At 46.3% G+C, this 110,633-nt stretch overlaps 6 protein-coding genes across 6 annotated transcripts; 4 read left to right on the forward strand and 2 right to left on the reverse strand.

Annotated features, from left to right (window-relative positions):
* Window positions 1-3,688: 3,688 nt before the first annotated feature.
* On the reverse strand, window positions 3,689-20,521 carry LOC131267266 (protein Wnt-6). The gene is made up of 4 exons (XM_058270097.1): window positions 20,460-20,521; window positions 9,528-9,763; window positions 4,927-5,567; window positions 3,689-4,150 (listed from the first exon to the last, which is right to left on the reverse strand). Exons 1-4 carry the CDS (start codon window positions 20,519-20,521, stop codon window positions 3,689-3,691), a joined length of 1,401 nt encoding a protein of 466 aa, XP_058126080.1.
* A 28,869-nt stretch (window positions 20,522-49,390) lies between these two features.
* LOC131264174 (protein Wnt-10a) lies at window positions 49,391-59,568 on the forward strand. The gene is made up of 6 exons (XM_058266461.1): window positions 49,391-49,463; window positions 49,774-49,843; window positions 50,581-50,807; window positions 58,474-58,859; window positions 58,923-59,316; window positions 59,381-59,568. The coding sequence occupies exons 1-6, from the start codon at window positions 49,391-49,393 to the stop codon at window positions 59,566-59,568; spliced, it is 1,338 nt and encodes a 445-aa protein (XP_058122444.1).
* Window positions 59,569-63,914: 4,346 nt separating this feature from the next.
* On the forward strand, window positions 63,915-70,289 carry LOC131267219 (neither inactivation nor afterpotential protein C). Its single transcript, XM_058270029.1, has 12 exons — window positions 63,915-64,208; window positions 64,271-64,574; window positions 64,643-64,923; window positions 64,991-65,266; window positions 65,329-65,717; window positions 66,500-67,048; window positions 67,123-67,273; window positions 67,333-68,341; window positions 68,405-68,658; window positions 68,722-69,104; window positions 69,169-69,538; window positions 69,632-70,289. The coding sequence occupies exons 1-12, from the start codon at window positions 63,915-63,917 to the stop codon at window positions 70,130-70,132; spliced, it is 4,761 nt and encodes a 1,586-aa protein (XP_058126012.1). The 3' UTR covers window positions 70,133-70,289.
* Window positions 70,290-70,833: 544 nt separating this feature from the next.
* On the reverse strand, window positions 70,834-71,388 carry LOC131267221 (cardioactive peptide). The gene is made up of 2 exons (XM_058270031.1): window positions 71,299-71,388; window positions 70,834-71,229 (listed from the first exon to the last, which is right to left on the reverse strand). The coding sequence occupies exons 1-2, from the start codon at window positions 71,386-71,388 to the stop codon at window positions 70,834-70,836; spliced, it is 486 nt and encodes a 161-aa protein (XP_058126014.1).
* Window positions 71,389-75,118: 3,730 nt separating this feature from the next.
* On the forward strand, window positions 75,119-76,515 carry LOC131264175 (techylectin-5A-like). Its single transcript, XM_058266463.1, has 4 exons — window positions 75,119-75,327; window positions 75,408-75,754; window positions 75,820-76,052; window positions 76,123-76,515. The coding sequence occupies exons 1-4, from the start codon at window positions 75,119-75,121 to the stop codon at window positions 76,513-76,515; spliced, it is 1,182 nt and encodes a 393-aa protein (XP_058122446.1).
* A 2,744-nt stretch (window positions 76,516-79,259) lies between these two features.
* On the forward strand, window positions 79,260-98,555 carry LOC131267610 (SH3 domain-binding protein 1-like). The gene is made up of 6 exons (XM_058270527.1): window positions 79,260-79,458; window positions 91,984-92,231; window positions 92,303-92,478; window positions 93,810-94,059; window positions 94,148-94,294; window positions 95,205-98,555. Exons 1-6 carry the CDS (start codon window positions 79,394-79,396, stop codon window positions 97,538-97,540), a joined length of 3,222 nt encoding a protein of 1,073 aa, XP_058126510.1. The 5' UTR covers window positions 79,260-79,393; the 3' UTR covers window positions 97,541-98,555.
* Window positions 98,556-110,633: the final 12,078 nt, after the last annotated feature.

Genomic DNA, 110,633 nt, shown 5'->3' on the forward strand with positions numbered 1-110,633 from the left:
CTCACCAATGGTGTGCTCTAGGGAGGCCAATATGATTATGGCCTCCATCAGGTTGGATCATCAAGGTTGGACGAGGCGACATTCTCCGACCTGAGTCAGCTAATGCGCAGCCTTCGCCCACGTTGAACGCCGGGGACATTTTGTTTAATTAACAATTATAGATACCTCCACCGAAATCGGTAGTCTTCAGCCGGAGTCTCATCTTCTAACGGATCAAAAGAAGACTCTGGTGAGCTGGGAGGGTAATATTTGTCTATGCTGTCGGCCTCACGACTTCTAAGGTAGGCTGATGAAATCTGTCCTCTTCGCCTGCTGGCATCGAAGGTGGCATCGAAATTTGTTGGAAGCAACCATTAATGCCGTTTAGAAATGACTTAATTTATGGCATTCTAATGGAATTCCTGCAACGTCTCGGAGGAGCTTTAGTCTTTCTTTCGGTATCAATGCTACACAGGAAGCAAAAAAAGCTAACGTTAAACACGCAGAGACTTCGAGAATTAGAATCATTCAAAAAACAAAAACGAACCCCTAAGAAGCTATTGAACAGTGAAACCATTCGCCTTTTGGGATGGCGCAGTAATGCGCCGTGAGTCACTAATTGGTTGAGGGAGGTGTCCATCCGGATACGGCCTTCTAGAGTATGCTTTTCCTAGTAACCACGCACCTTACAAGCCCATTAGTTCCGTTTTGCGGGTTGGCAAACAATGGCATCCATAATTGCACACACGTCGATCTTGATGACGGTGCGGAGCAGCTCCGGTGAATCACCGTCTAGCTTTTTGTGGCGTACTTTGAGTTTTTTTGGTTTTTGGAGAGACTCACCAGATTGGAATGTTTCACGCTGGAACGCTCCGGAATGCCTTTCCGTCGAGATAGTGCACGGTGTCAAAGTCAGCGGCCGACTCATGGGAACTTTGCTTCGTCAGCCTGAGGTTCACGATGCTACTAAAACATGTTTCCAAGAGTTTCTAATTAGTCACTCTGGAAGGAAAATCTAAAGAGAAGTAACTCGTGCTCGAAACATAAACGCTTTGAGATAATTTCTTTCGATTTACGTCGTTTTACTGACTTGCAAGAAACCTTTGAGGAAAACATTTTCTAGTTACATTTATTGCAAGACTGAAGCTTTCCTGGTCAATTGAGTCCTCCAACGGTGGCTCAACCGATAACTACTGCCCATGCCGGACAAAAGTGACAATGTCAAAGTGGGTTGAAGTCCCCGAGTTTGCCTGACATGCCTCTAAATAGCTTTAAGTAGTTGTGACAGGCGCATAAGAGGGCCCATGCACGAGCTGCCTCCTGCACCGGGACAACCGTGGTTGTGTGGGAACGGACCATGGGTTCCTATTCCGGTCGAAGTCTCTCGATCTCGCTCCCCGACGCTGGACAGGACGTGAGCCCGCGAAGTAGCTGTCGATCTTGATGATCGTCCGATTGAAAATGAAAACATTTTGACTTTATTGTATACCCTGCCCATGTGTCTATGTGTGTATGTATTTATCCGCGTGTGTGTGTGTATGTGCACAAAGGAAAAGAAGCAGTCCAGCATACGCTCCACAAAGTGCAATTGGAACTGAGCCCGTATGGAGCCATCATGTACGCCATCGGCTTTGGTGAATTCTTGAATCACTGCTAACGTCCGTTCGCGGAAGGGAAAAACACGCGCTGGATGGGAGGGACGCAGACCAGAGGAGGGTAGGAATTGACGACGCAGAGCGTACTGGCACGCGATGACTGGCGCGCTTTCCGTCGGCGACGGGAGATGCCAGGCAGCAGGCATCACGTTTCGAAAATGGATCGAAGTAATTTATCATCATCACCATCATAAGCATGATCATCAGCATTGATCTTCATCTCGCTGCCCACGGGAGCAGTGGGGCGAAAATCCCTTCGTGGCTTTCATCCGCCCCTCCTTCACTTCCACCCAACCCATCCATGCCCGACACACACATACTCACATGACAGAACCATGAGCCCCGATCGACATTATCCTCCGATCGGACGGATCTCTCTTAAAATATTTGTATTCATCAAATTGTAAAACTGTCATAAAGTAACAGTTTCAATAAATAGAACTGTACTGACAAGTCCATTAGTCCTTCTATGTATGGGCGACGATCAACCCAGTTCTCCGGCATGGGGAGAAGAGAAGCCCATAGCGTTCGTGTCTTGGGTTGGTTGATTTATTTATCAAATTCCGAAAAGTGCAGGAGGGAGCAGCAAAGGGTGCGTCCTTTTATAGCTGGAGCATGTTCTTCTCCTCCATCTCCCAATACTGCAGATCTGTAACGCTTTAAGAATAAGAAAGAGAGAGAGAGAGAGCAAAGGAAAAATGAAGTTTCACAGGAGAGAAGAACCGAAGTCAAATAAAATGGAAATTAAGATATCGATGATGATTTGTTAATTTTCGCCGTTTTCTGATTCCCACCGGCGATTTACGGGCGTAGGGAGGGAAAAAAGAAATACCACCGTACCCACTGGTGTACACAAAAGGTCCCCCCCGTTTAAGGCCCCCCGAAATGGACATGACCAGCGTGAGCGTCGTTAAGATGATCGTCCAGATTTTGCTTAATTTCGGACACGATCGCCGCACGGCGATAAACGCCCCGGACCTGGCACGATTAATACGATCAATTTCAGGCGAAATTAGTCGTCGCCATTGCCATCGTTTGCGATCGGGCGATCGATGAAGCACAGGAAGGGGACAATCCCTTGTCAAACGGAGCTGGACGCTCTTGCCTTCCGAGAGTGGCTTCCCTGAAGTTTGCATTCCCAACACTGCGCTTAATTGCAACGAGCGACGGGTGGAAAAGCGTCTCCGGGAGCGGGGTATGCAATTTAATGTTTGCAATTTAGGCCACGACAGGTGATGGTGTTGTTGGCGTTCGTTTCTCGTTTCTTTCCGCTGCACTGCGTTGCAATTACTAGACACTCAGATTTATGATCCGCAAACCAATTCATCCAACCCCAAATGATATACAAACACTTCAACGAGCCGTTTTTGATTTTATCATTTTTATTTCTCGTTTAACTCGGTTGTTTTTCATACCTAAGAAATTCGTTCGTTCGCCATTCGTTCGCTTTTACACCCACCCATCGTCCTATCAACTTCTCTTAACAATAAATATCATAATCGGTTCACGGTTGTGTGTTCACCACAGATCACAAATAAAGCAAACAGATTGAGGAAGCGCTAGTACTAGTAGAGGAAGGAATAGAAGGAAGACTGGCTGCTACGGTGTATGTACAATACGCTCCAGCGTCGGTTTTCAATCACTTTTAAACTCTTCACGTTTGTCACGAGCTGCAGGAAATTATTTGAACCCAAAGACACATTCTTCACACAGTGGGCGCCATGTCTGTTGCCAAATGTCACAAATTGTTTCAGTCTTTGACGTTTCCGGTTTGACGTTTGCATTTTCCTGCGCTTATCTCAACAGTCAACATACAGGCGTAATCACTACTACGTCACTGTCCACGAGGAAGGTGTACACTAGCTCTACTTTGCGTCAGCTGTACTGCTGGGATACTACTGCTGCCACTGATGGTGCTGCTACTATTACTACTACAGCTACTTCTGCCTACACGCTATCGGAAGGACATTCATCTAACACATGCGTACGCCACACATACAAACTCACACACAAGTTCACGAGTTCTATTCTGCTCTCACACCCCGAGGAGCGTGTCATTTGCAGGTGTACACGTCCTGGATGTCGATGCAGGTGCTGCAAGTTACCTCGCAGCACCACTTGAAGCTGCAGTTGCAGTTGCGCTTCACCTCCACCTGGCTGTGCGTTTGGCCGCGCTTGCAGCACATCAGGCTGCACCCGTCGACGCCACTTGAGGTGATGTTGCACTCCCGGCCGTGTGTCCCCAGCGAGCCCGTCTTGGCGTTCGGCTCGCAGAAGTCGTCCGAATCCTCGGTGTACACCAGGTCTCGCCGGGTCGGCGGTTTGATCGTTATGTCGTCCGGCATGAAGCTATGGCCGTCGTTGCGGGCGATCACCTTTGTCGCACCGTCAAAGTGCTCCTTCAATCGGGCGCCCACCTCGGAGAACGGGGGCAGCTTCATCCAGCAGGTCTTGGTGGTGCAGGACCCGGACAGTCCGTGGCACTTGCACTCCATGCGCATGAAATGCTTGACAGCCTATAAGAGGAAGAGAGTTTTGATTCAATCATCCACGAGTACTTGAATCTTGTTTTCAATGATTTGATTACGACTAGAGACTGGAACATAGAAGCACGTGTTATATCAACTTATAGGAAGTGTGTTACTACCGATCAAAGCGAGTTATGGAATACGTTAAATTTCATCAAGTGAGACAAATCGGATGGGATGTTAGAGCTTGTCAAGCCAGACAATCCTGGGACTCCAATGTTTAAAAGCATTGCTACTTACACACGCTTCCGAAAAAGGACTATCTTTGAGCTTGACTTTATGCAGCTTATAGAGACACTAGAATTTTATTAGTTATATGGCGAACCTTTGAAAAGAAGGAAGATGAACCAACTGCTATAGCCGAGATTTCTTAGTTAGGAGCTTAGTCAGATCAAGACCATCAGAAAAAGTCACTTCAAGTATTTCGAAATATTCTTGGAACGTCAAACTACGTAAGCCTACTGTGAAGCCTATTGATCGTTACAGATGAAACAAAATCGGGTCAACTAAACCATTCAACGATTTCTAGATTCTACCACAATGAGAGGTTTCGTGTGGAGCATTGTACATAGTAGACGGTATTAGCTACTGGATTTAACTGTTGTTTTGGAAAATGCTTTATGAATTAGAAACTATTGGTGTAAATATGTTCTTACAGACGTTAGACGCGGACTATTCTGAGACTGGTATGAATTTTGACATCAAAATAATCCTATCAGTGACTTAGAGCATGGTTATCTACCAAAACTTACGTGGGTACTTACCATTCGTCCTGCATTATTGTTGTGCAACCGCACGAGCGTCTTGATGTCACTCTTCCTGCGCAACCGCGCGTCCAGGAAGTCCTTCGACTTGCGCACCCCAAAGTTCACGTTGTCGTCACACCCGCCCCACTTCCACTTCTCCTCCTGCCCCGTTAGGATCGTGATCGTGGGAAGCTCCTTCGGCAAGGACGGTGGTCCATTTCCGGCTACCGAAACACCACCACCACCCACTCCGTTCGCACCCTTCGGCGAGTGTCGCTGACTTCTGCCACCACGACCACCACCACCACCACCACCAGGTCGTCGTTGAGCGTTTGGTAGACGGACTGGCCCGTTCCTCGCAATCTCCTCCGCTGTCATCGTGCTGTAGGCTGGATTCGCATTGACACTCTGCTGATACGGCGCAATCAGGACACCGTTCGGGTCAACCCTGTTGCGATTGGGCCCGTCCGGGCGCGTCCTTCTTCCACCCGCAGGCTTCAAGCCACCACCGCGGCCTCCCCGGCGACCCTCATCGACCCGCGTCTTCGGGTTCCTCTGGCAGGAGCACTCCAGCAGATCGCCCATCGTGCAGGCCTTCGTGACCGCGTACGTTATCCCGGCGGCGGTGATCGCGTGCACGAATGCAGCCTCGCGGGTATCTGTAACGAGAGGGAATGAAGAAAAAGAGAGGGAGAGAGAGAGAGAGAGAGGTAGGATAAAATATAATACAAAACAGCGCATATCAAACCAGGTTACTTGACCACTTTCATTAAGATTTGCAATTCACTCGCGCGATTATCGGGCAGGTTAGATAAGCTCTCGCAGATTTTAAACTACGCCAGCGAGCGGCGGCCTGCTAATGGTGGGAAATTAAAAGTAATCACACCCTCACGCACATCGATAGCGTAAATACCGTTTCGTTTAATTTAGATATCTCCCAATCCCAGCCACTCATTTGCATTAATGTATGCCGAATAATAAAAAACTCTTTTAGGTTTTCTTAGGCGAGCGAATAGCGAAAGCCGATTTCAGGACTCTGGAGTGACGGTCGGTCTTTTCTCGAAACCGCATGGCCCCCGGGGCGGGTTGGGGCAGGACGGTCGGGGGTGCTAATTGACGCCCAAATACGCACATAAAGAGCGACGATAGATGCCGGCCGGCCGGGCATGGGTGGGTTTTTGGGCGGCACGGGAAAAAAAACCAACAGAAAATTTGTTCGGCCAATATTTGCTCAAATTTTAGGAAACTTCCAACCGCGGCCAATCGACTCGCACCTCCGGGCGCGACAGGCGCGTTGGCGTTTCACAAGTGTGCGGCGTCGTCGGTGGATTCCGTGGTGCCGGTGTTGTGAAATTTGACGACTCGGTTGGCGCCTCCCGGCCGGGACGCCTAGCCCTCGGTCGCTGAGGGTGCTGCGAGTTGCGAGTGGAAAATGGGTGCGGATTATCGGTTGCCACTCGGGTTTCGGTTCGCGACGGAGGCTACGAGGGGAGCCCACCTACGCGCCGTTTTGGGATGGTGGGAAAATTTGCTTCCCTTGTCCCTGGGCTTCCCCTCCCTACCCCTCGGTTTCGAAGTCAACAAGACGGTTCGGTGTCGGTTGGCAAAAGTTGCGCAAAGTCGTTAAAGTTTATGGATGGCATTGATTCATCGTTTCGGGGAGGTATTTTGTTTGATGTCTTAATCTTCAAACGTGGCGTTTGCTGGTGGCGATGTGCTGTTGGCTCGCGAAGTGGATTGATGTGTTTATTTGCTCCCTCCGCCCCGGGTGGAAGATATATTGATGTTTGTGCTGCGGGCGAAGCTTCTCACAAATATTATGACTATTTATGCTGTGACTGTTCATTTTTTTTCTGCGTTGCGTACGTGGGATCGCTTTGCAAACAATTGGTTTTGAGCAAACAAATAGATGTTTCAATTCGTATTTTACTAAACAAATTGAATGAAGTTCCTACTTGATTGAAACTGTGTTTATAAATCGTAATGATTTAAAAATAAATAAATCACTATTTAAAACCTTTCCGCATGATCTTCTACAGCCTTCTATCTTATTTCGGGACTGAAAAAGTTAAGCAACTTTTTAACTTTAACAACAAGAGAACAACTAGCAAAATCAGATAACTGTACATTACACAATGTAATGTCTCTTTCTTCTGAATTGCTTTTACTCTATCATTTTTAAATTGCTAGGGCGAGAACCACATGACGGATTGGTGACAATAGTTGCATGGAAAACATGTAAAAAAAAGTATTAACCTACTCGTTTGTTACGTAAGTAAAGTTTGCCTGAACGATAAAAATAAGTTCCTCAGGGAAACAGAGCCGTTTAAGCTAGATACTTAGTCAGGTACATAATTTAAGTAGACAGCAGAGCAACAACGCAGGATGGCAACCTCCGTGGGTGACTGGGATCGATTCCCGAACCAGGCATAATCAGTCCACCCCGAACCGTAAGTGCATGACGGCCGAAGGATCGGGCTTCCAATGTAAATAGACAGAAGAAAGAGATAGAAAGTGCCTCCACCAACTGCTACACAAATGGATAATGATGATGGTGTCGTGTTTGCCTCACAAAACATGCATTACAAGCGATCGTTTGGCGATCTGCAGTCGACTTTGGCGTTAGCCGTACCTCAATCAGTTCCGAATGAGTGAACGTCGGTATGTGTGTGTGTGTGTGTGTGTGTGTGTTTACGGTGTGTCGTGTCCTGTGACGCACCGCGAACATGATGTGGGGCTGTTTTGTGGGGATTATTATGCACTCTCGGCACCCATCAGGAGGCACTTTGTCAAGCCCGTGCCCTCGGACCTCCGGTTCGGTCCGCTTGGTAGTCAATTCAGCCGTCAGTAATCCGTCTCGATCGATCGAAAGATCGAACGTTCGATCGGGTCGAGCTCCCCAGAAGTGAACCGCTCCAGCTGCGCGGTTGGGAAGGGTATCAATCTTGCTTCGGTGGGATGCATGTTGGGAAGTGAATAAATCCAGCCCGGGAAGCCACTTCCACCTGGACACCTGGAGTTTACGCTCAGATGGTGCGCTCTCGGAAAGGAGAAAAAGCAAAAACCGCTGAACCAAATCCCGGAAGGTGGAGTCGCACAAAAGCGACAAACGCATCCCGCCATCGGTTCGGACACGGTGCACAATTTACCTGTCAATTTGTGCATAACTTAAATTAACTTTATGGCGAATCAAGCTCAAAATTAATGTTTATTGAATTAAAGTGATGTAATCGTGACAATTGCAATGAGATTGTTTATCTTCCAACCCCTCCTCTATGGCGGGTCGATGTTTGGTAGTCAAAACCCTTCTGCTCGCTGCACGGTGAACATTGGAATGCTGGCCTCCGGTCTGCCGGCGAATTCGCTTCATCGTGCCTTCTGGCGTGGAACGGAGCGACGAAACGGCGGACGGAAATGGTCATGGTCGAATGTCAGGGCATGTCGCGGCTGTCGGCATCTGTCGCCGGCACTCGGGAATTGGCACGGCCAATTGGCTTCCGACGGACGAAACGAAAAGTGGTGAACGCACGGAAAAGTCGGGAAACACACGTGACATGACGTGGTCACAATCCGCAGGGAGGCTGGCTAGGGGGTGGTGTGTGGATCTTGTATTATAATGATCAATCTGTCCCTTTCACGCTGGAGGGGATGTTTTCTTCGGTAACATTTCGTGCTCCATAATATCCATTTTGTGGGAGAACTTGGCTGATTGGCACTATTTTAGCTTGATCTTTAGCAGAATTTTCGACTTTTTCAAGAAAATATGAACTTTTGCGTGTATTTTGTACACATTTTGGTCGATGAATTAATTGTAAAATATTGAAAGTCCTATAACCGCTGCATGGTCGTGAAAGTTCTCAAAACAGATTCACGTTTCCCATTGCCCCAAAAATAATCATTATTTTCAAACCAAAAAAAGAAGGAAGGAAACAGAACTCCGGGAATACACAAGTTCCAGATGCCACTGTGACAGATCGCATCGATTTCAGACATCCGAATGTGAACCGTCCACGCAGCGGTCCGGCATTTCGGTTCGTTTGTTTGGCTTCGGTTTCGGTTTGTTTTATTGATCCGATCGCGCAGCAAATCAGCGGCGTGGCGGAAAATCATCGTGCATCCTGTGAGCGGAGCCGGGATCAGCTCGCCAATTCAAAAGGTCGCCGGACAGGATCGCGACAGAACAGCGACAGCGCAGCGACAGATCGGAACCGTTCCGGGACAAGTGCAGCATGTTTTCCTCTGATGCCGCGTGGGATTCCTGCCTTTGGCGAGAGGGGGGGAAAATCTCGTTGGCGACGTCGACGCCGAAGACGGCCAAACAATAATCACAGTCGCCACGAGGCCGGGGCGGAGCAGGCTGGATTGAATGTAATTTATAGCGATGACAATATCGTTACGTTCGATTTAAATTTTTCAATTGCACGACAAGCACGCCGGCCGAGGACATTTGCGCACTTTTTCCTTTTCGTTGCGAAAAAATAAATAAATAAAATTAAAACACCCAGAATTGGGCTGTCTGAAGCCCATCGGGTCGGTTTATCGATAGATGGGAAGGAAAAACTGGAGAAAATGGATACCGCTCGGTGCTCGTCAATTATCGACAATTTACCGCTGCTTACCTTTGGCCAGTATTCGGCGCATGCTCCGCTTGATGGTCCAGGAGCAGTTCCACATGCTGTTCCGGAACTGGTTCTCGCACTCCCGAAAGCCCAAGCTGATGCCCCGGTGGATCTCGCGCATCAGGGACGTGTCGTTCTTGCAGATGTCGGCCAGCTTCCCCGACAGTCGCCGCGACTTCCGGTGCTTGCTTTCGCAGACCCGCTCCGGATCGAGCAGGACGCTGCTACCTTCGGCTCTGCGGAGGAGAGGATTGTGTTTGTTTCATGTCAGTAAGTCCATGATGATATTCAAAATCTAATTTAATACACGAAATAAAATATGTACGTGGTTTGAGTTCATAGCTTCCTAAGGCTACTTAATCACGTGCTGTTTTTGAACTTGTGTCTTAAGGACACAATGTGGCTACATGTTAACAATAAGCTCGTAATCGTACAGATCAAGTAACGAGCAACACTTGCGAACGAAACCGACACCAGAGTAAACACCATTAGTGCACCTCGCCAGAGTCAAGTTCAAGTTCGTAGTAATCCGACAGTACTTCCCGACAGCTAGCACCGCCTCGGAGTGTCAATAGCTCATAATAAAAGGCCCACAACGTGGATGGGGGAGTACGTCCGTTACACAACCCTCCGCGTAACAAAACGCGACCATTAGACCCTTTAGGTGTTGGACCTGCAAGGTGCAGAAGCAGACACAGGTACGTTACTAGCTGGTATCTTTCGTCCAGGCCAAACCTTACCTGATGCTGGCTAAATTTAACCCCGATGGCTCAACGGGTCCAGCGTCATGATCGTAAAATTCAATAATGAAGATCATTTCTGTCTGCCAGCTTCATCTGGCGTGTGAAGTTGATTTGAACGAGCTCCAAAAATGTAGTAGAGAGGGAGGAAAAAAAATACACGCAAACACCGTTTCGTTCGAGACGATTATTACCGTCTCCGGCGCAATTGGCCATCGGAAACATTTTCCGGCATTTTCAGCTCATTTCGTGTTCGTCGCTATTAACCTCCACCTCCCCCCGGTTCGATAATGCCAAGGCGCAACTAAGTGTGCTTGAACTCGCACTCACCATATTGTGATGGGTGGGGAACACTTCTCCGACACTTCTTTTCTAACATAGTTGGCCCATTGGCCCCCCCTCTGAAACCCACCCCTACGTCGGGTCGAGTGTGGTTCAATGTAAATAATCGGGAGTTAAAATAAATAATTTTACCTCCGACTTACCTTCGACGGGTTGGGGCAGGAGGTGTTTTTTTCTAACTCCGATGGGCATGGAAACATTTTCCAGACCTCTCCGTTATGACGTTTTTAACGGTTTTGGCTCCGGGGATGGGGACTGGCAAGGCTGAGCACGTACCAGTCATCTTTCGGGGCAGATTTTTACGACCATCAGCAACAGGCGGCTCGAGCTCGAATGGGCGATTCCAGCTGACTGACTAATGGAGCGTGCGCCCGACCGTCAAGCGGTCATTATTGTACCGGGGTGCTAATGACAATTAGGAGTCAGAGCCGGAGAATCGGTCCAGCGCGTGTCACCGGCTCCGGTCGAGATCATTTGTTATCGTCCACGCGACCCCGTTATCACACTCCGCCATCGAGATGTTAACCTAACTCGAAGCTGCCTGTCTCGCGCCACGAACGTGCCTTTGGCGCTTGTCAAACAGCCTTGGAGGTTCGGGACCGGGTAACATCGACAACGACCAAGAACTGTGGCCATCAGTGGCTCCTCAAGGGACGAGATTTGACTCTCGCGATTCCTTTCGCTTCCATCATTCAAATGACCGTCCCGGGGTCTAGTGAGACCCATCTCGATTGGGAGATAAAAATCTACCTATCTTGCCCACCATTTCCCCCCCCCCCCCTCCGCCTGTGCCATCGATTAGACAACCGAATGGTGGGATGGAGAAATTATAAATTTAAATAACGCTCGTGCGCGCGCGCACACGGTTTGATCGTTCGGTTCGAACTTCGACGGTCGACTTTCGGCGGCCGAAAAAGTAGCGACAGCAGTAGGATTTGTTGTAGCAGCGGCTAATAAAGACATAAATTTGTCGAATCACACACACACACAGCCCCCGTCCCTACCGTTTGCCCACCGACGTCCGGCTCTTAAAAGAGAGAAAAAAAAAGTCGTTACGGCCTGAGAATCGACTCCAACAGGATCGATCGGTGGAAACGACACCGAAACGCATAAAACTGTTGATATTCGGTTTCAATTTGTTGTATCGATCCGATGATGGAGCGATGCCGGGAATGGAAGTGCCGTTAGTGCTAGTGGATGGTGCGGTTTAATTTGTCTAATTAACGCTCGTGAATGCGTTTTCTGCTCGGTGTGTGGCTATGTTAGATACCCGGAGAAGCAAAAATCGGTTCGATTTGGGAAGCTGATGGTGCGAAGGATAAGAAAAGCTTTAATACGACGTTTATTTCTTGATGACCCGTCTCGCCGGGGGTGTTTGAGAATTGACGATGGTTGAGATCAGCCGTAAAAGGTGACTTTAAGGGGTTTATCCATTATCTTTAGCTTCCAGCAGTGGAGAAAGATTTGACTAATCAAAATTCCATAATATTTCTACTGAAAATAAGATCATTTCTCGATGGTCGACGATATACATTAGGAACATTTTATTTTCTCTAGCTCTGAAAATATCTCAACGAGAAAAGTTTATATTTAAACTGTGATCGAGAGTTGTCATGTTTGATAGGTCAATTTTATTTCTCCAATTATTAACAAGTTATCTCTATACGTTTGATTTAATTTCTGTACTTTTGAAACGTTAAACAGCTGTTTGTAACATGTGATACCAATATCTTTGAGTTGTCTAATATTTCATCCTAAAAAACATTAAGGTTAGTTGTTTTGAAAACATGCAGATACATTGCATCTATTTTAAGATGATCGATTGAGATACGTGTATAAGTATTAAGTCCCTAAACATATAAAATCCCACTTTTGAAATGAAAGTAGCTTTTATTAACTCTTACAAATATAAAAAAGTAGTACAAGAAAATAGAAATATAGCTTATTTTCACAAATGTTGTTTTGTAATCATAACTGACGAAAAAGCAATCAAATAAACTCTGCTTAGTTATAGCAGAGTATAATTAAATTATCCTTAGCGTATTCCAATGTAGTCATAAGCGTAAAATAATGCTAATATGGAATGCATACATCTAAGTTTGATTAGCTCTTGCAGCTTGCCTGGGATGTAAAACTGGTCATTTTGACAAATCACCTGTGATAATGTCGTAAATAACGGCTCGTTCTTCAAAGTAGCTACACGCTTCGCCGATCCCTTAATCGTACTCGCGCAGCGTGTTTTATGACTCATTAATCCGATATATGGCACCATTGTGCGACCACCTGAATGGAACATTACCATGCCGGCGCAGGCGCACCGCTGCGTTCGTGATCTATCCGTGTAAATCTACCCCTGACGACTGCAATTGCATTTCATTGAATACTAATCATCGGTAACGAATAGTTTCAACAACTGTCGGCATCGTTTGCTACCAGCTGCGGCCGCGGCAGCGACTCCTCCAACTCCAATTGTTGACTTTTTGCCCTGCCCTGCAATCGATCGTGAGCTGCATCGCTAGTTTTTCCCTGTTTTCCTTGCCTTCCGTCGATCGAGCGGCCGCCAGCTCGTCTCGGTGTCGACGGCAATCGGTCGGAGGGTTGCAGTGTCTGACGTTGATGGTAACCATGTTGGCCACGCTGTTGCCGCTCGACAACCTCAATCCAATCCGAATGTCCGCCGGCTCCCCCTGGTCCGGCTCGTGCCCAACAAACTTCCCCCGCGGGGCCACCGGTTTCGGTTGATTCGTGCGAAAATAATCGCTTGTCACTCAGCTGTCCCTTCCGTGCCCGGGACTCTAGTCTCCGTCTTAGGGGCGGCTAAGTACTCGCAACGACTGGAGTGTTTTCCTCGCGCGAAACACTTTTCCTGACGTGCGCACCGGCTACTCGAATAGGTTGCAACGTCCCGACGGGTAGCCCGGTGGACGTGAATTGACTTTCCGGACCATTTCTCGTCCATCGGTTGCATCCTTCGGAGTCTTCGTCGGTGTGTTTAACTCAATTTTCTCAATTATGCATTTAGAATGATGCCCAGCGTTTCGTTCGCTTAAAGCCGACCAGCTCCATCGGGCTGTAAAGTGTAAATTCTCCCTCACGACTCCATCCACACCCTGCTGAACCTCCGTATGGTCCACCCAACTAATCCACAGATAGTACAGATCTTCACCGATCTCAATAAGCGGTAAAAGGATCTCTCAACCAGCCGCTCATTTCGCTGCCATTTTGGCAAGTCATTTATTTACTTTTGCACATCTTATATTCTATTTCCTTTCCCTTCATACGAAGCACAAAACCAAATGGCTTTTGCATCAAAACGAAACGAAACTAAAGATGGTTTGATTGGGTCAACGTAAATGTTGGTAAATATAGTACTGAAGAGAAAATGTTGCATAAATTCTGTCAAGAACAGCAACTTTTCCTTTGCATGAAATTTTATTCCCAAGATTAATATATTGATAAAATATTGGAGGTTAAATATTTCTAATTTTGTACATCGCAGGTATTTGAATGAAGTTATAAGATCAGTAACCTTGTCTTGTTTCGCTAAGTATCTAAATAGGTGCAATTCACACTCTAACACAGCCGAACCCCATAAACTGTTTACTTAATCGATTTTTAACAGAAATTCTTTTTTTTTAACTTTTTCCAAACGATATTGATTTTTTACGGAAAAATATAAATCTGGAAAAACCTCACCTCAATCATTGCCGATTAGTTAAACTTTTTTAACACGCCAGTGCTTCCTCCACCAAGCACCGCGGTAATAAAGTTGACGTGTACATAACTGTTCATTAGCCGAGATGGTGGCGACGCAAAAGTAGTGCCTATTCCCTCCGGTGCTTGTTAAATCATCGTAAATTAAAACGACATCAAGTCTTGGGGCGCTCCAACGCATGGTGGCTGGGGGACCTCCAGCTACTCTCCATCTCTCTCTCCCTTGACTTGCCCTCCTTGAGGGGGCCCTATGGGCACCTAAGATTCCCAGGCCACAGGCCACACGCTTTGTTGCCGCAATGTTTGTACGTGATGATCCGCTTAATCAACTCCGAACCGCCCCGGGAGATAAAAGATCAATATTTCACCCGGTTGGTTTATGTGCCGTGCCTGTGTGTTGGAGTGTGTGTTTGTGTGTGTGGTTTTTGTGGACCTAACGTCAAACGTCAGCGGAACGGAATGGCAATGCAGGACAAACGGGGCGCACACACGCTTTCAGGACCAACGAAGCGGAAACCCGTCGCCCTTTGCTTTGATGCGGTGCGCTCGATCGAACGCGAGGCAACCGAGGGGGATGAGGAATGAAATAGACAGGAACACACGGTGCATGAAAGAGTAAAAAAGGAATGCTAAGCTGAAAACCCACGGTTTTCCCTCTATTCGCCGAGCAAACGCGGGAAGGATAGCTCACGAAAAAAAAGAAGGAAAAATGCATTCAGTTTGAACAAATACAACATGGCAGCGGGCAGCATAAATAGCATACTCCACACGCCGACCTACCATTGGGCAGAAGGGTGGAGGAGAAACAGAGATCCCTCTTCAGGAGGCAGGAGGCAGAACATCACAAAGTGCATCTGAAGATACTTGCCTATTTATTCGCCGTCATCTTGAGAAGTATTGAAGTAGTTTGTTTTTCTCGTCCAAACCCCCGGGGCGGAAAGCGATGGTTGGCAGGTAGTGTGTGTAACAAAATCATCAAACATTTGACTCCTTCAGTCGAGTGGGTGAGCGGTCCACGAAGCAGGATCATCGCGGGGGAGGGCAAAGGTTCTGGATATTGGTGGGGCGATGGTCCTGTCACCCGGTTCGATGTGTGTATGCTCAAGCGGTTTTTGTCGCAGCTCCGATGGCAAATGTCTCATGCCCGAGGGTGGGTTTTTATTTTTTCAACTCTTGCCGTGAGACCCAAGGACTAGAGCGACGACCTGTGGGACATCCATTCGAATTTTCTCGTGAACCCCTGGGATATGGGTCGAGCACAACTTCGCCGGGGCAAGTGCAGCGAGCTGTGTAACATGTTCGATGGAAAAGGTAAACCCTTTCGCCGCAGGTGCGTCCGCAAAGATTGACATATTCATCCATCAAGGAAAGGGCATCAGGGCAGGGACCACACGAAAGCCTACCCTGAAGTGTCTTCGGAACTCCCGGGACTATGAGATTCCTCATCCGCGAATGGTGACGCAGCGCCACCGGACGTGAAAGGGAGGATCGCTGGCAAATGCGGGCAATTAAAACCCACTTACCAACCGCTTGGTAGGAAGCCGACCAGCAATCATCAATACGATCGCTTCATCGGCTTCCGCTAATGAGTTGATCCAAGCCGCTAATGAAGCTAATTATCGCCGCAGTATCGATCGGGCTTGCGATCAGCAATGCATTTCGGGCCGAGCGACGCACCGGCTCTGCACTGTACCAAACGCCAGAAGAGGTAAATATTATTCAATGTAAACATTGTAACAGCCCCGAAACGGCTCCAGTGTAAACAGCGATCGAGCGACCGCACTCGAGTGGCAGGTTTGAAGGTACACAGAGGGCAAACATGAAAACACGGCACAAGAGGAGGCACTATGTTTGAGAGAGAGAGAGAAGGATAGAGAAAGAGAGGGAAAGATCGAGAGCCCCTGGACCAATTTTCCGACCCAGCGCCGTCGCTGCGCATCAATGTCTGGCGAGTTGCCGAAATGCCCTTCCACTCGTTCTCGGTAAGGATCACCTGATCACGACCGGTAATGACGTTGACTTTCGACATGATTGGATACCATCAAAGTGATCCCGCCCGGCGAAACCGTTCTCAAGGATATCGGATCCGTTCCGCTTTTACGCTGCTGCCGGCACCCGAACCTGTGCCGGACCGACGATCGAAGGATCCGTTCCAGGATCCCGCCTCAGGTATCGCTACGCGAAAGCGCATCGCCTGTCAGCTAGTTCGAGTGCAAACGTATCGAATTTCACCGATCAACTTGCCTTGCGGAGTGCCATTTTCGCGTTGCCTCTGCCGGTGTTCCTTTCTTTTTACTCTATTTCATCTACGAAATGCACTCTTCATTGGGTATGCGCTTCAGAGGGGAAATGCAATCCGGGTGTAACTGTAGCCGACTCGATCGGTTCGAGGTGGACACTTTTGGAGCTTTGGTGGACTATTGGTAACATTGACGAACAGGGACTATAGAGGCTCAATTGCAGTTGCAACAAAGTGCAGCGAATGTCGGCGCCATTTTGTTGCTGAACAACAAAAACAACAGGAGGAATTCACATTTAAAAGGCTTCCCAAAGTGAAACAGCATTCTCTTTGTGAAACATTGAATTTAGAAAATGGACGATAGTGAGACGTAGCGTCGAATGCATCATGTCAACCATTATCCTGTATTCTCGATAAGCTTTAAGGAATTTGACTGGGAGTATTAAGAATATCTGCATAATCATCCTCTTATCCGCAAAGATTTGAGATAAGCAAAGAATCATTCACAAAGACAGTTGTACCTTGAAGTGGTGCATTTACTACTAACGATATAGAAAAAGCTCTTTTGGGTTGGAACATAAATGAAATCTGGTGTAATATTTATCGCCATTGTCAGACATGGATAAGAATTTTGAAGAGATTATGCTTCGTGGTCTTAATGTTCAGCAAACATTTTCGCTTTGCTCTAAAGCATCATCAAAGAGAAACAAAGTTCTTCTCCTCAGCAAGTGTGTCGTTCGTTTTTGATGCAGATTTGCAGAAATTAGCATAGAGTGCTTTTTCAAATCTGTCACCAGGCGGGACTCCTTCGGGCCCGTTGTGGACCACTCAACGCCAGGAATGCGAACGCTGTGGCTTGTGACGCCGGATTTGTGTCGACCCTTCTCAAGAGCACATTCCAGTGGAACGTGTGTGTCCTCCCGCTCCCCCAAGCATCCATCTCCGAGGCTCGACACAAACCCGGTTGCTACCGCAAGGTCCACTTCCACGCTCGGGACTATCTTTCGAGGGGTGCGTCTGTGGATGGCGCAGGGTTGCCAAGGTTTTCGGGTTCAAAATCGTAAAGATTTAGATAAGGGCGGAAGATGGCGGCGTAATGTTGGCCGCCAGATCGCCAAACACGTACTCCTGGTTCAGCATTTAAAGTACGACCCGCAACGTCCAGAGTCCGCCCGGAGCAGGAGTTCGCGCGGTCATCGCGGGTTCGCCATCACCGTCAGGTGAAGTCATGTGGCGCTCCGATCGGCATGTCTTAATTTCCGTGCGAGCATGTTTCCCTCCGACTGTTTCGGTTTGGTTTCTCCACAGAGTTTGGAACGTGCGTCGTTATGCGCGTGATGCGTGCGACGAATTTCTGATGCGACTGATCTCTTCAAAACCTCACGAACTCTGACGGACTCGGAAGATGGTACCCCTCAGGTTTTTTGTTCTGATTCATACACCGTTCCTTCCGTCCGTGTGACGAATAATCGCGGTAAGAGTAAGTTAGGAGTTCTTATCCAAAGCGTATGATCACGAAGATTAGCATCGGACGATTGTGGCGTTCCAACTGTTCGACTCTAGCCCAAGCGGTCGCAGTCTCGCTCCTCTCCGGTTACAGCCGCCGTCTGGTACGATTACCTGACATACGCAGCCGTAATACTCATCAAATTGCGATATACCTTATCAAGATACATCTATCCTTGGATGGGTCGAGTTATGACGAGACGCTACCAACTACCAACTACCAGTCTTGTCTTCCAGGGGGTAAGTGTAAACTTGCGATATGACGTGAGAGCAATCTGATCGCAACGAAAAGACGTCGTAACATCGGTAGCGTGAAAACTCCTTCCCTATGTGGGAAATCGCTAGAAACCAGTAGACCCTAGACATCTTGGGCTGGAAGTGGGCTGAAGTCTATTAATTGCGTACAACAACTACCAAGAAGATCTACGAGACGAGCGATCGCGACAAACGAAAAGCAAACACCCAACAACGATATCTGTTTGTGTGTGTGTTTGTAAATGTCCCGCTTGAGAAGACTTGGTGTCAACCCCCCCACAAACCGGCTAGGCGGGAGGGAGAAGAAACCTCTTATCACAACATCATCGCTAATGATATAATGAGGGGCAGTTTATAATATTTATAATCGTTTTTAAAAGCGTAAATGTAATTAAGGATGCATTTAATGGCTGCCCAGCAGTTTGCCGTAATCATATCTCGACCTCTCTCTATATGTCGCCCTCCCTTCCTCGGCTAGCACTCGCCGTCTCTGTTAGCTAGTAAACAGCATCCACTTGGGGCTGATGTGCGCGGGCCAGTTAGTGCACCATAAGACCAGATTCCATTCCGCCTCTGCCAACGCTGCGTCCTTGCGTCCGCGATGAAAACCGATCTTGCGGATCCCATCTGCCGTTGCTCGTTTGGTTGCAACACTGTAGCGTATAAATAGCGACAACATCCCCCTCCGGTAGCCGACACCATACCTGGCGTGGGGCTAATGAGCTGGAGGGAGCTGTAGTTGAAGTAATGCTGAAGAAAACGAGAAAACAAATCTCAGTCTCGGGAGGAAAAGAAAAAAAAAACACGCAATAGCCAATGATCGGCAGCGATCGTCAGTTTTGCATCCAGCAAGCGCAGGGTTAATTATGAAATTATTAAGATAAAGTGTTGTGTATATATTGGTGTGGTCCGCAGCGGCAGAAGCAGTCCGGGGAGTCGCAGGGTCTTGGTCACAGCGATGCACCGACGGAATCGTGACGCTTCCACGTCCGCTGCCGGGCGAAACTCCCCTCAGTAGCGCCCGTTTGCGCCGATAGGTTTTTATTTTATTTAATCTTCCACTTCGCTTCCACAACCGCCTGAAAGCATTCCGCCGTTTGGCGATGGTGGGTTCATAATTTAGACGCGGCTTGAAATTTAGTGTCGCCGAGCATTTCAACCCAGGAACCCCAGGGGAAGAGACGGCCGAGAGCCCACGGATGATTACCGAGCGCATCATAAAGTGTGGCAGTGTGGGACTGATACGGTCCATTGCGGTCAAGGAGCTGGCCGGCCAAATGGATGCTAAATAGTTGGCGGCCGAAGTCGATAAAGTGTGGAGCGATTCCATTTCCACGGCTTGAACGGGCGAGGAAGCTAATTAGGAGCGTACTGGCAATCGTTCAGCGCGTGCAAGTAGTTTTGCCGCCGTGTTCTGCTCAAGTAGTTTTATTCACGATGGGGAAAAATTGCTATTTAAAATATCGACACTTGCTTTAGCAATTTATAGACGTGCAATTATTTTGTGAATTAGTTCAACCAGAATTAAAACGATGCTAAAGTACGATTTGTTGGTCAAACACTAACGAATTATTTTTTTTGCATAGACAGTTATATGAAACCTCTCACAACCTATTATATATTTTAGCTTTTTTTATGTGTACATGTGTACTGAAACTTCCCACACATTAAGTTTAAGCACTGCAGATGTTGTTGAAGATTTGTTTGATCAATATTTTTTTTACAAAATCATCTAAATTTTACAACTAAAACTCACATTAACTAACACAAACAAAACAATCATCTACACATCTGTCAAGGTGTATCCATCAAAGTTGTACAACAAAGCTTATACAACACAAGGAAAACGATGAAATATCAACCATCTTAAATATGCTGGTAATGTAACAGTTAAATTAAAATATAACTCTCAAGTAAAGAGCTAAGAACATAATTCTTTTCTCAATCCCTTCTTAACCAAGCGTCCCCGAAGCGTCAAGCTAGTCTGAAGTAACAGATCATTAAACAGAATAGAAAGATTTACCATTAACATTTTAAACAAAACATTAACGATTTATGTTCTTATCACGGTTAATGTGTGTTTACAACTCCTACAATGTTACAACTCGTTAAGGTCACCTGATCGTTTGTACTCACCGCCATAAGCCGGTAATGGGCATTATCAGTATCAGGTAGATCACTATCAGTACCAAACGCATAATTGCAACTTCCTTCCGCCGGCAAACTGGAATCCCACAAGAAAACACAACACACGCAAGCAGCACAGCACACCGACACCGACGCGACGGGGACAGAACCGGATGGAACAACTAAAATCACCGGAAACGGGTCACAGCCACAACGTCACACTTGGCGCTGTCGAACGTCAAACCAACGTCCACGTGAGCAAGTGACAGTGAAGACCAAGAAAAAAAATAACTCACTGTAAACAGCTTCCACTCCTCGCCTCTTCCCCGCTCTGGGAGAACCCCACCCACCTCCGCAAAAGGCAAACAAACACTGGACACCGAACGGTTCTCTCTCGGTTCGGTGGTGGTTTTCCTTAACCCCAATTCCGGCGATCCCCGGAAGTGGATCCGATCCGAGATATGCACCCACACCGACACTCACTGACACATTGTTTCCGTTTTGTCGGCGCTGGTCGGGAACAATCTGTTGGGCCTGTTTCTTAAAGACGCTCGTGAAAACTGTTACACTTGGACACCCCACCAACTCCACCAGGTTGCCCCCGGGATCCCGGTTTCAGTCTCGTCTGCAACTGGGACAGTTTACTTTGGCACGTCGTCGTCGTCGTTGGCTCGCCACGGGTTGCGTACACACTGACACGCAGCACATGATGCAATTCGGTTGCGGCAGTTCACAGTTTTCCCAGGTCAAACCGGAAACGGGGATCGACACACACGGTTATCCTGGCTCCCTCCCGATCCAGGCAGGCAGGCAGGCAGGAAGAAGGAGGTCAGATTCGTACGGCCACAGTACACCGACTGCGTCCGGGCGCTAGCCAGATCCGTGTGCCGGCGAGCCGCGTCGGACGTTTCCCCCTGGGCCTGGGGTTCCGGGTCCGGTGCGTCTGCGCAAACCACCAGCACACCTTTCGCACACCCACACACACACACACACGTGCAACTGCAGCACGCACGGGCGGAACGAAAAAAAAACACACACACGGGGAGGAAAAGCGGCCAGAATGCGAGCCGAAATGCGCGTCTGCTGCCACGTTCGCCACGTTCGGGCTCACTCTGTGGAGCAGGCGAGTGCACGGCGGACAAAAAGCAAGCGATATTCAAAATCGAATCGAGCGAGCGGGCAGGCGTGCGCGCGCGCGCGAGTGATCACACGGGACCGGCCGCGAGCACACGTACGGCCGTGCACAAACACCACCAAGCGCCCGATTAACCCACCCCTCCTAGGTCGTCTTCGCCGTCGTCGGCGTCGTCGTCCGGTCTTAAGCACCCCCCTTTTCGACCGGCCACCACAACCAATTGCGAATCCGCCAAGCCGGACGCACATACGCAAAAGCCACAACGACACACACACACACAGGCGCACGCACACGCAGCCAGGCAGGCAAATACAGGTGGCCACCGGAGATCGCGATCGGAACGGGAAGGAATGGATAAAAAAAAAACACTCCCCAAGAAACCACAAACAACCCCGCGACCGTTCGCACTTCAAACGATCGTGTACCCGTGTGTGTGTGTGAAGAAGGTGATCTTAAACGCAAGGAACGAAATGAAATTAAAAGCAACAACAACGGGGAGAATTGAAAAAAAATATCTAAAAACAAAAAAAACCCCAACAAACACACACACACACACATTGGCCCGTAGTGCGAGGGAACCCTTCCCATCAGCGAAGGAAACACATGGAAGAACACTTCCCCACACCGTTGCAAATGATATATTTTAAAAGGTTATTGCGCGCGCGGATTTCCTTTTATCTGACCGCGCGGCGTCGGCATTCGCTATCCCACTCTCGCGCACGCCCTCGGTCTCTCTCTCTCGCTCTCTCGGTCTCTCGCGCTATCTTTTGTGTGTACGATTTCCTCCCCGCGGGGGAAGGAAGTTTCCTTCAGCACACGCACCAGACCGTGTGTGTGAGATGGATCGCCGTTCTCTCGGACGAAACGCAGGACGGTTTCCTCGCGCCTCACGAACAGGAGAGTGTTTACGGACGCCATTCTCACGGCGATGTTCGAAGTAAGTCGGCCGGGCCTTAGGTAAGTAACACACCTTTTCTAAGCACACACAGAAGAGTACACACATACACACGCTTTTTGGACACTTTTCCGGGCTCGTGAAAACTCGTCGATTAGGTGGGTGGGCACTTGTTTTCCCTCTTCCATGCGGTCAGCCCCAAACGAAACGAACCGAAAAATCACAGCCTGCCGGGTGTTCGACCCCACCGAAAAACCAAACAACCACAACCGCCCGTTCGCACGGCGACACTATGAATGGACTTTCTCGCTGCTCTTCGGCACTTCGGCCCGGGGCCGCCTCCATTCGGGCTGCAGGATGCCTCAACCGACGCAGGGCCGACGGCGGCCGGCGGCGGTTTGGTAGCGCGGGCGGCAGCCACAACACCGAGCGTCCTGTGCCGACGGCGGCGGCGGCAGGAGATGAAAGAGAGTTGACTGGAATTAAAATTCTACCCCGAAACCGGGTACCGGCTGGGGGGAGGGGGGGGGCGAGGGGGATGGAAAAAGAAAACGGCGGCCACGGGATGAGCCCCCGGTATTGGCGAATATATTGGCGCAGCGCAAAATATGAAAAGCTATGGGGCGGAAGGAGGAAAACAAAAGGAAAACGGGGGAAAAGTACAAAACACTGAATAAACTCCACACAAAACACACAATGTTTGAAAGGGGTTGCATACACGCACACCACACTCAGGAGTTTGTTTTTTTTTTTTATTGGAGCCCCACTGGGACGGAGGGAGGGAGTTAGCACACACGTACCCTTCCACACACATACACACACACAGTGTCGACTCACTCATTCGCGAATAATCAAAATTGGTTGGCAAATGAGCTGGGCGCGCGCGAATAAAAATAAAGAAACTGCCCAAAACCAACCCGAAGCGATCAAAGCAGCCTCAAGAGAGCGGGGCGGTGGATGGAGAAGTTCGCCAAAAACCGCAACTATCGAAGAACTTCGACAAATGGCCACAAAAAAAATTTGCACAAAGCACGAGAAACGATTAGAATGAAGGAAGAAGAGGAAAACAACAGGCCGCCACCGTAGAGAGGCAAATGAGGTGCCGGAGGAGGGAGGGGATTGATGATGCAGGTGTGAGCGAGAAGGCACAAGGAGGCTGGGAACGGATCGCCGGTGGGAAGCAGGACACGAAAAACGCCACCGCCAACCGGTGTGCGAGATAAAAATTAAGCGAAGATTAAGAAATGAATAGCTCTACAGTGCGGGACGAAAGTTTTCCCACAACAGGGCTCGCGAATTCTTTCGTTAGTGTAGCGAATAGAGAACACACTAGAAGCACTTTCAAAGCGCAACCCGTTTCGGTGAGGCACTTGTCCTTTTCGGTTTAAACAAAAAAAATTGTGGAAGCTAGTGCATCGCACAGCACTGTAAAATCGAAAATCAAACACCCCAAAAACGCAGGGATTCGCGGATCCATTTTTGGCGGCACGGAAGGCACGCGAAATTGAGCCATAGAGCCGAACCGAACCCGGGCCAAATCCAACGGGCGAATCTCAGATAAGCCGGAATAGCCGAGTGGAAGAGATTGAAGGACCCTAATAATGAAAACCCCGGCGTTCGCTACCTAATGGACGCCAGCAGAGATATAGAGCGATCTGCCCGCCGTTCCGGGCAGGTAAGAAAATTCGCCAGCCATGAATATTTGCCGATCGACGGAAACTAATCGAAGCGTTCGCAAAGATGGAACCCGTCCCACTCACTCACTCGCTGGTTCGTGGTTTTCTTCTTTGTCTTTTGTTTTGTTTTTCCTCCGCGCGGACCAGGAATTCAATCAAGGACCGTGAGAATAAAATCACAGTTTCCGAACTGCTCCAGTTTCCGTGTTCCGTCGAGTGACGCGAATCGAACGTCTCCTTTTAAATGCACCGCTTACACGAAGACACTTGTGCGATCACCATGCCCAACACTTGCCACACTGTCGACGGGGACGACGCAAATACAGTCATTTGCACTTGCCGCTGCGGGCGGCTTCGATCGGATGCGTGTCGATGGCCAGTTTCCATCATCCCGCGGCGAGTCTTGCGCGACGTCTGGCGAGAAAGCGATCAGGCAGCGGATCTTCCCGCCGTCGCTTCCCTGGTGTGGCCTTCTGGTGTAACGTATCGCTGCCTCCTCCTTATCGGACGACTGTGTGTCTGTGTGTGTGTGTGTTGGGATGGATGATATGAAGATCTTTTATCGTGCGGCCCTCCGTCGTTCTCCGGAATCGCCCCCCCCCCCCTTGAAGATCGCTATCGGACGAGTTCCGGTGTCTCGCTGCTGCTGCTGCATTCATCACCCACCTTCGCGCTTATCTCGTGCCGCATAGTAATACAGGGCACGACAAATCTCGCTACGTCCAGGCCAGTCTCCGGTGACGCACGTCCCGGCCGCCCCACCCCCGGTTTATGAGTTCTTGGGAAATGTTTACCACACTCCACTTTCATCGTGCGCCAGCGACGCGCGTGACGTTAAATTTATTTACACTGAACCCCGTTGATGCTTGGGCTGCTGGCCCTCTGGTCTGGGGCAGGCCTGTTGCGCCAAGATGCCCTTTTCGTTTTGCCTCTACCTTTCCATTGTGTGCAGCGCGGAAGCAAAAGTGCTTGCACGTATTCAACCCGGTTAAATGCAATGTTGCACTGGCGATCGGATCTATTTTTGCAACAACCCTTGAACTTCGGCATACGGCGATGCGTTTACCCTCGAAATAGATCTATCAATCCACATCAACAGCAGTGTGTGTATTTGTCTAAGGCTTGATGACGGAAGGTCAATCGGTTGGTGATCTGTTCTATTATTTTATTGATTTTCTGATGAACAACTCGAGAGTAGAATAATGAATGTAAATCAACTGTATCATTTAATTTTGACGATGGTTAAAAATAAACTATTGCCCATTTTCATTGACCTAGGAGCTGGAAATCAGCCTATGTGAGTAATTATCGTTTGTACTGACCATAACGACCATTTATTTCAACGAAAACGATCAAATTAATCGAAAATGATCGCTAGTCAGCAAATTAAACGATAGTTAAATAAACAAATCTTTATGCGATTCCACCTATTAGTTTTAAATAAGTACTTATTTAATGTACATGAACTTCGTTGTTTTATTTTTTTGTGACTTATAGTTTTTTGAGGCTTTTCGTTTGTTGAGGAATTGCCTGAAAAAGTCGTTTGAATTATCCTTCTGTTTAATCTCACAAAAACGGGCGAAGGATAAAAAATGGGCATATCGTAAAAACTCTTTCTGTCTCGACACACAGTCCTTAGCCATCATTTTTTGCCTTCAAGTTATTTATCGCATTATGTTTGGCTTTAGATTTTTTTTTTTTAGGAAAAATTGTATTTTATTGCGACTCCTTCTTTTTTTTTGGTCCACCGCGAACGCATACCGATGGAATCAGATTCTGGCAAAAATTAATTCACAATCCGACAATGCAATTCTCATCATCCGATTTTCGGACGATTTTCGTCGGTGGCAATTTTCCCATACATACATTTCCTTTGGCTCATTTCTTTCCACCTCTCTCCACCGCCACCGCCGCATTTGCGGGTGGAATGTTGTGACATTTTGCCTCGCATTGTCTTTCTGCAACGGGGTTGCAAAAAGTTTACGGTGCTTGGTTTTTTGCTTCATAAATGTAAAAAAAAGTCCCAGATAAGCCACATGGGGAGTCTCGGAAGGGAAAAATAATGAGCCCCTCGGGCGCACGGAATCCTTTTGCGGAAACAGAAGCCAAAGGGCGTCCATTGATGGACGCGTCGCGTCCTTTCGTTGTGGGGATGCGTTGTGTTGTTTTTTCCTCGCCCCAATTTGATTTGCGGCTTTCGTCAACGTAGAGCATGTGCTTTTCGCTTGTTTTTGTGCTTTGGATTTTATTTTCCCATTTTTGGAGCACATTTATTCGTCGGTTGACTTTAGCCAGCGAGAAAAAGCTCGTGCACTGTGATTTTCGGTTTCATTGTAGCTGTTTTAGGCTGGGGACATATTTTCACCTCACCGGACCGCTCTGGCGTTTGTCCCCCGATCGTCCTGCGGTGAAGGTATTTCGAAAGACGGGGGAAAAAAATCACCGAACGGCTCGGAAATGAATGGACAACGCCGAGGATGCGTTTTTCTGGCGTTTCTTGCACGGCCGGCACAAAAAGCGGACGCACCGGACAGGATGTTTGCGATCGGCAAATATTCCGGTAGAGCCAGCCAGCGATCAACCGATTTCTGATTTCATTCCCCGCCTTTTAGCTTCCCGGACCGTTCTCGAGTCCAGTTCGGTTTTTTTGTGCCGCTCAACCTGTGCGGACAGTTTTTCCCGATGCCAGCGCAGGTTTTTGTTTGCACGCCCATCCCACGGTCGGTGATTTTTTCGAGCACCTTCACCATAAGCCCATCGGATCAAGTGGAGGAAAATCCAAAGTCAACAAAACCGTCGCTAAACCGTCTCTCAGGAATGGCTTCGGTTTGATTTCCCTTCCGTCAGATCGTCTTGCGTATGTGTTTGTCACCCTTTTCCCTTTTATCCTCACGGCCAAATCCCGTTTTTTGTTGGTCCAACTCCAAACGTCCAGCGAACTGGACATCGAAAAAATGTCTCCCGAGTCAGAGGGACCTCCATAAGACCTGTACCTGTTTTTCGATGGAGAAAATATCGAAATAAAACATTGAAAAACGTCTCTGAAATACAAAAACACAACAAAAAATAGCCCTTGTTCGCCCTGGTCGAATCTTTGAGTGAGCTTCTGTTCCGCAACGTGCACCGGTTGCCCATTTTTGGAGCTGCCCTTTTTACATCAATCCGGAGCTGTTTTTTCCGCACGTCTTATGCGACACGTTTTTAATTTTATTTATGCTTCAATGTGTGCATCTGATTTTTTCCTCCTTTTCTCGATGTTAAAAAATGTATCTCCCTCCAAAGTATCTGTTTTTAATAAAGCACAGCGGTTGCAGTCGCTTTAGCATTTTCTCGAACCTCGAAGATCACCGAAACCAAGATCACGTCAGAGTTGCACATTTTATTACCGCGAATACCCCAAGATGGAGGCTGTTCGAGGGACAGAGAGTGTGTGGTGTGGCAGCATAACACAGGACAACCGGAATCCTCCACGATCGACACATACCTGGCGGAAAGATTTATCGGTAGTTAAGGCAGAAACGAAAACGGTTTCCGAAGCAAGCATCAACAACCGCTCGATCGTCTGCCTTCCGGCCGTTTAGTGCTCGATTTCGGCTCGTTAAAGCCTATGGATCTTTAATCGGTTGCCGGCTGACATTTGGCCGATGGATGTGTGGGTTCACGGGCTTCCACTTTGGCTCGCCACGGTTGGCTGGCTTCCGAGAACGCGAAGGATCCGTCAACGCGCACGATGGAAAAGCAATGCGTTTCACTTCGCTCACTTTCACTTTCCAGCACGATATTAAATCGTGCCACCAGACAATCGTCTATTCAGTACGCTCGTACGGGTTGTCGTAAAAAAAGGCACGGATGGAAGGTCCGGAGCTGGATGCTCCTAGTTTGGGGAAGTACTTCCAAGCTGCATGCATGAGACTCCCACACAGTGAGCTGGAGTGCTCTCCCGGTTTTCATCCCGGATCTGCCGCATAGCCAGCGTGTCATAAATCCATCACGGCTAGGTATGATTTGCCTGTGACAGGGTTATGTTTCATCACTGCGTGCCTCGCCCTCCGACGCGTCCCTTCCCCCGTACGATAGGGTTTTGTGTTGGTTTGTGAACGATAAACCCAAACCAAACGAAACCCCAAAGGTAAGGCAAGGCACGTACCGGGCGAGGTGTTTTAGGAGGCCAGATCGTTTGTTCAACCATCCGACAGCGATTCCTACGTGTTGCATTCTTTAACCTCCTTTTTCCTCTCCACCCTTTTACCCTCGAACCAAAACAGCCTTCCACTTCTTCTCATTCACGGGATGCTGTTCGTAGGGTGTTTACTGCATTTTTATGGTGGTAGCTGGTGAGAGAGTAGCTTTCGATGTATGTTTGAGTATAAAACATCCATTAAGGAAGCATTTAAAAAAGCGTTCCCAACTTGCTGCAATCGAACTAAGGAAGAGGGGCCCTGAACGCGTGTTGATTGCTGATGCTGGAAATGGGGAACTTGACCTTCCGGAGGCATATTTCCGAGTGATCGTAACGGCGATCGTCCACGATTGGGTTTTTTCTTCGCCATTAAGGGCACGGGTTGTATTATTGTACGAGATGAGAAAATGGAATAATCTCTTGTACCACTTGTACCGATTCACTCGATGGCATCGGTACTCGGAAAACCAATCATAATTGAAAACAGCAGACTCATAAATATTAATTGTACGATTTCATAGCGATATTCGATTAAAAGACGTGTACTGATTTGGTAGCCGTTCTAAAAGATGTAACCGATCTCTTCTGCGAGCCTTTCTATTATATATTTCACTCAACCTATACTGAACCGTCGAATCTTAAACTTTCCCCACGTTAATTTCAAACACTTTATTGAAGAATTGATTGATCACTGTTTTTTTTTATAAAATCATCTAAATTTTACAACTGAAACTCACTTTAACTAACACAAACAAAACAATCATGTACACATCTGTCAAGGTGTATCCATCAAAGTTGTACAACAAGGTTTTAAACCACGAGGAAATCGATGAAATATCAACCATTTTAAATACACCGTTATTGTAACTATTAAATTAAAACATAACTCTCAAGTAAAGAGTTAAAATCATAATTATTTTCCCAATCCCTTCTTCATCGAGCATCGCGGGGGCGTCAAGCTAGTAATTTATATTGAAAGATGCGAAAAACTCCATTCATTCGTAACGGCAAACAACTGTTGAATTGTATTAAATGTTCCATGAGCCACACGATGATGGTTTGATTGAGTTTTAAAACACGAAGCAGAGAAATAGAAAGCGATAAATATTTGCCGTTTCGTTTAAATTGAATACCATCTGTTCGCTAATGACACAAGTAAATGTTTCTTCGTCTTAAACTTCAAATCTTTACCTCCACACAGACCATCCCGCAACAGAAGAAACCCTCGGTCTCGCAATGCGCTCCGAAATAATTCATCCCCGTGTTCCGACCGTGGCTCTAATATCCGAACAATTCAACAATTCAAATCCCACCACGAACACTGTCCTTCATTCATTCATCTTTCGTTCCCGAGTCCCGTTGCGTTCTCCATTCTATCGTTCGACTGCTGCCACTGGCCGGCGGTATGTGGCAACATTAGTATGTTGCCTTCCTGTCCTCTCTTCCCTTTCTCTCTCTCTCTCTCTCTCTTACACCTCACTTAGAACACCGCGAACACCAGGGAGGGGAGGAAGCGACATTGGCACCGGATTGTCTTTTTCCTCCTGCAAACCCCGATTCGTTCGAGTTGGTTCCGCTTTCTTTCGATCTTTCCAATAAAATGGAACAACAGAACGATACCTCGGGGTGGTGGGATGAAAAAAAATAATAAAAACACGAAACAAAACGCCATCGATCCACCCCGGCCGCGTCCGAAAGGCCGAGTCCTGCGTCGGTCGGTATGCCATTAGTTTTCCACCGCGTCTTCAAGAAACCGATCGGCCTTTTCAGCCTTTTTCTCCCCGATTTCGCCTTACCTCGCCGTTCGTCCACTCTTCCCCGTCCCGGGACCGTCGTCACGCCGATTTGCTGCTCCGTCGATGTTATTTATATTCATCGAAATAGACATGTTACTCAGCGGGTGTTAATTATATTAACAACAGCTCGAACAATAGAGGGACCCACAACTTCGGAGGTCCCGGCGGCTCGTCGACTGAACTGCCGTTGCCGCCCCCGAAGAGCGTCGCCATGTGGCCAAGGGGGTTATGTGTGTGAATGCGTGCGCACGCGGATACCAAAGCGCATCATCTTCATCATATTTGTTGTAAGCTCGCGCGCACAACGGGGGCTTAAAATGTCTCACACGACGCTTTTCGGAAGGCATCGGCACCCGGGTTTGCCATTTGCAACACATACCACATGATCTACGTCATCGGTGGCTACGCTAAGACGATCTTTTTCCTGTCTTTTGTTTTTTTCTGCATGGATCAGCAACCATCAGAAGGTTGTGTGAATGATGCTTCCCTATTCTAGCTCCCTGCGGTGTCCTCAGGGTAGGGTGATTTTGTGCACGGAAGGAATTACTGCTCCCTAGGTGGTAAAGATGCACCTCTTCAGAGATGAATATGCACGTTGTTTGCGGTTTCGAATAGCTTAACCGACAGCCAGCGGAGATCATTACGTCCTATTAGATGGGGACGTACTGCGAGGTACTGGTACCTAAGCAAAGGCCTGAGAACGCCATCCTAACGACTTGCTTTTCCCCTTTCACGCAGCAAGCATAGAAATTAGCACCTTTGCACTGAATAATTTGCACAAAATAAGACTCCGGTCAGCTATTTAACGCCTTTCGCTCGTCAACTTGCGCGGGATGGGAAGGAAACGGAACAAGGTGGTTTCCATGTGGGACGAAGAAAACGAGGAGTTAACCGCATATACACGTACCTACCATGCGTACTGGTTCGTGTACACCCCCTTCGCTCTGATTACCTCCCTAATACACACACACACGCACAACCACACATAGATATACATGAAGTCATACCTTAATGATTGAGGAAATTGACTGTGAAAAATATTATAAATGATACAAACGTGAGATGCAGTTTTCTCTCCGCAAGCAACTGAAGGTGCTGAGATTATCAACCCTGCCGGGTAATTGATGGGTGTGTGCGGCAGGCGGTGGTGCTCTCCTCCACCCCCCAGGAATGTCGATGTCCTCCTGCGTCCTGGTCTCCGGTCGCCTTTCCTGCTCGATTGTGTCGGTATGTCGGTTTTTGTGGTTTTGGAGGTCGCGCTCTCAACCGGAGCCTGGGCGTGAAGCCGCCTTGCCGCTGATGGGTTTGTCACTTTGGCTCGTTATATGCTTTGTGTCACCGCGAGCAGTGGCAGAGTCAATCGGCAGTGACGTGCTTCGTGTTGGTTTTTCTTCCAACCGGTTGTTCTACTTTGAGTTATGAGTGCGTTTTTTTTTACCCCATTGCACCACAATGGGACGATGATTTACATTGTGTGACTTGTGTATGTGCTGAGAGATGATGTGTTTTGTTGATTTATAAAAAGAGAGTCTTTTTATTTCTTGTCGATGAATATAACTTAATTTTTAAACGTGTTTTTGTACTCACTTTTCTATTGATGTGGGATAGTCAAATTTTTCCATTGATTTCCCCACGTGGTCTGATTACTCCGATATGCAGCTTGGGTTCTGGGTTTTCCATTAAATTTCCACGGCCCTTTAGTTTTCCACTGGCTCTAGTGCAAACAAACCAAAAAATTGGGTCGGAACGAGTTCAAAGCCGCGCATCGGCGGGCGGCAAATCGAAAGTACATAAAATCGGTCCCTAATTGGCAGTTTAAGAAAGGTTAATTGACCATTAAAACAGCAAGAAATGAGCGCACACAAACACACACCCACACATGCACTATGCGAGCACGCAAACGCCACGCAACGCGCGGCGAGATGTAGATGTAGAGGAAAAGTAAAAATAAAATACCACACTACAGCTCTCCCCGAAACCGAGATTCTGGATAGGAAGTTGGTGTGCAGAAGGGTACAGGGGGTGTAAGCGACCACCAGCTAGAGTATCGACTCAGTTTTCCCGACTTGCACCGGCAGTCAATGATGAGAAGGCGTTAATTTTCGTTCAGAAATGTGATTGCTTTGATCTCTGAAATGGGAACTGGCAATCGAAATTGGATTTTTGGCCAGAATTAGCTGCAGCAAAGCTGGTCAATTAATTAGCTGTGAATTTACAGTCGTGTTTTGACGGTACAAGTTAAATCGTATCCGGGTGCAGATTGAATCCGTAAATAATGATATTTATTAATCGAACTAGGAGATGGCCAAGTTTGGGGTGGAATATTTTACATGCATTGGGAAAGTTATTAGTCGAAACAGGAGATGGCTTAATGAAGTGAGTGTTGGAACCGCTGTAATGTATCGGTCCAACGAAGCTGTCAGAACGGAAACGTCGCCGCGATGGCGATGTTTTGGAAATATATAAAAAGGATCGAAGGATGCGCCTTCGTCCTCTTAGTAAAAACGTAAGTGAGAAAGCCAGACAATTTTTTGGCTATTGCGATTACAATAAAAAGGTGTTTTCACAAAGGCAAGAAAAGCTGGACATTTTATATTCTCGCTCCACGTAGAGGCCGTTAAAGATTGTCTTTAACAGTGAGGTTTAAGATGTTCGTGCATTGGGTAACTGTGGATGAAATTTATTAAACACCTATTAAAAGTGGGTTTAACCCCATTAAAAGCAGACTCATAAATACATTCCGAAGTTTTTAAAACCCCTTGTTTACATCGTGCTGTGGTTTAAGAAACTACTCTATTGTTAAAATTGTAGTCAGCACGTGTATTATTATTTTGAAACGAAATTCAAGCTTAATAAATACATTTCTTGAAAGAAACAGATACAATGTTTAATAACAATATTTTACAAAATAAAATAAATGATCAATTCAAACCACGGCAACATCATGGCACTCACATTCCAAGGCACTCACAGAGCACGATATCCTGTTGGCCTTGTTTTTCTCATGTGGATTTAAAGCGAGACAAATCGATTCGTTTCATTCATTTGATCGCACTTAGTGTTCATTTCTGTGTTTTAAAGCAACCGTGTTGTCTCTTTCGAGCGCTTCCATCTCACTTGCGTTTCCTTTTATTCCTTTTTGTTTTTGAAACGTTTCCATTTCTCCCTGCTGGTATACATTTTTGATAACAACTCCCCAGAAAGGATAATTTTGTTCAGTTTTTTGTTCTTATTCATTAAGATTTTGGTATTTTGTATGACTTTGCTTTGTCTACCATTCAAATACATAGGCAGAAAATGATCTCCTCAAAACGTGCAACATTCCAACACGGACAGCTAACCTTCGAGGAGGTCTATATCATCGTGATTTGCATTCAATCGCAAAGTATCGTCATCCCCTGAGGAGGAGGACATAGGAGGAAAAAAAGTCCCCAACGACAACAACGGGGGCACACAAATCGCTGTTATTAGTGGCACATCGTGTTAGTGTGCAAATTGGCGATAATCATACACGCGCACACCGCAGCTCAGGTGCATATAATGCAACGTGTGGGGTCGCCACACATCGTATGCTGGAGTCGCTAGATTTCTCGTGCCGATAATGGTGTCGACAGGGTGGAAGTGGTCAAGTGGAGCTGTAGCAGCAGTGCATAATCTATGTTTAGTTAATTTTATCTTGGTTTGTTGCATGATTTTGTAAGAAGGGAAAAACTACTTCCTTAAAGACTTTTACGGAGTACGTTTTGTTATTTAATGGAAATCATAATGAGCAAAAACTCCTATGTGTAAATTATAAAAATGTTAAAACACATATTACTACAAACAAGGTGGATTGACGTACTCGTTCGCATGTACTAGTAGTTTGTGCGAACGTGCGGTTGGTTCGACATGATTGCTATGCTAATAAATCCTTATCATATTAAATCACTCGCCCTGCAAACGGCGCGCACGTTCCTCCCTGAGGCCGCACCAGCGTGCGGCCATGGGATCTGCGTGTCAATTACCATGCCCACGTGGGGTTTGCACCCCAACCCGTCGGGTGGATTGATGGAGTGCCAGCGAGCTAGCTGATTAAACGTAATTTCGATCCGTTAATTTAATGAATGAGGTACGAGGTGTGCAGCAAAAAATAAATTAAAAAAACAAAACACAACGAATAACATGTGAAAGGAAAAGAACAAGAAACGGAGACCTTCAGCGGAGGAATGCAAAGAGCAAACACAACACAAGCCCACATGCAATTCCGCAGGAAGTTGACGGAAACAATCGGACTTCAAATCGATTGCTGGCAAGGAAGTGGAACGGGTTAGGAACGGCAAACACAACCGAGCCAAACAAAGCGAAGATTCACCCTCCCCCGATGGAACAGAGCGTTAGAAACCGAGCCCATCCGGTTGCGCTCAAGAGTCACACTCACACACCCCCGACGCTCACCGGAACTGCGTCCCGATATCTCAATCGAACACCGATGGCGGCGGCACGCATCCGGTGATAATGAGAACATCAAACAAATCAAAATTCCTTCCCGACCGCCCGACGGCAAGGCTCCGGGGAGGCCGCGGAAGGGAACCTCGGAAAACAACCGAAAAATTGAACAATCGATACCCGCCGGTCCGGTTGGATTGTTTCGTTTAGAGTGCGCGCGTCAAGCAATAAAACGCATGACGTCTTACTTTTGGTTATCTTTTGTTTAGCTTTCGAATAGTCAAATTAGTTCGGCAAACAGTGACCCCGTGGGCGATCCTTCTGGGGTTCGGTACGGGGGTGAGTGGTTTTTCTTGCCGATGGGTTGGTTAAGTTTTCCCGCTTCTTTTTTTTCTCTCGTTCCTTTGGATGAATAAAAGCAATCAATCGTTCTAAGTTCCGACGAGGGTGGGAAAAAAAAGAGTGAACCTTGGAAAGTCTTTAAGGTTGTGGTATTTTGTTTTTTTTTTAATAAAATGACACTGACACCAAAATTTAATGCCAGTCAGTTTGTTTGTTTTGGTGACAAACCAAAGCTATTAATACTCATCTTTCCAGCGCTTCTTCTATTTAACGAAATTAATTACAAACCCCGCACACACTTGGAAACCGCAGACATCAGACAGAATGTAAACAATAAAATTAAAAAAAATTCCCATAAAAACCCATCCTTATCTAATCGCAATCGATAAGTGAAACGTAAAAGTGGGTTGTCACCACAAACGTACCAGCGTGGACGAGAAATTACTCATCATGTGCATTACTTCTTTTTTTTCTCAATCCTCAGTACCGCACCCGACACTGTGGGAGAATAGTTTCGAAGGCATTCGTGAAGCCGGATGGACGCTTTGATGGCTTTGACTCATCGCCGGGTGGCGCGAATGACGAAGGATCAAAACAAAGTGGAGAAAACTCCGAAAGGAATCGTGTTGTGTATCGAATGAATTGAATGGAGGATGAGTGGGGGGACAAAGTGAAATCGGTGGGGGGGGAATTAAATAACCTAGCTTACCTCCACCAACACCACCACCACTACCACTAATCTTGGATGAAGCTCGTCTGACGCAGGATGGCTGTGTCATGGGAAAATGTTGTGCTCCTAATTGGTTCCACAGGTTCCGCGCGGTTCTGGGTCCGCACCATCGGTTGAGGATCGGCGGAGGGCCGACCAGCGGAAAACTGGGAAGCATAAATGGGTCCGCGCAGCAAACAGAGCAAACAACAATTAATTGTTGGCGCAAGAAAATTGACTTGCGTAAGCAAGCGGTCTTCAGCCCGTCGTCGTGATCACCGCCACGTTCGGTGGAGCTCGCACCGGTGCCACTCGATCTACGCGGTAGGTTCCCATCGGCGGACAAGCAGAAGCGAAAAGCTTTCCGCACAAGCACCCTACAAATCTCCCCCTCCTCCCACCCCCCCTTTACGGCAAGGAGAGGGATTTGATTGTCACCCGAAGCTTGACAGAAGGAGGTTGACAAAAAGGGCCCCGACCCGATACAACGGCGAGTGGCTTCAAGGCATTAGGCTGCTGGCAAGTGTTTACTCACTCCAAATGGGTGCGCGTGGAATGGAACGGTAGCAGGGTGAGGGTGCTGGGGACAGCTGCAAAATGAAATTGTTCCAGAGGAATGCCAAGGGGTGTGTGTGTGTGTATTTTTTTATTTAATATTTACTTTGCGGTTTCCAAGCAACCTCCGAGCGATGAGTTCAGAAGGCAACCTCAATGCGGCGTGAAGTCTGAAAGGGTTTCATTCATTCGCGTTCCGTGGAGGAAAACGAAACGATGGAGTGCGAATAGATCAACGTGGATTTGGCTTTTCTTGGAGTATGTGTTGCTCCATCGTATGCAAATCGGCATGCGAAGGCGCGCGCTGACCACCGACCAAGCCGCCGATTGCACCTCTTTCCTCCCACGGGGCGAAACACAACCACCCACAATTTATTTGTCCCACACTCGTTCGTTCGACAACGCGCACAACAAAGGCACCGACTGTCGCACTTCGGGTATGTTTCTTCTAGCCGCCACCGGCGAAGAGTTCGATTTGCCATCAGAGGTCACCAGAGATACGGACCGCCAGAGAAGTTGTTTCATAACATTCCCGACCTCTCCGCCCGCGCGATCACGATGATGCCACGCGTGTTCCCACCCCCATCCCCCTGAGGAGGGAGGAAAATGTGCGTGAAATTTAATCCTGCGGTACGTATGAGCGTTGTTTCGAAGGGTTAGCAAACGTCTCGCAAATGTATTTTTCATAAAGAGGCGCGGAAAGTCCATCCCTCGAAGGGCTCGAAAAAAGGTGTGAACATAAAACGGGGAAAGGACAACACGCTGCAAACACGCTGATAGCGACGAAACAACGAGATGGTGAACCGGCGGAAAAACTTATTAGCTGTAAACGTGTGGAAGGCATAAAAGAGCTCGGTAATCATGCAATAAAACGTAGTACCCATGCAGAAACCCCTTCCATCATGTTGGTCCTGAGACTTCAACGGTTTCAGACTAGCTCATCGATGTGACCTAAATGGCATTGACGCCGATCGAAGGATGTCGTACGGGTTGGTCCCTTCGTGCGTTCCTTTCCCATCCTACAGCGCAAGTCTTTCGTTCGTTCCGCTTATTACTCGATGGGTTTACGCTATCGGGTACATCCGTTGTCGGCAAATCTCGTCCTGATTTATTCATCATCTCTTTTGAAGAATGTAAATCTTTGTTCGCTCTTTATTATGCCTACCTATACCAGAACTTACTTTATGGTAGCGAGCAGAAGTGAAGCATGGAGCATAATTACCGGCTCTGAGCATTTTCATACAGATTTTTTAATATTATTATTTCTACGCTCGCCGCATCAAGTAGATCACGTTAAAGTGCGACGTGGGTTCCAATCCTCCCAACCTCCCCGCCCTCCCCCTTTGCCCACCCACATGGAGATGAGTAGCGAAATCCCTTTGATGTTGCTGGCTGAAGCGGCGCGCGAAAAGTGACTGACTGAGAGAGCAATTATAAGTGGATTTTATTCCGCGGCAGGGTTTTCCCTCGTCCCCCGATCCCGATAAGGGCCAATGTCGAGCTGCTGTCGCGTTCCGGTTCGAGGTTAATCATTCAAATTCGTAATTCCTCGCGTTGCGAAAAGGGCACGAAGGTGGGGGAGTCTGTGGAGTTTCACCTGCTTTGCTACCGTTGCACTAAACATTACTGTGGAAGTTCTAGGTGAAAATATGGGGGGGCATGAGAGTACCCTTTCCTCTCCACCTTTTTTTTATCACCCCCTGGTAAAGACTGGTGACGGAAAAAAAGGTTAAAGGATTAAGGCTCTGACGCGCGCTGCCCGATGATGGGTGATGTCTTATGACTTGCCCGCGCGTATGTTATGTATGACGCGGGCGAAAAGGGATTTTATGCTTCCGTCGAGGATAATTGGAAAAATTGGATGCATCACACCAAAACCGAGCCGTTCCGGGGCTCCGGGGTAGCGGTTTCGAGTGAAATATTAATGAGAAAATTCAATTCTTTCCCCCTGCGATTGCAGTCATTGAAATCCCGCGTTGCCTATGAACGAAACGGGTTAATTGGAATAGCACGATGAGAATTGAACGTTTAAAGAAAATGCCAATAAATAGATGTAAAAACGTGCACAGAACGATTTATTGCCAAGCGTTCCATCAAAAATACAAGCACTCCTGCACCAGGTCGGCCATTAACGTGAGCCAAGCTCGTTCGGTTCGGTCGGGCATGAGCATTTTACCATCGCATTCGTTTCGCATGAAGCATTTACCGCATTCCGACGGTTTCCCCGTTCGACCGATTCTGTTTTCCCGTGCCGGTGAGGACCCGGGCAGCGGGTCAGTCTTATCAACACTTAAATGTTTGTGCGTAATGCTACATTATGCAAATGACCACCCTATAGCCCTTCGTCTCGGTGTTTATCGTTCGCTGTCGGTTGTGCAGATCGTCCGCGGGCTTCGACACTCTCCTCCCGAACCGGGGGGCCACCCGGTGCGAGGGCAGCGTGGAATATGTGGTTGTTACACCGACCACCGATCGTTTCGCTGACGCCGAGATTTTCGTATCTTGTCGATGTTATTTAAGGGTTTTTATTTTATGCTCTCCCTCTGTTACGGGTGCGGGGAGCGGAGCGGTTCTTCGCTCGTCATTTAGTTTCATCAAAATGCGAACACAAGCATGCAAAATCGACGACGGGTCGGGGTCGGAGGGAAACAATTTCTTATGGTTGCGGTTTTAGAGCTTTAACCGTTTCGTTTCGTTCAGGCGCGACCAATAATGCTGCACACCATTATCATTTCGTTCGTATGAAAACGTTCCGTTCGGAGGATTGCAAGTTTCGTTTTGTAGCAATATGAACGAATGCATCTGCTTACGGATGCTAATGCTGATAGATTTCATTTGCAAATTGTTGTGAATTTGTATTATGTTCGATGCGAGAAGAGCATTGGTTTGCCATTAAAGTTGAGCGCACGCAGGAATGTTAATCATCTCACATATACAAATTCCATTTAGTTGTTAGGGTCATGACAAGCCAAGAAAATGACTTTCAGCTTGTCCACCAGAAATGCAATTTTCTAGAAATGAATTTCCAATTGATTGATTGCTTTTCTTTTCAGCCAAGTGCTTCAATTATTATCTACAAAAGTGAGTTATTAAATGTTCCATGTTTGTTTATTAATAGTTTAAGTTGAAAACAGGACCGGATTTTATATTTAAATTCAAAATGGCAATTTAGAACAAAACTAAGTTCACGAACTTTTCGATTCGCCTTTTATTTATGGCTGATCGATGCCGGTGGTCCACGATTAAATTATTCGCCGGGTGGAGAAATTCCGTAGCATATCTCACACCTTTCAACCACGACGGGCCGCACACAAAACCTGAAACCACAAACCGAAGATGGACCGCCGGAACGTGGCGATCGATCCCTCCCCGACAGGAATGCGCCAACGATCGTTGCGTTTGCGGCTATAATCCTTCAACTTTACGCCAGATTGCATCCTTCTCGGGGTGCATTCTTGCACCCCCGCTCGTGGCCGGAGGTGGAGTTTACTCTTTTTTTTCGGTTATGCATTGATTGTTTATGAGAAATAAATTATCCACGCCGCGGCCCATTCGGGTGTTTTATTATCATCTCCCGTTTCGTTCGCTTCGATCCGGTCAGGCAGCCATTTTGCAAAAGGTGGCCATGTGGTTTCTCGTTTCTCCAACCGATTGTGTGTGAGTGTGTGGATTTTTTCCGGCAGCTGGCGGGCAATAGCCAGGACATGTGGGCAAATGTGATCACCGGTTCGGGGAGGAGGTTATTTTCGAAAAATATTACCACATCTTCATCGGGATGCTTCCCTCCCGAAACGGCATGGACAATGGTAGAAAGAAGGCGTGTGATTTAATTCGGAAGGATCGGACCGGCACCGAGGCCACCTTTGCTTTGGCCGGCTTGAAACGATCGCACTTCCAGAGGAACCGTAATGGCCACCAAACGAGTGATGCCACCGGGAGGCGGTGGTCCGAAAAGGACCGAGCATTCATTCGGCGAGGACAAAGGAAAGGGACCCAAGAAAGGGGGAAAAAAGCAAGAAAACAAGGAGGAAGATTTGGTGAAAATATGTTGAAACAGCAAATTAAAGATGCTACACAAATTATAGCGCACGATACGATTCGGCCCAAAAGCCGGGCCCTTCACCGTTGGTCCTTTTCTTGAGCCAAACTGACGAGAAGAACGGGCATGGCCAGAGAAGAAGGGACCCGGCGGTAGCTCCTCGGGCTCGATAGCATCGCAAGCCGCAAATTGGTGCCGGTGGTGGTGGTGGCGAGGCCAAAGAAATTGATTCCTGGAAAAATCTGCCCGAAAAGGTGGTCGGTGCCGTTTGCCTTTTCTGGTCCGAGATTTTCGAGCCCACACAGTTATTTAAGGATAATTATTTTTACTTTGTAATGGCCCGGCCGTGATGAGGCAGAAGTTCGCGGTTTGGTTAATGTAGTCAAGCAGCGCTTATCTAGGATCAGGATTGCGAAATTCCCTTACATTTTTTACAAGTACCGGTTGTAATTCTTCCTTCTCGGGCCGGTTGTGGCAACAGCGTGCGGCCATTTTAACATATCAGAAAGGATGACCTCTGATTGCCGCGTAAGGGAAAACATGTACACCAGTCAGAAGGGATGCTGATGGTTTGTTTTTCCAAAAAGGGGTTGACTCGTTTGAAAATAATCCACATCCTTGATACTGGAATATGTGCATGTGTGTGTGTGTGTGTGTGTTTTTTTTATTGATTTAAACCCCCGACCCCGCACCGACACGTGATTTCCGGTGTCATTTGTCACCGAGCGGTTCAGTATTTAACTTTTGCGACAGTCTGGTTCGGGTTCGGCTTGTTTGCCTGCCCTTGTTTGTTGCTAGCGCCTTCTCGCTCGCCCGAACGCGCGCTGCAGTTAATCACAATGTTAAACACTAATTTTCATGTCATCGGGCAAAATCCGGACACACGGCGGACATGCTCGTGCTGCTGCACGGTCGCTGAAGCGAAACGTCCCACGATTATCCCGCATTGGACTGGACACGCACTTTGACGCACGGGGAAGATCGAGGGGTTGTTGCGAGGGTGCTGTGATGTTATTGCAGTGTTAATCGTCCCTGGGAGAGGATAAAATAACGGGGTGTAGCGCTCACGACCTCCACCTCCCTCCCCGGTGCACGTGTGTGGCCAGCCCTAATTAACCCATCGAGTGTGCGTCGCGCTGATGCGGATGCATAATTCACCCTATTTTTTCGTTTTGTTTTTGCGCTCGATTTTTGTTTGGTTTACTGCTGGTCTTTTTTGCAGCTCAAACACACACGTATCAATAATATACAGGAGAGGGTTATGGTTTTTGTTGCACTTTGGTTACTGTCGTTTGATAAATTGGTTTGCTCAGCTGAGACCTCGATGATGATTCGAGCAGTTGCATCTGTTTTGGCAAACAGCGAGAAGAGTTTTCTCTGCTATTTTCTGTTAGCATAATTATCGCTTTTTGAGTTTAACAAGTATTTTCATAAACAATAGCAATATCGTAGAGCAAACAATCAAGAAGCGCTTTATGTTAGAAAAATCCTGAAGGATTAAAACCAATTGGTTTGTTGTACTTTTCCCACTTGATAAGAACCTCATTTGTGAGTTGAATTGAAAAAACAAAATCTCAAGCACATTTTTAGTACAGCTTCGTTTCAAAAGAACATGAAATGATACTTGATACTTGAGTTTGTATTTTAGAAATCAAGAGATTACCACGTGTCAAGTACTCTAAGCAAATAAACGCACCACAAAAGATTCATTTCAAAGTTTTCCTTTCAAAACCATATTCACTTTTGTGGACGAATATTATTTTCCCACCCATCGCATCAAAGACGCACTTAGATAGACATTCCCATACGAAAGACCGGGCATCACCATCGGATCCCTTTCGTCGGCCCCTTTTCGGGAAGCCTCTCCCACTTCCTGCAAGCGTTAGCAATGTGTTTCCCCTTCGCGAACTTTCGGGCTTGTTCCCGATCCCGAGGACACACAACGGCGCAACCCATCCGGAACGCATGGTGGAAAAAAAACATGCCAACAAGGACCCTTTAACCGCGTACATATCAAGCGGGGAATTATCATTGGAAACCCCGCTGGAAAACTTTGCGCAGCGGCCACGAGTGCGCAAACCGCTGTCGGGAAGCGATGATTGTTTTTTTTTATTGTGTCACCACCGTCTCGCGTGCGCACATGTATGTGTCTGTGTGTGGTGTGTGCATTGTGTTCTAGTTGAAGTACAATACCCGGGGGCCCCGGTGGACCGGGGGAAAGATCCCGGGGCGCAAGGCCATGGCGGAGGCCGGGAACGCCATGTCAAAATCAGTGCCGAAAGACACAGAAAAATCGGTCGTGTACGGGGCGAGATTTACGCGCTCATTCAGTTGTCGTCCTGCGATTCTGCGGCGAGGAAGCCGCTCCTTCTGACGGGTTCCACGTGTGCGTGTTGGTGTGCAGTTGTGCGGCCTGGTTCGTTTGCTGGTGGCTGACTACATTTCGTCAGTGTGCCGACCGCTTTGGCAAGTCCAAGTCATCCAGCGGTTTGGCTGCGGTGAATTTTCCACCACTGGCTGTCAAGGCTGTCTTCGGGGTAGGGAAAAGAAACACTGTTGTTCAGAGAAGACAACTTAACGCCTTCCAAAAGCGAGGCGGACTTAGTCATCAACGGTTGGCTGAAAATCTCATCAACAACTCATCGCCTCCGAAAGACGGAATAAAACGGTGGACAGCGGGGCAGCATCTTACCAAACAAAAAAACCCAAAACCCGCTAAATCCAATTCCAAATTCCTTTGCTATCCCCACATCCCTAGCATCCCCTCCCCCCACGCTCCATGGCCCCTCCGACGATCGGGCGAATGAACACCGTCATCTCGCGTCGTCCCACCGTGAGCTCCACGTGAGCTCGGGGCGTTCGTGCGCTCGTGTGTGTTGGTGTCTATTGCTACACGGTGACCCGTTTTTTGTTTTCGGGGGGAGGGCACTCAGCGAACGCGCGTGAAAGCGGCACCAAGCGCGCGCGCGCGCACGCTCCATCGCTCGAGCTCGAAGCTCCGGAAAGCTCCATCCGGGCCGGCGGGATCGCGCGAGCTAGAGAACTAGAGTTTCATTTCGCGCGCGCGGACTGACACGCAGGAGTCTTGACGGCTGCTCGGAAGGAAAACTCGGGCGAATCGGCGAACGGCGGAGGTTTCTGGGATCGAGTTTTTCTTCTTGCGTGTGTCGTGTTTTTGCAAGAAAGAGGAAAAGGAAGATTACAGCGGAAGTGTGTGGCACGTGGTGGACAGGGAGTGAATTACTTAGTGGAAGTTATTACCAAAACGGAGTGAAACAATATTTAAAAGATATTTTCAACGAAAGTAATAACCATCAGATCCATCAAGAAAAGGGTCCCAAAATTCTGCATCGTTTGTGACAATTTTAAAAACTGATAAAAACCACTCGTCTGTTTTAAAATTAATGACCTTCATTTGTTATAAACTCTGGCACCAGTGTGTGAACGAATGAATAAAATTACGTCCCAGCCGGATCGAAGGAATTTGTTACCGAAATTCCTCATCGAATCCCAAGGCAAAGCCGGCTCGGGAAGGAAATAGCACATTTGTCTGCTGGCCAGCAACGCATCTAATCGATAGAAAAACCCCGTAAAGACGTCGAGGGGTCCGATATTCCGGCAAGCTGGAGGAAAAAACGAACCCGAAACGGCAAAGGGAACCGTGATCGAACCCCGAAACTGTCAGCGAGTGCGAGCAAGAGCGAGGACGCGTGAGTTCCAGCCCGTGAAGATCGGTCCTACGCTGCGCAGCATCGTCCGCAACACCACATCAGCCTCGCCGACCGGGGGGTGTCAAAGACGGGCCGAGATTTCGACCAATCGGAGGAACCCCGGGGATCAGCGGTGGTCAGAGCGCGTTCAGCCAACACGTTTTGGCCATCTTTGGCCATCGGAGAAGACATCTGGGCAGCGCGCTTGGGAAGGCTCGCACCAGAAGCGATGCGGAGGGTCGCAAATCGACACATCTCGAGCCGCTACCGAAAGGGCCCGTTACGACACCGTGTGAAGATCGAGCGAAGCTGAATCGAATTACCGACCGAAGTGTGAATGTACGAACACGCATCCCGTGCGCCTGTGAGCGATACTGTCGTCGGACGCATTTTCAGTTGACACTTCAGCTTCCGGCTCGGCACACAGCGCTCTCTGCGCCGCGGAGCAGTGCATTCCTTGGGGTCCAAAGGAATTTCCCCAAAAAACAAACAATTCAATTGCTGGTGAGTGCTAGTGTTGTGCAAAGTGATCCCCATTTGAGCCACTCTCCGGTCAGTGGAGAGGTGAGGAATTTGAGTGCCATCGTTCGGGAGGGGCGTGGACAGGTGGGGCAGGATACGCACGCACAACAAACGGTTGAGTGTCCTTTCGCGAGATGCAACTGAACAGTGACTGGTCGATCGGAACTGGCACGCAATGGATTGAGCAAGTGATCGCGTTGAAATCGCTGAACTGCATACGAACCGTGCATCGGGTGTATCCTTTCGTGAACCGTACGGCACCGAAGGACACTGTCTCTTCCAGTGGCCGGCCGAAGCAATGAGGAAAAGTTGGAGGTGGGAAGCGGGAGCAGGAGTTGGGACGTTTTTGTGTTTGGGGCTGCTTTTGGCTGCTCTGCGAAGGTAAGGATAGTGCTGAAGAGAACAAGATGAAGGAATTAACAAAAAATGTGGTTTTAGATGAAAAACGTGCGATATGACAAATTTTATTTAAGGTGTTTTATGTCGTTTGTAATTATGGAAAATACTATAACAAAGTTTTATGATTTAAAAATGTCTGGTGCTAGTTGTCAACCATAGTAAAAAACGTAAAGTTAATGACAAATTTAAAATAAAAAACATGTGTGTTAATGTAAACAGAAACATTCACATGGGAAAGCAGAGTTTCGAGAAAAAGAAGAAGAAGAAGAAGAAAGAAAACAACGATTTGCTAGAGATCCTGTTAACTAGTTTTTACACTAGACCTATTAAATTAGTAAAAACTTTTAAACTATGCCTTTCAACGAGGAAAGTCACGCTCATGTTTTATTTTTGTTTCCTTTTGTTAAAGAATTTGTTCATTTTTACGCTAAGATTCCGTCATCAAATTATGCGATTATTTTCGTGTGATACCAATTGTTTAGCTTTATTTATTTGGAATGGAGTTATCGGGCAACGACTTTTTAGTACTAGGATTAAAACATTACAACGTGTCAAATTCGTTATGAAAGGGTCAATTTAAATTTCCAAAATGAAGCACATTGTTTAACACACGAATTAGAGTATAGTTGCAAACAATGCACGCCAATCAAATCAACCGTATGATGTAATGATTTTGAAGCTGGTTTTGATCCAAACATTAGGGAGAAAAATGAAAACTGCAAATTTGACGTATCTAACTGATTAAAATGACCTATGCTGCAATGCAACTACGCGGCTCCTTGTACAGCTTGAACCGCTGACCCGATTTGGTTGCGGACGTGACTTAACTTTGCTTTCCCATGTTGGGCATGCCCAAAACCGCCGGATTTCGACTCGCTGCTGCTGGAGACGGAAAGTAAAACTAATTCTAAGTTCAATGCACGCCCTCGGAGGAGCTACAGAAGATAAACGCGCCAAAAAATACCTGGCGCTAAGCGCTGGAGGCATGCTGCACGTTTGCCCGTCTTTCCTGGGGCACATTAATCAAGATTTATCAGCTTGCTGGACGGTTGCCAAAAACGGAGCGCTAAGCAATGGTGGCGCGAGCACAAAAACAAAATCCTTGGCTGCATGCTGCGTGCCAGCAAGGAGGTTTCCCTCCGGAGCCACAACCACCACGCAAATCGGCCGTAAATCAACTTTATGCAGACTATAAAACATTTGCCATCAAGCGTGGTGCAATCGTATGAAATCGGGGCTCGCAAAGGGGTAGTAGAGCGCATGGCATGAGCAAACATGAGCAAACTAGCAATAAGAGTAATCTAAAGTGCAGTGTTGATGCATCGGCGGAAGCTGCTTCTGATAGATGCGTCTCGAGATGTCGACAAGCGTGATGTCTTCGTCGCCGGGGAGAAGTTGGCTCGTTTCGTTTAACCTTCATGTAACGCAAAATATGATCCGATAAACGCAATGGCTGAGATGAATACAAATATGCACATTACGCTGCACTCGTGCTCGGATATTTCAAGATCCACAACGGAAGAAGCTAAGGGAATGAAAAGGAACAAACAAACACACAAAATAGCACTAGCAGCATCTACTTTGACGGAAGTGAAAGATGTATGGCATGTCAGTTGTCTACCGGATGAGAAATTTGCGCCAACAAACTTTGCTTCTTGCGAAACGAGAAACGAATGAGCTGCACGTTGGCCCAGTTCGGTTCCCATAAGATGGACCCGGCGCGATAACCCGGCGCTGGCAAACAACGCAGTGTGCAAACAGAGGAAGCTTGATAGGGTGCGATAAGGGATGGGAAACTGATGCACCCTGCAACACCCAGCTACAAACACGCACTGCACGTCCTCTAGCGCACAGCGCGTCCTGCAGCAGATCCCATCCTTTGGCAAGCTCGAAACGATGCGTTTAGGCGATTAGAAGGACGTTTTCCACGATCCATTCACAATCCTCAACCGGATGCGAACCGAATGCAACCGCCACGGTCACTTTTCCGGACCCACCGAGCTGTGTGGCCCTTTGCGGAACGGAATCGCGCTGCCGAATTGCATCGTATTGTGACAGCATCCTCCGTTGGCTTCGATAGTGATCTCGCTCCGGTGGAACGAGAGGGTCGGATGGGCTGGAAGCGGCGGGGCCCTGGGTTCTCTGGACAATCCCGACACAGCCGGCGAGTATCAAGATCGGGAGATCGAGATAAACGACAACGACAAACTGACGATGATGACGATGGCAATGAACCGTTTTTGGCAGTGATCCGAAGGGATTAATGACATCAATCGAGGGCGATCTACAATCTTCAAACCCTCGGATATTCGATACTGGCCGTACCAAATTTGTTTTTTTTTTCCACTCAGCGTGTCTTTATGCTTGACTCTGTGCGTGTGTATGTATGTTTGAGCTGCTCATGTCTTTACGTGCCACTTAATCGTCGCCGAGACGTACGGGTGTCCTAAGCTCTAGAAACCAGTTCGGAAGTGGATCATTTCGAGCGATTGAACGCTTGACTTCGACTTGGGTCGTGTCGACGGCACACAGTCTTTATCTGGTCATTCATAATTTTGGGAGCCAGCTCATTCCAATCCTCTGGCGTTTCTACTCCTGCTGCGTCTGCTCCACGTTTCGGTAGACTAATGGCGCTTTTGAAGAACATGATTTAATTACGCCAAAAACAAAGCTTCCAATGAAGTTTGCGCCGTTTTAACAGCCTTTTCTTTTCGTCTTTAAACATTCACATTTTACACTTGTGGAGGAAAAGCCCTGACTATATCCTTTCGAAATTCCCAACAAAAAAAATCCTCAGTCTTGCGCCTGGGAACTCTGCACGAGAATTATTTGAGAAATCTGTTCCAAGCTTGTTCCCATGCGTTACAAATTTTGTTCTCCCAAAATGTTTGCTCTTCCTCTCCTCGTGCAAAGGCGCAGAACGGAATGCATGTTGCACACACCCAACAATCGCTGCGTAGAATGTTCGGTTGATGGCCCGCTTTTTTGCGCGGGAAAACTGAAGCCACTAACCATCAGTTGACCGACGAAAACCCGAGAACATTTCTACGTGGGTAATTTATTTAAAAAACAAAAACAGTTAAAGAAAGTTGGTCTCATGAGGAGGAGGAAAAGCTCCCTGCTCGAAGGGAATACGCGTACTTTGTTGATCTTGATTCTCTAAACTGCCAGCCGAATAGTTGGAATTTTTCTTGACCACGAAGGATGACCCTTTTCCCGCGATTCTACCGAACCGCCCGCTCTACCCGCTTGACCCCAAAGTCGTCGTAATTCCGCAAGTGGCCGCAAATTAGTATAAAGTTTCATCGCTACCACCTTCGCCTTCCTATCGACCATCGGCGATGCAACTGGGAACCTGGCTACCCGATGCCCAAGGGCCACGCACTGGATGCCACAGTTTTATTTTACCCTTCGCGCTCGGTCCGGCCGTACATTCCTTAATGGAGTGATTATTTTCCACTGGTTTAACGCATTTAATCGCTCGGGAGACAAGAAATAAATGGTAAGCGAGGGAAAAGAAAAGCAAATAAATAAAATAGCGGCCATCTCGGCCCTCGGAAGTCATTGGCTTTGGCTGAGTTGGGGAGTACAAAACAGTCCTCGGCAGTCGTCCTCGCTGTCGAGGCAAAACGAGTGCAAGGAATGCGCTGTGCGTTTGAGTGGCGAGATGACTAATTGGACCTCGGGTTCCAAGTCGAGCTTTCCACGAGTGGAGTGAGTTTGGAATTTGGAATCTTACCCATCCCATCGCCGAAGCCATCGTGATCTCCACCAAGATGCGGAGGGCTTGGACTCACTCGTCCTAGTATTTATACACTCCTGCGACCGAACGGCAACCATTTTTCTCAACGGGATCTCTTGCTGGAGGACTCCACTGGTAGAGTTTTTGAAATAACTCTATTTTTCCACCTCCCGGTTCCATTCGCCATTGGATTGGATGCTTTTCTACAATCTAGTCCCAACCGGATCAGATCGTCCTGCGATCGACCGTGTGGAACTTTGTTCTAAATACGCCAAGAATTGGGAAAGCCTCCAAAGGCGTTCCGAGGTCTAGGGGTAGCCTTCCACAACCTTCGTTGCTCCGAGCGGGCCGGAATGTGGAGTATTTGGTTTTATTGGCGTCCCCTTCGACTTAGCTTGCCTTCTCCAGCAAGGGGCAGAAGATGCCCCCCTGAAGCCGCTGCTCAAGATCTGCAAGAGCGAACGGAACGGAGCCGGTGGGGGATGGAAATATCTTGAAAAGTTCTCACGACCGACCACAGCCGCATTCGTTAGTACGGGATCGGTCAACAAAGCGTCGACGAAGCTGATTGTGGTTCGCTTCCTTCGAACGTCATTTGGTGGGATGGAGAAATACCATTAAGGGGATTGTCCATCGGGATTCAGTAGGTGCTCATATTTACCTACTACCCGGGTCCACCCCAACAGTTGCAGTTTTGTGACGCGTCTCGCGGCATCTTCCTGGGAAAGGAAAACAAAAACTCTCGCGACCGCCAGAACTGTCAACTGGCAAGGTCGGAATCTAGCGGCGGAGTCATGTCAGCGAGAGCAATTATGATGAATGTCACCGATCGCAGGAACGGAGTCCTTTCCGTTTCCCAGGATCAACTGGACGTCGTCCTTTGCTCAGGTCGGTGTAAACCCGGTGGGAATGGAATCATGTCTGGCCATGAAAGCATTTCTTTGAAATTGGCCACTCCGCACGTCGTCCGATTTGGTTCGCCATTAATAACCGATATGAATGTTTGTCTTCATAGTTTGCTCTTTTTTATGTCTGGCTTGCAAACCTCCTTGGTCCAGAGAGAACATGAGGATGCATGAGAAGAGTTAAATATTCAACCTGGGACAAGTATTCATCGCCAACGAATTGGCAGCAGATTCCGATGGTTTGCAAATATTCCAATGCGAAATAGTTTTCTCCCGTGCTTCGCTACCACAAGTTTGGCAGGAACCGCAGCCGAAACAGAAGGCAGCCAATAGCTCGGAGAGTCACTGTTCCGCACACGATTGACTCATAACTCACCCGGTGACACCAATTAGGCCCGGATTAATGCACTCGCTGCACACCCGGCTCGCATCGGTGGTTGCTAATTGAAGAAATTAATTCCCACCCCGAAACCCGGTGCAGCATCCTTTTTTTTTGTTTTGCTCCGATTGTTGACCCAGGGGAGCTGGGTCGGAAACGAAAAAAAAAGAACCGATTTCACCTCATCGAAAACATGCACTCGGGGTGGGTCACTTATTAATGACCCTCGGCAGGCAAATGTGCAATCCCGTCCACAAACTGATGCGTAGTGTTTCGCTGTTAATAAAATAAACCAAGAAGGAGCACACAAAAAAGCTGCAACCTCTTTGGGAGAAGTGGATCATTGGCTCAGGTGGCCGTCAGCCGACTTCTGACACGGACATGGCCCGGGTTTCGGGGCAAACCACGAGACAGAATAAACGGGAAGGAAAAGTGGTGATGCCACTCCTTGGACTTCGGGCAGCTCAAGCGCACGGGATGCATAATTTATCTGCCACGTATTAATTGGCTCCCATTAAGTTAACGATCCCAAATTAGCAGCCATTTCGCGGCCCGAGATTTTCACCACAAACGGAGACGCATCTCGAGGAGTGTGCCCGGGCGCGAGCGTGTGTTTACGTGTGTGTGTGTGTGTGTGTGTTGCGTGAAACGTGTGTAAATATGAGCCTTAATCGGTCTTGGACACTAAACAGAGCGTGCGTGCTTTTCGCCTCTTCCACAGGGTCCACAGCCTGCCGGATGTCCGGGCGACGTGTCGTACGGTCCCTGGCCTGACCCGGGACCAGCTGGAGCTGTGCTATCGGGCGAGTGACGTCACGGCGGCGGCCATCGAGGGGCTGGAGCTGGGCGTCCGCGAGTGTCAGTATCAGTTCCAGTGGCACCGGTGGAACTGTTCCTCGCTCAGCACCCGCAGCCGCAATCCGCACACATCGAGCATGCTGAAACGAGGTGAGTCTACCATAGGAAAGGGTCTCATCTTCCCAACCGTGGGTTGTCCTAGGGCCCGGGGAACGCACACGACGTCACCCGAACATGGGACGACAAACCGAGAGCGTGTCGGATGCGCTTATGGGTCATAATTTTGTCTAATGCTACCATTTTTGGGTTCTTCCGCTGCATTTTCCTCCACTCTAGAATTTTGTGTCATGCTGGACAAAGAAAAAAAGGAACGTCAAAACTGTCCTCTTCCGCTTGCTTCACTCCTTGCGGCAAGCGGGATTCGGAGTTTGAACATAAAAATTGGAAAATTTATGGTAAATTAAATGTTCTGCCCATGATGAGGTGTCGCTTTTGTAAGCGCTAAGAAACGCTACGCTTTTCCTCGCGGGAGGTAGGCTTTAGGTGAGGGCCGGCCGGCGATGACATTCCAGAGCTAGGTAGCTAATTAACATAGCCTGTATCGCGCTTGTCGACGATGACAAAGATGGACATGTATCGAAACAACCCCGAATTCGTTCAGCTTGTCCGGACCTTTCTGCCGGCCTGGGCGGCTTCCACCCGGAGGTGTTTCTGGGTGTTCGAAGGCGGATATTCTCGTGTAGGATGACACCGACGACGCAACTTCATTCGGTAGAGGGAATGGAACGACATATCTTTTTCCCATCCTTCCTTCCTTTGACAAGATAATTGAGTTTTTAGCTGTCTCTATTAGACTCCGCTGGACGCATGCAGGAGGCGAAAATGAGCCGCTCCTTAGGTTGTTACCGTGACGTTAAACGTTGTGCAGAATGTTTCAAATTCCCTTCGACTCACACACACACACATATATATACTGTCACTTTTCGCCACGAACCGGATCGCTGGTGGAACACTTTCCCTCCCGGAGAACGCTTTCGTCACAAAGGGCGCACTCGTCAGCCTTTTGGGCTGATTGACTGGTGCTCTTTAAGCTGGCGGAAACTTCCCCATTCAATTGTCAACCGTCCATCCGTGGTCCGTCAACGTCTGGGCATGCTGGCGTGCTACGAGGCTTCTTAGGATCTCGATCTCCGCGAAAGGATCTCGGTCGGTGCATCTCATTCGCCCTCGTCGGTGGTGAGGGCGCGGGCAATCAATCCTTCAAGCTGGCGGACAAAGCCTGCTCGGTTGACAACTCGAACCAACTCCAGCGAAACACACAGCCACACACACACACACCATGCGTTGGAGTGGTACTCCGTGGAACCGAGCAGTTCCGAGGAGACGGAGTCCAAGAAAGAACGCTGGATGGATGGATGGATGGGCGAAATGAAACATCAAAATCGAAATATAAATTGATGTAAATTTCATTCCACCCCTCGACCCCGAGGTCCCCCACCCTTCCCCCGCACATGTATGTAAATGACACGTCAACGTTGCGAAGGTTTGCGGAACTCCTTCCGCCGTGCGCGCGCGCGCTTGAAGGCAAATTTCGACACGCGAAGAACATAATTTGTCATGACATATACATATGTCAAAGTGTAGCCACCGGATCCGTTTCGGATACGAAATCATCGAGTCGTCAATCTCGGCCGGGTCGAAGCGAACCGGGTTGCGGCCGCCACTGCAATTGGTTGTTTATGTTGTCACGCTTGTTTGCGTCGACTTCCCTCCACCGGAACCGAGCCCCGGCCAGAGAAGTAAAGGCGACCGGTGGGCGAGTGGAGTGTGGTGACATTTCAACCGGCCTCGGTCTCGGTTGCGGCGATGCGGTGTATGCCAATTTATGCAGTTTGTCTCCTTTGCATTGACCGATCGATCGTTCGATCGATCCATCGATCAACTCGCGGTCGTCACCGCGTCATCCGTCAAAGCGATCGTTTTAACAGGCGTGTTGTAACAAACCACCCCATTGCCTTTAATCGGTCGGTTGAAATGAATCAGCATGACAGGCGTCACTGGACGGAACCGAGGGAACTAAATGTAGCAACCGCTTCCGCATGCCCTTCGGAAGATGTGTTCACCGAATTAATCGTACAAAACCCTTTCGTTTTCCATCGAAAAGTAAAAATAAAAGTGCCACCCACAAAACAATACCCGTGCGCCTCGTCGAGCGATTGTGGTCGTGTGCGGTTAGTGGCGCAAGTGGCGCATCTTGTTGCGGAAGGTACACTTATGCACTGATGCAGACGGTGCTGCATACATTTGAATGTACTTACCCGAATTCGATGCATATCGCCGCGGTTTGGGTGCAGGGCGAAGGAGGGTTTGAAGTTTCGCAGCGGCACAGTGGGGCCACTTCCTTTGATGTTGACGACGCGGACGACGATGACGGTGTGGTGCAAGGCGACGGAGGGGGGTGATGATACAATATTGACTTCCCACATCCCACACAGACAATTCCACTCGGGTTTCGATGTGATGTCAAACATTCTCCAGTGGCTAATACAGCCATCTGTCAGCGTCAGCAGAATGCTCGGGAAAAAGGGAAATTGTGCTGTTCACGTGCAGAAAGGGAGCACCGGAAGATAACAAGAAAGTTGGTTTCTGTTTTGTTGGAAGTAAACGATAGAGATCTGTTTTATTCAACCAGTGTTAGGGAATGTTTGACGCTGGTTATTAAAAGTTCTTGCTTTTATTGAAATTAGATTAAGTAACGGCATGGATGGGGGGAGTATAGGGCAGGCATAAATAATTCATTTCTTGAATTCTACATCTTATACGAGTGAAATCAATAAATGCTTTTCCTTTTCTATGTCGAATAATTATCCTGTACAAACAGCATTTGCTTTACCTTTTGCCTTGTTTGCCGATTAAGTCACTAGGTTATTTATATTATTTGCCCTGTTTTAGAAACTATTCTTTCACACGAAACTGACTCAAAAACAAAATCGTGCTATAACAGTCAACGTTCAACCGGAGTCGAATCTAGTATTCTCTCGCATTCGGATGGGGTTTTAGGAATATGGAGTCGGTGTGGATTTGCAAATCCATTACGAAGTTCTCCATCACTAGTTCAGAGTTCAGAAAGAATAAACTACACTACACTAATAAAGTCAGTACACAGCTAAAACTGAAACAAAAGTAATTTGTTTTGTAAAATGTTCACATTTTATGTCATAAAACTCTAAAAACCACAAAAATAAAGCGAAAGCAAAATACGATACAAAACATGACGAAACGATTATGCTATGTAGGTACTCACTTTTTTCAGCGTTTTAAAGGTGCTGCTTCACAATGTTGAACATATCTCGGGAACCCAAACTCGTATCGTGTCCAAATTACAACAAAATAAGTGCATAGAATAATAGCTCAGTTTTACTTTTCTAAAATAATTATTCCTCACAAAGCAAATGGCTTTCGTTTCTGTTTTAGCCTGCTGTGTACTGATTTTATTGGTGTAGTGTATATCTAAGCCTACTATAGCCTATTGTAGTATTTACAACAAAGAAACGAAGGATAAACTGAACTAAGCGTTTCACTTCGAATAACAAAATTCTTGAATTGGTGATGAAGATAAAATAAATGACTTAAGATTTCCTCATGGAAAAATTTCTATGAATACAAAATATTAGCTGAAATAAATCACTTATAGGCCAGGTCTTTTTGCATCATCGGTAACACTGATCGAGGTCAATTTTGCCTCCCGCTGTTTGTTTTAACATGCGGTAATTGAATGTTTCACGAATGTGCAACTGCGACCGACAGCCCGGCGGCCTCACTGGAAACGGGGATTTTCGCAAGGCCGGTAAATGCACTGATAGCCAGCCCGAATTTCCTCCCGACAGCATATGGCTATGTTGTGCACAAACATTAGAAAAATTCCTTTCCCTGCAATCGCAACCATATCGATTTAATTGAATCGCTTCCGGTGGTCCTTCTCCCTCTCTGTCCCTCTCGCTGCACTGCGCAACTCAACATTCCCCACCCACCCCGCTTCGGATGCCGGAGGATTAGAGGGCTTAATGCGCTCTAAGCGGAATCATTAAATTCAATAATAATTTTCTTGATTGACTTCAACTCCCCGCGCGCCGTCGCCGGATGAACGAATGAACGAATGATCCGCCGATCGTTGATTTCTTTTCTGTTGCTTGCGATTAGATTGCTGCTCATTGATTCCCGTTTTGCGGTGGTTTTCCTCCTTGCTCCGTGGTGGGCTTTCCGCTCCGTTACGACCACCGTTAGACCGTAGGTGCCGATAATCCACCTTTCCACCCACCGGCAGCTAATGATGGGCCGAACGTGGTGCGGACACCCGGTCCGGTGGGGTTTGCCAATATCACGCCAATTTCAGCCACGACCCTCCTCGGCGCAAGATATGATCGATTATTTTTACATTTTCACCAGCGGGCAATCGAGTCGAAGGGGTCTCGGTTGTCCCCAACGGAATGGGGGTTGATCGGGTGCGAGACGAAGGGAAGCAAATAAATAAGCGAAGGGCTGGCGATGCTGGATGGAAACTCAATCATGGACAACTATCTCGAGTGCGGGCCGCTTGCTTTTGACATTATGATGCCGTTCACACATGGCAGCGGTTCCGTGGGGACCAACGCTTTGCCGCCATGTTGCCGGTGGGCAGTTGCCGTTTGAAAACACATCGATAATGACTGCCTAGCGTTGACCGCGTCGTAGTTTGAGCCTCCAGGACGCGTCGGAACGATGTTTGCACAAGCACTGGCGGTGCCAATTTGCGCTTGCTTGTAATACGAGTGAGGCAAATATTAGGAAGGGAATTGGAACAAATCTGATCGATACGATTGAAAGCTGTCCAAAGCGTTGTCTACGTGATCAATGTTGGGGTTTCTTGTTTTATTGAGTTTTGATGTTTTTAGGAATCATTTTTGCAAGCTCCAAATTTATTTTGTACTATTTTTTGAAAACATGTTTATTTCGTACACAAGCACTCTCAAACAATTGGTTGGATGTTCTTACTGAATTCACTTTATGTAAAACTATTTGAAGAATGTTCAGGCGACTCCGAAGCACATTGGTATGGAAATATCATCCCATGGTACATCTTATCATTGGAAGCATTTTCATTGCTCATTGTCAACACTCGTGCGATGGTAAATTGCGATGCTGCTGTCAATAACGCTCCGGTTTTGCCGTTCGCCAATCTCCGACTTTTCTTTGTTCACCTTGAGAAGCCACGTCGCCGTCGACGTGGAAAAACGACCCTTGCTGGATGATTGTAAAAGCAACATAGAAAAAGAAAAAATAAAATAAAAGTAAGGACATCGTAAGAACACTGCACACTTGACACTGGGGCCAGGGGCCAGGGGCGGGCGGGAATGTGGACGTGGAACAAAAGTTATCCGGTCGATTGTGATGCTCCCGATGCGGCCGAAGTGACTTTCCGCTAACAAAGCGAATAAATTCACCCAACTACACGATCAGATCAAATCAAATCAGATATTTCTCCGCACCGGCATGTCGAGATGGGGGCCCTTTCCGGAGGGCATTTGGGGGATGCTGCAGAAACCGTCCACTCGCTCCGGTTTGCGGATTGACTCGAACGTCCAGCATCCTGTGGTTGTCGGATCATCCGACCGATCGACGGTTCGGCTTTATGGCCGCTGGCGTGCGCTTATTTATGCACGCTGATTCCGTATTCAAAACTGTACACAAAATGACATTTATTTACAATCAGGCAGCGTAATGCGGAAAGGTCGGAAGTGACGGCTCCACGGTGCTGCTTCTTTACGATCTCTAACTCGGGAGCAACTTTATCATACAATATGGACCCGGGTAAGGCGATGCGGTAGGCCCACGACACATTGCCGCCTGTCATCAAAAAAACCCCAACTGCGAGCCGCGATGGTGTTATTAATTTGATTGACCAACGGTGTAAATCCTAGACACTCCGGCTGCAAACTAGACTCGATCAATCGTGCACTTCCATCGCCGGCTGCAGATTGCATGAAATCTCTTTGCCGAACGAGCGGAGGCAGCGATTCGGGCACGAAGATCCGTTCTGATCCGGTCGAGCTGGAATCGACGTAACGATCTCGAACCTTCGCTCGGCCGCATCCCGGCAGTGTGCGCGTGCAAATTCCCTCCTATCAACTTCAACTCCGCTGGCAGGTTGTAATAAATAATTCAAAAATCACCATCCACCGAACGGCAGCAGCCTCAGAACCGTGCATCGCCCCGGTCGCGCAACAGTTTTCAATTTAATTTCCATACAAATGAAATAAAATTTATTGGCTGATTGTTTTCGGATTTTTCCACCCCTCCCTTTTATTCTCCCGCTCCTTCGTCCGCTTGCAAGCTTTTCCCGACCAGTCAGCGCGACATCTTGTCCGTCTGTCCACCGCAGGGCGCGGGCTGCCAATTCTTTCCGACGACACCGGAGACGATTCTTCCGATTTATGCTCCGGGGAGGGAGCAACGTTGCTTCCTGCTGCCTCTCACGGGAGAAGTTTGGATCCAAAGAAGTCGCTCGGTCGCATTTAAACGTCCATCCAGTTTGGCACTTGTACGACCGACCAGGGAAGACGGGGAGAGGGGAGTACCGTGGTTTTGGAGCCGTTCTGAAGATCGTCGGATCGTCGATCAGGATCACGAACGGCAACTGCAGCTGAAATGAATGAATGGAATGGAATGGATGTGATGCAACGCGACGCGAAGGAGCGAGTCTGCGAAAGGCGTGCGAAAAGTTTTGCTAACGAGCGTTTTACATTTGTATAAGTCATAACAGATCAAATCGGGTTGGTTAGGAAAAGGACAATGAAAAGAGAAAACTGCGTATAGGTAAACAGAACGTTTAGAATTCCAGATGGAGTAAAATAGTAGCAAAAAGGGACATAAAATAATCACATTATCGGTTCAATTTTGAACAGTTTCGAAATTATCGTACTAAGCTGGGCATTCTGTTTTTTATTCTTTCTCTTATTTGTTTTTCAAATTCTTATTTTAAAACCTTCGTCATGTGCCATGAAATTAAAACTATTATACGATTCAATTATTGTTTTTCGCAAATATATCCAGGCAGTATGAACAAGTCTTTCTTCATGTTTTTTTTTCATTTTTTCAAAGGAACAACTCATTATTTTCAAACTTTAAATTTTTATTTTCAATTTTCGACATCTTGTATAATTTTTTGGTAAAAAAAAATCGATTGCATTCTGATAGGACCTTTGCTGGTAAAAGTGATTTCCAATTTGTAACAAGATTAGATAGAAACATGTGTTTAAAGAGCAAGAAAGACATAGCACCTTTTACTATTTCGTAAAGCGATATCCAATGCTTTATCTTTTCAATTCATTTACGATAAAATTTCTCGCTAATGGTAATTTTAGGCATTTTGAAAGGTAATAAATCGAGGTAATAAGAACTGTATGTATCAGGAAATTGATAAATTTTCAACTAGATAATCCTAGGCACGTTGGGAGCTAAGTGAAGGTGGTACCTTACAGAGGTAGATGCGGATTATTTTCGATGTAATTCAGATCATATAAATAAAAAAATGAAATGAAGTTGATGAATTGGACTGGAAAATAATAAGTGCGCTCTAAATAGACTTGTAAGCTCTAATAATAGAGTATAGCGGATAATGTCTAATAAAAATAGTATTATAGGGGTTTCTCGATTTAATTTACTCAAAGTTTTCATGGCTCTATTAATGGTTCTCTAATCGTTTGTTTGATGATACAAAAGTAATCTACGCTTAGGAATTCTGATTTCTTTATTTTCTTTCTCTTTCTTCTCGTCACAGGCTACCGAGAGAGTGCATTCGCGTATGCCGTGGCCGCGGCCGGCGTGACGCACAGTGTGGCCCGGGCGTGCGCCCAGGGTCGGCTGATATCGTGCGGGTGCGATCCGTCCGTCAACCGGAAGGGCATGTCGAAGTCGCTGCGCGAGAGCCTGGAGAAGGAGAAGCTGCGCTTCCTGGACGCCATTGCCGAGAGCAACAGCGTGTTCGAGGAGGGCGACAGCTTGCGCAAGCTGCGGGCGAAGCAGGCTAGCCGCTGGAAGTGGGGCGGCTGCTCGCACAACATGGCGTTCGGGGTGGAGTTTTCCGAGCTGTTTCTGGACTCGCGCGAAAAGGGCACCGACATCCAGTCGCAGATCAATCTGCACAACAATCGCGCCGGCCGGCGGGTAAGTGGTGGGGTTGTGGAAAATTTGGGTGAAAAACTCCAATCTTGTGCCTTCTCCTTGCAGGCCGTGTCGAACAACATGCAGGTACGGTGCAAGTGCCACGGCATGTCGGGCAGCTGCCAGCTGAAGACGTGCTGGAAGTCGGCGCCGGACTTCCGCGTGGTCGGGCGTGTCCTCAAGCAGCAGTACCGCCGGGCGATCCTGGTCGACCAGTCCAACCTGGGCAACGGGCCGCCGATGATCGTCTACCGTAAGCCAAAGAAGCGAAAGCACGCGCGGCAAAACCGTCGTCCACCGAGGCGTCCGCGGGGCGACAAGCCGGAGGGCGGGACGCAGACCGGAGGCCGACCGCTCGCCGCGTCACCCGGTGGCACCAACCGGAAGCTGGAGAACGCGCTCTTCTACTACCAAAGATCACCGAACTTTTGCGAGCGCGACCAGATTTCCGACATTCCCGGTAAGTGTGTCACACTCCCTCCCTTTCCTTTTCCTTCACTGACGCATTTTCCTCACCGCTTCAGGCACGGTCGGACGGCGCTGCAACCGGACGAGCAGCGGAAGCGAAGGGTGCGCCTCGATGTGCTGCGGCCGGGGCTACAATCTCATCCGCGAGAAGCGCATCGACCGGTGCAACTGCAAGTTTCACTGGTGCTGCTTTGTGGAATGCGACGATTGTGAAATCGAAGAGTGGATTAGCGTGTGCAACTGAACACCGACAAAGAACCGCCAGACGGCCGCGCTTCCAGATGCCGCTCACGTTCCGCCAGACGCACATCGGGGGCACACTAATTAAAAACGGCCTCCGTGGCTTTTCCTTTCCACCGGACCAGGCCCCATTCTGGCCTCGTTTAGCTAAACCCATCGGTAACGGTGGCACATTAGTGGAAAGTGAAACAAACGACAAGCAGTATTATATGTTCGATTGGGTGTACGCACACCGATTGGCCAATCCATCGCAGGACGTGCTGTTTTCCCTCTGTACAGTATATGTGTATGATTTACTAGCAAGACATAGGCCTACAACTGTCATCTGAAGGGGGACTGAGAAGTGGACAAAAAAGAGCAACTTCATCCCAATGCCAATCACCTCTGTAAGATTTCGTGTTTTTTTATCCACTCTCGTTTTCCAACTAGCGAATGATTTCATTCTAGATCCTAAGGGCAGTGTTATTTATTTGATTGTGTTTTACGTTAAGTCTGGTCGATTCGCGCACACCTGGTGGTCCGGTGACGGGCACAAACGTACTTAAATATGTTGCGTTATACTTTACTTTTTAATCGTCCGTATGTCAATGGTAAAGAAATTTTCAGTGAAGGGAAGCTAATAAGATGCAAAACGAGCAACGCCAATCGAAAGAATTGATTCGTGATAGTGAAATAATGTGAGTCAATAAAACTGAATAGCTTTGGCTGCGTTTTTATGGTGATTAAAATGTGTTTCAATTGGTATTTTAATACATTTTACTTGTCAACGTTGCTTTAGTATAGTCGAAAGAATCTTTAGAAATAAGTGTCAAGTAGTATGGTTTTCTTCTGTTTTATTTTCAAATATGGCATGTTTTAGCTCCTAAAAAAAAGACAATTGTACTTTTGGAATTATGTTTTGTTTAGTAAATGTTCGTTTCATTTTACTATTTTAGTTTATTGTGTAAGAAAGAAGACATTTAACATCGTGATTAGAAGAGTTTAAATTTTCCAATTTAAAATATGAAAGAAACAGTACAAAGATTTCGTAACGGAACAATACATCGTAATACTTTGTTCAAAAGAATAGAAACAATAAACTATGCAATCGATGTATTCTTTATAGAAAAAATAAAAATCATGTAAGAACTTTTTTTAAAGGATACTCTGCTTTCAGTACAATTCGGTACCAAGTCGAGCATTTCATACGATGCGAAACCTTTTTTTGCAATAATGCTTGACAGATCGATGCTTTGGCGGATCATCTGTATCGAATGGTTCATTCATAGAGAGCGATTTCTTTCCTTTATAGAATAATGATCCCATTCATCGAAACGGAAAGACAGATCATCGCAGCAAAACTGTATCAATTTGTGAAATGTGCCACAAAGCGATACACTCTAGGATGTGTTTTTCTTTTCTGCTCCGTTCAGTTCTCGTTTCTTGTTGTATTGTAGGCCAGGATAATTACCTCATGACCGTGAGCCTTCTCTCGGTGCTGAGTAGGCAGCTTTATGTCCCATTGATAAATCTCGCTTAACACTGCGTCATTCGCCCCGCCGTGCCGCTCTTCGGGTCTACAATTACCCCCGCCCGACGCGAGGGAAAGCGAAGGAACTGCAAGCTCATTCCGTCAGGATCAGGTCGGGGCAGGTTCGCATTTTGGCCCATCTTCACGACTTGCGCCTTTTAATCGTCATTGTTTCCTGTCGGATGGATGATAGCTTCTTTGTTTATCTCCAGCACACCTTGACGGGACCGATGTGTTTGATCTACCCGCCGTCCCTGGGCCGACCGGGGGAGAGTAAAGGCACACTCCTGGGCGCACCCTCACGGAACGACACCACGTAAGGACACACTGGGTGAAAGCACTTCCGCAGGCCGCGCTGGGATCGATCTCTCGGCGCGTTGTCTGTGAGCGGCTAATCTGATCATCGAATTATGCGGCTGAGTGCTTCTCGGACCGTCGGCCGGGAAAATTTGGACCGAGTTCGGAGCGGCTGCTATTCAGGTCCGTTTGTGCCTTCCCGGCTCGTCAAAAGTTAACCGATCGCCGAAACGCGATAAGGGGAAAACATCATTAAGCTCAAGTAAGCTGCCCGGGTCGGAAAACGCAGACCGGATTAGACATACGCACAAAACAACTGCACAAGAAAAGGACAAACAAGCTTACAGGGCCGACCGTTGGGTAGTGGAAAAGTACACAAATAGCATGGGCTAATTTGATGGTGTCTCTAGCGACACGTTTAAAACTAATGACAGACGCTACAAATGATATCGGTACAAAATCGGGGGATTAGAGAAAGAATTGATTACAGACAGAATCGGTATTAAAAAGCAAAGGATTGAACGTAGAAATTCGATTCTCATTTGCAAGCATCGCCTTTCACGTGATCTCACACGCAATCTCACGTGTTGGTGCATTAACACCGGCAAATCATGGACATTCCCAGCGAAGAGCCAGACACACCCGGTGCGAATCCTTCCACATAGCAATGGATGGAAAATGCTTCCTAGTTTGCACGTTCTTCCCACCGGCGCGAATGATTCAACATCGGTTTAGTGTTTATTTTTCCCCCTCATTGCTTACAATTTCCGCGAGCAAAATCGAACTTGGACGGCGTGCAATAACATAACACTGCAACCGTAACGGTTTCGATTCGGTGGCGAAGTTCGTATCGAGCGACCGGACTTGGGAGAGCAAGGAAAGAACGTAACAATTGAATTAGCATAGAACCTTGGGGACACTTTTGGGGCTTCGGTTGGGAAAACTATGCTTTCCCGGTGAGTTGTGGTCGCCAGCAACGGTCAGTTGATGTCCAGGATTCGCGGAAGGCAGTCGAGCCTGCTGGAGTGGCCTCACGGGCACCTACGGTGAAAGTGTTGTTCTAGTTGTCCGACCATCATCAAAGAGTTACATCCCATAGAGAGAGAGAGAGAGGGAGCAAGTGCAAAATTTACCACACGAAAAGAGTGTTTGGAATTTGTGCTTATTCGGGGTGGAAATTGATAGTGAAAGTATTTCGTCGGTGTTAACGTAAGCTGTTTGTATGTTTCCTTTTTAAATCAGAATTGTTCGGATTTCTGCCATTCTCGTGTCAGTTTCTTGAAAATCAAATAAATGTTCGGAAAATTTTCCAGTACAGCACAAATGTTGCTTAAGTGAATTAAGTGAAGCCTGGCGCCGGAAATGCAATGAAATGCTCGCTCGAAGAGGCAAAATTAAATAACCTAACAGGATTAGCACACTTGGTCCCGCTGTGTGCGGCCACAGGAAACGACATCGTAAAAGTGAAAAGAAAGTGCTTCCCGGTTTGGTTACATAATGTTGTGGCAGGAGTAGTGATGCGTCATTGCAAGTGATCTTCTCTACAGTGACTAGTTTTAACTGAATTATGGTTATCACTTTAATATTGCGAATAAAACGGTATAAGTGGAGTATTGATAACATTTGAATAACATTTCAAGAATGTTGTTATGTGGATTTAAATACCATAAAAAACATGTAACATTGTTTAAGGAATGATTTCTCTATTATCAAAACTGTCAAGAACTCATCAAGTACTTTCAAACATGCAGCTGTACTACAAACCCCGTTCTTTCCTATAAAACTGAATCAGTTTGATGACCCAATCAATCGCTCTATAGACGCGCTTAAGTGAATCATTGTTGGGAGATGTATTTCATCTCCGGCAGGGTATCGGTGTGCTTCTATGTGAACCTTGATACATTCCTGCATTGGCTGTTCCTTGTGGATCGAAGTGCATTCCAACGATGATTGTCGACGACAGCCTGTCATGGAACGGGTCACGAAACCGCAAATCAAAATGAAGGATAGAAAGGAATGAGACTTAAGTGAAACAGGAGTAAATTGTTCCTGAGTTCCGATAGACTCATTGAAAGAATTCCACTAATTTGATGAGTAATGTGACGAACCTTCTCAAACAGCACTATAGTACAGCACCTATATCAAGTGGTTGTTGCACCTATTTCATATAATTTTCAGACAGAAAACCAAAGCCAGAATCAAACGATTTGTTTAAAAAAAAATAATCAATATTAATTAGTAACAAAGTAATGTTTAAAAAAACACTGAACTATAATTTTACATAAGTAATTAATGATAAAAGAGTGAAAGGAAAGAAATTATTGAAAAGGAAACAAACAAGGATAACAGGGCTGGTTTTGAAATGGTTGGAAAATCTCTTTTCAATGTTAGTTAGATCAGATTATTTTAGATATTTAGAATAATTTTTTATGACTTCGACAGTAACAATCTCTGCAGCTCTGTAGCGGTTCTTTATACTCTCTAGTGTTTGCATGTACAAGTAAGCGGTGTAAAGTGTCTCAAGTGTGCCAGTGACCATCGCGATGGCGAACTTTAAGATCGAAACGCTGCCCGATCCGGGTAACCGGTATAAGCTGGGCGAGTTGATCGGAAGTGGCGTGTGTGCGAAGGTATACCGGGCCACCGATACCCAGGCGGGCAACAAGAACGTGGCTATCAAGGTGCAGAAGTTTGAGGGCGAGACGAAAACGGCCATCCAGGAGGAGTTTCGCATTTTGCGCGACCACTCGAAGCACGCGAATCTGATCGACTTCTATGGCGTCTATCGGAAAAAATGTGCGGCCGGGGAGAGTGACGAGATTTGGTTCGTGCTGGAGGTAAGCTGATATGATGGGAATGTAGAAGAGCACATTTCTTAGTCCACGTGGAATCCCTTTAGTACTGCGAGCTGGGTCCGGCTGTTGATGTGGTGAGGAAAATGTTTGTCAGCAACCGGCGCGCTAGTGAGATGCAGCTGGCGTATATCCTGCGGGAGACTTCCAGGGCGCTGATGTACCTACATGAGCACCACATCGTCCATCGAGATGTCCGGGGCAGTAATATTCTGCTGACGAAGGAAGGCGAGGTAAAACTGTGTGACTACGGTCTGGCTCGCGATACGAAGTCAACGCTGGGTAAACGTGGGACATGCATTGGGTCACCGTGCTGGATGGCACCGGAAGTGGTCACAAGTTCCAAGAGTGGTAAGTTGCAGCGTTTAAAAAAATCCGAGAGCCATCTCTTAAAGATCCGATATCGCCAATCTTCACAGACAAGGACGTCTACGATAATCGTTCGGATGTATGGGCGTTGGGAATTACGGCGGTCGAACTTGGCGACGGAAAAGCTCCATTCGCGGACATGCACGCCACTCGGGCCATGTTTCAAATCGTTCGCAATCCTCCACCAACGCTCTACCGACAATCGAACTGGTCCCAGGAGTACAACGACTTTATTGCCGAATGTCTGGAGAAAAATCCCGATCACCGTCCCTTCATAATGGAGATCATCGAGCATCCGTTTCTGACGCAAGTGCCTGATAACGATTACCACGTAGGTGGCAATGGATGGTTCGCCGGTTGCAAAACTTCACTTCAGTTAGTTTTTTAAATTATTTTAGCTAAGTCAAGAGCTGAAGATGCTTGCCGAGTCGGTGCAAAATGTCCAACTGCCCAGGAAGGAAGAGGTGGCCCTCGTTCGAGGTATGCTAAAGTCGGAGGAAAATCGTACGGAGAAGCTGCACGTCGAGGACTTGGCAGCATTGGAGCATCTTACGGAGGAGGCCATCCTGGAGGAGATTACGCAACGTTATAAGAATAAGAATAACTACACGTTCGTGGGTGACGTGTTAATTTCGCTGAATCCCAACGAAACCATTCCGGAGTACGTCCGAGGAGTGAGTATTCGATAGAATTCTGTTTGGAACGAATGAAATAATGTTTCCTATCTCCCGTACAGTTCCACTCGAAGTACATGTTCAAATCACGGTCGGACAATGCACCACACATTTTTGCCATCGCTGACAGCGCGTACCAGGACATGCTGCACCACGAGGAACCGCAGCATATCATCCTGGCTGGCGAGAGCTATTCCGGCAAAACGACGAACCAGAAGCTGCTGATGAAGCACCTTGGTGTGCTGGGGGAGGGTAACCCGGGAGTGTACGAGCGAATCGTGAACGGTTATAAGGCTCTGAGCGCTCTGACGAACGCGGGCACTCCACTGAATCCTAATTCCACCCGTAGCATCTTTCAAACGCAGCTTACGTACGGTCCGAGTGGAAAACTTTCCGGCGCCATCTTTTGGGTATACCTGTTAGAAAAGCTGCGTATTTCGTCGACCAACATGTAAGCATTTATTGTTTTAGGCAATTTTAGACGGTTTCAATGTTACTCGAACGGATTCGCGTTTTGTTTGTAACGGCTATTGATAAATTAAAAACACATCTTGTTGTAAGCATCTTGTATCGTGGAAGATCTCTATTCTATAAATCTTGAACGCATGTTCATCTTTCACTAAATACCTTGAATTGCAGACAATTAGTTTTTAGATACCTTGAATGAGCAGCCAGCTTTGTTATAGTTATCTTAACACTAGAGTGCTCAAACAAACATATTGTCATTGTTTTAAATAATTTCAGCTATTCCATCAACATAACTCTGAGCCAAATTAAATGCTATTGTTGGAAACGTTTCGGCCCAACGAAGCTGGCCGAACATAAACGTTGCCGCAACGGCGATGTTTTTGGAAAATATAAAAAGGATCGAAGGATGCGCCTTCGATCTCTTTTTCAATACGGAAGACGGACAAGCCAGACGAGCGCAACGAAACACAAAACGAAGATTACGTGTAAAATAAAGTTGTTAAAGATAAGGCAAAGAAAGATGGTTGTCTTTCCTTTGATTCCGTCAACTAGAGCGCTGTTAAAGACCATCTGTCTTTAACAGCTATCGTATTAAAAGAAGCGGTATTGATTTTGGTTTGCATGAAAAATGTGAAATTGGGAAAAAGCTATCGGAATCCATTAAAAATTATTAATTTGATTAAGACAGATGATAGTTGAAATATTATTTAATTTTGTAGCACTGCATACAAGAATAACAATCTGCCAACATTCTTCTTTCCCTAGGAATCAATCAAATTTCCACATCTTCTACTACTTTTACGATACGATGGACGCCGAGGAGCGGCTGAAGGATTTCTCCCTTGAGGCGGGTCGCAACTATCGGTACTTGCGTATTTCGGAAGCGATGAGTTCGGACAAGCTGCGCTACTGCCGGGACGACATACCCGGCAATGTGCAAGCGTTCAAGGAGTTTGAACAGCAACTGCTTGCTCTCGAGCTGTCCCAGGACATCCTCGACACCATCTACCGTACGTTGGCCGCGATTCTGATCCTTGGCGAGGTGCGCTTCAAGGAAACGGATGGCACGACGGAGCTGGAAGATTTCGAGGTGATCGGTAAGATGGCGTCCCTGCTGCAGCTCGACGAGAAAAAGTTCCAGTGGGCACTCCTGAACTATTGCGTGATCGTGCGAGGATCAGCCGAGCGTCGGCGACATTCTGCGGACGAGGCACGGGATGCGCGGGATGTACTGGCCGCAACCATCTACACCCGTTTGGTGGACTGGATTACGAATACGATCAACCAGAAATTGGCCTTTGGAAGAGCAATCTAGTAAGTACTAATGTTGGCTTATTCTACTAGGTTATAAGTATGGCTAGCAAACTATGTTTCTTATATCTTTACAGTGGAGATAAACATTCGGTCACTATAACGGACCACTTTGGATTCGAGTGCTTCCACCGAAATCATATTGATCAGCTGGTGGTGAATTCGTTGAACGAGCAGATGCAGTACTTGTACAACCAGCGAATGTTCGTGTTTGAGATGATTGAAATGGTAAGAAGTTTGTTTGACTAAAGCGAGACCACAACCGATCAGTATCAACTGTCTTACAGGAAGAAGAGCAAGTTCCGGTAACTTCCCTTCACTACTACGACAACAAGCTGGCCGTGGACCACATCCTAACGAAGCCGAAGGGAGTGTTTAGCTTCATCGATGACGCAAGCCGTGGACGACACGGGCCAAACTACATCATTGACTCGGTGCACACGAGCAAGAGTCCATTTATCAAGCGGGCGAGTGGTCACGAGTTCACCGTGGCGCACTACACCGGACGCATCACGTACGACGCACGCGGAATGGCGGACAAGAATCGGGACTTCATCCCGCCGGAGATGGTCGAGACGCTCCGTGCTTCCGGCGAGCCGATCATCAAGATCATGTTCTCCAACCAGCTGTCACGAACGGGCAATCTGACGATGGCGGCCGAAGAAGCGCTCGGTGTACCGTCGGACAAACCGAACAAGAAGAAACGCTGGGGTGCCGCCCTGGTTGCGGAGAAGAACAAGGCCAAGAAGATGAACACACTGTCCAAGGGTATGTACTCGCAGGTGCACAAGATGCGCACGATCGCGGGCGTGTTCCGATCGACCAGTCTCGAGCTATTCAAGACACTCTCGATCGGTCCGAACAGTGGAGGAACGCACTTCGTCAGGTGCATCCGTTCGGATCTCGAGTACAAGGCACGTGGTTTCGCACCGGAAATGGTACGCCAGCAGTTACGTGCGATGGCCGTCCTCGATACGGCTCGGGCACGCCAGAAAGGCTACTCGCACCGGATCCCATTCCAGGAGTTCCTCCGACGGTACCAGTTCCTGGCGTTCGATTTTGACGAGAACGTTGAGATGACGCGGGACAACTGTCGCTTGCTGCTGATTCGCCTCAAGCTGGAGGGTTGGGTCATTGGGAAGACCAAGGTATTCCTGAAGTACTACAACGTGGAGTACCTGCAGCGGCTGTACGAGACACAGGTGAAGAAGATCGTCAAAATTCAGGCCATGATGCGTGCCTTCCTAGCGAAGCGTTCCGTTGCCACCAAAATTAAACAGATTCATCGGGAATCGGGTGAGTAACATAATTTGTTTTTCCAATGCAACAAAAGTAAATTTGTCTTTCATTTCCCCACAGTACGGAAACGAGAGAACACCGCGAGACAGGAAAGCCAGGACGAAGCGGCCACTAAAATTCAAACCGCCTTTCGGGGTCATATGGCGAGGAAGAAGTATCGCCCACTGATCAACGAAAGGACGGGGAAGCTGGATGCCGAAACGGCTGAGTTTATGAAGCCTTTCGTGTACCGGTGGAGGAAGAAATCGATGTTTCAGATACTCTTGCAGTACCGTGCCGCACGCTACCAGGATCTGGTGAACCTAAGCCAGCAGGTAATATACGGACTGATATATTGAATTTAAGAGACTATCGAATCATACACGCTGTTTTCTTAGGTCCATATCTACAACCAACGGTTGGTTGCAGGGTTCTCAACGAACAGCAACTGTATCATGCTGGAAAAGATCGACCCGAACGAACGCAGTGCGGCTCTGTTGGGCTCTCAGAAACCGCCCGTTTGGAAGTTGCGTTTCCGCTTCGACGACATCCCGTTCTTCGACACGACGTACATGTGCGATCCGTCATCGGCGTCCTACATCTACACCGGGAATGACTCCGACACCGAGGACTGGGATGCACCGCTGCGACGACGTAACAATCTTTCGTCCGAAATCACTCAATCCAACCGGAAGGGTGGGCGAGCGGACGCCCAAGGCGAGATGGAATATAACTTCGCCAATGAACCGTTCCACCGAGACCCGAGCCTTCCGATCAAGAGGTAGACTGCTAAACATATCCTTCATGGTGTTCCTCCGGTTAACTCTTAAGTGCTTCTTTTCCAGACTTTCTCCCCACCGGATGGTTGAACCGTACAGTGTCAATAGACCTCGGTCGCCAATGCACTCGCCGGTAAAGTTGTCCCCCGTCTACTCGCCGATGCCATACGCACGCCAAAGTGTCGACGACATCCGCAACAAGTTTGGTGGGTCCAGCTTCGATGAGCCGGGAAGTGGAGCGAGTAAGACGGCCGTTTACAAGAAGCGTCAGGCACCGCGAGTGCCACCGGTCGAGCCGGAACCACCGGTGGTCGCGGAATTTGGAAAACCTCTCAAAAAGCGGCCCGCCCCGCAACCACAGGCGCGACCGATCACGCCGACCAAAATCAATCCGATCAAGGAGATGGAGCTGATTGGCAAGAAGAACTTCGATGAGGTGAGTAGGAACGTTCAAAGGTTTTCGTTCAACAGGATTGGTAAAATTCAGTGTGAAGATCTTAAAACTCAAAAAACTTTCGGTTTCTTCCAGAATGACAACTCGGACGACGAACCTCCGTTCAACTTCCAGGGAATGCTGAGGAAGACCAACTACAACCGTGCTTCCATGAAGCGTACCACCGAGGGGTTGTCGATGGCCGGGTCGAACATCGATTTCGATGATGCCAGCAATAACAACAACAACAACAACAGTATCAGCTACTATCCTACTGCCAACGCTGAGGCAAGCCGGAAGGGAACGACATCCACCGCCAACAACGTCGTGTACGAGAGCAAGCGAATCGAGCGTCCAAAGTCCTGCCAGGGACCGGAAAACGGTACCACCAGCAGCAACGGCGGCTCGCCCAACCCTCGGAAGTTATCCCTGTCGCAGGATACGATCATGCTGAACGACTCGCAGAAGCCGGGACCATCGCGGAGCCGCTCGACCACGCCGCAGGACGAAAATAGGAACATTCTGGCGACGACCGGGTTCATCAGCGAGGAAATCGTTCCGGGCATCATCATTGAGGGCTATGTCGAAGAGTTCTAGAATGGATCGCGAGAGGGAAAAGTGGGTTGGCTCTGTTGGTTCCGTTGCGCATATGTTTATTGCACGAAGGTTTATATTTATTCACTTCGCTATCGTTAGATTTGCTGTGTTTTGCTTTGTTGCCAATAAAACTAATCACTAATATGAGAAAGGAAAACTCCCGTGATCTTGTTAGATTTACTCTCGTGCTTTCTTTTATTGCAATACATTTGCTTGCTCGTTTGACCAACGGAGCATGTTTTGTTTTTCCTACTAGTTTGTGTGTGTGTGTTTATATATTTTGTGTGCTTGTTTTGACTTGTTGTGCGCTTAAGACTAATAACGATTTTACATAATAAGAAACATTACGTTCGACCTCTTCAAGGGAGAGCTGCCTTTGTCGATTATAATAGGTGTTGGCTTGTTTTTGCGTTAACCATCAAGGAGTAGTAAAAGTGTTCAACCGTGGAGTTTGTGTCCGTCTTTTTTCCCCTCCTTTTCCCCCGGGGCCCGCATTCCAACAGGGGGCTTGTGTGCAGTGTGTGCAGTATGGTGCAGTATTTATGTTCGGTTAGGTGCGGCGTGTATGTGCTGTCGGTGCAATGGTTGTGACCGCCACGTGCTCCACACCATGCAGTAGAAGCATAGCTGCTCTAGTAATTTTCCTCCGGAAAGAAAACATCCGGAGGCGAACGACGAAGGGCGTTTCCCCCTCCCCCATCTTACTGCGTGCTGAAGGTCAGCGGGAAGTCGTTGCGCTGCTCCTTCATGCCGGACTTCTGCAGGAAGATCTCCCGGTTAGCCTCCTGGATGGCTTCCCAGAGCTTCGCCTCGGACATGATCTGCCGCAGCAGATCCTCGACGGCCGGCTCGGTGTTCAGATCGAGCAGACTGCTGATCGACTCCTCGTTCGGCTCGTAGTCGCTGGTCACGCGCTCCTTCTTGCTGTTCGCCTCCATGTTCTGCATGTGCCGCTGAAGGATGGCCGCTGCGGCCGCTGCAGCCGCCGCCGTCGGTGGGCTCGAGGCGGACGAGCGCTTCTTGCCGCAGCCGGTGAACGCGTTGCAGAACGGTCTCTTCTGTGGTTCGGTGTTGTACTGTTTGTAAGCACGGGGTTGCTGATGGGGAGATTAACAACGTTCCAATGTGGTTCTACACCAAGGAGGATCATTTCGTTACGTTCTTACCCGATCTACGACGCCACATTCCAGCATTTGCAGGACACAGAAAGTCACCATCACCGCTAGCATCATTTTGGCGCAACTTTTATGGCACATCATCATTGTGGAATTGGAACTATTCTGAAACCGAAACAAAAGTCCCATTTCCATTAGAACGCAATATTTGTTTTTTGCTAGATTTAGAAACACACAAAGAAAACAACTTCCGTAATTTATTTCTTGTGATCAAAACTTCCAGCTTTAATTATCTATCGACAGACTCCACATAATCTCTAACCTTGACCGAGTGTTAAAAGGCTTCCTACTGCTTGCAAGGATGCACCGCGAATGGGCGATGTTTTATAAGCGATCGCTCTTTTTCATCCCGGTCCAATTTTCCCGGCCGGCACCCATACACCACCAAACTCTATTCCAAAGCAAAAGGCGGCCTGGTGTTGCCTCAGATACATGGCTTCCTCGTGTATGCCACTGCAAGCCCGCGGCTCCCAAGGATGCCGTCTGCCTTCGACAGAGATATGGGAGGAGGGGGGACCGGAGATTCCATGCTGTTATGGTAAAGTGCGAAAAACTGTGCACTCGCATCCCGCAGAGTGTTTTCAATTGCATTAACGTGTATGGAAAATGTGTGTTGGCCCGTTGGGAAACCGCTTGCAGAACGTGAGTTGCGAACCACCGGGAAGCTGCTCGTGGTTATTTGGGTTATCAAACACCTTGCCCTTTGAAGTCCTTGTTAACTTGTGTTAGTTTAGGTTTGATTAGGAAAAAAAAACCGTACGGTTTTTGCTGATGTGAATCTTGAATAATCAAATAAGTGATGAATGCAGGTAACGATGGAACAGACTTCCGTCATAATTATTAAACTTGTTTTGTTCGATGCTTGCTGATAAATAGTTTATTTAATGTTTATTTAGCTAAAATTAAAGTTAAAAAATATATTAACCGCTTGTTCTTTATCACAATTCTCTTTTTTAATATTTCCAATCAAACAATTATTACACTGTAATTCAAAAATGGTCGAAAAACAAAGTAACCCATTCCAATAAAATGGAAACTTAAGTAGACCTCATTGTCTTTCTTATTTTCAGAAGAAAAAGATAAACTACAACAAAAACATAGTGTTTACAAATAACCTGCAAGAAAAACCTCATCACATGAATTGTATGACACGTGGAACGTTCAAGGAAACGAATGCACTTTCCACAGCCGGATGCATTTCCGTAAGAAACGTTTGTTCTACTGTGCAACAGTTGTCTCGAGCAGACAAAACAATCGCGCTCATGTGTCCTTTGAGTCTGCGAGTCCAACCACCAACCATCTCCATCTTCCGACCGCAGGCAAACATCCGTTAGAGCCATGCTCCCAAGGCACGTTTCCGCTCCGTGCTAGCTACTTACATTCAAAATTCACTACGACTTGCGTCTCGGGTGCGGAGTTTCACTTTCTTCACCGGAACAATGAATAAACACAAATCACAACCGACAAACGGAGCTTCACGAATAGCGGGAGGTCACCAAATCACGGTGAATCAAAGACGATCCCGTTCGTTGTCTTCACACGCGGTAAGCACTTCCGTTTCCTGCACGTTGCACGCCTGGGATTTATCGATATCAACCTCCGTTCGATTGCACGCCTTGGGACACTTCTTTCGCTTCTGTTCGTGTGCTCAAGGGTGGGCTTTTCTTGGCTGACTGAAAAACCATCCCGCAATCCATGTGCTTTTATATACCGAGCAGCCCCGGTTCGGCGGACAGCTCCCGAAGGACCGCCCGCGGTGCGTTTTGCTTGTAAATAATGCCCCGCGACCGACCCGCCGGTGCCATATCGTTATGTAAACGCACATGATTTTTGCATAAAACCCTCGTTCAGCGCACCGTGCTGGTGAGAAAATGGGAGAAAGATGGGTTTTCTCCGACGGCCGATTAGTCGGAGTTAAGCTGGATTAAAACGTGCATCGAGGAGGAGTCCTTAGGAGTGCCGATTCCGGTGGTGATCGAGGGTCCCCGGCGTTTAACGCCTTCGCGGAAACGAAGGTTCTTTTTTTATGGTTCCTCAAACTGACCGCTGGTGGTGGCAGGCACCCTTCAAGGACTCCCGTTGACGAGCGATAATGACCGGACCGCAAAAATCGTTTTAAAAATGAAGCGTTTCGCCCGAACCCACCAGGGTCGGCTGTGGTTTTCACGATTCAATAAAAGAGAGAAGAAAAAAATGCGAGGCGCCGGAAAAGCGAGAAAATCTACGCCCGCAATTTACCTACACTAAGTTCCCTCGTTCCTATTTGCGACGAAGTAACATTTCTTGTACCGAAACAGCAAGCAGCGGACGGATCCATCAGCAGCATCCCGGGTACCGTCGATCGTCCTCGCCATCGTCGCCTTCGTCGTTCCGTGTGCTCCGGCATGCTTTTGACGCGTGATATTTAGAAAAAGGAGGACGAGCGCCTGAGTGGGTAGCATTCACCTACTGAACTTTTATGCACCACCACTACGCATCCCTCCTTGGTCCTTTCTACTTCTGGCTCCTCCCGTTGGTGCAGCGCAGTTGGGGGTGGAGCTGGGCCGATCCCCAGCATGGCCTGTTGCAGCCGGTGGTGCTGCGCGTTATGCAACTGCACCCACAAAACATACACAATCCACCAGCTTTCCCGCGCATGCACTATGCACCGCATAATGAAATGCAACGGGATCGGTTGATTACCGGAACTGGCAGTAGGGCTGCAGTCGGTCAGTGTGAGCTTGGACGATTTCGAAGGTGCGAGGTGATATAATTTCGCCCCGAGAAACCCTACCCCACGAACCGTCTGCCTCTAGTGAGCAAAGGTCACACCAGAAGCTCCGGAACGTTCCCCAATCTTTAGCAAATTGTTGCGATAAGGGTTTTTGTTTACCTTCCATTTATTGCACGGTCTAGAAGCTTCTTCTTTCAAGCCAGCTGGTCGTCGAATTGGACTGATTAACGATTGATTCCCTTTTTTTTGGATAGAAGACGTAACTTCTTGCAATTTGTTTTTCTTCGTAATGCTAACTTGGTTGCCCAGCTGTATTTTCATTTTTGTAAGAATCGCCGTGATTCTCGTAGAACATAAACGAATGGCAATTTGATCGGCCCAAAGGCCTTGAGATCGTGAATATTTAGACTAGACTATCGAAAATCTGTCAAAGTGAAAGAAAAAAGAACGGTAAACCATAGTTAGAATAAAACACAAATGGAAGGTATGTTTTATTGCAATTTGCTTAAAGCTTAAAGTTTTAAAAATAAAAAAATAAATGAAATTTTGAAACTTAGTCGTAATCGTATTTAAATTGTGATATACTTAATTCAATCGTTGATTTAATCAGTAAAATGTTATAGGTCCTAAGTTATAATTCAAACTGATTAACGTTCTTTTCTACTTTGGCAAAGCTTGCTTTTTGATCTTTCAGGATGGTTTACATTATAGCAAAAATTTCAACAGTATTGTTACAATGTTTTAATATTTTAGTATGTATTGCAGAGTTACAATCATTTATTTTACTCTTCCCATTTATGTGATCCTATACAGCTTTACGATCAATTTAAACATAATTAGCGATTTCGATTAAAATAAAAAGAATGTTCAATTTAAATAACCATTTTCAAAACCAACCAATTACTTCACCGATAAGCTGAGACACACATCAGAACTTTTTCTTCTTTTGCAATCCAATCCCGACGTAGTCGAGCATGAATAAATTAGCGAAATAAACCTGTACTGACCTGTTTGACCTTCTTGTTCCATCTTCTTACTTTCTTCTCGGCTAATCTGTAAATGTCTGGCGTCTTTTACGTCCAGGGAAGGGCAATATAAATGTTGCTCATCCCGTTGCAACACAGTCCAGTTCAATACCCACCACAGAACGATCCGGTTCTACCACCTGAGAACATGCTGCTCAAGATCGCGTTGTGTTTGGTCGGTTTGATTTTAGCCCCAGCAGTGTTCGGTGCTGAAAGTTGTGAAAAACAAAATGCAGTGATTATTTCCAAGCTGAGCAGTGATGTGGCTTTTCTCGAGCAAGGGTAACGTAACGTTTGGAAATAAAATCTTAGTAATCTGCCAATGATTTAAAAATACTGGTTTCTCCTGTCCTGGATTGAAGATTTTTGGAGCTGTCTGCGAGCACAAAAGAAATGCTGTGGAGCACGATGCGCATGGAGATGCGACTGAATCAACTCAAGACAGAGCTGGAATTGCTGAAAAAATCCTCAACTTCAAGTACTGGTTCGACATCAGAAACGAGCTCAGTTGCCTCTTCTTCTTCTTCTTCTTCGGCGGGAGTGACAACGTCTAACAGTGGCTCCCCAAGCAGTTGCAGTTTGGAAAAACTGCTTCATGATCAGTTCAAGAATGTGCCCATAGAGATTAAAATTAATCAACCGAACAAGCACACTAGTATTAACTCAACTGAGGCAACTAATGAGGATCCTGAGGCGCTACTTTCGGACGGTAAGAAGCCCTGGTGTTAGTGTTCTACTGCTTTACTATATAAAATGCTTACGTCCCTTCCACAGGCGAGCTATCGACGTGTTCACAGGCCAATAAAACGGGCATCTATCGGGTCAAGATCAACGCTAACACTACAGAACGAGTGCTCTGCGATGCAGAGTTTGAAAAAGGTGGTTGGGTTGTAATACAGCATCGATTCAATGGCTCGGTAGACTTCTACCGTAAATGGACAGAGTATGAAAATGGCTTCGGAATGCTTTCGGGAGAGTTTTGGTTGGGAAACGAAAAGATCACAAAGGTAATAACTGGAGCGATATGAATTATGGAGTTTTCTATTATAATATGTTCTTTTTTGTTTATATTCTTAGCTCACCGCAGAGAAGCCTCGTGAGATCGCATTTGTGATGGAAGATTTTGACAATGTCCAAGCAATAGCAAAGTACAACGCGTTCCAGATGGGCAATAAGCTTGAAAAGTACAGTCTCAAAAGCTTAGGATCCATTAGCGGAAATGTCGGTGACTCACTGTCCCGCAACGTGGGCTCCAAGTTCAGCACCCACGATATGGACAACGACAAATCGTCCTCCCATTGCGCCCAGCTGTATCGTGGTGGATGGTGGTACGACGATTGCCATCTGGCGAACCTGAACGGAAAATACTTGAAAGGATCAACCTCGGAGTATGCGACATCGATGTGCTGGAGCTCGTTCAAGGGATTTCATTATTCGCTTAAAACATCTCGCATCATGGTGCGCTTCTGAAGTAATATGATATCAAATTTATGAAGAGCTTCTTAAGCATTGACTCATTTGCTGCAGGAACATGATGTTTGAAATACAATTTTATTTATAATCACTTGTTTTTTTTACATTCTACGTTTTATTTGACCAAAAAGTCTCTGAAGACAATATAAACAGTACGTTACTCTTAATTGAAAATTTTTAATTTCATTCCAATTTGTAAAACAATGTCCTACTCTTTAATATTAATTTTTTTATTTCTAATTTTATCTCAGCACGTGAAAACGACTGTTTTTAAATTTGTATATGAAGGTACTGCATGTCATGCCAGTGAACTCTGTAACCTTATTGTATAAACTAGGGTGGTTGTCGATTTGACAGCAACCCTTGTATTTTGTAGTGATGGAAAAATCCATTCTGCGATCCGGATTTGCAAATCCGAATCCTTGGAATTCTGTGCGTAATTCCTTGGACCATTGCAATGATCCAACCGGGGTAGTGATGCATCGAAGTATTACAATGATTATCATTTTTGGCAGAAATGTAAAATTTTATTTCATTGCATTGAAAGATTGCATCTGGCTTCTGGCAGCTTTATCCCTGCGTGCAAAATCGTCATGCTATCTCGTTTCGTTGTTAACAATTGGCAATCAGACAGAAAGAGAAAGCACAAGGATTTTGCACACTGGGACATGTCCAATCCATTATATGCAGCATTCGATTTGAGTAAACTGAAATCCATCACATTGTCTCTAGATCGATACGTGAGTAATTCGACTTACCTCATGTGTTGTTTGAATCACATCAAATGTAAATAATTTCAGGCTAATAATCGAATCAAATAGAGTCCAAAATAAATCAAATCTGGTTTGAATCCCTAATTGAATCAAATTTGATTCGAATCTTTCGAATCCGCCAAACGTCAAATCTTTGGATCTTCTGAATCCTGACTCTGCCAACACTATGCCAATCCCAACGGGGTTGTCGAAAAACAGTCGCGATTGTGGAGGGATTGGTTCGATTTCTTCTGCAAAAGGTTGGTTTCGGTGCGTGTTTCTTGTGGTAAAAACGATAACACCCCAGATGCGTTTGCTGCTGGCAGCGAAATCACGCAGTGATCCGGGTGCAAAGGGGGCAGTGTTTTGGCAGCTTGGTTTTACGCACTACAGTGTTGTGTTTATCGTCATCAGCGCAGGAACAAAAGTTTTGTGGCAAACGGAAGCGAAGAACGGACGGTGCTACGCGGTGCGTGACGATGCATGTAGAGTGTACGGTGGTCAGTTCTTGGTCATACCCGTGACCGTTTATTTTCGGGTCGGCCCGAAAATATGCAAATAATTTAATTATAACCCGGTTGTTTACGTGCACTGCCCGCATTCGATGGTGGTGCCTCGGGCATTCCTTCGCACAAGGGAGGCCGAATAGCAGCACATCGCGTGCGGGTGAGGCGATTCCTACAAGTCTGTTGTGTGTTCTAAGAAGAAGTCCTACGTACGTGTGACTTTGTTAGTGCACTTTGCACATCACACATGCTGCATGTTTGCCGTGAAACAATTCGTCATCGCAGTAATCCTCAGCCAACCGATGATCACATCACGGATGATCACGGCCTTGTACTAAGTGCACGTGTGTGTGCTGTGCGTGTGACCGAGCGTGTGTTGATGAACAAACACAACAAACCAGTGGGAGTTGAGGGTTGAAAGAAAAAGGATGTGGGGCGGCTGCGCGAATGCGAGGGGATCGTCCCTGACAGGCGCCTTGTTCTGCGGGTGTCGCTGACGTCGTCATTATCGTGTTGTTTTTTTCGCCATCTTCCATCGCCCTCGGTATTGCCAGGCAAGCACCCCGATGATCTCATACTTTTCGGAAATGTAATTTCGCCTCGCGGAACGGGTCACCAAACTGAACCAACGCCGACCAATGACCGAGTCATGTGTTGGCGGTGTTACCTAGTGTTTGTTTTTTTTTAACATACCTTTACTCTTCTTTCCGGAATGAAAGTTGTTGTGATGCTTTCCTGCCTCTTTTCTTTTCTTTCCATCGTTTTTCTCATTGCTGTCATATCCAAATGTAAAATTGTGCCCGCAGTAGGCGCAATCAATCCGCCCGAAAAGGCCAGCACATCTTCCAGCATTAGCCGTTATCAGGCGACCAGTTTATTGATTTGTTATCATCGACTGACAGCGCAACTTTCCCCACCCGTCTTTGCCCTCATCGCATCCTGTCCGCGAAGGTTTGTTTATCTTTGGCCAATGCTCGGCCCCAGTGGAGTGTAGGGGGGCTTACACGACGTGTTATCAATCGCGGATTTTTTTCGTTGCTTTGTGTGTGAAAACCAACCTACGTTTCCTACCGAGTGCCGGCTGCCACGAATGGAACAGAACGGAACAACGGGTCCGTGTGGAGATAACAAAATCGAACCACCAAAGTGTAGTGTCCGCGTGTCCGGCTCACGGTGATTCACGGGCACGGTTATCGTGCAGCATGAAGGAATCGTGTATATTTTTTCGCTGCACCCCATACGTGCTATCGGCCGGGAGGGCATTATCGCAAACGTCTGTTCGGGTGTGGTTTTTTCGAATGTAATTTACACGGCTGTTAATGTTCGGAAGTGGTTTACTGAAAAAAAAAACCGGGAAACAAAAATCAAGCCTGTATTGAAACTTCCAATATTCCTTCCCTCATGCCAAACATGGAAAACTAGTGCCCGTAGCAAATATTTCACCAACCAGTGTTTCCTCCCATTTCCCCAGCGGTGTAAAATTGTGCAGTAGTACCCAGGTGAAATCAAACGGTTAAGAGCATCGAGTAGCCCGGCTAAAGCGTGAGCGTAACCGGCAATTGGTTAGAAAGTGTTCGTTTAAATGCATCTAGTTCAGGCGGAAGCGCGGAGAACCCAATGAGCAGAAACATGAAGAGACAGCTGGAAAAGTTCAAAGAGGAGATCAAATCGAATCTTTCGCGGTAAGTACGGCGCCACCGGGAAAAGGTCCATCGATAGCAATGCCATTTTGGTAATTTTTTTAGGAGTTGATGGTTCGTAAATTATATCCCAAACATTTCCTTTCCCTTCCAAATGGTTTACAAGCATTCGATTTTTTATTGTCAAACTTGGTAGAATAATCGCACTTCATTTTCTACCGACAAGTTTCGCATACAAAACATCTTAACCCTTCAAGGCTCAGCGCTGCATTGTTCGTTGGAGTACTTGAAATCTTGGTCCTGTTATGCCATTTTTGACAGAGTACCTATTTAAAGTTAGTAAAATGAAGATGACAGTTTCCACGTTCCATAAAATTATACGGTATGAAATTTTAAATTCATCAACCGATCAAAGGCCAATGGAATATTTATAGTAAACATGGTACAACATGACGGAGTAACAACGTCAGCAGCTGTTATTTTTCGGTTCAACAAATAAAAAGCCTAAAAAGCTTAGAAAATATCACACAACGTTAATGTGTTTTTTCTTCATTACTAAAGTGTTTGGCAGCTAAGTGTTTGAAGAAATTTGAAAATAAAAAATAAATGATAAAGTCCATAAAATTTTTAGCTGTGCGATACTAAACGCTTAATAAAAATAATACACATATGGTGATATAAGAAATGATAAAAACACTTGGTGGTGTAAAAATTGAAAACGTTGTTCAATCTTGTTCACCAGCAAAATGTATTTTTTTTTAATTTTTGAAAGAGTCATTACCTTTAACACATCTATTACGATTGGAATAACAAGCTTGTTTAATGCAACGTTCTCTGTGAGCTTCATATTTTCGTATACTTGGAGCTTCATATTTCTGTTTGTTCTAAAATGTAACCTAAAATGATTGTTTGATAACCTTTTGGCATCACTCGTACCTTTGAGGGTTCGTTGTACTTCCGGAAAAGCCAAAAAGTATTACATCAGATACGGGAGCTCGGAGAAGAGGGTGTAAAATCTTTTGGCTTTATAGCATTTTACCTCACTTGAATCACAATTTAGCGATACACATCCGCACAGTCAGCTAAACATTTCTCTTCTTTCCGTCCAATCCACCTCTCTTCCTCCCAACGTTTGTCGCTGTTCGCGCTTTGCCTACCGTCTCGATGCAAATGAGGGCGTTTATCCACTTGCTCAAGCAGTTGCCCCAATCAATTCGGTTGTCGGTTGATCACCGCGAAACATGTCGTACAAAATGTGGCCGGCAAGAGAAAGGGGTGAGAGGCAACGAAGTGGTTTGGGCAGTGTGTTTGAATCACTTCTACTACCACCATCAACATCACCACCGTGTCGTCAGCGAGTATTGAACTTTTCACGGCCAAACGCAGCCGGACGCGGTCGTGCGGAAATTTTCCGATGCCAAGAAGGTGAAGGTAACACGGGCATCACGCTCGGCAGGTCCTTCCGTGTTACCCGCCCGCGGCTATGTGTGACCGGTTGTGACCATATGTTTCCTTTGGCAAAATACGTACATGCACACACGGAACAACGCGGACTCATCGCTAATAATTCTCATCATTCAAAATCATAAAACCCTCACCGGGTTGCCTCTTGTCCGACGGTCGGGTGGGGGTGAGGAATGTGGAATAAGAGTGGCCGCACGGGAACATCTTGGTTCTTCGTCGGACAACTCCCTCATCCTCCGTCGCCCTCCCCCACCGGCGTTCCGGAGGGCTGCATTTACTGGCGTATTTGTTTTGATTACCTCACACACACACACACACACCCTCTCTATGGCTCTTCACCAAGCACCCATGAAAACGGAGCTGGGTCTTGACTGATGGTTGATTACGGTTATGTGATAATATGCGCAGGTTTACCGTCCGCGCCATCCCACCTCCCCCTCCTTCACAACCGGTTGGATTTGGGAATAGGAAAACCCACCCAACGGAACCGGTCCACAAGTGGCCTCCGAGGCAATGGATCGGGCCGTCAAGAGCCGATAAAAGATGTTAGCAAAGCAAACAAAATGAGGTTTAGTACCGCCGAGGATCACTGTAAACTATTCGCTGTTTGTATTTTTATCAAGAAATTATCAAGAGTTGTTGATAACAGCCCTTTGGTTTACCCGTTTTCAATGTCACTTTTGCTGAAGCGGAAATGGGTTTCGCCCATTGCGTTCAGTACGGTTAAAGAGAGTCTTTCGCAAAAGAAATTTTAGATTTCAAGTTGATTCCAACTCGATGGCGAAGAACGGCTTCCTCCATCCACCAAAAACAGGAGCCAGCCAGTGCTAAAAGCTGTAGCTTGGTGGGCGAAAAGAAATACGAAGAAGATCACCCTTAGCGGGCGAAAAGCGGACCGGTGACCGCATGTCCATAGGCGCATGCAAAGCAGGAGCTCGCTGGAACCGAGAAAACCGGACGGTGACATGACGTGCCGCCGCACGATGCCTAACCCCGAGACGGCGAGAAACTTCGAGGTGATTGAATAATCTTCAAGGCCTTAATCCGACCGTTTGTCGGGGGATTGATAAGACACACGGGTCCTCCGGCACGTCGGACGGTTCGGACACTCCGGGGGACAATGTGATGGGTATTTGGGGGTGTAATTTTGTCAGAAATCACCCCAATATAGCCCTTTAATTCATCCCAGATTTTTTTTTTAAATAAAACCCTTGGATGACACTTTTCCCTTTCGAACGTTTATCTTCCTCGCAAGACCTTCCGATGGGATGCGGGGGGAGATCGATTGTGCCGTTGGTCACCGCCATCGATGGTAGATGGAATCTTATCTCAACGCCCAACCGGAGGTACTTATGTTCCCCCATGTGTAAATGTGCGCACCAAAGTATATTCGTATGGTGACAGAAAACGCCTGATAAGCGTAAATGACATCAATGACGTGTACGATGGAAGGCAGTTTTGGTCGCCGTCCGCGCGATATGATGGGATATTTTTGGCGCCCTGTTCAAGCTGCTGGGATATTTCGCCTCCCGGCAGATGGTTGAACATAAATTGAATCGATTCATTTATTGTTGCCCTATCGGCCAGCGATTAAGATATGACGGAGGGAGTGTTGATGTACATTTCGATCAAATCGGTAAAATGGGTTGAAAAAGCCGCAAATGTGCGAAGTGAAGGATTTTTAATGGGACCCTTTTGGTCACAGATTAATTTGGCTACAATTTTTTCGTTCAGACGCAATTTAGATTGTTACTATTTAAATTTTGCTGAAGTAATTCTAAATGATCCATTGGAAAAAGAGATCTCAACTAGTGTTGTGCTTTATGAATCCTTAGGCGATATTCATTCATGTGAATATTTCATCTAAAATTCATTCAGATTGATTCATCAATCGTTTCGGGTTCGATTTTTAGAACCTTTCATTGGCGTGGATCAAGCGGCCAAAAAAAAAGTGGGGCCTTTTCAGTTCAGTGTTCTGTTCTTTTATATTTTATGAACCTTTGGGATTCGTGCATCTCTCGTGGAAAGTGTCCACAGAAACAAAAACGAATTATAAGTTGATTTTCTAATAATTTTGTTAACATCTGTGTTGTTGTGTTCTACCATAAATTTATCATCGCTGGGAGTATCAACAGCTACCTTCTGAATTTTCCATCGAACAATCACTTTTTGGCATTAAACGTTGTCTGCAAAGCACATTTTGCTTCTCTATCATAAATGTTTACCTCAAATTCATCAAATGACTTACAATTTAGTAATCATCTTTAGTTATGTATTTACTCTAAGAAATCAGTTTTCGTAAACTATGCTATTTTATGAGCCGTAATGAGTACATTTGCAAACATTATAAAGCTCAATTGGGAAAGTGATTTTCTTTCAGTTTTCATAAATTTGGGGGAATGAAGGCATAAACCGTACGTCCGCACCTCTTGACTTCAATAAACCCGACCATTTACAATACGATGAGCAATTTCAAGCTCCAGCTGGGAAATGTTAAACAAACCGTGCGGTCGGTAGTAAAGTTGGCTCATACAAGCCGTGTAATTTCCCTCCGAAGAAAGAAAAAAACACCATCACATCTAAATCAGTTTAATATTGTATGACGAAAAGGGATCAACCTCCGCGGGCTAACTTTCTCAATTTACTGTTCAATTATTATGGGCCAACGGCGGCGATTCGATCACCTCACCGACGTTCAAGGTGACCACCGGCAAGGTTTCGGTTAAGCGGTGGGAAATTGGCGTTTCCTTTCGCTCCGGGCGCTCGGCTTCGAAACTGGCCGATTTTTTCGGGATGCTCCAGTTAGTTTCTCCCTTACCCGGTTTAGGTAGAAGGTGCCCGACCGAGGTGGTTTTCAAGGTTCCGATCCGTTCTGTCCCCGTTTTGCGTGTTGCCTACGGAAGAACCCGATTTTTCGCCGTCCACCCCGAGGCGGGTGTTCGTGCCGGGTATCGATTTGGCTCGGGAGTTTGGGAACAGTTTGGGGCAACTCGCCCGAACGAGGTGGGAATTCCGGCAAAACGGAAGAAAACCCACTGCAACATCCGGTAGGAGAGCGAACGAAGCAGAAGAAAAAAGAAGGCAACTTTTTGGGAAGAGCACCAACGGCGGTTCAGAACGGCTTTGTTCGGGATCCATCGAGACCGACCGTCTGGTTTGGCCGTGGGCCGGAAATGCGCTAGTGCCGTTAATTGCCGGGACTTAAGTGGAAGGTAGACTCGGTGCTCGCAAAATTCCTCCGCAACCCTCCGGCTTTGGTTTTGATCGACCGGGACCAACTGTGAAGCTGTCGGTAATAATTCAACGCGTTATTATTAGAACCACATACGAACTGGACGCGAGTGGCATGATGAGATGATCATGAGGAGGAAAGATTCATCCCGTTCCGTGTGCCGTCTGCCCGCGATTCGTTTTTCTTCCGTTTTGGGCGTGTGGTGGAGAGCAGTCGGCAAGTAATAGTAAAACAAAGAAAGAAGACACAAACACAACAGAGTTGCAGTTTGCACGCGCCGAAGTTACAGAGTTGGCAGTTGCCACACCTCGCAGGGACAAGAATGTCTGGAGTCTGTTGAAAGAATCTCGCTCTCGCACGTCGTCTACATTCCATTCCGCTTCGCCGGCAACGATGTTGCTTCGGGAAAGTCTTTGGATTGGAAGGCCGATTAGTTCACCGAAGTAACAAATTCTTTCACATTCTGGTCGAGTGTTGAACATTTAAACTGTTCAGTTCACAACTTTTTGTCTTTAAAGAGTCGCATAATGACGAATGAAAAGTCCTGGAAAGCAGCCGCAATGAATGTGTTTTCAATTGAAATGAGATGTAAAACATATATCTGAAACAAACAACAGAAACTCGATTGAAACTCATAATGGAACAAAACCAAATTTGGAAGAAATTATCGCAATGAATTTCCATGAACGGAACAGAGTGATAAACAAAATCAAACTGATTCGTGGAATCATAGAAAACCACTTACTTGTAATGATATTTGTGCAAAGAATAACCAATCATATCGAACGTTAAAAATAATAGGTTTTAATTAGAACAGAAGATCGTTTCTGCAAATAATAAAAGTTGATAGTTTTTTTTAAGGTTAAATGAGTTATATAGAAATATTCGAGCGAAATACAAAGTAAAGTCGTTTGTGTTCAGTTTCTTTTTTTTTACAGAAAAATAAAATGTCTGCCCTATTCCGCATCATATGCTTAAGCTATCCGACACCAGCAGATGGTTTATTTGAGTGAGTTAAGTTAGCTTTTTGATGGTTGATCAGTATTATTCAAATCATCTCTTTCTAGTTTCTAATTAGATAATCAAACACATTTTATCTACATTGCTTGCATTCAAAGCTGTTAATGGCTGTTTCAATTAATTCTTCTATGTTTTGCTGCACGCTTTTATGTAACCAAACGAACTGACACTCTAATTTTTGCATGATCACACGATCATCAACAGTGCGCGGGGATTACTTCACGCTCCGTGCCATTTTGCCTTTTCTGGCTAGTATTTCCCTCCTCTCAACCCCTTGCCGCGCCCGTCCCAGAAGTTGCCGGAGAAAACGCTACCGGAACCGTCCCGTCACGGATTGCCCGGGCCTTCCGAGTGACGCGATTTACGGGTGAACTTTTGCCTGTCGCATACAAAAGGCCGGGTTCGCGGACCGCACCATGAATAAGTAACGCGGATTTTTCCCTTCCTTTGCTGTCATTCGCCATTTTGTCTCTGTGCGCTCGGGAAAGAAAGGTCCCATCTCTCCCGTTTGGACGCGATTTTGCTGAATCGACCGTGGGTTGAGCGCGCGAGACCTTTACCGGTTTTCGGAGTACTGGGCCTTCCCGCTTCGCTTCCTCTCGATCCCGTGGCCTTTCTTCGGTGTCGCGGCGTACGCTGGAAGATCCCATCACGGCGTTGTGCCCACCCACCGGCGGCCGGTGGTGGGACGTTCCCGGGCGAATGGTTTCACCTAGTAGTGGGATTCGCGCAACCAGAATCAAGGATTAGTCACGAACCGGAAATGCTGGGGGGGGGGGGGAGCAAGACAAAAAAAAACAAAACAAAACAAAGCAAACCGAAGGGAGCCATGTTGGATGATGTGCGACCGACTGTATTATTTACTCGCTCGGTGTGTCGTTTTGTGCCAAAGCAGTCGCCAAATCTGTCAGCTCCACCAGACGCGCGGGATTGACTTTCGCTTTCGCGTTTTGTTGTGTGTTGCGTCGTATTTTCCCTGGCTCCCCCGAACGATGATGGCGGCCGGTCGGTGAATCAGTCCGCTTGTGGCGCTGCAGGCTCCGATGGACTGATTTTCTTTCTTTTTACCCCTCTTTGGGGGCCTTTTTACGGTGAGAACGGGGGGCTGAACATCCGCCGTTCGTAGCTGGAATTGGATTAGTTTAGGCGAGTTATTAAAGGCTTATGTTTTTCCATTTGGCATTTTACAGTTTCGACCAAATCTCTTTGCAGGTTTTTACTGTTGCCTTCGCCTCATCGAGGGGTTTTTGTTGAGCGCACACGACGCGGAAGCATTGGTAATTAGAGCTGGCAATTTATGGGCAAATTAATAAATCGATCTTGAATGGATTTTTATGGACAGTGAATGTGATTTGGCTCCGTTCCCCCCCCTTGGGAGTGATAAATGCAACTTTGTTGCCTTTAAACTTATTGATTTTCCATTTCGAGTGTTTCATTTGGAGCACGGGCCGATTGCCAGCGGCCAAAAATGGGCTCCGCGCACTCACCATTAATCATCCATCCACGATTTGCGGATCTCCCCATTTTAATTACCAAGCGCGCGCGTTCTGGTCTTTGTTTCGGGTCGCATCCAAGATTAATGGGCTATTTTTGGAGCGGGTTTTGCGAAAATGCTACCGACTCCGATTGCTGCCATGTGCGACGGCGCGAATATTTAGAACTTCCAGTTGTGGCACGGTTCCAGATTTAGGGAGACCGCTTCCCGCAGCGTGACTTCCGGTGGTCGGAACGGGAGACACGCAGGTGCGTTTCCATCCTGTGCGGTGAACGGGAAAATTGGCCATCGATCCCCCGGGTCGGGTCGGTTTGGGTCAGTACGGTGTCCGGGGAGGGATGAAGCGGAAAAGTTTGGCAAATATATGCCTTACCACTTGCGCCAGAACCGACCGACCCTTTTTTTCTGGGTCAGTGCAATAAAACGAGTGTTGAGTCCGTGTGTGTGGTGTGTGTTGGTCATACTTGCTAGACATCCCCTCCCCCCGAACCTTTTCGTCCCAGTGCGGCTCGGGTTCAGTGTGTCAACGTTTTCATGTGATCCCTTTTCCGGACGATGTCTATATGGTCGGGGTAGCGAAGGGATAATATTTGCTCAATTAACGAAATTGGCATTTGTGTGTCGCCGGGGATCGATGCTGTTGCGAATGGGATGCGATTGGGATTCGTGGCCAAGGGAAGGTTTCACTTCAACTTTGGATTGGAATTTTCCACCACGTTCGACCGTTGCGCTTTCTTATCGACACGTGCATTAAATAATCGAGTTTGATGTTGTTGTTTTGAAAACAAAATTCCCCATATCTAATTACATTTGGCGGGTGAAACTAAAAAAAAAAAGAACAAAAAACACACTGAAAGCACTTAATTATTATTGTTATTGCTATTAAACAAGTATGAACCCTAATTAAAATATCTTCAACCACTTTTAGAAGGAGAAACTCACCCCGATCACATTATCGCTCCGACGACCGCACAGCTTCGATCGATTGCTTGCTTACGCCATCCATGTTTTTGGGCCGATTACCTCCTCCGTGGTTTGGGCGAAGTGGAAGGAAAACTTTTACTTCTTATCGTCATCCCCGTGGGGCTAATGATTCAACCCACCCCCGCCCCGTGTAGCCGATGATGATGATGATGATAGTAATTGCGCACCCAAACGAAAGGAAACCACAGATCATTGATCCTCTTCGATATGCAAGAGTGGCGGTAATGAGATAAAGAAACAAATAGGAAATTGATAGGAAAAACCGGAGGAAACGAAAAACCGCCCCAAGCACACATACAAACATAGAGGGTTTCGACGGCACCCCGGTCTCTGGATTATTTTGGTGGCCGGCTCGGAAGCGCAGTTGAATTTTTCCGGCTGGGATGGCTGCACATGATTTTGTTACATATTTTCCTCTCCTGATGCGATGCTCAGCTCGATCTACGAAGGTGCTCGATCTTTTTTTCCGCCTCATCAGCACACAGCTGTTTGCGAACGTGTTGAGTTGAGGATGAGCCGACCGAACCGTTTTCATTTCGTTTCGTTCCGTTTCGTTATTATTTGTGTTGCTCAACACGATAAAGAGCTGAGACGGCACGGAGTTTGCCGGAGATCGCGAGCCGAGGGTGTCGATTCGACATTCGTGATGATGATGATGATGATGATGATGATGATGATGATGACTGTTGCCTTCCCCTTGCCGATTCGGGAGGCAAGAAAGATTATGCTTCTTTGCTCGCATCGCCCGGTTGTGCGCGAGTGCTTTTGATTTATACTTCCTCATGGTTGCCCGGTTCGCAAACGGATTCCATCCCTCCTACCCGGGTTTTTCCCCGCTCTGCCCATTGGATCGATAGTCGAGCATACTCCGCTTGATCCAGTTGTGCAGTTTTGTTTGCTCGCGGAACGCCTGGGCGAGCTGGGCTCAATTTGTGTAGAGTCTTTTCATCCATTTGCCTCGCATCTTCGTGTCGATTGTTTTCTTATGACTTCGATTCGTGCCTATTTCGCTTCCTTCCCCAACGTCTTGCTCTCAGTTTCAATCCGAAACTTTTCTTCGGGAGCATCGAAACCGAGTGTTTAATTTTTGTTAATAGCAATGTATTTCCTTGCGGCTCCCATCGTGTCCCACCTTTGTTGCGCCATTGCGAAAGGTGCCATTTTGCATCCATATAGTTCACTCCAGCGATGATCCGACGGAAAGTGTGTTTATTTCTGAGTGTATGTGTGTCTTTTTGTTTCCTTCCTCTCCTCAAGGGGTGAGGTTTTTCTTTCCAATTCACACCCCATTGTGGTGTCCATGGGCTCGTTTTTCTCTCGTCTCTATTTATTGTTTTCGCGCTTCGTGTGAAATCTATGCTTGCTAAATATTTGCCTCTTTGCTTTTAATACAGCCACCGGATTATCTCACCCCCTTGGCCGCCCTCCGGTCTCTTTGTGCACGGTGGATTTGTTTGGTGGGTGGCTTTGAAGGGTGAGATTGGAACAGAATAGCTGAAAGCTTATGCTTATGTCGGCAAGAATAAGTACTAATGAGCTATTTCAAAACCAATAGCAGGGCGTTGTTGGCTAGAGTCTGGTTTGTTTGGGGTGTGGCGCGGTTTTTTTTTTCCACAAAAGCATGCATTTTATTATGTACAGTTTTTTTTCTCTTCATGCTGAAATGTGTTAGCTCATGATTTGTGGAGCGAACTGTAAACAGTTCAGGGTCACTGCAATATATTATGAAACAATTTAGACTGAAAAACGGTGTTCCAAACGATCAACTCGGACATAAGGTCGGGGTTAAATTATATTTAAATTGTTCCCAGGAGCACGAGCCAAACCAATTAAAAAGCGTAATCCTACGAAAGTCCCGGACCGAATTGGAAAACGAATGCATTTTTGCATATTGAAAACAATTTATCTTCCCCAATGCAATATGTCATCACCACCACCTTTCGACTGTTGAGTCATGGTTCTCGGTAAAGGCCCTTTTTGTATGAATTACTTCTGTTTGTCTACCTCTGCTTGCTGAGAGGGAACAGAGGCAGATATTTTTCACATAATTCAGCTTTTCCCCCTTTTTTTTGGTTTCTCCAATGTTCATTCAGAGCTTCTGTGTCTGTGGCTGATGCAATCGAACGAATTAAATTGTTGCAGTTCCACTGGAAGCTAGCTCACAGAACGGAACGCAAATGCTTCTCCTCTGTTTTCCGTCACATGGTTGCGAAAAGCGTGGGGGAAGCTAAACTGCAGGGTTGCATTTCCTCACTACCGGAACGTTCGTGAGCTAGCAATGGCCGTTCGCTTGGGAGTGGAAATGATCGTTTTTCACAAGCACCACAACCACGCACATACACGTGTAGGGCAAGATGAAGCAATAATAAGTAATTTCCCAAATTATTCATAATCAAGGAAAGCATCCCTATCTTTGAAGTTTTTAATGTTGAAAATTTTATTGTTAACAATTTTAAATTTTTTTTAGCATATGCCAATGCTGCCCTTAATAATCTTGACACAGTTTAAACATGATTAATTTTTGTGATACTGTTACAAACACTTTCAACGGCGTGGAAATGGAAAAGAATTTTTAGGAAATGTTTGGCAAGAAGCAAAACCAAAAATTTACTCTTTTTTCCCGGTGCTTGTAACATAATAAAGTTTTTCCCGCTTTTTCACCCTATTTGTCAGTTTTTTTAACTCTAATCGTTCCCTTTTCATCCGACAGGTGCTGTTAGAGCGATTTCGGACTTATGGGTCCGAATTGTCTCTGACAAATACTTTATTGTAAATTCTGAGGGTTCAAATTAATTTTTTAATATAAAGTTTTGTTTTATCGGTTCAAAAGTTGTTTCTGATGATGAATTCAATAAACTGGGTATTTTTAAGGCAAACTAATTATGTTTTTATTGATCCCACATTCAATGTTTGTTATTTGACAAATGAGCAATTAAATTGTTGGTTGTGAAAAGCTAGAATATGTGCTGATATTTTTCAAATGACAAAATGTCACAAAGTTCATATTAGGTCAATAAAAAAAAACGTAGACGAGTCTTATGTTTTTGGAAATGGTAAAGTTTATGTTGCATCTATTAAAAACCTCATTAGGCCGTATTTGTTGTCTTATAATTTTTCAAATTATATTCAAGTGAATTTGCCCCACCGCTGCCTAGAGCCCTCCATTCTCCTATTTTTGTGCTTGTACGCGAAAAGGTGCATGATGGGCCATTTCTTTCCTCGGATCGGAGGAACGCCCGACACAAGACGGAAAAGCTCGGCAACGTTAATGACGTTCTCACGTCAGCTGGTGAAGCATGAAGGGGAGCAGAGACAATATCGTCTTTAAGACGCGACACCGCGATTCACTCTCGAGCGGAGGTCGGAGATGATTGTTGCATCGCAACATCCTCAAGGGTTTCGTCCGCAAGACAAGCCGTCTGGCGGGGGATTTTAATTGTTGTTTTACCCGCACACCGGTTTGCTGCAATTATTGTGTGGTCCGACGAGAGACGATCGTGTCTCGCTCGCTGCTGAAAGTTGACAATCACCAAGCGACGGAGTAGATACACCGGAGGAGTTGACTTGGCTGCTCGCTTGTTAGTCTAGGATAATTTATCGACTAGTACGTGACGCCGCTGCTTTGTCGGGCGATCTTCCTCCCGGTCGGCCCATTCCAAAGAAGTTCGAAGGGCAGACACGATGACACGATGAATGGGGGATCTATTTGCAGTGTATGATTACTAAGAAGTCAACAAACTGAACCAACTGAACCGCCTTGATATTTGCAAACATTGAGTGCCCCAAGTCACTTAGGCGAGTCACTCTGGTGGACACATAACGGTTTGGCAGCTTGCTGCTCGACTCTTGAGGCACCATGATATGGGTATTTTATTGCCACGCCTCTTTACCCCTACCCGGCGAGCGTGACTGATTGAATTGGTTCGAAGGCCATTGGCCAAATTTATCACGCATAAAAATGATAATAAAATATACAGCACGATCGGCCATGAATGTGTTTTGCCTCCCTTCCATCTCGGCGTCCAGCTGTTGGCGGGTCGTTGTATAAACAACCCAAGGTGTGTTTACGGTCGGTTAAATCATTGGCTTTTTTTAGAACATAGTATCACGACCGGCGGAAACGGTGGCAAAGGCACGCGAACCATGATGAAGTAGTTGGCTTTTTTCCCCTCCCCAACTGCTTGGGAAGATCATCTCACGTTGTTGTATCTTGTCCGTAACATAAATGCGGATGGCAGGCTAATGACATGCAACGGATGACCACATTTACATGCGATTACATCGGAGCGGGAAGGGAAGTTGGGCTTGTGTAAGAGAGTTAACCTTCATGTGTCGTGCTTTTTTTTTCTCCCTCCCCCCACCTTCTCCGTAGGTCCAGCAAGGCGGAGAAAAATGCTGACGGACTGCAGGAGATCGAGCGCGAAGTCGACCGGTACAAAGACGTCCTGCAGAATCTGAACAAGCGGATAGCGACGAACGTGTCCGCCGGCCAGCCACAGGATGCGGTGGTGCGCGAGAAGCGCTGCAAGAAGGTGCCCGAGTTCCAGCTCGGCCAGCTGATGGAGGAATCGGTCAAGGATCTGCCCGATGGGCTGCTGAGGAATGTGCTGGACACATGCGGTAAGGCAAAATGCGATCGATGGGATGCGTTCCACAGAAGACTTGTTCTTATCCATCTTCTTCTATTGCAGCACGCGTCGAGAAGCTGATAGCGACGGAGATAGTCAACAACGAGATGAACGTGGAGAACTCCGTCAACCAGAAGCTCAACAAACTGATCGAGACGCACTTGAGCCTGATCCAGAAGCAGAAGCGCGTCGTCACCAAGTGCCAGCAGGAGTACGAAGCGTCGCGGCAGAAGTATGATGTAAGTGCGAGCCTCACAACACAACACCCTGACTCATTCGCTGGCCGGCTCGGCGTTCGTTGTTGCGCACGCGAAATTGTGTGCGTCTCATCAAGTGGGTGGGGGAGGGAAAGCCATGTTGAATGCGGCTGGTGGAGGATGGGTAGAAGAAAGGGGAAACAATGTTATCTTCTTTCTCGTTTCCTATCCGAATACACTCGGAAGAGCGGCTGACACAGCTACACGTTGAATGCATTGGGCCCTCAGGGAAGAGTATAGTGGGGTCAAAATGCGCAAATGAAAATTAAACATTTTTAGTTGTCCCCTAGCTTATGTCAAACAACGCACAGAGAAAGAAATTTTGCTAACGGTTGGCCAAGCTTTGTTTGTTTTGAATGTGGGTGGTGAAAGGTTTGTTTTGAAAGGTGTTAATGATGTTTGTGCATAGAAAAAGTAGTTGGAAAAGTTGGAATGCATATCCACTTATTTTATGTATATTTTTCGTTTATATACATCCTTACGACATAGCTGTTATAGCTTCGAATCCCTGAGAAGAATTCCAATTCCAGTTGGGGATTTGAGTAACGGTGACTTTTTGACTAGCAGTTTATTATGACATTGGCGTTGGAATAATATTCATTTTAAGTACTATGCTCTAACAATGTTTCTTTTCTCATTTGCTTTGTAAGCAAGTATTCATCATAGCATCTTCTTCTTCTTCTTCTTCTTCTTCTTGGCGTAACGACCTCTTGGTCATGCCTGCCCGTTAAGGGCCTACGAGACTTGTTTCCCTGTCGAATCCACGCCGTCGAGGTGGTGAGCCCCGGCGCTCATGGGCCGATTTTCTAACCGGCGCTACCGCTCGGCTGTCGCGGACCCCCGTCATCATAGCATCAAATATTTTAAATAGTAGTTGAAACAATAGTTTAATAACTATTACTTTGACAAACAACATACGTAAAAGTAGCTGCAGGTGAAATCATCGATTCCAATCTCAAACTCAACTTCCCTCAAACAGTCCTCAAGTTACTCACGTTTACCCCGCCTTACTCTTCGTGGCTTAGCGCCGTAATCTTAACTCGCATTTATGTGGTTTTTTGCAACGTATGGTGATGTTTTGTTTGCAACGCAAACTAGCCTTCGTAGCGTTGGTGGCGCTTGGTAGTGTTATGATTCAACCATTCCCCACTGATGATGCATCAATTCATGAGCTGAGTGGTTTATCGTCCAGACAGGCATCGATCGGACGGTTGATCGCTTTTAACTCCCACGGCGAATCCCATAGGAATGGCGTCTTACTACTTACTGAACACTTTACTTACTTCGGTACGTTTTGTTTCGTTTGCTTTTAGTCGGCCCAGCGGAACAGCGATCAGGCGGGCAATCAGGCAAAGATCATCCAGCTGAAGGACGACCAGGAAGAGCTGCACACGAAGCTGGAGAAGGAACGGGATCTGTACGAGTCGTGCATGTACGATCTGCTGGCGGAGGAGGAAAACATTGCGCTGGTCGTCAAAGAGTACGTCAAGCACCAGGAGCTGTACTTTACCTCCGTCCTACGGGAGGTGCAGCACACGATGAGCAGTATGGATGGGTTGTTCCGTAAGTGTTCACACTTGGTTGTTCCCGTTCCCCTTTGGCGCGCCCGAAGCTTATCGATATTGATGGCGTTTCTCACTGCCCGCAATAGGTCGGAATAATAAGCAACTGTTCAACACATCCCTGCGGGATCATCTGAAGACGACGAATCGTAAGATCGCTTACGTGATCGAGCTGTGTGTGTGCACCCTGCTGGAGAAGGGTCTGTACGAGGAAGGGCTGTTGCGGGTTGGCTGTGGTAAGTTTCAGCTTTTTTGCTAACGTGTCCCGCGAAATGCTGCCACGCGCTGGCGTGTTTATGTTTGTAACGAACCCCGGGGTGACGAAAACGATGAACGACTCTCCCGTGCCGGTTTGTAAATTCATAACAAATGTAAATTCATTGCGATAAGGTTTGCTTACGGTCGACCAGGTTGGGCGGGCGTGACAAACGTTGAATACGGTTTATGTCGATCTATTTACTGTTGTTTCGAAAATCGAATAGTTTTTTTAAGAACCATTTCCCTATATGTTCATGGGGATTTTGTTCTTCTGTTACCGAATGTGTTGAATGGACCACATCGTGCATCCATGTTTGAATCATTATTTTGATGGATGCGGCGTTTTTGCTGACCGATTTTGTCTAATACAGATTTTTATAACAAAAATAATTTTTTTTACATAGATTGAGCAATAAACGAATATAATCAAAGAAACAAGAAATGATTCGATACGAATTTAATTGTTTTTTATATGAACTTTACTAGTTCGCTTCGGGCAACATTAGTTGAAGCTGTTGATTTCTGATTTTGAAGAAAATTTTATCAACGAAATTACATAAACATTTAAAAACGTATCGTTTGTAGAAATTTCTCGAAACAATTTTAAATGTGCGCACGTTACCGGATATGGGCATTATGAATCAGGTTCAAAAAACAAGACCTACAATCAAAAAAAGTTAAAAAAAAGTGTCAACACAAAAACAATATCAAAACGAAATAAAAAAACAACACAAGCAAAAGTAATGGTGAATTTTCTTTACATTGGTTTTTCGGATATCATGTTACACGATCACGGAAAAAAAGCTATTTAATATAAAGCATTCGTTATGTTCTAACTGAATCATTTAATAATTCTTTTCCCTTTCTCTCCTTTAACTTTGCTTTTAGCATCATCCAAACTGCGGCGTATGATATCCGCGATCAACGCAAACTACGTGTCCCCGCCGCTGGCCGACAAGTATTGCGATCCGCACGTGGTGGCCGGTGTGCTGAAAAACTACCTCCGCAGCCTGCCCGATCCGCTGCTGACGTACGAGTACTACCCAAAGTTCGTGCATGCGGCGCAAAAGGCGAACGAAACGCAACGCAAAGCGGCCATCCTGGACGTGATCAACCAGCTGCCGAAGGAGAACTACGACAACCTGCGCTACCTGACCAAGTTCCTGTCGTACCTGGCGGAGAAGAACCAGGAGAACAAGATGTCCACGCAGAACATCGCGATCGTGATGTCGCCCAATCTGCTCTGGTCGCCGAAGGAGGACGAAAACTACCTGGACAAGGTGAACACGACGGCGACGGTGAACACGATCGTCGAGGCACTGGTGGCCGATTGGTCGTTCTTCTTCGACGGTGAGGTGCAGTTCTATGTGAGCATGACGCGCGATGCGCTCTTTCCGGACAACGGCGGGTTTCCGTTCGACAAGGATCAACCGCCGGTGCGCAGTGTGTTGCATTGCCCGGCGGTGACGGCGGCGGCGGTGGGCAGTGGTGGTGATATGATGTCCCGATCGATGTTTGTCACCCCGGTCACGGGCGGTGGAGGAGGGTCGTCGACGTCGGCGGCGTCCACGATGGTTGGAGGTGGTAGTCAGGATGAGTTGCGCCTTGGCCGTGGTGAGGGTGGTGGAGGAGGAGGCGTTGGTGGTGGTGGAGGGGCAGCGGCCGGTATATCACATTCCCGCAGCAGCAGCCACGATACTAGTCTAATTCTAATCAATAGCAGTAGTAACAACAATAGCAGTAGTGGCAGCACCGATCAGCTGAAGAATCGCAGCCGATCGAACAGCTCGCTCTCGGATCATTCCAGTCCGCCGCAGGAGAACAGCCCCAAGCTGCCGGCCAGACGAAGGCACAACAAGCAGGTGGCCCCGACGCCCCCGAGCAATAACCACAACCATCATCACCAGCAGCCGGGCAAAGGGGCATCGAGGGAAGTGAACAACAAGCTGCAGGCGTCACACTACTTTCGGCAGTTGAGCAGCAGCACGGGGCCGGCCGGTGCCGGGAACCACCACCATCAGCATCAGCATCACACCACGGACGACGAGGGGTTCGCGTCGCTTCAGCATCACGCGTACAAACAGGCCCAGGCCGAGTACGAGCGGCAACCGATGCTTCGTGCCGAATCCCACGACAATCTGCTGAAGCTTAAGACGACCGAAAAGATCCCGCCCCCACGGCCCGCTGCCGTTAGTGCCGACAGTCAGGCGCTGGGCAAGATAAAGGCCAGTGTCATGAACAGCACCCAGCAACAGCAGCCGCACCAAAACAAGCAACCAAATGCGCCCAATTGTGATATCAACAACATTAGCAGTAGTAAGGAGAACAAGGAGAACAACAACCGGGCGGCCGCAGCCGGTGGAGGTCCATTTCCTCCACCGCCGAAACCGGTAGCACTCCCGCGGACAACCGTACCGATGGGGAAAGGTACCAACGGTGGCGGCACCGGCGGTGGTGGTCATTTCGATCATGAACCGTCTTCACCGGGGGGTGGCCTTGGTGAAGCGATGGGCAGTGTGACAATCCGGGAGAAACCCGTCATTCCCGAGCGGCCCGCCACGCTAATGCGTCCGATGAGTTTCAAAGGGTCCATTCCGGAAATTTCTCGCGCCCATGAGGCGGTCGTCGGTGGTGGCGGTGGTGGAAGCAACAACACGCTCGGTTCGGCAAGTTCCCTAAAAAAAGCGCAAAGTTTCCGTGGGGAATCGAACCGCGTGGCGTCGGGGGAGAAACTTTCCTCCACCAGCAACGCCGCGGAAGCCATCGTTGGGACGCTGGAACGGACACAGATCTACAACATCGACAAGCAGCAGGTCGCCTTTATCGATGTCGTTGAACGGTCGGATGAAGATGGCACGAAAACGACGAAGCACTCGACGGGTACGCGCAAGGACCGCCCAGAACCGTTGCCCACCGTTGTGAGCCATCTGTTGGATCCGAATTCTTCTTCGACCGCCTCCTCTTCCTCCGCAGCACCGCACGGTACGCCGCCGCTCGCGATGATGGAATCGACCGGTTCGCTCGGTAGCGACATTCAATCCCCAGTCAACCCGATGCCACCGCCTTCCGTTGGGGTCGGTAACAACAACACCACAACCACCACTAGTCTACAGCACGTACCACAGTCGCCGCGTGGCATCGATCAGAAGATCAAGCGACCGCAGGTTCCGGCACCGCCTCCACCGGTTGGGCGACCAAAATCTTCCGACTCGACCGACTTATAACAGTTCGGGGAGGTACTGATCTAGTAGAATGTTGCGGCTGAGCCTCTTGTCACTCACCCCCATTGATTCCTCCCTAAGTGGTGGTGTCGCTACGGCTTCGTTGTCGTTGCTAAATGTTTCAATGTTATTCGCTAGCGTATCGTGAAAGAAGGAAAACAGTGCACTTTTCTTTTCGAACTTGTTACACACGGAGCGGTTAACGAATCGAAGTAGCCCATTTAAAACGCTTCTGTATTTTGCATTATTCCATTATGTGCTTGACTTTTTGTCAGATCTTTTTGTTTCTCCTGAATAACAATTTCCCGTTTGACATCCGCTTTCCAATTCGATGCCCCCATTTATTCCCCAGCTTTTCTCCGAACACCCATTCGTTATTATTAAGTTCTCACCGGCGAGCGCTGTCTGGGGAAAGATAAACTTCACTGACCATATACGAATGAATTGATGATGAGTTTGACCTTCGAATCGCCTATTTCCACTGTTTCGGACCTTAATTCTTTTGCCCTAGAATCATTGAGATTGTGTTTTAATGGAGAGAGGGAGAGAAAGAGGAAAAGTTGAAAACAGGTGGATAAATCACATCACAAGAGGAATTAATAAAAGGAAGATCGTCACGCACACACACACACACACACATATACAGAGACACATTGTGGAGCCCCTTTCGGAAATGATTCGTTCCCTTACCCATTTCCTAACCCTGCCCCATCCTTAGGAATGGGTATTCGGTTTTGTTGAATATTTTTTAATTAATTTTACTTCTCGTCCTTCACATCTCCAACACTGTCGCTTTACGTCCCGGTGTTTTTTTCGAGTTCCGACTGAAATGTGTGTGGAACTATTTTCCAAAAGCTAACTGGCTTTCGGTTTGCGGCGTTTTGATCGCGCTGCACAAGAAATAAAGCAAACAAAAATAAACGAAAAAACCAGAAATCGCTGGCCAACGGGGAGAGGGAAAACATTCGCAAAATGCTTATTCACAAATTGAAATAAAATAGTGAAAAAAAAACCACACGATAAATGAAAAATGTAACTATTAACTTTGGGGTTTCCCCTTTCCGCGTGGTCGCCGGCATCCTCGTAAACCCATGGGGCGCATCGTCCCCGAGGGACATTACGTTGGCCTTCGGTTTCGTTCGCTTCACGGAAATGGGTTGCAATTGGCTACGTGCTTCTACTGTCCTTCTGGTCTTATTTTGATTAATGGCCCGTCTCACACACAAAAACACACATACACACAAACACACAGCCACACGTGCGCGCACGAACGAGGGTCGAAATAATTCTTTGAAAGGAAATTGAATCGAACGACGGAACGACGAATGAAATCGTAAACGTGGCATCTTTCGGTTAAAAGAACTGAAGTTCGCGATGGCGGTGCCTCCATTTGGGTCGTAAAAAGCGCGCGCCATTAAATGGAGGCTGCGGGGCAACCGTCTACCTCAATATGGCTCTGATCGCTTGTGGCCATGTGATCCTTTTTTCACTTTGGAGGTGCAGAAAAATACAAGAGAGTATCTGGTGTGGAAGTGGGAAAAGGATTTTCGGAACACTGATTGGGAGTTTCGCAAGGAATGACCGTGTCAGTCGTGGAGGAAAAACTCACTTTCCAACACACCAGTCAGTAATTGTTTAATTTACTTTTCCGCCCTCGGGAAAACGAAACGTAGTACAAGAACTATCTGGCGGAAAACAAAAAAGGGACGTAAATGCAGTGTCATTTAAACGATTGTATAAAATACTCCGCGTAACCTTCGACGGGTTTTGTTCTCGACTCGAACTAACGGAATGCCAACGGGGGAAGCCTTTGGGAAATGTGCTTAAATCACACCAATTTACGTGTCAAGCCAACATTACACGGTACTGCAGATGGAAAGTTAATGAAAAATGATGCTGTTTCTTCCCGGGTCAGGTCAGAAAATGGATTATGGCCAGTAATGCAGCGCCCTTGTTGATGCTGAGCAGGTGATTTATGGCATTTGAAAATTTTGTTTTAATCTTTCCTGTTTCCAATTGACAAAAATATTCAATTTATTTCTCAAAGCTTTTAACGCAAACTATATTTCACTAGTTCCTTCTATCGATTAAAAGCATATACAATAGGCCTTAAAAAGTTAAATGAATACTAAAGAACGTCACCAGTCTTCGGAGAAAACGAAAGTACAGTAATGTGAGATGAAAATGAAGCTCTATCGAAAGTTGCTGCTTCCACGTATGGAGTAAATGGTCAGGTTACGAATGATAGACAATTTTTGCATACCAATTTTCATACATTAAAAAATCCTTAACAACATTTCAATCACAAAACATATCACACGCTTTTGCTAGGATCAAATATTCACTCTAGTAGTTTCATAAAATGTTCCCTTAACGTGGCCTTGCGATACTCCTTAGAGTACCAACAGGGACATAGTTAAACTAGCTATGGTAAACTTTTTTTTCCAATCTGTCCCGTTGAAGTGTTCAAAATTTACTTCCATTTTGCAATTTGCGTTATTTCCGAGACATAAAGAGGCCTCACTATAAAGCAGTTATAAAGAAAGGTATCACGGAAAACGGGAAAAATCACGAGCAAAACAAAATATTTAGTTTAGTATTGTCTCAATTTTTGATTCAAAACTAGTCCGGTGGTTGACGGAAAATCACTTTGAAGGGTCTATCATGTGGAACCCTGAATAAATTTTAATCAACCGAAATATCTCTTTCAAGCCATTCAAAAAAGGTAAACGTTTTTTTACTGTAACTGTCAAAAACATTCCCACGCCGCGTTACATGGTTTGCTGTGACCTCTCTTTTTCCGATCTTGGATGGTGCTCAAAGGAATAGATAAACTTTTCTTTTAAAGAAATTAGTGAAAATTAATAAAAAAAACATCCAAAACTAAAAAACAAATGAATGATTCATAAAACCCAATGCTGGGTTATCTTTCATAGGATTTAAACGAACGCAATTGAACAAAAAGTCTACAAGGTACGTACAATAGATCCGTACCGGGGGCTTCTTGTTAGTGTCGTAGTGGTTAATTGCCTCCGAAGCCAAAGGACTAGTTCAAACATTGCATGGCTTAAAGCAAATCGGGTAAAATGTTTCATACAGAATTTGCAATTACAATGTTGCAGAGCAAGGCAGCACTTGTAAAGCTTGAGCAAAAGTAAGCGTTCCTTTTGAGATGGAATTACGAAGTGCTAAGGGATGGTAGGGCTACGCAGAAGGTTACTCGAAAGCACTCGCAAAGGCTGATTACGGCTGCAGCCGGCCGGAACGCGTAATCCATCCGGGAGATCGCAAACGTCACGTCGGCAAGAAGAAGATCACCCCAGCATGGGTGACGGGCCGGGGGGGTCTGGTACATAATTTACATCACAAATCAACATCATACCCGCCTGTTTGCAAAATGCTCGCCCATCCCAGCCAGCCCAAGCGCGAGGTGCATGTCCAGCGGCAGTTACAAATAGAAGCGAAAAATGAGAACCACCAAAAAGGGAGCAAAAAAAACCAGGGCGGGAAAATTGGAAAAGGTTCGTGGAAACGCTGCACCGCCGCTTGCGGTTCCTTTCATTTTCTCTCTCCCGTCCCGGGTTCGGCCAATTACTATCGGGCCATCGGGTGTGGAGCTAATTTGGAACTCATAGCGAATATGCACAAGGCCGGGCGCTGGAAGATGTGGGGGGAGGGTGGACTGTTTTTCCCAAAAAATATGGAGCTAGATGGACGGATGGAGGCGTTCTTTTTTTTTTGTTTGTTTAAATGTAGCACGTGGATGCGGCGGTGGTGACCCACTGGCGGCGTTCGGGTGTCACATCCGGAGTCGACCGATGACGGGGTGACGCACCGCGCCATTGCCCGAACACCCGTACGGGAGTAATTAGCATTTAAACAAAATCATCATCAATATTCATTAAAATTTGTTACTCTCGCAGCTAGCTCATAAAACGCGCGAACCGCAAGAACATCATCATGTCTGTCCGAGTCGCGAGTGGACCGTGGTGTACCCGGGCCGGGAGGAGCTTGTAAAGGGTGAGGTGAAATGAACCAAAAATTGGTTATCACGCGCGCGTGTGTATGTGCGTTTTTTTATCTTTATTTGCTGCATTATGCACGTGTCGCGTGTTCATGGGGTTCGAAATCTGTCTTTTTTTTCAAATTTGTTCTTTTAGCTCCGCGCAAAACGACGGGGGAAAATGGTGACCACAACCACCTGACGTTGACGTGGACGTAATAAGCTGCAGGCGGTGAAAACCGACTCGCCCCGTTTTTCCCTGCCCTCCCGGGCTCATTTCCATCGTCCGGCACCGACAAGCACCGCGCGTCATTATGCTTTCAGGTTGCGTACCGGGTTGGCCAAAGTCGCGTGCTGTGTGTTTGTGTATGTGTACGATGATAATAAAATATTCTTTTCGTGTTTGTGGACCCTTTTTGGGGAAGTGGGTGGCGGAGTGGTCACCGCACGTCCGAGAGAAAACCGCAACGGAGCTTGGGAGGGTTGCTTTGATTCTCCCGACCGGAACCTAACTGAAAACCGAGGCTGCTGCGTTTGATGATCGGTTCGGACGTGATTATGTTGCGAAGGGGGGCGATGTTGGTGATGATGACGATGATGATGTGTGGAAGTTCCACCAATTGTTCGTGTGCTTTTGTTTGTTCGTCACTCCGCAGCGATTCATGTTTACGTGTAAATGCTAATTATGATGAAATGTCCGGTGCTGTCTCTTTTGTTTCGGTACGCTCCTGTCCCACTCCCCCCGTTCGGCCGAAAGCTCTCGATGGTTCATATTTTTCACCGAACTGGCATAATTTAATTGTCACGTACTTTCCCGACGTAAAGGGCTGGGTTTTTTTTTAAATTTTCTACTAATAACTCTTCCATTCGGAAGGTTCGCACACTCCCGTGCACAGTATTGAGGCTTTTACACATGCACACCTTGCCCAACAGCAACCCGGTAGAGCGTCGCCATTGGCAACCCCTCGGTACATCGTTGCATGCTACACTATTGGGGTTTTGTAGTCACATTGCAACGATATTACAGTTTCCAGCTAACCAATTGGTTTTCTTTTCCACAGAAAACGTCCTCGGGCAAAAAAAAAACATAAACGTTCTCCCTTCCCATTGTACATACAATGATGCAATCAGTATTTTTCATGCACGCATTTCTGTCAGCTTTTGTACACATTTCGCATTTAAATGTGTGGTTTTCCCAAACAATTTCCAAAGCATTCCGCATGAAATGGTGGGGGAAGGTTTGCGATTCGGGACGGAAATGTTTCTGCATTTCTGTTTTATAAAATAAATTAAAAAATTAACTACAATCTTTTCCTTCCCATTAAGCCTGTTTTAAAATCTATCTGTTAGCTAGCCTCAAACGTTTTCCATGTGATTGTTAAACCATTTCGTGCATATCTTATTACCTGATGGATCACCATTTCACTATCTTAAAGAAACCCTATCCCTTGCCGCTTCAGCCTTTTTCTCGCAAACATTGTATAAAGACTTACGTAACGCATGATTAAACATTGCTATTCCTTTTCAACATATGCCGTATAAGTGCCCGCTAGAGAAATGCAAAGCGAATTACATGCAAGGGAAAAATAATATAACAAAAAACTAAAACGAGAAAAAAAAACAAACGATCAAACGCTTATTGAGCATCAGTCATTGAAATAATAAAGAATAAATGTGACAGGGTGTTTGAGGATGTAGGAAAATACTAGTAGATATAAGGGTAAAGCTGTTTGATGAACGACGAGGAACTGAACATGTGTTAACAACAGAAGGAAAGACAGTGAACAAGTCAAAATTTGATTAAAAAAAAACAAACAGACAAAAAGCAAAACAAACCATACAAAAAACAACACTACTACAAGGGAGAAAAACTCTTTGGCTCTAGGTTGATAGATGTGAATTTAATTCAATTATTTCGTTTTCCCCTGTGTTTTTTTTTCTCTCCTTTCGTTTGTTCGTTTGCTGCAAACGAACCAATTGTGAGTGATTATGTATCTGCAGTTAGTTAATTTAATGAGTATGATTATGAGAATCGTATTATTACAATCAATTATGCATTAATAATTAAACGCGAAATCAATAACGCAGCCCCGTAAACGTTAAGCGATCAGAAATGGACGAACATAAAGTGAAAAACAATGTGAAAACCTTAATGTTGAGGGTAATTCGATTTGCAAAATAGAAAAAAAGGTAACATGAACACAAGCCGAAAACAAATCGGTTTACATGTGGCTGCCATTGATTTACCAGGCGTGGTGTGTTGGTTTCGCAAAAACTGCAAACACCGTACGAGCGCCAGAGGGGAAGGAAAGATATGAGCACGGATTTGTAAATGCTTGATAATGATAATAATAATTACATATGTAAGAGTACTGGCAAAAACCAGCCAATCATCGCAGGAACATACCGATGGGCGAGTGGAAAGCGAAAACCCATTATTTCCATATGACAGTTGTAACAAATCAATAACTACATTGAAATAAAACAAAAAAAATGTTGATTTTTATTACAGTGAAAATGTGTGTTGCTCTTTCATTTTGTTTTTATTTATTTGTTTTCCAGAGAGCTTCGTGGGTAAATGGGGAATTTTAAGGGGGGGGGAGAAAACCCTTTTAACCGCCTGCAAATGTTACGATAAAGCGCACCACATCAATGAGTACTAAATTATTGGTTGGATTGGTGGTTTTAAATCGTATGGTACTATTAACCACGCAGTGTAGTGAGCGGATTGGTTTACGTGCAAATGTATCGTTAATTAATTTTCTATTTCCAACATACTGCAGTGCTTGTAAGTGGATTTTCCCATTGCGATTAGTGTAAAAGTCCTCGATTTATAAATGCGTGTATGCGTGATTTTAATTGCAGCAGCTAGGAGCTAAATTTCAACCGCATTTAATCGAACGCACTGTGCTTTTAAAGGGTGAGTACTATTCTGAAGATGAACCATACATACCATGAAAAAAGACTACAACTTGATCCTTCAACCATATTATAATTAACATGGTTGAGATGTAAGAACAAAGGGATGAGGAGGGACGAAACATTTCGAAATTATTTGTTGCAAAACCAAAAAAAAAGAAAAGAATACACGTACACAGGTGTAGTTTCCCACAACAGGACCCATTGTTATGATAGGCAAGTCTGTTGCTCCTTGTTTCCCTATGATTAATTTTACTTGCCTTGTCGACGACACAAAGAATATTTTGCGGTCATGGTTCGTAAAAGAATCACTTGTGTTTGTAATGTTAAACGAGTTGTTGCCAAAATTAAATTCGACGAATCTGGATTCTTTGTGCGTTAGAGGCATCAAGTTGTTTTATAATACCAACGGCATGTCTTTCTAACCGTTACCAATTTGAAGAATTTTACTCTTATTTTCCAAAAGCAACAGGAGAATATTTGTGCCACAAAAAAAATCAACCGAAATTGAAAGCAGTCCTCTTACGGGCGTTGTGCGAAAGATGAGAAATTGCGTTCGTTCCTAGCTTTAGCTAAAGCTGTACGAAAAAGAAATATGTTTTCCCTAACGAAAAGATGAAACTAACTAATGAACCCGAATATAAGGGCCGTTTGTTCAAGGAAATAGCACACCAAGGTCAAGCTTTGTAAAAAAACTGTGGACGAAAAATTGGAATAAATTTACATACATTGTCGGCTTTCAGCTGCTATCTATATCTATGAAAAATTCTTGTGTCACGGTCTTAGTGGTTAAACTCCTCCCAAACGACTGAACCATTTGAAATCAAACTTTGCACACATGTTCCTTAGGTGTTAGATTAGTGTTTTAACTATATCTGACGTCTGGAAACTACATACTTACGATTATTTTGGATTTTCTATCGTCACAAATTGGTTTGTTTGTTTACATTCAGCAATGACACGTGACTTATAATCTCAGTTTGCAAGTATAAACGGCCACAGCGGCATGCCTTTTCACAGAGCGTTGTGAAAAATAATCTAAGTAGTTTGTCGGTAATAATAACAAATTTAGTTAAATTTTGGTATCTATGACATATGAGTGAAGGCAAAAAAAAAAAAAAAATAAAATGTTAAAAGTAAAAATACAAAACTTAGGCTACATTTGATATCAATCATTTCATTTAAATTTGATCATTTGACATCATTGAGCTAGTTTCCAACTGCCACGGAGCTGTATGTTATCCGACACTTTTTGAACACTTCAATTTTTACAGAGCATGCACCTACAGAATGAACAATGAAAATGTGCAGTTGAAAAACCAAATATTTTCTACAGTTGTACGTCGTTCAAAAAATGTTTAACCGAGCCTGTTAGTTAAGTATAAAAAAATATGAAAAATGAAATATCAAGTCTTCTGCAGACTTCAAAAGTTACAGGTACAGTTTGTTTTGCAGGCTTATAGACAAATCAAGAAATCATTTCAACAACCCCTGAATAATTCATCAATTTTTCCGATTTCACGTAAAGTCGTTAGTGAATATTGCAAAAGATTTTGATCGAGCACGAACTTTAATTGTTGGAGTTACCACCTACTAGGCGCCTCCATCAAGGCAGATACCGGAAGGGGCCACAACGCTAGTGGTAAAAACGTGGTTGAGTCAATATACAACATACAACAACCTGAACATTATATTACATTATTTAATAATATGACATCATACTCTAAGAAGAAGTGTGTAATATTTAAGACCCTAACTTTTTCCCTAAAAATTTGCCCCCCCCTAAAAATTTGCCTGTCTTCTGGAACTGGGTGACTTCGGATACTCGGAGACCTGTTCCCGCAGAGAGCAAACGGCAAATGGGTCATCCATCAGCGTTCAGTCGCAAACAATGAGCTATCGCCTGGCGCGTATCTCCTCTTGCCATTAGAATGTCCCATTGCGGAGGAGCGCTCATTTGACTTAGGACTGGCCGGATGCTCGGATGCAGATAGCTGCACCGTACAAGTAAGGATATTCCACCCGTTCACGGAGGCGGGGTTGTTTCCAGGGGGGTCTGTCTAACTACGGTACGCCAAAGGAAGGCCAACGACATGCGAAAGAACGAACGAACGGACGGGGAAAGGATGGCGCGCATGGCATAAAATAGCATCATCCTGGCTCACAACCGAAATCGGAACTAATGTGTTGTACGGTGTGTTTATGAAATCTAGCATTATTTATCGTCGGGCAGTTCTGGGACGATCCAGGGAAAGAAAAAGAGTTCCCGCAAAAAAAACACACACACACACACACACAGAAGAATAGCTAAAGGGCACAACACACCGAAGAGTTTGTAGGAGTCAAATGTATGTTTAACCCCTTTTTTGCGTTAGGTTTTTTTTGTTCCGCTTTACCTCACATTACTTCCTCCGAGCTCCTCGAAACAATGCGAATCTTCGAGTGAGATCGCGTCCGGCTCCCAGACGTTCGTGCCGGTCTGGTGCATCGGGTGTTTGCACTTTGTTTTTCCTTCCCGCCCGGGGGGGGAGAAGCAGATGCACAGATTTCATTTTCGTTGGCAAATTCCACATTATTATGATGATGATGTGGCGGGGCAGCCGTTTGCTTTCGTGTGATGTGCGATGCAAATTTATGCTTATCATAAACTAATTAATCTCCATACGTTTGGCCCATTTTCTCATCCGGCCCAAAAAACGTGCAGCCGAAGAATCAGAGTTTTTGGTAGAAGGAATTGAATAAATGAACCACACTTGGTATGGTGAGAAGCCCGACTGTGTGTTTTAAAGCTATCAGTAATCTACCTTAAGGCAGATATCCCGGTTTGTTTTTAAATCACTCTTCTGTTTGGAAATATTTTTCTTTTTTGCTAAAACTATTATAAATTGAAGTTATAAGCTATGAACCGTGGTTGTACTTTTTAAAACGATTGAGTAAAAGCATATCAAATCGTAGCATGGCAAATTGTAACTTTTAGATGCATTGGATTGTATCATTAGAGTTTCACCTAAACCAGCATTGTAGTTTCTACGGCTTCGGATGATGCGTTCCCGTGCTTTGAATTTATTTTTACTAGCAATGGTTTTGGTAATTTAAACGAAGTCATGGCAAAGCTACCCTGTTTAGCATGCCATTTGAGTAATCTAGCAAATTGTTTTTGTTGCTATAGGTGTTTAAAAGCCACTCAAACATATCGGCTACATACAGCTACAGCTACTGTCAGAGTGGTTAAATATTTACATTCATTTATTTGTTGGAAAGTACCTCTTTCCATAACTTTCACACCCACAAGTGAAACGAATAAAAATTCCAAAAAAAATGAAACAAGGCAAATATTCACAAGCTTGTGTTACATGTTCAAAAAAAAAAAAATAAATAAATAAATAAATAAAATAAAATTTCTTATGTCAAGCTCAGCATAAAGATATAAGCAATAATTTATCTCTAACAAACGCTCAAAACATTCCAACATAACGTCTAACAGCATCGTTGAAACAAAGTTTTTTTTTATTTAATTTTGATACAGTTGAGTTGAGTTCGAAATTAAACTCGTGCAGAAATTCGAAACTCATAAGAGAATGGACCATAATAAAATTTTCCACTATCCTTGAAGCTATACATTTAGTCATTAAATTTCCACACCAATTCATGTGTTTTCTAGTGATTTTAGTGACGTTTTCATCCAGGTTGGGTTGTGAAGCATTTCTAGGAAGGAAAGTTCACTGGTGATTTTCGTAATGTACTAGAAATCGTACCATACCATCAATGCACTCATCCCTTGCTGGGTTGCTTCCATGTCATGGAAAATGGTTTCCATGCTTCCGGCGACAATATTGACACCGTCTCCCATTGACTGTCGCTGTGTCGAACGAGCAGGAGTCGAAGAAACCCCGTCGACCTGTGACCGAGTGGTTTCCGCGTTCGTTCCACCTCGTATCGACTCAACCACGTCGTAGGGCTGAAAGTGTTCCGGGTCTTCTGCTTCCGGGTTGTTGCTTGCCATGCATGCCCGTGCTGTCAACGTGTTGTGCAGTGTCGGTTCAAAGAGGAACTGCTTCCGCGTTCCTTTTTTCTTCTTCCACGTTGCCCTGCTCCCGGCCATATTCGACTGAATAATATTCACACTGTGCGCTTTTCTATCGTGCGCTCGAGTAGCTTTAACTTTACCAACCGACGCCACGGTTCTTGTTCCCTTCGTCAACGAGTGGTAGAGACACTTTGTGAACGCAGGAGGGAAAATAAATGGCCAGCATAACTCAAACGATGCCAAGTGATAATCGTAAAAACAAACTTGTATTTCTCACACGTTCGCTCGCGCCCGGAAACGCATCCGACAACGATGCATTTCGTTGGAGCCCGGAGAACCGGGCTCGGAGTGCGAATGCAAAAGCCGGGGTTCCTGTAACTTGCATCACGAAACGGTGAACGAATCTTTCGTCCTTCTCTTTCGGCTCCATTTTCCTTGTTGTGTGACCATTTGGGGAGAAGCTGCTGTGGGTCGGGAAAATTCAAAGAAACTGGAACAGACTACGGTGTATAATTTTGTCATTTGGCCTGGTTTTTGTCATCCTGTCGCGAGTAGTTTTGATCACGATGCGGAAGTTAAAGCGGAACCAAAACGGATGGGACGTGTGTATATTTCTTTTCCTTTTTTGCATTTCTACCAGAGACGGGGCTGGCTGGAAAAAGAAAGCAATTTCAACTAAAATTATATTATTTAAAACATAACATGAAAGTATAGTAAAGTACTTTTAGGCTGTCCCCAAGGACAGAGGAGGCGTGGTAGGCCTAAATTGAGATGGAAGGATGGCGTAGACGAAGCCGCCAATAAAGCCGGGATACGGAATTGGACCAGCGTGGCGAGCGACCGTGAGCGGTTTCGGATGGAGCTTCGTCAGGCCAAGACCGCTCAGCGGTTGTAGCGCCACATAAGTAAGTAAGTACATGAAAGTATACATTGCGATCGTAATCGGTTAATGACAGTTGATTATTAAAAATCTAACCCACCATTGAGTATACGTTTCTCAATATATTATTCCGATATAATTTATGAATGCTATATTATAATAATATATATTTACACCAAACATACTCGTTTTTTGAATAAAAAGTTCTTCCTTACCTTTTGATTTTCTAATTGCTTTTTATAAAGTTTTTCAAATTAAAATGCCGTTGAAATGGTTCGGATAAATGTATGAAACTAAAACGAAAGACAAATAAAAATCACTCACGTTTTCTTCCAGTTTATGACAGTTACTTCCCATTGTAGCATTTTATTTCAGTTTCCTCTTTTTTTTTTTCTTCACTTTCTGTATCTCTCTCTCCTCGTGTTTTCTTGTATAATTTTTCCATAATTGAACGTTTTCGATTTTATTTTCTTTTACGTGTAGGTGTGCTTAGTGTGTGAGTGTGAGTACGTGTATATGTGTTTCGTTACCTTTCTGAATGCCTCTGTCCTCCCACTTTTGCTCGCCTCCGCCACATCATTCTGCTCTTCTTCTCTCTTTCGTTCTCTTTATGTTGGCTGCTGTTTGCGTTGAAGTCTTTTAATTCATCTTGTTGTTGTTGTCTTAGTTTTGTTGTCTTGTTTTTCTTTACTTCACTGGTTTTCTCATTCTACATTTTGTTTAATTTCGGAATTTTCACTTATTTGCGGGTTGTTGTGGTTTTAGCTGCTTTTAGTAACATTTAGATGATTTTCCAGATGGGATTTGTTGTCGCCATGAGTGTAGCGATACATTTCGGTGTCTCTCTTTCTCTGTGGTACAAATTCGAGCTTTGATTTGACTTTCCCCAACGATAGCAGAGAGCCGCAGAGTGTCGCGAGGAACATGTACGGAGGGAGCACTGGGACTTTGAGAGGGGACTTCATAGAAACTGGAATAATTACACCACCCGCCTGACGCTTCCGCTCAAAGGAACGAGAAACGCCCGAGACCCACTACTCACTGATAGGAATAATATAATATCGTCAAATTCAACGGATTCCTGCCCTTCGCTCGATTTTCCCTACTTTATTTCTTTCCTCCTGCATCTCGCCCTTAAAGTTGAAAATGTATGATGAAGTGTACGGTATGAGTATAATGTCTGAGCACTGGGAGGGGAGGAAATGTATGTACTGTTTGGGTGTGTGAGATAGTTTTCCTCCTTTTTTATTCTCCTTCTGTCCTGCTA

Source organism: Anopheles coustani, chromosome 2 (genome assembly GCF_943734705.1).
Source record: "Anopheles coustani chromosome 2, idAnoCousDA_361_x.2, whole genome shotgun sequence".
Classification (NCBI taxonomy): Eukaryota; Metazoa; Arthropoda; class Insecta; order Diptera; family Culicidae; genus Anopheles; species Anopheles coustani.

What these genes read in the sequence shown, in the direction of transcription:
- LOC131267221 (XM_058270031.1), bottom strand. Translation starts at nt 71,388, where the DNA reads ATGTGCCATAAAAGTTGCGCCAAAATGATGCTAGCGGTGATGGTGACT. An exon ending in AATGTGGCGTCGTAGATCGG is followed by an intron (nt 71,230 to 71,298) that starts GTAAGAACGTAA and finishes TCTCCCCATCAG; the next exon opens with CAACCCCGTGCTTACAAACA.
- LOC131264175 (XM_058266463.1), top strand. Translation starts at nt 75,119, where the DNA reads ATGTTGCTCATCCCGTTGCAACACAGTCCAGTTCAATACCCACCACAG. An exon ending in GTGGCTTTTCTCGAGCAAGG is followed by an intron (nt 75,328 to 75,407) that starts GTAACGTAACGT and finishes CCTGGATTGAAG; the next exon opens with ATTTTTGGAGCTGTCTGCGA. An exon ending in TGAGGCGCTACTTTCGGACG is followed by an intron (nt 75,755 to 75,819) that starts GTAAGAAGCCCT and finishes TCCCTTCCACAG; the next exon opens with GCGAGCTATCGACGTGTTCA.
- LOC131267610 (XM_058270527.1), top strand. Translation starts at nt 79,394, where the DNA reads ATGAGCAGAAACATGAAGAGACAGCTGGAAAAGTTCAAAGAGGAGATC. An exon ending in GAATGTGCTGGACACATGCG is followed by an intron (nt 92,232 to 92,302) that starts GTAAGGCAAAAT and finishes CTTCTATTGCAG; the next exon opens with CACGCGTCGAGAAGCTGATA. An exon ending in CGTCGCGGCAGAAGTATGAT is followed by an intron (nt 92,479 to 93,809) that starts GTAAGTGCGAGC and finishes GTTTGCTTTTAG; the next exon opens with TCGGCCCAGCGGAACAGCGA.
- LOC131264174 (XM_058266461.1), top strand. Translation starts at nt 49,391, where the DNA reads ATGAATGTCACCGATCGCAGGAACGGAGTCCTTTCCGTTTCCCAGGAT. An exon ending in ATCGAGCATGCTGAAACGAG is followed by an intron (nt 50,808 to 58,473) that starts GTGAGTCTACCA and finishes TTCTCGTCACAG; the next exon opens with GCTACCGAGAGAGTGCATTC. An exon ending in ACAATCGCGCCGGCCGGCGG is followed by an intron (nt 58,860 to 58,922) that starts GTAAGTGGTGGG and finishes TTCTCCTTGCAG; the next exon opens with GCCGTGTCGAACAACATGCA.
- LOC131267219 (XM_058270029.1), top strand. Translation starts at nt 63,915, where the DNA reads ATGGCGAACTTTAAGATCGAAACGCTGCCCGATCCGGGTAACCGGTAT. An exon ending in GGTCACAAGTTCCAAGAGTG is followed by an intron (nt 64,575 to 64,642) that starts GTAAGTTGCAGC and finishes CAATCTTCACAG; the next exon opens with ACAAGGACGTCTACGATAAT. An exon ending in TGGTGAACCTAAGCCAGCAG is followed by an intron (nt 68,659 to 68,721) that starts GTAATATACGGA and finishes CTGTTTTCTTAG; the next exon opens with GTCCATATCTACAACCAACG.
- LOC131267266 (XM_058270097.1), bottom strand. Translation starts at nt 20,521, where the DNA reads ATGCGTTTGGTACTGATAGTGATCTACCTGATACTGATAATGCCCATT. An exon ending in CCCATTACCGGCTTATGGCG is followed by an intron (nt 9,764 to 20,459) that starts GTGAGTACAAAC and finishes TCTCCTCCGCAG; the next exon opens with AGCCGAAGGTAGCAGCGTCC. An exon ending in ACAATAATGCAGGACGAATG is followed by an intron (nt 4,151 to 4,926) that starts GTAAGTACCCAC and finishes TTCCTCTTATAG; the next exon opens with GCTGTCAAGCATTTCATGCG.